Below are 110,931 nucleotides of genomic sequence, written 5' to 3'. Positions count from 1 at the left end.
TAAAAGAAAATCAACTCATTTTTCTAAATTTTTTTTTTCTTTTGGGCATGAACAATCTGAGACTCTTGGCGTGTTAAGCAAACCCACCAAGGACTGTAATAATCACATACACCTGGAAACACCAGAGCACATTATTGAAGTATGGAAGTAAATATGTTTCAGAAATATCACAATTTTAATCTATAGACCTCCAAAAATAGAAATCACGTTTTTAACCTTGTTTCAAGACAAAAATGATTCCTATTAAACTACAGTTCATTTTACCATTGAGGTAATACTGTAATCTGTGTATTAATAACAAAAAACCTGTCTCAGACTTAAAAGAACTGGGGGGGGGGGGAGAAGGGGGGCAGCAAGATGTGGATGAGGAGAATATCCACAGTGGCATTAGACGGGATAAAAACATTTAGAAGCGATATTAAACCCGCGTGCTTCAGGCCACAGGTTCAGTGCTGGCAGACGAGGGTTAGGGCACATTTCCCTCCAAGCAGGCCGTGCCGCAGGTTTCCAGCAGCAGCCAGAGCTGGGTCAGGCAGCGCTTGGTACAGGGACTGGCCAGAGCTGCCGCAGGGCTGGCTTTCTTCGCAGTCAAAAATACAGGAAAAAACACTTCATGTATCAATACTGCAAAAAGGGAGTGGTGATTGTTGGTAAAGGGGCTAGTCTGAACTCTGCTAAAAAAACCCAAAACACTAAAACTTTTGCCAGATGTTAATGTAACTTAAATTATTTAAGATCTAATCATGACAATGTGCTGGATCCTGACCTTGATAGCTTGAAACTAGGAGCTGTCACTTAATTAAACTTGTACTGCAGGGCTCATGCTAAAATAAGAACTATAGCGCAGTGCTCGGGAGGGCTCTGTGAAGAAAAGGGTTAATTTCACCCCTACTGAGCTTTCATACATAGTTATTTCCCACTGGAGAGAATGGACTGAAATAATCTTGAAACATTTTTTCAAGTATATTTTATCCTGTAAGACCTACCCTTCTATACATTACCTTGGGTTAAGACGGAAGACTAGATATTTAACCTCCTCGCTGTTCTATGAAGTTACAAATTATACAATTTTTCTAGACATGACAGATCAAAACTTTTCCTCTGTAGAAATTCCATCAATTAAACTTTAAGCTCTGCTTTAGCTGAGATTTGCAAAGATGCTTGCCTTAGCCTCCTTGCTGCCTGGGACTACTGCCAAACCTTTATTTGCCTTTTGCGACTTCTAATGTGTTGTTTTTAATGCAGATCTACTATAATTTCCATTTTGTGGTAACCTGATTTGGTTTTGGTATGATAACAGGAACAAATGGAAGTGATGATTTGCATGTGAAGCTGGAAATACATTTAAGAAAAACTGCTATGCGGAGGTTAGCACCTTTGCATGCTCAGTACTGTATCACATTAATCATGGTACTCAGCGAACCTATTCTTCTTACTCAGTCCTCCTACAGAAAATAGAGAAGTACATTTTTAGCAGAAAAAAATTATGAGTATCCCTCTGACAGGGTACAGATTTCTCAGGGCTTTCTGGAAAGAAACTTGGACTTCTGCCACCTGCTCCGATTGTGTTCATGCATAAATGAGCCAGAGGATGGGTTGACATTACCTCTAATTAGGGGTAATAACAGCCTGCTGCTGAACGAGCGGGTTCCCTTTCTCTTGCATGCATGTCCCTCATTTCTTCTGCATTAGGTCTCGTGTTCATGCAGCCACAGGGTAAGTCAGTTCAGTGAACTGATCCAGCAGAAAACTCACCCATTAAGAAAAAAAAAAAAGTTGTGTTTTTTTTTTTTCATGAGGGCAATTCACTGAAGCCCTGTAGCCATTTGATCGGTGTAATCTACAGGATGGAGAGGAGAGCGGGGCGAGATGAAGGAAGAGTGCAGGACTACACCCTTTTGGTGGCCTTCCGCAATTGCACTGATCAGAGGCAACATCCAACCACAGCTCTGAACTGCAGCATGATTTCAGGAGAACTCCCTGAAGCAATTTCTAAGAGTTAATCAAGCATAACTGACTGTTTCAGCTAACTCTGGAGTGGCAGTATAGAGGTGTGTAATAATGAGTAATTAGAGTTGGAAATAAAAAAAAAATTATCCTGTTTAGTTTGTACCTCAGAATGGAGACGTAAAATGGAACATAAAAGGGGAAAAGGGTATGCTGCTGCAGTCCTAATGTTTTCATTGCAGAAGAAGGCTTGATCCTTAATTTATGTTTTCCTATATAAACGATTTTTTATTTCTGATAGGAAAGGAAATAATGCTTATTTTAAAGCTACAATGCTGTGGCTTGGAAGCTTAAAACCAAACATGGGTTTGGTTTGGAGAAGTGGATGGGATGAGATGAGATTTCTTTACTGCTTCAGTAGGTCCTTTTCCGTACTGTTTCCCTGAATGAACTATGAACTCAACAGTACATCAGTGTGCAATACTGTTGTATCTTTCAAAGTCCTTCCCGATAAAGTTGAATAGGAGTGATGGACAGAAGAACGGAGAAACAGTGAGTTCAAAGAGTCTATTTTAGTACAATTATTTAGAAAGATACTTGAAGTCCTCCTCAGCTGTATGTCTCTTGCAGGTTTGTTGGGTTTTTTTTGAGAAATCTGATTTTAGGGAACAGGTCAAGACCTAGGTATTACTTGTGCAGTAGTACTCACCCATGATGTTACAGTTCAACTGTAATTTTGCACAGAAACCAGAAGAAATAGTGAACAATCAGTCTTGGTTACATACATGTGCATAAACATTTTTCATAGCTTATGAGCAGCAATGCAAAATATTTTTAAATATATGATTCCAACAGAAACTAAATGACGGAGACTTAAATGTTTGCTTGAGATGTGGAGGAAATGTTACATTACTGGTTTTTGATGGTTATCGTATCTCCCAAGTAAAATGTGGTAATGAAATGACAGTATGGTTGTTACTCATTGCTTTGCAATGTGGTGCTCAGACTGAGCCTAAGGCATCAGTGGGAGACACAGAAAATGCTGATTGTGGTGATGTAGTCTTCTGGGTTTTTTTTAGGAACAAAGTAGTATTTTATAACGCTAACATGCTGAACTTTCACGCAAATGGATCCTCTACAGTAGTACTGTCACCCGTAGGAGAGAAAGCAGGTGGCAAACACTCTATGGAGTCGTTTATACAACAGCAAAAGCTTTTATGGAAAGACTAAGTCAAAGTCACAGAGGTGTTTTTCATGCCCCTGCAGATAAAAATCTAACCAAAAGTTGTTTATAAGAAGAGGACAACTCCCATTTATTTCCTGAGAAAGGAATAAGATCAAATCTACCTGGTAAGAAACGGTAGTTTCAGGGAATGCTTCTGAGGACTTCAAATCGTTAAGGTTTTTTTCTTGGATGCTTCAACCACACTTCTTAAAAGAATACCATGTAAATGAACAGCGTTAAGTGACCTATGTTGGTATAGATTGCCATCACCTTTACTGTGAATATGTAAATGAATGACCTTGCAAATCAGAGAAAGGTGTGAAGAGAAGAACAAAGCAAAAATGTTAAAGACAATGTGACGCATTTTTCCTACTTGTAAATAAGGTGGAAGGTTTCAACGCAATAATAGAAAATCACCAAAGCTTTTGATTTCTAATAGAACTAGCATTGCAGTGATTCAGCTCCTATGTGACCATCCATGTGCCTGTAAATAGTAAAAGTACCCTTGTCCAGTATTATTTATATTGTTAAAATCATATTTTTCTTACTAGAAATCGATAGCAACAGGTTTCTTTCTTATACGTCCCTTAATTCTCCAGACACCCAAGTTTGACGTGGCACAAGCACTGTATTAAGTCTCACCTTCTCAGAAATCATCTTCATAACTGTGCCATGTATTTGCTATGGACTTCTGCTATATGCTTCATTTTTCCCTCTGTAAAACACAGAAAAAATAAAATTATGGTTTAAATGCTTTGCATGAGCATGGTAATAAAAAAAACTTTCAACACTGGCATGCCTATGTTGAAATGTTCTGCTTAATCAACTTTGTCAACTGCTTGCTGATAAAAAAACGAGTTTATCAGGAGCTCTGGGCGTACAAAATGGTTGTGACAACTTTTAACTTCGTGACAAACGGTTAGACGTATCAATTTTAATTGGAAGCGAGCGTGGATTCTGAGACCGGTTTAGATCCACAGGACAGACCTAGATTTAAACGTGTAAGGTTTTTAGGAGGGGAGGCTGAGGAAGGAAGCATTTGGGAAGCGGCTTTGTGGTTGTGTTTTGAGGGAAGGCAGCGAGGAGCGGGGACAGAGCAGGGGGACTCCCCATCCCCTTCCGCCCTGAGCGGCGAGGCACCCACCGCCGGACACAGGTGTATAAAACTGACCGAGAAACTACAGCGTCCCGTCAACCACGCTCCAACCCGAGGCTCCTCACCCGCCCCGCTGCCGCAGCCGCCCGGCGGCCGCGCCCCGGGCTCCCGCCGGGCCTTGCTGTGGGGGTTCGCCCCCCACACACCCGCTGAGGGGCGGCGGCTGTGGCGGTGGTGGTCGCACCTGCCCCAGGGGCAGGCCGAGCTCACGCGTCACCGGCGGGCGGCAGCGAGGAGGCCGCGCCCCGCCCCCCTCACCACGGCGACGGCGGCGGGAAGCGGCCTCCGGGGCGCGACGCCCGCCCGCTCTCAGGCCCCCTCAGGCTGCCGGGAAGCGGCCGAGCAGGAGCCGGCGCTGGGGGCCGGCCCGGCCGGGCCGGCCAATGAGGCGGCGGCGGGGCGGTGCCCGGTGCCCCGCGGGCGGCGGCGCGCAGGCTCGCAGCGCCGGGGCGGCAGGCGCGGCCCCAGCACCGGCGGAGCCGCCGCCGGGCGCCATGGGGTGTTAGCGCAGCTGGTGCCCTCGCTCTGCCGCCGGAAGGAGCTGCCGCCGTGTGCCTCCCGCTCCGCTCCTCAGCCTGCTGCCTCGCCGCCCCGAGCCCATGAGCCTGAACGAGCACTCGATGCAGGCGTTGTCCTGGCGGAAGCTCTACCTGAGCCGCGCCAAGCTGAAAGCCTCCAGCCGCACCTCCGCGCTGCTCTCCGGCTTCGCCATGGTGAGCGGCCGGCCTCGCCCGGCGGGCAGGGGGCCCTAGCAGGCGGCCCGCGGCCTCCCCGGCAGCAGGGAGCCGCCCGCGGGTAGCGGTGCCGCCGCTTCTCTTTTTTTCTGGGGAAACTCGCTGCCTCCCCTCAGGCTGGTGGCTGCAGCGGGGCGGGGGGGACAGGGACGGGCGCAGCCCCCTGAGGCGGCCCGTGGGCACCCCGGGGCGCCGGGAAGCGGGGCCGCGCCCTGGCGTCTCTTCCCCGGAGCGCCCGGCCCGCCCCGGCCTCCCGCCCTCCGGGCAGTCGGGGTCAGCGCGGCCGGGCCGGGGAGGAGGCGGCGGCGCGGGGCCGCCCCGGGTGCCGCGGGGCCGGGCGGGAGTGCCCGGCATGCTCCGGTGGGCTCGCAGCGGTAGCCCGTTTTCTTGGGGAGAGCTGCCAGTACCACAAGTTAAAAAGCTGCCTTGCAGCTTTTATCTCCGCCACGTACCTCCGGCACCTCGAGCGGGATTTTCCGCTCGTTGCTTATTTTTCCTGCGGAGGGTGCTCGGCATGCCGAACATCACGTTGGCGGGACGCTCTTCCCGCCTGCGCTCGTAGGAGACGCCGTAGGCGGCCTTGAAGGTGGAGGTTAGCGGGTTTTTTGTCCGGCGCTTCCCTTCGCGTCGTGCTCCGCTGCCAAGAGCAAAGCGGGCTGCGCCCGGCGCGGCCCGGCCGCTCTGCCCGGGGCTGCGGCGCTTTGCGCTCCCGCGCTCCGCGCCGGCCCACAGCCGCGAGGACAGGTGTTGTGCTGGAGCTATTTTTAGATAAACGAAGAAAAAAACCTGATCAAAGTTGACGGTGTCCCTCCGACTCTTTCCATCCATCATTGGTCGTCTGTAGTTGCGATTATTTCTACCTTTTCCTTTTTTTTTAAGGAAATCTTCGGTGTGGCTTACTTTGGAGTTTTGTGCATGTTTTAGAAACGTCTTTTTTGTTAGCATGTTTTTGCTTTCGGATTTGATACAGAAACGTAGTCTAGTAATCCTGATTACTTCAAATGAAAGTTCCATATAGACTGGAATATGGCTTCATCACCCGTCCAGTCCTCTAACGTACTAAGCTGCTAACTCTGCAGTCAGCCCCTTTATTCATCGGTGTTAAAATGCTTCATAGTCGTAAATACCGAACTGTGCAGCTCTGATTTGCTTCGTTTTGATTTTTGCCCCGCTTTTAACAAGGTGCGTTTTTTCAGCCCTCTCTTATATTGCCCGTAAGAGTCATGGCCGGTTCGAATTAAGAGGATGCTGTTTGAAAACAGAGCAGCCAGCCAGTCTGCAGCAGCCTTCTGACGGTCAAATAAATGTCACTGTCCTCCTCAACGGCTAAAAACAGACCACAGCTCTTCGGGGTGGTGGTGGACTGCTTTTCCTTTGACTGACAGGCAACTGTGTTAGTGCAGCGGCATATTTGAGTTGGTTCTCCTTGGGTAACACGCACCAGGCTGCTAGCTCATACTCCGCTGCTGCTAATGAGTTTTCTTTGTTGTACGCCCGTTCTCCTGTGTCAGAGCAGTTTGTCAGGGTGGTTTCTTGAGTCAGGCTTTTGCACTGAGAGAGAAAACACAGAAAAAAACGTGTGGTTTGTTGTTTTTTACAAATTTTCATCTAAGGGAGGTTGCATCTGCATTAATAAAAATTCTGTTATTTAAGTGATACTTAATCTCTCAAATCCCTTTGGCTTTTCTCTAAATATATGCTACATGGACTCTCAAAATCCCATGGATGTACGAGGGGAGGCTGCTTCTACTTCGTTTTTGATTCTCTAGAAGGGTTCAGTGTCCTGCAGTTGAAAAGTGCTGCTTTTGAATTTATGTTGGTTAGGGTATTTCAGGAAAAAGCCACTTTGTTCCCATCAACAAAATCTCTAGTTGCCAGGAATGTTACATGTGAACGTTCATCATATTTTAATTTCCAGGAAGTTACCCCTCTCAAAAAATTCCACCTTTTTTTAATTCCTTTAGCAAGGTCACTCTGGAAATCTACTTGTAGCCTCACTGGTTTTGCTATGACCGGTAGTCCTGTAGCTCGGACTTCCTAAGCTATTTTCAGAAGAGCTGACTTGACTTTAATCTTTAGATTTCTTTTTAATAACTTTTGCTTATCTTTTAAATTTGTCCCTCACAATTTCTACCTTGAAAAGCAGGGCCTTCTTTCTGCTGTCACGCCTATGCATTGTTTACTAAATTCAGCAGATTCCTTGGCACCTGGTATTTTGAACAGAATGCTACTGAAGTACAATCTAGTCTTAGATCTAGAGCTTACAACAGCAATTAAGCGACATTGTTCCTCTGTTTTCCTTATCGACACTAGGAAGAAAGAGCCTAAATGACACAGCCAGGACCGCCCAGCAAATTGATGGGAATTGTCAGGAGTGGAATGTGCTCGTTTCCATGCCAGCACAGTTGATCCTTGCTCTTTAATTAAACAGTACTTGCATCCTCTAGTATGAGCTAAGTTTATCCCCGCTAAACTGATCCTTTATTTTGGACTAATTTTGCGTGTAACTGCCGCCATTTTGCAAAGTTTATTACCTCAAGATTGGTTATGCATACACCAGTTAAATGATGCACCCCAAGGGCAAGAGATTGCCTGGGTCAGTGATGTGTAGGATATGAAATGCTTAGCCAGGTTTCAAACTCACAGGTGTTACGCTTCCGCAGGGAAGATTGATTAAAAACCGGTTTTACAATTAGTTTTGTTTCAGAGCTACACATCATGGTTTGCCACTAACAGTTGCTGGGTCTGGTGATTGCAAACTGATGTTAGAGCTAAGCTCCCACAAGTAAACCTGAGCACTTACTTTGTGCAGGTTTCCATAGATGGTATCATCTAGTGCCATACGTCTAAGAGGAAATCTGTGAAGCTTGTAATCTTGCATTCAGTATGCTTTTTCAATTTATGAGGCCAGCAAGTTATATCAATCCCCTGCATTGTAAGAGGTAAAGAGAGAAATTGTAGATTTTAAGGGTGTGTGTAGTCCATGAAGAACAGAGGGTTCCCTCCAGGTGCCAGCTGGAGGTATCGAGTATTTCTCACTGTGTTATGTCACAGATATTGACGTATGATTGGTTTTTTCCTCCATGCCTGTCTTTATTTCTTAATCCAGTTTATCTTAATGCTGGAAATATTTTGCAGATTTTATACAATATTGCAAGCACTAGCTCATCCACACCTACGGTAGCAGTATCAAAAGCTCCAGTGTAGACAGGCTGCTGGCAGGTTATTTTTGTTTGAACAATTAAGTGGACTTGTTAGCATCATTTTGTCACCAGGGATGTATCATGCAGAGTATAACAATGTCATGATACCACAGTCACAAATATCATAGGGAAGTTGTTAGATCCCAATAGTCATCAAACTGGAAAACTCAAAGATTGCCTTCCGTCCACCAGTTAACAACTATGTGAAAATACCTGAGCCTAAATTAGGGATGTAAATTGCATGGCCACTGTGGTTGACTAAGTTAGGATTTGGAGGACATTAGTTACCAGACAGCATGCTTTTCTGCTAAATACCTCTAATGTTTCAAGCTAGTTAGACTGTTGTCTAGGTAGCAATATATATGCTTCAAATACTGAGTATCATCAAGGAACTGTCAACTCTTGCCTTTGAAATATAGCCAATACAGTCTTCTGAAGACAGCTTTAGTCATCTTTTGTAAAAGACTGACTGCTCTGATAAATATTTATAAGACAGATTTCCATAATAACAGTTGATGTTGAAGTAATGCTTGTAGGACCCAGGCCCTGCTGCTGTCAGTGCCATACAGATACTCAAGACAGCATAGTCCTTATCCGCTAAAGATTACTCTGCGGTTCTAAATACTGAAGTGATCTCACTATAGAAGTTGTTTTAACTGTATTTAACTGGATTTAGCTGGTAGAATAACATGCAACAGCTGCATTTTTGTAACCTGCAGGAAAGTGTTACAGGGCCAGTTTCACAGCTTCTGCTGCCGCTTACCTTTGATATTGCTATTGCACTTACTTGTTATAACTGTGTTCTGAAGAATCTTCCCCCATATAAAAGGTTTCTTCTATTCCAGTCATGAAAGCAACGTTTTGTTACTCCTTTGAGCATCTGTCTCAAGGTTGTAGACGAGTAAGGCAGGCAATTAAATCCCATATTTGTACTCCGGTGTTAGCTTTAGCAAATATTCATGTGTTTTGCTGTTCTGAAATGTACAATAATGCACAGAGTCAAGCTTCTAGACTAGTGGATAAATGATGCTTATATTCTCCTCTGTATAAAACCAGTAATAAGATCATTATTTTGACTTTTTTAATTTTTAGTGACTGATTCTGGCTCATACAGAATCTTTCTATGAGTTGTTTATAGCTCTTAATGAATGGTGCAGACACTCTGTGAGAGCTCTGTCTCTGGGAGTTAATAGTACTGTCAGGAAAACAGAGACCGACTGACTTGGGAGCTGAGGAGATGGCCAGAGGAGTGCTAGCTTCCAGTGATGCCATGACACCCATCTCGTTCTCGACTTTCCCCTGTGGTCCCATACATAGACAAGCAATGGGGTAGAAGATGGAATTTGTTACTGAAATAGCCTTGTGATGTGAACCTCAAGACTTGGAGAAACCAACTTGGAGAAACCACTTCTATGCGTGTGGAGTTTTTTTCCTGCTAAGAGTAGCACATGCTATGAAGAGTCACTTACACGCATAACTGTACGGCTAACTAGATGTAGTCAAGTCTAGTCCTAGCTGCAGCAAGTGAAGGTAAGAAAATATTTCTGCAGCTAGGTATTGATTAAAATACTTTGGTGATTACTGTGTGCAGTTTTGCCTTGGTGTGTGTGTTGGTTCAGTGAGGTGAAGGTGGTGTAGCACCGATTAACTTCTCCAGGTAAGATTCACATACTCCTCTCACTGTGTGGATGGACCCTTAGAAAATGGAACTGCGATGTTCGATCAACACAGCTTTCTTCTAAGCCATTCCTGACGTGCTAGACTGTATAAAAATTGTCCTCTTGGTCAGTTTCCTATTTAGGAATGGTAGCTGTGGCCAGGGAAGAGGAGGTGAGAACAATCTTTCAAGGGTTTACAGATAATTCTAGACTTGCGTTCATGAAGAGGTGGTTGGTGTGTTTAATAAGGCTGATGTCCTTTCTGAAGGGGTTTTGCTTGTGACAGTCCGCAAGGCAGCTAATTGCATGAGCAGTAGACATAGTAAGAGTATGGTCATATCGAGAGCCAGCATTTCTCAAAGTATTCCATTAAATGGGTCCTTATGAGACTGTCTATATTTAAACCTAGTAACTTTTAATAACATTGGTTTATTGCTCTGTGATTCTTGTCGGACTGTCAGATATAAAGGACAGGAGAGCACTTGTGGTTGGAGCTTTAGGCTGGTCAGGTAGCATCTTGTGAGGCAGGGGAGATGAATCTGCAGCCATCCCATGGCGGGGCCATCAGTAGTTACTGTCCACAGCCCCCTGGTTACAGAACGTATTTAGCTAAAATCAGGTCTCTAGTGGAGAAGTGGCGAGGAGTTTGAATCGGCTGCGGCTCTGTCCATATTGAAACTGTCTATCCATGGCATGCTGAACTCAATCGTGACTCGCAGCTGCGTGTTAATGCTAGTGTTTGATACTGTGATAGTATGGCAGTTCACAGAATCACAGAATCACTAGGTTGGAAAGGACCTTTAAGATCATCAAGTCCAACCATTAATCCAGAACCACCATGTCCCCTAAACCATGTCCTGAAGTGCCACATCCAAACGTTTTTTGAACACTTCCAGGGATGGCGACTCCACCACCTCCCTGGGCAGCCTGTTCCAATGCCTGACCACCCTCTCAGTGAAGAAATTTTTCCTAATATCCAATCTAAACCTCCCCTGGCGCAACTTGAGGCCATTTCCTCTTGTCCTATCACTAGTTACTTGGGAGAAGAGACCAACACCCTCATCGCCACAACCCCCTTTCAGGTAGTTGTAGAGAGCGATAAGGTCTCCCCTCAGCCTCCTCTTCTCCAGACTAAACAACCCCAGTTCCCTCAGCCGCTCCTCATAAGACATGTGCTCCAGACCCCTCACCAGCTTCGTTGCCCTTCTCTGGACACGCTCCAGCACTGCCCATGTTGTATTCCTGCCGACCAGAGCTCAGAGTCATCTTTGTGGGGAAGGGGAGGAGAGGAAGTCTTCTATAAATAGCTCCTAGATAATACAGGTTTACTTGAGATAAGGCATTTTATTTCCTTTTCTCTACAGCAGTGGCTGCTGATTCTGAAAAGATGTAAGCCTGTGATGAAGTCAGAAAGCTCTCAAGATACTCTGTTCACTGCTGTTGCTTATTACACGATAACAAAGAGCAGCTACCTTTTTTCACGTCTTGAAAGCCTTGAGTGTCAATATGACCTGCTACATGGGTGGCTCTTACTACAGTTATTCCTTTTTGTTTTTCTTCTGATCGTTGTCTGTAACGTTTTATTTTCCCTGGATACTTATTTCAGAAACGCCTATTTTAAAACAGGAATTGAATTTGAAGCTTGCATTATACTGGAATTAAAACCAACCTAAGTAAAACTAACATACTGTCTAGTAGATTATAAAACTGGGGAATAATGCTAAAATTTGAAGCAAGTCATTAATTTCTGTCCTACTGCTGTGGTAAAAATGAACAAGTGACAAACCGGGACAGTTGCTTATCCTGGATTTCAGTAGCAATATGAGCTTCACTGGCACCTATGTATGTGACTGGTTCTTTATATTAACTGTTACTGATGGTGAAAATAGTCTTATTAGTGTATATTGGTGACTTCTTGCGAAGCAGCGGAGTCAGTATTTGTCAGAGGCACTGTGTAAGTGCTCTTGTATGGATAGAAACCTTCAGAGCATTCAGGATTTTGATTTTCATTTACAAGTAGGAGCTTCTTTTAAGCCACTCCGGTCTAACAAGTCATGGAAGCATTATACGCAAGTGAAATGAACTTACTTCAGGATGTTAAATATTAAATAAAATTGAAATGCAGACTCTTCTAGAGAGCAGGTTGTTAAATTTCTTGCACTGTGATAGTATTCAGGCTGCCATGGCTCTGAAATCCAGGACTGTCAGAAGCTTTAACATGATTGTGTGCCTAAATTCAGTTGTCTCTGAAAGCATGTGAATGCCCACCTTCTTTAGGCTTATGAGAACTCCAGTCCTGCATCCTAACGACACAAGGGTCCTTTAATTTTGTCAAGAAGCTGTATTGCAGATGTAATAAATCTGTCAGTCATATCTGCAGGATGATCTGAAGATAAAGTTAGCTCCTCTTTGAGCCAGGGATTAGACAAGATGACCTCTTGAGGTGTCTTCCAACCTACATTATTCTGTGATTATGCAGCTAGGCAAGATGCTTCCAGCATGGTAGCCACACAGTAGAAGTCATGTGGCAAGTGTTCAAAGAAGCGGTGAAGGAGAAGGTGCTGAAACATGTTGTATTGGATACCGTGCAGACATGAATGACCTGCCCTGAGGGACCCGTCTTCTCAACCAGGACATGGGAGAACATCCTCCTGCATGGAACATCAGCGTGTACCTCTGAGTTCAGGCTTTGCATGGATTTGGATCCTATCAGCTCACTGGGGGCCTGCTTTTGTAAGTGTTGCCTTACAAGAGCAGTTGTGATCTGTCCGTTTTGAAATCACAGCATGAGCAAAGGAGAGAAGAACTTCTGATGCTTTGCTGTTTGAAAACAGGCATGGGGCCTCATAATGGAAAAATGGAGCTTTTTGTTTTAGGTGCCTGGCTCAAGCTTGGCCCAGAGACTTGCAACTGAAAAGAGTTGGCAGTTTTTCTGCTAGTTTTTAGTGAAAGAGTTCCCAAATTGGCTTCCTTGACAGTTTGAGGAAATAGAAAACATGAACTGATTTTTCACTTACAGTTCAAGCTGGAGTTACTCTGCCAGACATGAGCACAAGGAGGCTTCGCTGTGCCCCGCCGGAGACTTTCCATCAACTTCAGTAGACTTGGAAATCCTTCAGGCATTCTGCTGTCCTTCAGCGTCCCCAAAAGTCTCTGTTTGAAGCGAGTTCTCAAGTATCTGTTAATCCTGAATGAATGGGAAAGAGAAGTGTTGCTTTCCCCACTCCTGCCTTCAGGGTGTTTCTAATGCCAGTGTCAGTTACAACCACAACTTCGTGCATTTTCTCTTTGCTTATGGATGTCTCTGTCCAGCAAGTTAGCTTCAGCATAATTTTTTCCTGTCCTTTCTGTGAACCCATGAAAAACTCTCATGTCTTTTGTATCTTATGCATATACCCTCTAGTTTCTATAACATTTTGTCACTGGTCAGTTTAAGAAAAACATCAAACTCCCTTTCTGGAGAACTTGTGGTCTGCAAAGAGTTGTCGGTGTGTTGTGGGGCTGTACCTAATGTGTCTGTCTTGCAAGTATACCCTAAATGTTCAAAGTGAGGGTTTCACGCTTATCCTTTGGAGGCTTGAGCCTATAAAGCTGTGATTCCCTTGGTATCAATAGAAGTATTTTTCTAGCTGCTGTAGTCTCCCAGGTGGATAAATTGCAATGCTTTCTCTCAAAGTAGGTGGATGTTTTCTCCCTTTTAGCATTTCTGTTCTTCACTTCGGTGTAGGATCTTCCCTGGCCCAGCAGTTGATGCAGCTAGTACTCCTCCCTTTGGTTCCAGCCGTGGACAGGAGGTCGTGTTGCTTGTTGGCAGGATAGCCAAGTATGACTTAACTTCAAGGGAGCCTGGCATTAGGAATGAATGACACTTGGTGTTTAGTGTCAGGGCTGTGCTGGCATGAAAACTACTGTGGGAGGGACTGAGTTGGGAGAAGATGCTGGAACTGGCCCAGACATGCATCCCCTGTGGGATGTCCTGGTCTTTTTTAGGAGTCTCCTTTGGGAGCTTGCCCTCCCCTTGGCGCTTTGCGATAGGTGGCCTCCCTCCTGCAGCTTTCAGCTGTGTGAAGGTGTATGTGAGGCTTCAAGGTTGGACTGGCCGACTGCCCTGCTTTTGCCTTATTGGCACCTTGTTAGCATCCCAAACTGGGAATAATTGGCAGTGTGTATGGTGGCGGCTACTCAGCTGCCAGCTTATTTTGCACGTTAGAAGACTACTACTTAGGCTGCCTTTAAAGTGATTGTTCTTACAGAGAGAGTACGCTTGGAATTACAGTAGGTAATTGCATGGTATTGTTTGAGCTGAAGGAAGTTAACACTTTTCCTGCTCATGGGATAAATTGTGCCAAGTCTTTAGTAACAACTACAGTCTTGCTGGATTTCAGAAAACTCTTGTGAGAGATGATTTGGGGCCTACCTACCCAGCAAGCTTCCTGTGCAGAGCAGGTCTCTGTTAATGTATGTCAGCCATACAGCTGAAGCCTTGCTTGTGTACCTTGAGCTTGGGTTTAAGATACCTGATCAGTGTGTAACGGTTGTAGGTACTCCTAGGGTCACTCTTCTAGAGAAACACCCAGCAATGTTAAAATGAAGTCTTTTTACCCCAAGAAAACTTGGATTCCTGGTCTGGATGTCTCCTTTTAATAGTTGTCCGTATGGTTCTGTCAGTGCTTATCTAGGCATGGAGCGATCCGAGTAGCTGAATGCTACTTAAATTGAGGTGGTTGCTTGCAAGATGTTGTTTTGATAATGCATGTAACTATGGCCAAATCAGAAATAGGTACACTTAGATTAAATGTAATTATTTAGCATTTATTTTTAGCTCAGGCTAGGCTAAGAAGAGGAAAAAAAGTTTTCTTCTTGATGCTCTATTGAAATGGGAAGAGAACAGTAGCTCCAGGACAGCTGGTACGTTGGAATTAAGAGAGTCTGACTGAACTTCAAAATCAGATGCTTGATATCATCGTTACAAGGATACATTGATTAATGGAAATATAAAATGTCTTCAATATTTGTTGGATTAAATACATCAGTTCTTAAAAGAAAATAAAGTCTTCATCTTATGAAGTCTTTAGTGTCATGATTATTTTAACATAATAGGTACCAGGATAAAGGATTAAAATGCCTTTCAGTGCTGGGTCGTTTTGAGTCTAGACATACCTCAGAAAATTTACAAGGAAAAATAATTTATAAGTATGAAAATGAATCCTCAGTGGTGAAGGATTGCAGTTGTTCCATGAAAAACACAGGAAGCCCAACATCCCACAAGTGCGTTGGGACAAGCAATCTGGCAGAAGAGAAACCGAACGACCAAATGTTTATTCTCTCAAATGTGAAGTTTCCCATGGTTGAGAAATGGTATTTTAAAATCTTGAAGCAATAATTGTATACGCGTTAATATAATTTCTTGTTGAGTTTCTTGTAACACTTGGAAACCGTTTGCTAGTTGGCTGGGTGGTTAGGCTTATGACGATAAAAGCTTTCAGTAAAGGAATTAAAATATTAGCAAATGGCCTTGAATGCCTGTTGAAACATGTCTGAGCAAAACCCTCGGGTGGTATAATACGTTTGGTGTGTTAGTGGTTAAGTGTTCTGGTGTCCTGCAACATGCTGGTTCTGGGAGTGTGAGAAGATGGGATCCCAGACTAGGTGTAGCTTGACTCAGCTCTTACAAAATAGTGAGGTTTGAATAACCTTACTGTTTTTGCAGCTGTCTTTGGGTCCTAGTTTCTTTGTCTCCATGCTTCCGTATTACTCACACTTCATGACATTTTCTTCATATCAGCTCAATGAGAATTGAGGTGTTTGTAGCTACAGGCCGAGTACTATCCAAACCATTAATGGCACGTGGTAATGGACTAAGCCTGTATTGATGGGACTCAAACGAGCTGATGTATTTCAGGCACTTGTGTTGTATGAGCTGGTTTCATGGTCTTTTTGAGGGCAAACTGGTATGTTACAGAAGAGCTAGGCTCATGGCTTAGTGCTGCCAAGAGCCTGGGGTCCTGGTACAACTGCTTCCTCCTCAGTTACACGGGCTGGTGCCGGCTTTGTTGTTCATCAGAGGCATCGCAGAAAGAGCTCAGCTCACTAAGCTAGCAAAAGATTACCACTTCTTAACCAGGTTAGCTTTTGCTGGGCTAGCAAGTTGAGTCATTCCAACGAAGGATCAAGAGTGGGAAGCCAAGGCGCAGAAAGGGCTGGTGTGGATTGGTCTGGGCTGTGTTCAATGGCAGCCCTTGTGTCTTTTTTATATGGCGTGTGTGTGTTTATATTTAGATTGCTGTTAATTTTTTTCTCTGCATTTAAAACATGTTTTGTCTATTTAATGAGATCCTTTGAGAATGAGCACTAAACATAGAGGCTTTTGTTGTATTATTACCTCTTTGGAACTGTGCTTTGTCTGAAAGGCAGATTTATCAGGAAAGATTATTCTTCAAGAGAGCTGCTAGGATTAGTGTCGCTCATCAACTGCACGTGCTTAAAACCACCTGACAGTTTTAAAAACTCCTGAAAGGCATTCATAGTTCATTCATAGTTCATTTTCTTTATCAGTTTGAGCTGGGTTTATGAGTTTCCTAGTGCTGCTTGGAGGTCTGAGTTTATAAAAGAGCATGGCTCTATACAGTAGGGGAGGACTGGACCTTGGAGCATCTTCATGAGGTAGCACTGCTCGCCCAGAGATGAGGCTAAACACAGCTTCCAGAGTAATAGTGGCTAGTGACATCTGGGGGCACTCTGTATTCTCTTTTCTGGGACACTACTGTTTGTCCTTCCTCCAGGCTCTAACAGGCCTGCTTGGCTGCCATGGACATTGTGGAGACTTTCATGTTTTGAATCTGTGTTCTGAAGTCTGCTTAAATGCTTATTTTGAGTGAAAGAATACAGCTGAGAGCCCCATGGAAAGGTGATCTTTCTAATGAAAGGCTCCTGCTCTTCAGAACTTAAAAACATATATCCAAGGAGAAAGGACCATCAGGATTGTCATGGGCAGTCTGCTGCCTTCACAGGCTTTCATGTTATAGATACCTACTTCAAAAGACTTCATACGGTATTCATTCTACACACATATGGGAGAGAAAACATTTCCCAATACCCAGCAAAATTTATGATCTGTAGTAAAAGATCAAAAGCTGCGTCTACAATATAACACAGGAAAGAAGAAATGTTTCGCTTTAGGAGTCCAAATATGTTGATCGCAAAGTTCAGCTGTTTTGTTGGGATGAGCTGGAGGTGGCAGGGTGGTTGTGCTGTTTCTGTAGTGGTGGATTGCTCTACAACAGAACAGTAAGTATGAAAATGGTGGCCTTTGCTCAGACCTAAATTTGGGCTTAATGAAAAGGGTGCATTTAAATTTCTCTTCATGTCAGTCTGCAGACTTACTTTGGATCAAATGATCTTCCAGAAACATGATTTAAAGTTAAAATAATCTATAGTCGATTAATATGTAAAGTAGGCAATCGCATCTCTTGTTTGTTTGCTTTTCAGGTGGCTATGGTAGAAGTTCAGCTAGACGCAGAACATGACTACCCTCAAGGTCTCTTGATAGCCTTCAGTGCCTGTACTACTGTCCTTGTTGCAGTTCATCTTTTTGCACTCATGATAAGTACCTGCATTCTTCCAAATATAGAGGCTGTTAGCAACGTGCATAATCTCAACTCTGTAAAGGAATCTCCTCATGAGCGTATGCATAGGCACATTGAGCTTGCGTGGGCGTTTTCTACTGTCATTGGGACTTTGCTCTTTCTTGCAGAGGTGGTGTTACTGTGTTGGGTGAAGTTTCTTCCTTTAAAGAAGAAAACTGATAATCCACTCCAGAGCAACAGTTCTACCATCACATCAGGACAGGCAGCAGCCATTGCATCAACATCTATTATGGTTCCCTTTGGATTGATTTTCATTGTGTTTGCAGTCCACTTCTACAGGTCACTGGTGAGCCATAAAACAGACAGGCAATTTCAAGAACTGAATGAACTTGCTGAATTTGCACGGCTCCAGGATCAGCTGGATCACAGAGGTGATACTATCTCCTCAGCTGTTACCCATTTTGCGTAAACCTGTACTTAAAGAAAATAAACCCACTATTGTGCTTCTGCCTTGTTATGTTGACTTCCCTGTGGACAAACTGGTTGACCTCTTGATTACCGTTTAAGGAGAGATTATAAATGTTGTTCTAACCCTTTAGAGAGGTAAAAAAAAATGTTCCTTTCATAAAATTTTGGCTATTCGACATCTGAAGGGACGGACGGTGGAGTATGCTTGCCCTGCACATGCATCCCTCCTCTTCTGAGCACTGCCTAGATTGCTTCTTGTTCATGTTGAATGGTGGCTGTATAAATACATAGAGAATAACTGTAAATTTGGGTATTTGTTAGGGATGGATAGAGAAGATTTTTTTCCCCTCTTTTTATTTGATGTTGGCATTTACTAGAAGATACTGCTTGTCTGTCCGATCCATATTGCATGGCATGATACAAATTACTTGGGATACGCAGCAATTAGCACTTGGTTTCAGTGCTAGCGCTGTTCTCTCTAGAAAGCCTGACAGATGGTAGGAGTGAAAGCTTTCCCATCACCTTCACCAGTATGTTTTGCTGCCAAGTAATTACTACTTTACTGATTTCTCCCGCGCCTTTCTCCCGTGGCAGTTACACATTTTATAACTCGCTAAACACCCGTGACTAGTCTTACTGTGATGTGGTATGGCCACATGAGTAGGAATGAGACTACTCTAGTCTTCCTTGGAAGAAAAGCAAAGCAATAACTGTTTTAAAGTTCTCACAAGCTGGCACATATCTGGAGAGATAGATTTGCCATTTAGGAATCTCTTTTTTTAAAAGAAGGAACTAGATGGAAATTATCACTGGATAATTTTTTTGCTTGAAAATCAGAACCACTGCTGTTTTTTATTTCAAGCCAAAGTAGTAATTATTTTGTACTTTTATATTAAAAATATATTTTTAATAAATCCTCAGATACAAGCAGCAAAAGGTGCTTTCTCTGCATTGGATTCCCAAGTAATTAGCTATGCCTTGGTCTTCCTTGTTTAGAAAAAGTCTTTTCCTTCCTGAAGTGTTGTATCTAATAATGTGTTACACATTTCTTGCTTCCAGAGGATCTGGAAGACTACTTTTCTCTATGTAGACTTATTTATGAAAGTAGGTTATTTGCTGCTTGCTTTCAGACACACACCTATGACAGTGAGGCTACTGTGTATTTCCTCTTTAAGCAAAAACTTCCATTTCGTCTCTTGTCTAAGAAGTTTGTCCAAGAAATATTGCAGCAGTTGTCCTGGGCTGCTTCAGTTATTCTAGCTATGTCTAGAAGTGGAATTCTTTGGAATACATTTCTTCTACGGAGCAGCTTTGGGCCATCACAAACTGAGACAGGTTTCAAGTCTAATGGAACAAAACTTGACCTCCCTATCATGGCTAACACCGTGGAACAGAAGCCTGGGATTTTGAAATCGGACAGGAGTGAACATGACAACACAGTGGAGCTGTATCTGACCAAGCTTGCGCTGAACACAGGTGCCCACACCCAACCTCCGTCTCGGGTTATCCTGACGTCCTTACGAACTATAGGATGCATCTACAGAGTTGGGGTGCCAGAGTGTGTTTGCTACTGAAGCAGCCTCAGGAAGCGAATGGGACTGATTTCTCATGTCAGCACCACCACAGTGGAAAGTGTTGACAGGGTTACCCGTGGTGTGTTTGTATTCTGAAAAATAACCATTAAAAAAACCTGCTGGGCTGTTTTTTTTTCAGTGGCATTCTTGCAGGGGTGTTCTTAGTTCATAAGCAGAAAAGAGCTTTCTACTTGCCTTTTTCACAAATCCTTCTGGCATACAGGTGCCAAACTGGATTTTCTCTAGCTCTGCCATTACATTATGCTTCAAGTATATTCTGTTACTGATGTGAGCCTGCTGATGGTGAGATGCCTGACTCCAGACCCACGGGTGTTCATTCGTGGAGCACTGGAAGGATTATGTTAGTAAAGGCATTAATGAAGCAGCATTCCAAAGCATGGAATCTTAGTCATAGGCACAAAGTGTATTTTCTCATCCTTTACTGGAATAGTAGTCTTGCTTTGGGCGAAAAAAGATTCTTTAAAACTTCCTTCAGTAAAGGAAGAAAACCTGACTCAAGTAGTCACACTAGAGCAAATGATTGAAAGGGTGCTGCCAGGCTTAAAAATTACGCTTCTGTCTGTAAATTGTGTATTTAAAAGTCACGTTATTTTGAATGGAAGTCCAGAAAATATATTTTCCAAGCTTATTTTGTAAAATTACTTGCTGTCCGGGATAAGTAGCTGAATTTATTTTGAGGATTTTTACAAAGTGACAGAGAAGTGTGGGGTTTCTTGTTTTAAGAAATACAGAATTAGAAGCTAGTGGGACAACTGTATTTTTAACTTTCTCAAGCTGGTAGGTTCTGAGCTAATGGCACTGTTATTACAGCTGCTTTTCTGACTATTTTCTGCACTTTAAGCCATGATACTGAGTATGTCTCATTTTTCCAGCTGTGGAAATGGTCATGAAAGTTACACCTTGGCCCAGTCCCATAACCGTGTGCCAGAGGCTGTAACGAGACCCAAACACATGGATCTAAATATTAAGAGTGCACTTAGAATTTGTTTTTTTATCCCTTATTTATACTAATGGTATTATGCATTTACCTCAAGCATTTTAAACATTGGTTATTGTATATCACTTATTTAGCTATAAAATACTTTAATGAAATAAAATATATTCAATTGTTGCTGATTATTTGTTATCTAGAGGCCTAAAATATGCTTATTTTCTCTATATCTCTCATCTCTTCAGCTTTCTTGGGCTAATCTGAACTGTATATTTCTGAGGATCTCTTAAATATATTCAGTTACTCATTTCAGTCGTAACATGAAGATAAAATTTCCTGTTCACGCAGGCAAGTATAAAGAATATAACGTGGTTGACATGTTTTTCCTCTTGTCAGCACTGCTTAAATCTTGGGACTAAGCATGTTGTATTGTTACTCTCTCCAAGTGCTTAAATAGGAAAGTAGGTTATCTTTTGGCCTAGAAAACATGAAGAGGCAAGGGACCAAAGGAGGTGTAAACAGGAGCCGATACGCAGAAGCATTCACAGTGTTCATCAGGTGAGCCAGTGACCCACTCTCCCATAGTTTTTCACCAGCCAGCTGCAGTGCCACCTTCCTCCGCTCTCATGGGCATCGGTCAGAAGCGCTGCAGCTCCCCGTGGCTGGTGCGTGGTCCTCGCGTCGGGTAGAAATGGAGCAGCCAGCGCAGCGTCATTGAGTGCTGGGGGTCAGGCGAGTAGGCTGGCCAGGGAGTAGAGCCGGCTGAGATGTTGTGCTCCGCATTCCCGGGGGTTAGGGAGGAAAACCAGTGTCATGTTACGGAAAACACACAGAGCAAGTAAAGTTGTGTTAATAAAAGTACTAATTGAAACATGATCTGTGATAATGTCCAAAGCCATCTTGGCTCACGGGTATGTATTGGGCTAAGTTTGGGGGGAGTGGGATGGAGCAATTACTTGACTCTACTTTTCTAGGGCTTTGCTTTTATAGCATGCAACAGAAACCCCACTTCTTCTCTAAGGCAATGTGGAAGACCTTGAAACCAAGAGGAGTGCCATTTCTTTACAGGAGGAGTAAGTCAGAGGAGCTGGGTAAAGAGTCACTGCCTGTCTTCCAGTGTTTTGCTCCTTGTGGTTTTTTTTTTCTTCTTTTTTTCTTTTCCAAAATAACGGAGGGTGGGAGGAAGCTTCTGAGCAAAGCCACCTGCAGTGTGAAGCATACATGGGCAGCCTTGAGGCAAAAGTGAGGCAGACCACACCACCATACCCCGCAGCGTGGATTTGATACTCCAATGAATAAGTAACCCAGGATCGTGTTCTTATCTTGCATCTTTTTTTTTTCTTCAGTATCCGGTTATTAATTTTGGCTGTCATCAAACATCGCCTGGGCCTCTGCTAAAACACCATCTGGATCAGCTAGTTCAATCTAAATAAAAAGAATACAAATCAGTTACGCAGTGTGATTGAAGAAGCTTAAGGTTTGCTAGATACTGATTACGTGAGCATTAACGGAGAATCTCCCGTGTATCGGGACTTTATATTGTGGCCTTTCAATTATTGTTTTTGAAACACTGCCACACTTTTCCTCATTTTACCAGCATGTTGAATATCACCTCATCGCCTTGAAATAGCTCTATGTGGAGTGGACTGATTCTCCTTTAACAAAATGCATTCTTGGACAAAACGGGCTTTGATTTGTAGCCTGTTGGGTCTCGCCTATCATTTCAAAAGCTGAATAATGCAGTCAGCTAAGCGAGCATCGAAGCTCACCTGAAAGCACGAGTCTGTGGAGTCGTATAACCTGCGTGCAACTGGATGCAGATTCTTGAGAGGGAAGCGCCAAAGCCCTGCCACTCTGACCTGCTTTATCTCCTGATGCTTTCTGGGGGATTCATGGCAGTGTGGTGTTCTCCCAGGTAGAAGACATCCAGTCTTGCATTTATTTTCTTATGCTTTCTGAAGCCTTGGCTTCAATAATTATAATGCAAATACCCCAAGCACGCTGTGTTGTGTCTTTCCCCATCTCTGCGGTTATGTTCAGATTTTGCCTTGATGCAACCCCATCATCTGCGTACTGGCTTCCTTCAAAACTTGTGACAATCACTCTCTAGTTTTCAGCCATTTTCTGTCCTGTGCAGCCCCACTCTTTGTTCCTTTTGCCTGCTAATGAAGGCGTGCAATGAGGCTTCTCCCATGCTGAAGCTCAGATCTTCACCGTTAGCCTCTTGCCAGGCGAAAACTGACTCTTTAGTCCGTCTCCGGTTTTGGCAGTTTCTAACACCCTACATCTAGAGTCTCTTCTAACAGCTGCTTGCGACAGTAATTTGACAAAAGGTTTATGAAAATCTCAAGTCAATTTTTCTCCTTTTATCTGTTACTTCCTTCACATTCTGAGATCTGTAGATCTCTTCTGATGGAAAGCACAATAACTGCAGTGAAAGTTGATGGTCTCTTTTTGCTCATAGAGCAGAAGAAAATGGGGTCATATCTTGGTCTTAAAGGAGTTAAACAGCCAGACTTGAATGTCTTGCCGTAACGAAATGGCAATTCATCCCAAGGCTGCAGGGATGGCTTGTTGGAAGAGGCTGTTCTTGGGTGACCTTTGACAAACCTTATAAAGTAAATATTTTTAGCTACAGAAGTAGTGCTCCTTTCACTCTTTCTGCAAAATTGAGATTGCTTTTCCCTGGTGAGTATTTGGTGTTTATTATTCCGCACTGCCGTGGGTGTGCCTAATACTTAGAGGATTAACTGGCTTGTCAAAAATGCCTGTGCTCAAAGGGCCCTTGCTATAAGAAGCCAGATTTGAAAAAAGACGGGAAGCAAAGATGGAACAGCTGTGAGCTTTGGTAGGCTGCGCGTGCCCTGTGTCATTTGCAAGGACTTTGTCCTTGGAGCAGAGGAGGAAGGTAAGTAGCTTTACCTGCCATGGGGCTGTGCTGTTCCCTGTGGTGTTGGAATAAAGCTGTGGTTATCCAGCGCGGTTCTGCTCGGCTCTAAGCAGAGAGGAGCTTCCCCACCCGTATCCTGCAGTAACCTTGGAAATGCGATGCCTTTGTATTTCATGTGTGCAGCACTCGGACCACAGGGTTTCACTTTTGGCCAGCTGTGTCACTTGGAACCACATCTTTTCCCTACGGATCCCCGTGCCCTGTCCTCCTCCGAGGGCACAGAGTGGGGGACAGGCTCTCCTGTCCTCTGGCTCCCGCACCGAAGTGATGTGCAAGGACCCAGCAGCTGCCGGGCCAACGGCCTGGGGCGTCCATGTGCCACATAGTGCCTCTTGCCGAGTCTTTGGGAGGGGGATGGGGACTGGCCCTTCCTCCGCAGCCTGTGTCAGTCTTGAGGGAAAAGGGGAGCAGAGGCTGTCGGCGCTCAGACACCCGCCTGCCCCCTTGGGGCGAGGTGGGAAGCAACACGCACCTTTCGACCCATGGGGCTGCTGGACATGGATGAGCCCCTGACTCGGGATGTCTGGGTAAACGAAATCGCTGCTACTAGCGCTGCAGCAGCTTGAGTTTCGGTAAGGTCTAGTCAGCTTGAGCAATTTAACTTGGTGAAATAATTTGGTTTTGACGCAAATCCCACTATTGTCTCTGCCTCTATTGTCCCCATTTCCTTTGTGCTGCTTCAGGTCTCCAAGCAGTTTTGGTGCATGAGAACCTCACTTTTTCAGATGTGCAGGCGATTGGGAGGCTCCAGCGGGGGCCTCGCACAGGTCACTCGGTGCTGGACGGGTCGTTTGTCCCTACGGGGCTCTTTAGAACGCTGCTGGCCAAAAGACTTGAGCACACACCCCGTGAGCCTGGAGCCCATGGGGGTAATCGCTTCAAGAGTGAAATGCTACCTGGAGAGCTGCCCCGAGTGCTGATGAATGCAAACATCAGTAGCAAAAACGGAATTTCCAAGCAATTACCTTTGGGATTGGATACTGAGTAGGGGCAGGAGCTTCATCTCTGCCAAAGTCGATTAGAATTCCGCATTTTGGTATATCTGCTGCCCAGATACCTTCAAACAGCTGTCCCTTATCCAAGTAGAAAAATTTCCCTGGGCCATGCTTCTTTCCATCTTTCCAACCTCCTTCATACCGATTTTCATTTGCTGCAATTAAATATATGAACAGACCATTAAACTTGTACCATTTCATTAAGGGGCTGGAAACGAAAACAATCAACACAGCAAACAGACAGAAGAGGAAGTCATCTGGTTGGTTCCTCTTAGTAATTTCGAGAGGGCTGCGGCACAGCGTGTCATTTTGCTTTCCCGGTGCTCCGTTTGCTGTGCCACAGAGGGAGAAAAGGCTGCAGGAGAAGCCCATGCTTGCCCACTTGGAACAAGAAATGCAATGTGGAGCGAGTCACTCTTCACAACATGAAAAATTATAGGACACGAGTTTCAGATTTGTCACTGCAACAAATCGTGCAGGATCCCTGGCTTGAAGAGGTTTGCTTGTCTGGGCAAGGAACAGCAGCACTGTCTGATCCATGTCCAGTCAAAATAGTCTTGATTTCAAGTAATACTTGTAGTTATGTTTTTCCTCAATGAATTACAGGACCAGAATTTATGTGAGTGTCTGAACTGTTTAGGCAATCAGTTACAGACTGTTTTTCCAGCTGTACTGCATCTCTTGGCTTTTTTCTGCAAGTTGAGAGAGGGTTTTTTGGGCTCTGTGCTGCTCTCCAAGAATCCATCCATTGCCAACAGGGAAGGCAGAGCTGCAAGGAGAAGAGAGCAGCTTCCTCTGGGGACGCTGGTTGAGAAGGGGCATCATACCCACGGTGATGTTGGGGCTGGGATACACGTAGGCCACCCTGCTCTCACTAGGAGAGTTCTCTGCTGTCCCCTTTTCCCAGACATAGTGTTTCTAAGCCAAAAATCAGGGATTTCTGACCAAGTTACTTAGTGGAAATATCTTTGGGTCTCAGCTGAACACTGCTATTCTTTGTGGCAAGAGGTGGCTGAAATAGCAGGGCACCCCACATGGTGCCGCAGAGGTCACTGGGGGTTGCTAGAATGCCGTAAAGGCAACAAGGAAAAAACAAAAATGCTTCCAGGGAGTGTGGCTGCTGGGCTATTCAGACACGATCTGGTTTACAGGTTGGAGCTGTGGCAGTGGTTATCTTCAGCTTGCATCTGGTGGTGTGCTTATCTTCAACACCAACCTGCCCTGCCCGCTGGTGGGAGCAGCTTGGCTTCTGTTCTCCATCCACCGACAACTCAGAAACCACCAAAATCACAGACCTGGCTGTGATGGAAGGGGCATTGAACACCCTGGCTGCACCGTGGTGTCCGGCTGCTCCCATCCGCTGTCCTCCCGGAGCATCTCGGAGGCTGCATTGCTCACAGCCGGGATCTCCTCTGCGGACATGCAATGCTCTGGTTTAAAAGCTCTTCAGCAACGGGCGGCAAATCGTTGCGGTGCTGCCAGCCAGGCTTGTCCTCGCCGGGCACGCTGCCACTACAAGCAATTTAATCTTGAGCTGCAGCTCATCGTGACCTCTGCTGAAGAAGAAGAACTTTTCTTTCACCATCACAAAGCTGCTGGCACATGGGCACACTTCCAGCAGCTAAGCTGAATACATTAAGATTGTGGGTTTGAAATAATTGCTCTGGCTAATTTTAACCAAAAGGAATCCAGCTGACAATTGGTTGCAGGCTACACTGGAGGCAACCGGGCTCTGAAATGGTGCATCAGCCGCGGCTCAGCCCGGAGAGGCCGTCAGTTTATAACGCTGAGGGTGACTTTGATAGGAGCAAAGCAGATCAGTGGAAGGAGTTGCCACTGGAAGCGGGTGCTGATTTCATCTGGATGAGCCATCGGTCCAAAGTGACTTTACAGTCAGCAGAGAGAGTGCAGTCGTGCATGTGATGTGCAGCGAAGGTCATGCTCATTCCTCCTAGCTGCTTTGCTTAGCTAATTACTAGCCTTGAGATCACTTTCAAGCAAAAAAATAGAATAGATTAATAATAATATGGAGATAATATTTCTTCAAATGTGCCTGGAATGCAGTGCCTTGTATTCCAGAGGACTGAGATTCTTGGCTTTGGGAAAAAATTTGTTAAACCCCAAGCAAAATAAAGGAAAAAAAATTCAAAATTTCTATTTTTATGCTGAGATTGTCCCCAACATTCCCAAGCCGTGATGTGCTTGGGTTTATTTCTGGGAAGGGATTGTGTACTAATGAAACCCCTGTGATCACTCAACGTGAGTCAGTCTCAGAAGTAAGAGAGAGCACAGAGTGAATCAAAAAGAAAACTTCTCACTTTTTTTTTTTTTCTGTGCTGGAAACTGGACTCCTCTTTGCTACACAGCAGTTAGAAAGTATGTCTGGCAAAGTGCCTGCCTTGAAAAGAGAGATTTGCTCTTCTCTGACCCAACAGTATATTATCTCTAACCCTAACCATTCCAGATATTTAAATGTAAATCACAGCAAAAATAAGCCTTCATGCGTGTGGCCTTGAGCAGTGCAACACCGGCCCTTGCACAGCCTAAGCCACCTCCTGCAGCCCCAAACCAGGAGGGGAGGGACGGCACAGGGGAGCAGCCACAACCCTGACACAAGGCTGCAGTGCAAGATGCGATGCAGCATCCAGAAATCCGGACAGCAGAGGCACCTGGAGAGCAGCACGACACCAAATAGCTTGAAAGGGGCAGGCAGACACACTGGGCAAGGGTGGCTGGTACTTACAGAGCCGCAGCATCCCCTGCCCGTTGGGCTGGTCCTCCAGCCACTGCCCCTCGTAGATGGAGCCGTCCCGGTAGTACATCCGTCCCCAGCCGCTCCGCAGCCCATCGCTCCACTCACCCTCGTAGCGCTCCCCAACAGGGTAAAACGTTGCCCCGTAGCCCTGGAGGGCAGCACAGAGATGGCATGTTAGGAGCCACTGTTCAGTTGGGGGTCAGTGTTCAATTTTGGGACATTACTTTCTTGGCAGGCTACACCTTTGCTTATTGCTCTTACACATAGTTGCTGGTGGCTGTTCATGTGTTGAAGGAAACGAGAGGTGATGGTATGGGATTTTTTGGGGCAAATTATTTTGTTCCCACGACAAAACCCCAGGTTTGTATCTCAGTGTGTTATTGGCATGATTACCACTAATATTTAGCTAAACGTGAGTTTTACTAGAATATAAAGCTGCCTGGCGATAGGTAGCATAAACGAGACCTGTCTCGCAACGCGGGGATTTTACGCCTTTCAGACCTGATGACGCTTCGTACAGCCTCGTACAGCATGTCCCAGGCTGGGCAACTCCTTCCCTTGCCCCTGGGCAGACCAAAGGTCTCTTAAGTGATGCTAACCATGGAAACGGTTTTGCCTTCTCCTCCATCCATACCCCCAAAGAGGTAATGCCCTAAGCAGCTTCTTGCCTTGCTCCCTTCCTCCTTTACAAGAAATGAAAAGCAGCCCTGAAGGCTACCTGTGGTGAGACCGGCAGGCGCAGGCAGCGGTGCCACACGTGCCTTCCTGCAGCCGGGCACCGGCACAGGCTCCCTAGGGTGGCAGGCGTCACCCCGGCGGGGCAGGCAAGCTCCGACATCGAACCGTCTCCACTCTTCACTTTCTCTCCTCAGGCTTGGTGCCGCTGGCAGGTTTGGTTGGTGACCTTCTGAATTAAGACCAACTGGGTGGTGCAAGCTGGGGACCCCAGGAGGTATTTGTCTTATGTACGTTTGCCATTAAGAGAAGTCCAGATGTACCTCCTGCACTGGAGAGTGATACCAATAGGAAATATTTACATGTTACTAATGAGTTTTCCCATAGGAATAAAGCATTAATTTCTCTCTGAACAAAAAAATAAAATCAGTTCTGGAAATAAGTGATTTTTCTGAGCATTAATTTTATTAAACTGCATGGATGTAAAGGGGGGCTTTTGCAGAAGAAAAAAACAACCCTAGTGATATTTGAATGTCATTATAAATCTTTCACAAAAGCTCAATCACCCAAAATATATCCTCAAAGAACAGGACGGGAAGCTCCCTCCAAGAGACTGACTGGAGCCATAGAGCTGCACACCAATTAGAAGAGGCTATTAATTTAATTTAAGAGCAGACACAAAGGCAAACACGGGGTTTCCATTGGCAGATCAGAAAATGTTCCTGCAAGGATTTTGTACATAAGATTGCAGTCATTTTTAGCAGATGACTTCCTCACTATGTTCCCTGTAGAAAAAACAGTGATTTATGTGACAGGCTGATTTTCCAAAAGAACTCATGTTATTTCTCTAATATGCTGTAAAACTCCCAGAATAAGGTACATTTTCCTGCAGTGCTTATAGTACAGGTTCCTCGGACGGCTTCAAGGATGAGAGGAATGAAAGGGTTGGGTGGGGAGGACCAAGACTTGGGATACGAAATCTCTCGTCCTGCTGGGCTGAGCTGCAGGTAAGTTTGAGCAGTGATCGCTGCTCTGCGGCAGCTGGTGGGAGGTGGGATGTCGAGGCTGTAGCCCCATCACCAGCAGACAGGTGGGATGGGTCCCTCTCCAAAGGGAAGATGGCAGGCGACGAGGTCAGCAATGCTTGGTTTTTTATGAATGACGGATTTTTACTCCTGAAACTTCTTGGGCTTTCTGCAGGTTCAAATTAAGATTCAAATTAAGAGAGCCAAAGCCTGGAGGAAAACCTGTTCCTGTAGCTTCTGGCCAGATTCAGGCTGCTGGCTGTGGGACACGGCACAGCTCCTGCAGCATCCGGCATGAAAAAGTGAGTAACGCCGGGAGCAGCGAGGTTGGGAGGGCAGGGAGAGAGGACTTAAACACCACAGCTTTTGCTCTTGCTTTCATTTTTCTTGTTCCACGTATTCATTTCCCAAAACCCCTTAAATTCAGCCTCAGTATTTGAAAAATAAATATTTTAAGTGATCTTTTTCCATGTGTGCACCCAACTCTTTCCCATGATTTGTGGCATGCTGCCTCACTGCCAGCAGGTGCAGGAAATCTCACTTACGCATTTTCGGTCATTTTTCCACCATCCCGTATACACCTTCTTGTATTCCTTGGTTATGGGGTCAGGAATGCTGTATGAGCCATAACCATCCCGTTTCCCAAACTTCCAGTCACCACTATAAATAGCTCCGGTGCGTTTCCATATCTGGGTGCCTTTACCTGTTTAATAAAGAGGGATAACGGGGAGACCATCGCAGTTGTTAGAAGAAGGGTTTTTATGGGCTACAGTTCCATCTCAGGTGAGGCGGCGCTCCCTGCACCGAGGCAGGTTTATGTCTGGGATTCCGTTTATCTTCCCGACTCGGATACATCATTAATCTTGATCAGGGGCTTCCTGTGTGGCCTTTGCTGAATGCAGTTATATCTTTCCAAACCTCGGTTTACTGCTTGTAAACAAGCCTGTCCTGCTCTGGCTGCTCAGGGCTTAGTCAGGGTCTCCTGCCCCTGCTCTGTCTCCTGGAGCACCCACCATGACTCAAGAATAAATGAATATTCCTGAAGCCAAGTGAGGAGCCAAGAGAGCTCCAGGGACTGTGCAGCCAGCGTACATCCCGCGCGTGGAGCTGACTGCAGTTTGCTGCGTTTGTAGGGGATTTTTAAACGTCTATTAACTAGATATTTCAGGTAATTGCCCCTGAGCGCGTGCAAAAGCCCTTCAAGTTAGCGATTAGAAATATGTTTGAGCACATTTTTGCATGACATCTATCAATGGCATATATATATAGTCATACATGAATGAATGGTCTTCCAGGAGCATATACAACCACTGACTGCTCCCTGCCCCTAGGAACTTCTGTAAAGACATTTAAATTGGTACTTTTTCTCAAAATGGTGTATCTTACCGTGTTTCAAGTTGTCCAGCCATTCTCCAGTATACTGATCCCCATTTACAGCATAGACTGTGTGTCTTAATCCACATTTCTGCGCTTTCCTGTCCCATTCACGCCAGAGCGGCTCTGTAGCCCTGGGGTATTTTACAATGGGCATATTGTTCGTGGCTGGAAAGGAAAACAAATGATTGTCAGTAATAAATCAGGGAGAAATTACCAAGGCAGGTACTGGCAGAACAGTCTATTTGTGAGCTATGTTTTAATAGGCACCCGAGTCAGTAATTGATGTCTGGCTCCAGAGCGGTAAAATAGGGGTATAACAAACAGAAGATATCTAAAAATACCAGATATCTAAAACGAGGACTGTCTGAAAATAGGCTCGCAGCATAGCCTGGCCTGTTAGGAAATGTTAGATAAGTCTCAGCAGTTCAGGTCTGTGGTGGACATCGGTCTCCGTGCCTGCCAGAGGTGTTGGGGAGCACAGGGAAAGGCAGCCCCTTCTCCATACAGCCGAAACCCTGCCAGGCTCCTTCTCACGGCCTCTCCTCTGCCAGTTCTGTGTGAGGCAGGAGCAGTTGTTTAAGCAAATTAGAAAAATCTTTGTTTGCTAGGAAATATCTCAGGAGTTTGGAAAACATTCACAAGATGGAGCAAGTCAGAGAGTTGGCTGGTGTCCCTGGGGTGCACCAGGGACACTTCATACGCCCAGCAGTAACGTATCTCAGGCTCCTTTACTGCTAACAATATCGGTCCTGAGGGTGTCTTGTTAAAAGGGGTCGAAACCACAACGTTTCTGTCTATCAAGATGCTGCAGACTTGCCCAGGGCAGGACAAGTGCTTGTAAGGCAAGCAAGCTGCCAAGGAGGTGGCTTCCAAAGTGACATGGGTTTTAAAGCATGAACAGCAGGCAGGGGATGGTGGCACAGCAGGGGGGTGATTCGGGTGTCAGAGGTCTGGAGGGAAAGGGCCAGCATGGAGGGAGGGAAGGGAGGAGAAGAAGTTTGGCCCATCAATACAGAGAGGACAATGGTGGAGTGCAGCACAATGTCGATTTCTGGGCACTGCCGGTGGAACGGCTTGCTGTTCAGCACAGTGGGAATGCTGGCATGGACTCGGAGGTGAGAGTGGTCTCCCACAAACAATAAAGAAATGCCAAAGGGTGGCTGTAGAAACAAAACACAAGTTTCTACGAATGCCATCAACATCCAGAACTTGACTGGAGCCCGGCAGGGTGGGATGCTCTCCGATTTTGTCTCCTGGGCTCCCCCTTCTGTCCTGATCCGCTGGACTGATCCATATCAAGCGATTTTGCTGCGTCTCTCCCTTCTCGGCAGAGCAGAGCTTCTGTTCCTGCTGTGCTGCAGGTGCCAGGGAGCCCAGCATGGGGGAAAGCATGGTGCTGGGGACTAGAGGGGAAAGGAAGGTGCTTCGCATCCTTGCTAGGAAATAAAAGCTAGAATTACAACTAAGAAAATATAGTTAGTGCTTGTCCTCGGTTCTCCACGTTGCTGTGGGAAATGATCTTTCAACAGCTATTTGGGGGGATACCGTTGCTAAAAAAAAGTCCTTCTGTGTCCTTGATGAGCCTTCCTCCCCAAAATGCAGCTGTGTTGTGTAGTGCGTGTCTCACACGGCTCCTTACTGTGGGGCTGTGGGGAGTGCAGGCAGGGCTGGGGGAGTGCAGGCAGGGCTGGGGGAGCATGGGCAGGGCCAGGGGAATGCAGGTAGGGCTGAGGGATCACGGGCAGGGCTGGGGTCCTGCCCGGGCACTGCATTGTGAGCTCGGACCCAGGGTGGGGTGAGGGTTCCTGCCAGGCTGTGGCGGGAGGAGAGGGGCTGGAGAGCGGGTTCCCAGCTGGTTGCTCCCTGTTCGGCTGCTGAAGGCAGGTACCTCCTCCACTGACCTCAAGGAGTGGGGGGAAGATGAAGACCACCACATTGCCAAGTCTTGAAGCAGATGTTTTGGGGATGGGGTTGTGAAGGCAGAGGAGGATTTGGCAGCTGGAGCTCCTGGCCGTGCCACTCACCCGGGAGCATCTTGCTTTGAGGACATTGAGGGCAGGATCTGCCCCTTGGTGCAACAGAGTTGCAGCCTGCGGCAGAAGACAGTTTTTGTGCAATGCAAACACAGGATACACCACAGCTGCTAAGTTTCTGCCTCGCCTTTGGGTGCCGCAGCCCCCAGAGAGGGGCCTCTCGCTAATATTTGCCAAGGGCTGGGGGTTTGCAGGACACAGAGCCACACGTTGCCAGCTCACTTCTGTCCTCCCATTGCTGGGAGAGCAGAAGAGCCAAGCTACAGCTCCGTGTCCCCACACCGACACTGGCCGTGACCTCCGAGCAGCTCATGGCTGAGAAGAGAGGTCTCCTTGCTACCCTCACCAGATGGGAGCATCACCATCCTGCCACCACATCTGACCACTTCTTTAAATCACAGAATCACAGAATCATTAGGGTTGGAAAAAACCTTCGAGATCATCAAGTCCAACCATTAACCCACACCACCATGCCCACTAAACCATGTCCCGAAGCGCCACATCCACACGTTTTTTGAACAACTCCAGTGATGGTGACTCCACAACCTCCCTGGGCAGCCTGTTCCAATTCTTGACGACTCTCTCGGTGAAGAAATTTTTCCTAATATCCAGTCTAAACTTCCCCTGGCGTAACTGGAGGCCATTTCCTCTCGTCCTATCACTAGATACTTGGAAGAAGAGACGAACACCACCTCACCACAACCCCCTTTCAGGTAGTTGTAGAGAGCGATAAGGTCTCCCCTCAGCCTCCAGACTGAACATCCCCAGTTCCCTCAGCCGATCCTCATAAGGTTTGTGCTCCAGACCCCTCACCAGCTTCATTGCCCTCCTTTGGACATGCTCGAGCACCTCAACACCCTTCTTGTAGTGAGGGGCCCAAAACTGAACACAGTATTCAGGGTGCGGCCTCACCAGTGCCACTTTAGCTCGAAGCTTAGGATTTAAAAACCCCAGGGAGGATTCCCAGCTGCAGGGGCAGCCCCAGCACCACGCTGTCTGCTTGCCATGCCCTCCGAGGCACTGCCCGTATGGAGCACCCAAGGTAACGCAGGCCAGCAGGATCCACCTTTATTTGCTGAATTCCTTTCCAAATTTATGACAAGCGATGCCAGGTTTGCGTGTTAATGGAGTCGATATTCGCTACCCTGGATGTTGTTAGCCACCTACTACAAGGGCGTGGGGAGGCTGGCAGCGAAAGGCAGGCCAGGCAGAGCCTCCTGTGCAGGTTCTGCATTTCCCCGGGCAGGGGATGCCTGGCAGCCCGCAACGGCAGCTGCAGCTCTCGGCACTGACGGCTAGAGGCTGCTGCTCCCATGCGTCTCTGCCGCCGCCGCTGCGTTTGGGGATGAGGGTCTTACAGAGTCCCACATCCCCCTCCAGACGCTGCTCTGTGCTCTCACCTTGGGGCTTTGTCTCTGGTAAAACACAGCTTTAGTTTGCAAGGCCCTATGGGAAGCCCATTTTTTTCCCTGGCCCTTCACAGGACTTCAGAGCAATGCAATTTAGCTACAACTGTGCTTTTTTTCAGCCGTGTATATTAACTTCAGAAAGAGCAAGGTGGAAAATTCAACTGGCTGCAGAGAAGGGGCTGCTGGCTGCCCCCGGCAACCCCCTGCCTGCCACCGCACCGCACCCCACTGTCTGACCTCCGCGCCCGCTCTGCCTGCGCAGCAGCACCCTGCCTGACTGTCGCCCAGCCCCGCACACGCCCCGGGTGAGTTCACCCCTTGCATCAACCCCTGCCCCACGGCGCTGCCCTGCGCTGGGGTCCCTTTGCCGGCACCCTTCGGAGGAGCTGAGCCATCCCCGGTCCCTTCTGGCTCCTGCAGCAGTGCCTCCGGGCTGGATGCTCCGGGCGCCTTTCGCTGCTCCTTCCTCAGCAAGAGCAGAGTGTTGGAGCAGCGACGGGAGCGGACGACGGGGAAAACCCACGTGCTCGGTTTGCAAAGCACCCTCAATTTTGGCCCACGCTCTCCTGCCGCCCCCCACCCCAAGAACCACGCCGCGAACACCAACCTGCGCTCGGGCGGCCGGTGAGCAGTGCTGGCTGGGTGCTGCTGGCGGCATCATATGGCATCAACGGCGGGGTCGTCATAGCAACTCTGCCAAACTCCTGCGCGAAGGGTCACGGGAGCACGGCCGGGAGAGCTGCCGGAGAGCTGGAGGACCGAGCGGCTGCAGGCGGAGAGGGATGCTGGTGGGATGGGGCTCACCCCATGTGCCCCACGGTGAGCGTGAGGGATGGAGCCGGAGCCGGCCTCCTCTGCAGAGCCACCGAGCACACGCTGTTCTCCCAAGTTCTGCGTCTTCGAGTTAAGGATTATCCAGCAGAATATAAAACGCTGGTAAGCAATGAGTGCTTCATCTCCAGCTGGTTTTCTCATATGCGCAGCAGCAGAATGCTGGAAATGAAAGCACTGATTTACAGTACTGATGGGTAAAAAATAAATCAGTCTTGCAAAGGTCGGAAGAAGAAGAGAAAACCCCCTGAAAATGCACATCAGAGACCTCAAAACAGAAATCTGAATAAACCTGATGCTTCTCCCCTGTAATTCCCTCATCCATTGCATTTCTTCCACAATCACGGAGAGCAGGGATTGCCATTATGGCCTTGTGGGTGTCCATGATAAACTTCCCTAATGGGTACTTAACCAAGCATGATTCGAGTATAAAACCAAAGTTCGCATCTCACTCCTGTGAGCCAAATGCATTTGTTGATTCTCATCCTTTTACCACATTTTTCATGCACAATGCTGCAGGCTGGATGGCAAAAACTGCGAGGTAGGTGGGGAACCTGAGGTTGAAACAACGTGCCCACATCTGCTGAGGTTAGATACAGCTCGGTCTTCCCTGTGGGTGTTCATTTGCCATCTTCAATGTTTGTAGCATCAAAGGTGGCTTACATGCTGTGTCCATGCTCGGGCAGGAGAACGGGTGCCTGTGAGGGGATGGTGACTACTGGGGAATGTGCAATTTTCGACTGCAGGCAGGGAAGGATCTTTCAGGTTTGATGGTGACTAACAGTTAATAACAGGGAATATAGTGAGTAGCGAAACTGCAAAGCTCTTTCATCCAGGACTGTCTCTGCTGCAGTCGGTATGGGCAGGGGAGGAAAAAACCCTCCTCCTTGGAGTCACTCCAAGCGTGAGTGCAACTGGAGGCGAATATTCCATTTCCCGTGACACGCGTGAGTATCACGGAGCAGGAGGAGAGAACGCTGCTCCCTGGGAAATCAGGTGGAGAAGGAAAATGAACTGGAGGGAGGGAAGAGGTGCTCCACATCCAACATGCAAGCAGTTGTGGAAATGACAGAGAGAGATCTGTACTGTGGGAAAATACAGAGGTGGAGTTTCTGGCGCTGGATTAGAAAACTGGGAAGATGGCAGCTGGCAGTGAGCAGGGCCCAGCATCTCCTCCCATGCTGCAGGGGACGATGCAGCCGGGTGGCTCTGCATCTCCCTAAATCCAGGGATGCAGGAGAGGTGGAACTTCCAGACTGTCCTTTAAGTAGGAAAACCAGACAGAAAACTATGGAAGCTGACCAGGTTAGGAAATACTTACATGAGAGAAAATATTTCCTGTTATTAAAAACGAGATGAAGATGTTCAGGAAGGATTTATTCACACTCGTTCATGTAAACACATTCAGGTTTTGGGCAGAGCCTAACAATTACGAAGACAATCGTTCCTGTGTTTTACCATGGCCAGTTGTACAGGGCTGGAGTAGGGAACAGGGGTTTGTGGAGGAAATGAGAGAAATCCCTGAGGGAGAAGAAAAAATGCTTGCTGCAGCCCAAAAATTACAGCTTTAAATTACAACCAGAACTAGCCCCTTCTGGAAACATGTTAATTATTTTGAATATTTCAGCCCCTATATTGCACTGCAGTTAACAATTAAAATAATTAGCTAGCTCAGACTATTTTACTTGTTGGTTTTTAAACAGCAGAGGTTGTCTGAGGTTTTTGAACTGCAAGTCCAAACTATGTATCACCTAACCACAGCTTTTACTAACTAGAAGTTATGTACATATTTGAAACTCAATGTATATTTGAAACCATTTTATATGTAATAAAGACCTTAAAAGGATTAAATAATTAAGGAACAAATTAAAATTCACAAATGGGGACTGAAAACTGTCCCACAGATGCCTCTGAGAAAGCCTCTATATCCGGATGTTATGGAGGGAAACATTTGGTAATGCTTCCATTTCTGGGTCGCTTATTTTACATCCTTGTGCTCCTGCTCTCCATGCGTTTGTTTTTTCGCCTCCATGGTCCCAGAGTGCGTTATTTGCACCGGCTGCCCTCACAGACCCTCCTGGCTCCACCAGGGAGGCTTCGCAGAGTGGTTTATTTGGGAAGAGGCCATGCATGATTCCCACCTACAATTTTCTTAGTCCAGGTACAAAACCACTGAATTATACTTAATTATTTTGTCTCTCTCTCTCATCATTGTGTACCTTTTGGTACTCCGAGGGTTCAGAGCGGATAAATGTAAGTGTACTCATCTCACAAAAAAAGGTGAAATTAGATCATCGTGAAAAGAAGCTGCCAGTATTTGCAGCTTTATCAGAAAGTTTTTTTGGCTCGCTGAACTGAAATGTTTCTTAAAAAATGTCATTCCATTATGAGAGAAGGAACCCCATTAATAAGTAAGAATAAGTGGACAATTTTTGTAAAGGATATCAGATACGTAGAATAAATAATTCAGCTGAAGTGTGAGGTATAAACCTGAATTGACACAAAAATACCCTGACCAAATCCTCTTCCCCTCCCCAGAGCAGTCATTTCAAGGCATAACATTGAGGTCACTATGAAGAGTAGGGTCAAAATCCAGGTTACTATGGGCTAGGAGGAGAACTTGTTTTTTCCTTGATGCAATTCCCCAGCCAAAATATGTCCCCAATTTTCCTTCTTGGTTGTTGTTTTTAATTGTTTTTCCTTTTTACTCTCACAAACATTGGTTGATGCCACCAACGAGCACCAGTAAAGCCTCCTCCACTGGGGAGTGATGGGGCTTCAGTTCTGTTGCTTCAGTTGTCTGGCATTTGATGAAACCTTACATTTATTAAGACTGAAAGGAAGCTGTTAAATCGGTCAATGTAAATTATGCTTTAACTCAGACCATTATACTGCCAATACAGTTCATTACAACGGACTTTCAGCACTCCAGTTTCTTCCAGTTTGGACACACCAAAGAGCAAACCAAGCAATGGGAGGATGCGTGGGGAAATATGCCCAGAAACATGCCATTTGTTGAGCAAGGTCCCATGACATATGAGGTATGTTAATTGTTTTAAGTTTAAAGAGTAAGATTTTTAAAAAATTAAATAAACCCAAAGGACCTCAGTACTCTACATCTGAAACCAATCATTTTTGCAATGAAAACAGACAGCTGCTCCGAGCTCAGTTCGCTCTCACAAAGCTTGGGGAATCACCCAAGTGAAATGCCCAAACCAACCGAAAACTGTCAGAATCAATAATTTAAATTTATTCTGGGAACTTTGTAGAATAAATAGAGAAAACACATTTAGAAAAACATATGTTGGAATTCTTTAAAGGTGAAGAATGTGACAACAACATACTGTGGAAGTAGGATGCTCAGATGTGTGTTTTATTGCTGCTATATTCAAAAGAAAAGCCAGAGGAAGAGGTGGGAGGGTCTGGACTTCAACCAAGTGTGTGTCAGGTTTAGACGGATGAACACAGAGTGGGTGCAGTGCTGCAAGAGCTTCCCCACCGCTCTTTTTTTTAAGAATTATTATTAGCAGGGTTTAGGAAAGATTGAATTGAAAGGTCTGAGATGTAAACTTCATTGTCTGACTTTTGCTTAAAAGGCAGCCTTGTGGGAAAGCTTTTCTTTAAATCTCTTCCCTCCTTTTTGCTGGGAACAGCTCTCTCAAGATAAAAACCACATTGTTTTTACATCAAAACAATCTAAAGAAAGAACTGTAGGTTATCTGAAATGTTCAAGTACTTACATATTAATGCAAAGTGAAATGTTGAAGTCGTCGAAGCTGATGCTTATGAGATACCGTCTCCCCATGAGTCTTTTGCTGCAGATTTACAACTAATTGTCTCTACCTAACTACCTGCAACAAGACTGTTCAAACATAGGCTTCTGATGTTAATTCGTGAAGTCACCCAAAGCTGAGAATTATTCACTGCAGAACTATGGAGTTCTTTGCAGGACTCTCAACACTGTTTTAAAACAGGCAGATCACAGTATGAAGATGGAGGCAGATAAATTTGGCCATACTCAAGCTAATGCTTCACTTCAAGTCCTTAACTGAGGAATTAATCCAGATTACAAGATTACTCAGCAGTACCAATTTCCAGCTGAAACATGTGCCAAGTATTTTATTTATTGTGGCTTATTGTCACCTGATGTTAGAATAAAGACTCATCCACATTTGTATTTTGTCCTTTCCCGTTTGCACTATGCTGGAAAGAAATCAGTGTACCTAGGACAGGGGAAAAGCATCTAAGGAAACAGCCTCAATTATCACAAAGAGAAAAGAATGAATGGAATCTGCGTTCAGAAATAGTCTGGAGCGCAAAGGAAAGGAGCTCATGTGTGACAGTACATATATAACTACATCTACTCGAACAAAATTTAACACCAAAAAACCAGTCACAATTTTGCTGTGATCTTTAACTTGATTTATTAACTCAATTTCTTTGATACGTTTTCTGGCAGTGAATGGTTGATGAGTTGGCGATTAATCAAGGTAAAGGCAAAACAGAGATTTCATATTTGTAGATTTGCTGTGCAAAGGCCTTAGAAGATCTCTGGCAGCAAAAGTCAGCCATTAAAAAGCTGGAAAGCTAGATCTGCAAGATACCTAAAAAAAGTTTTAAAAATATTTTAATTCAGAGGAAAGGCACCATTTGTCATGTGTTGACACAAGTGAAAGACATGCTTTTATAGCCTTAAATCTGGAGCAGCTGTCTGCTCCAGAAATCCAGAGTGACACAGTGATGCTGGGATACAGAGGAGCGCTCACGAGCGTCTTCCGGGTCAGCCTTCTGCTCGGGGGCAGGACGGAGAAGACCAGCCGACCAACTTTGTACGGAAAAGTAGATGAAGGAGGAAGCAATGCTCATGGCCCAGGTGACATGGGTAAGACAGTGCAGTGCTGTTGCATGAAGGCACTGGTGTCTTTCTGTACGTTTTAACTTTTTGGGTAAGTTGTGTTCAAGGCACCTACTTCAAGGAAGCCACAAACCCTCTTTTAAGAAGCCTATCACTACTTAAACCTGCAAAGCAGCATTGCCTGCCTCTGTAAAATGATAAACTGAATCAAAATCTCATCTAATTCATGGGAGCAGTGGGAGGGATGGTGATATAGTCAGACAGTGAAACTCCCCAGGCTTTGTTTTCTTCGGTGGGTAGGGAGGCATCCTTGAAATCAAACATGAAAATTGCACATGGCTGGGTTAATTAGCTGAGGAGCATGTGTGGTTTGTTTAGCAGACTGCAAGGAAAGATATGTAGAAAGAACAGAGGCTCTCCTGAGATAAACCAGACTCCTGAAAACAACACAGGACTGTAGGAGCCCCATCCTGGGGTATGCGCTTGGAGGAATTCACCCCGCGCTGCAGCTGAGCTGCAGAACCTGCTCCTAGTGTAGGGCAGGACCGGCGAGATGTGGGAAGCCAGGAGCGCCGGCTGCACAGAGCTCCTCTCACCATCCGCGGCCTAGGGGCGGGAAGCTGCCAGGGCTCTTCTGGGCTCTTAAAACTCCCTCTCAAAATCCTTATTCCAGCTGTTAAAAGAATTTGCACTCCTATAATAGTCCAGGAAGGTCTTTGATTGTCCACTGGGTGCAATAGATACAGATATTAAGGGGTATATTTTAATCAGATGGAAAAAAAAAATGAAATCTCTAACTATATCACTCCTATATATCTTTTCATAATGAGGGAATTCTAACTATAAGATTTTTTTTCCACAAGGTAAACATTTAATCCAGACAGGAAATGTAATGCACAAAACCTGGAAATTTTTTTTAAATGGCTTTTCTGTAGGTGACTGTACCTCTCCTGTGTGGTCAGGGCTGGAGTCGCTCCTGGAAGCAGAGAGGGACATTGGCCAGCACAGCCTTACCAGCAAGCCCTGCTGCCCTTCCAGCCGTCCCTTCCCCATGTCCCCGGCCTCGGGAGCGGGAAGATCTGCCTTAGGTCTGCAATTTTCCACAGGTATCGCTGTGAAGGCTTTCTGGATTACTGCCTACCCTCTTGCTTTTTGCAGGATCCGTGTTAAGGAGACTGCCAATCTGAAAACACAGTACGAAGTTAAATGGATGAACATTTATAAAGATTTTTGAGCCTCTTCCTTCAAGAAATCTAATTTTGGAGCACATTTTAGTTGTTGTAGAAATAAAAATTGCAAAAAGCCTGAAAACTGAAAGAGAAGTTGATAGTTAAACAAAATGAATGGCAAGAACATGGATATGGAAACTTAAGTCACTCAGGACCATAGACTGTGGTATATATTATGTGATTTTTTTATTTTGTGACTCCTAACTCAGAAATTAGAGTCCTTTTAAAATTGACAGATCTAATTAAAATCTGCAGTTTCCATTCTTAGCAAGTAAAATTCTATACACTATAATAAAGAAATTCTCTAGTTCTAGTTAAAAAAACCCAACACTGTTATCTTACCTTGCTTTGGTTTTATTAACAAAGTTGTGATTGAAATAATGAGATTATACAAACAGCTATAATCTTCCAGGAGGTGGAAGGAGATTACAGGTAATTCTGAAATCTTTTGTAATGGCACAACATTAAATACTGTTAGAACCAGCTGTAGGGCCAGCCATGCTACACTCACATTATTTGTGTTTAATTTAATTAAATTCTTTTGTGTTTTCTGTTTTAAAGAAAATACAGCTCTCTTGACTGAATATTAATAATTACCATGTTTTAGTTAAAAGACCTTGAAAGAAATCTTTTGAGGTTATAATTATACACAGCCTAAATATGCATAAGAATTGTTTCTTGACAAGAGGTGTAAGGAAGAGGTAGGTAGGTAGGTAGGTAGAGGTAGGTAGATTCAAGAAAGCTTTGAATAAAGTTCTGGTGATCACTGGGTGCGAGGTGGTTCCGGGAGAGCTCCAGGGCCGGCGTGGCTCTCAGTGGGAAATGCACAACATTTCCTGCCTTTGTACATGCAGCACCCGCAGAAACACAGGCCACAGCCCTAACATGTCGTCAGGGTGCAAAACTATGGGCCAGGGCAAATATTCACGAGTGATATTAAGGGCTTCCTTCTGTTCTTTTGAGGCTTATATCTCACGAGTGAAATGAATAGTTTTAAGGGTTATTTACTATTTATGACATATTCTATAAGCACTGATAAATTCTCTAAGAATCCAGAGCACATGCAGTTCAGAGTGTGATTTAATGAACAGGGTAAGCCCTAAATTAATGTAGTTACATCTTAGGGGCAGCTCTCTGATCAACTGAGCTGAGATAACAGAGTAACTGCAAAGGTGGAGGGATTATTTTCACATGGGATGGGGAAATAATTTTGCTGGTAAGGAGTACTCCACCAACCTTGTGGTGAACTGGAAAGTTTCAGCACGTATCCAGCACAGAATTAAAGCTGTGATCCGAGATGTGGTTCTTTTTCTGTAATGCAGAATCCTGTGGGCTTCCTGTAACAAAAGGTCCCATTACACAGGTTGTGGACAAAGGCTAGAATCTGGGGAAAATTTAATACAGACATAACAAACTCCTGTGACATTTATACTACATTAGTTTATTATTCTACTTCAAGATTATTAAGGCCTGACAAAACGTATGTGTGCCATCTCTGGACAACTGCAGCCCTCACTGGAGGAGCTGAAGGGACAGTGCAATGTCGCTGCGGTTGGTGGCTGTTAAATCAGCAGAAATCCCCAACCGCCGCAAGTTCTGAGCTGCTGTCTCTGGAAACTGAGCGCAGAGGCAGGCAGCAGGTCATCGACTGCATTTCAGGTGTCCACCCACACGCGTAGGAAAAGAACATACGGAAAGGGAATAAAAGGACCAAGCAGCATTAATACAGACCTAGAAAAGGACCAGGGACAGCGTGCACACTGAGGAAGGTCTGGAGACCAAATGTTTTCAGTTGTTTGTGCCGAATCCAAGGAAACGGGATCCTACAGACAGCATTGCACTCCAGTTTTTACTTTGGCTTCACTCCTCCTTTCCCCCTTGCACCTTTTTCTTTTTAATTGCTTCCTTTCCTTCTCTCTTTTCTTCCACGGTGCCCGTTTCCACCCTTTCACAACAAACCACGCTGCAAGAAACGCAGTACTGACATTTACAGCCTTTGCACCTCCCATGTGCCCCGTACACCACTCCCACCGTCAGCTCCCTGGAGCAGGGCTACGCGCTATTGCACTCGTACAGCCCGGAGGCAACCAGGCCCCGCTCCCAGGTTGCCAGTCCTGCCGCCGAGCGGGGTGTTAGTATTGTAATAATAATAAAGATCAGGAACCGCCTCGTCATTTTCTCCTTCTGATAGTAACGACCCGCTGTGCCCTGGCCCCAGGCAGCTGCAGGGCTGGGCTTGCCTCAGCCCAGGTGTGCGGCCACCTCGGCCAGCAGGTCCCTCTGAGGGGACCGTCCCCGCGGCACGGCGGCTCCGCCAGCGCCACACGGAGGCGTTTGATCGGGTTTTTCGGGTTTGATCTCCGCCCCCAACCCCACGGAGCACTTCAGGCTCTGCCACAACACGAAGGGACCCCGGCAGCGGCGCGGGGGAACCCCCCGAGGTGGCCGGAGGTGGCCGGCGCCGGCCGGGCGGGCGGCGGCTGAGGCGAGCCCTCTCCTCAGGCGGGCGGGTGGACGGGGCGGGGCGCCGCGCGCCACCACGGCGCCGCGCCCAGCCCCGCGCGATGACGTCAGGGGCGCACGTGGCCCCCGGGCCCGGGTGCGGGCTCGCGCCGCCGCCGGCAGAGCTCGCGCCGCCGGCTGCGCCGCTCCGCGCCATGAGGGTGCAGCTGGAGCGGTGCCGGGGCGAGTGGCGGGAGCTGGAGGAGGAGTTCCGGCAGCTCCAGGTGAGGCGGGGGGCGGTGGGGCTCCGCGCCGGGGCGGCGCCGCGCGGCATCGCGGTGGCTCGCCCGGCTTCGCGCCGCCCTGCCCTGCCTTCCGCCGCTTTGCTTCGCATCGCCTTGCTGCATGAGGCGGGGAACGGCGCCGGGCTCGCCCCCGAGGCTCCCCCCGCAGGGTGCGTACCCCCGCCGCTGCCCCCCGCCCCGGGAGGCACCCGCCTCGGGGCAGCCTCAGCAAAGGGCTTCCAGGGGTGCGGGAAGGCTCACCCCCTCCTCGCTGCGCCCGGCGAAGCCACGCGTGCACGACGCCTTCGCCGCAGGCCCGGGGCGCATGCACGAGGCCCGGCCGCGCGCGGGTGCGCGCCGGCCGTAACACCCCAGAAGCAGCGCCTGGTGCGCCCGGCCGGCTGCTCCGTGCTGGCGGGACACCCCGACCGAACCATGGCCAAGCCCCGGGTACGTCCGGTGAGGCGCCCGAGGGGACGCGGTGCCGTGGTTCCCCGCGCTGGGGCGGGAGCGGGGACCTGGCGTTTTCGTGCGCCCCTGGTATGGCGCAAGGAGCGACGCAGGTAAGGCCTGGGCCGCAAGCAGCGCCTGGCGGGAGTTGGACTTCCTGAGGTGGGACGTGAGGGGCTCCGGTGCTGTTTGTCCGCCTTGCGGAAATGCTTTGAGGGACAGAAAGACCTCGGAGCAGGGGCTGAGCTGTTTTTGCAAAACGCTTCTACCTCCAGAACCCCTCCCCGCCAGTGCTGGGCCTATACACGTGCTTCCAATCTTTAGGCCAGTTTTAAAGCACGACCGGCTGTTCTAACTCTGCGTGGCTGTTAGCCTCTTTTAGGCTGTTAAAACAGAATGTGTGCCGCAAAAAAAAAAAAAAAAAAAGTGTGATTTCCAGATTTAGCTCGTTGTCTTAATTAAAAATCAGCTCAGGTTGTATGCTTGTTAGCAGAAGGGAAGGTGGTGGTTAGGCGTTGGGGGGGGGAGCACCAGCTGGCGTGGTTTTGTTGATCACTTGTTTGCTGTGTGCGCCGATGGGCCTTCTTGCTGAGAGTGCTGCTTAAGTCTGACCTAAACCACAGCAAAATGTCAATGACTTTTATCCCTACCTTTTTTTTTTTTCCTCCCAGCTGTAAAAGGAAAGTAGAAACGCTTCTGGGTGGGGTGGTGCAGTTGCCGGTGGCATGAGGTATCATTGCCCAGTGGTTAGTACCATAGAGGTGAAAAATTGGAGTAACATCCATTTTCTGGGAGCTTCAGGGCTCACAAGCAGGGTTTCTATCCGAAGGCGGCGTTGCAGAAGAGGGGAACGAGGCGCTGTCCTGAGGATGCAACTCCACTCTAGCTCTGCGGGATGCTGGTGGTGCTTCAGTGTGCTGTGGAGGAAGGCTCTGCGCTGCCCAGCTGGATTCCAGTCAAACCTTGATGTGTGGAGGAAAAATTCTAACTGCTTAGTAGCAAGTACTTTGATGTTGGTGTCAGCTCACGCTTGTGCTTGCACGTGGCTTTTTGGACACGCTCGCAGCACCTCTTGGCTCTTGAGTGTGGTTTTCCCGGCAGCAGCCTGACCCCCTCCATGCCTGCATCCCCCCCTTCAGTGCCCTTTTTGGTTGGCCTGACTCTCAACTCCGGCTGGAAATGCTGGTCCGGGGCTGTGTGGGAGCCACTGCTCACATTTGGAAGGAGCTTCCTGTTGGCGTTTTCCAAGGTACTTTGGCGACCTGCACTTGAAAGGGTCTCTTGTGCAATTCCAGTGGGGAAAAAAATTGTTGATGGGCTGATTATTTGAGTGTCGAGAGCAGTGCTGGCCCCGATGGGCAAAATGATCTCTGTTTCATTGCACTCCTGCCCTGTCTCATATTTTGTAATTGCGTTGTAAGTTCTGGGTCAGGGGCTGTGTCTTCCTTCTCCTGCAGAGGAGGACCTTGGACTCCGGTCATAGCTCCTGCCCCCGATGTGCCGGGTGGCTGGCACAGGGCACTTGGGGCTACACTTGTATTTGGGGAGCTCCAGCTTGAGGGGCTTCGAAGGAGCTGATGCTGCCACGCAGCAGCACTGAGTATCCCCTCGGGGCAGCGGGGACCAGCTGTGAGATGGGGCTGGGGGGCATCCAGGCTTGCAAAGCCATTCTAACCAGCCACATCTGCAGGTTTTTGTTGCTCAGGTCGCCAGAGCAAGGCCTCATCTCTGGAGCAGCAGCCCGAGAAAGAGCTTGGGGCTGCAGGGCATTGCAGTTTTGGGGCAGGGACATGGGAAAATGTGAGTTGCCTCATACAGCTTATTAATTTAAACCCTGTGTATGAACATGTAAACCAGATCTTGATTAGGAAAAAGCCCTGTGAGGGCTCCCCGTGAATGTGGTTTGAGTCCTGCAAATGAACAAGCGCTGACCACAAGGAGGGCTGTGGAAAATAGACCTCGGGGTACCTACAGAAAACATCAAGCAGTTGCAGCGCGGGGCTGCCGTCCTGGGCTGCTGCCTGCTCTCGGTCTGCAGGCAAATTGGGCAGCGTGATTTCCACTTGCAAACTGGGCAGTCGCAGCCCGGGCGCCATGAAATTTGTGAACTTGGGTGCAGAGACAACTCTGATGTCTCGTGACCGGGAGCTCTCCAACTGCAGGCAGAAGTACTCCTCTCCTTGGTGCATGGGTCCTTTGTTTATCGGCATGTGTTGTTTCCTACACGGAGAGTGCACTGTGGCCAAACCCGACCCTCTAGGCAGGTGTTTGGCCTGGGGGTTATATGTGTTAATGTAAAGGCAGCGCTGAACTCCCTGTGCTGCCGGTAGGTCTCCTTTGTAGGCAGTTGCCTCTCTTGATGAATAAATAACTTCACTACTAGCAAATGTTATGTTCTTCTAAATACCAGTGTCATTTTGAAATCATTAGCCTGATGTTTTTGGCTAGCGGTAGCGTTTACCAGCTCCCAACCCGCCTATTTGTGTTTCCAATAAATACTTGAACACTTTTTTGGCAAAGAGCTTCTTACAAACTTTAAACCAGCCTTTTAAAAGATGCTGTTGTGTGACGTCTGGAGAAGCAGAATGAGTTACTATGCAGTCCTGCCTGTGTTAAGCAAAGCCAACCCAATCCCGAAATGATGAGAGCTGCAGTACCTGGAGATGGTTAGTTTGGTTATTAAGGTTTTCAAATAGGATACCGGAGCTTGTTTTGCGTTGCTCTTGTAAATAAGAAACAGCTATCAGCCAGGTTCTAATGAGCAGGAGAGCAGAGATTTGTTTTGGATGGTTTTAGTACCATGTTTACACTCTGGGAAAACCAGTGGTAATTTTCTGTGGTTGTTGATGTGCTGGTAGATAAAGCAGCGGTGTAAATAGCTGCTTAACCTGCGCCTTCTCTCTGTGGCACTAACTCTGCAAACTCTGTTTTCCGAGTTATTCTAGATCTTAACATTTTCCCAGAGGGCATGGCTTGGCATCTGGTTAGCTCTTCTCGAGGTCTCCCTGCGCTCGGGAGGGTGGTGAAATCATTGCAAAGGGGGAAAAGCAGAGCACAGTCATTCCCAAGCCGAGGCAGCTCTCAGTGGGCTTGCAGCTGGTCAGTGTGTCCTCATTATGGCCGGCCAAACACTAATCAGGGCTTCCGAGGATCAATGAGCTGTGATAAAGAAGTTCCTCTCAAGGAGCATCTAATGCCGCAGGGAGGGGATGGGTTAAGCTCTTACGCAGGTTGCTTCAACTTATGTGGGGTCGAGATGACAGCGGTGGCCAGGAGGCATCTGAACCCCCAGGCGCGGGTCCGTGGCTGGTTTTGTGTTTTTCCCCTCTGTGTCCTCATTTTTCTTCTTTTTTTTTTTTTTTTTCCCCCCCAGATTTAATCTGGCTCTGAAATCAAGAGTTCCTGCTCTGTGGTTTAGCTACACATTTTGATGGGGGCAGATTGGGATCAACAGAGGATTAGAGCTTCGTTACAGGGTGGGATGGGAAGGAGGATTCCTGAGTGGGAAAGCTTATTAGATAGAGGAAGTGAGTCGGGCTCAGAGGATGCTCATTGTTTTTCAGGAACTTCATTAGTGTCTGTTTAAGCTGCGTTGGATCCGTGGTGGTTTGGCATTGCCCCCTCCTCGCTTGTTTGCAGGGGGGCCTGATGACTCCCCAAAATAACGGGGTTTTGCTTGCTTGTTTTGAAGGAATCGGAGGTGAGGACCAAAAGCAATACGCAACCTAGAAGGGCTCTTCCTACCAATCGCCTCCTCTTCTCCTGCAGGAAACGCACAAAGTTTACAGGCAGAAACTGGAGGAAGTCACCAGCTTGCAGACAGCCTGCAGCACCTCCATACACCGGCAGAAGAAGACACTAAGAGACCTGAAGCACAGCCTGCAACGGTAACGGGAGACCTGGAGGGTGGAGGAGGTGGGGATGGGATGTTTCTCCTTCCCAAAGGATGAAATGTTTGGATTTTTAGCATTTTAATATGCAGTGTGTGTCACGGTGGTAATTTTGCTTCGTTATTAATCTTGGGTCACCTCCATTTATCACAGCCAGATAAAAACGTTTGTAACCCCATGAGAGATGGGGTCCTATAAACAAGGAAGATCTCTTGAGGGAGCCTGCATGGGTTTGCATCCTTGCGGTAGGTCCCGTGCACTGCAGGACCGTACAGCTTTTGGTCCGCGTGTTTTGCTAGGTGGGCAAAGCTTTGCTCCGTAAGCTGTGCTGGAAAAGCAGCATCAATCCTTGAACCTGAACTCGCTGCTGGGTGGATTGACAGGAGGGAACTGTTTCTGGCTGCTCAGCTGATCCCCGGGAGCCACGGGCTAAATTCCTTGTGTGCAGGTCTGAAAACACCACTTCCGACACCACGGGTTGCTAACGCAGCTGCGCTGTGCTCTGCTTTCTGTTTTACATCAATTGGTAGAACCACAGTTTTTCAGTAAATCATCAGCTGTGCGTTTTGTTTGAAATATTTCATGCCTGAAGAGTTGCAGCCTCTGCAAGGGCAATGCCAGAAACTGCGCACAAACTTCCCAAAGTGGAAGGAGTTCCTGCAGAAAGCACAATATTCCCTAAGTACTCTGCTAGGAAAGACATACAGGATCCTGTCACCCGCTGGAGATGAAAAGAAAAGCTGATTTATAAACAAGCTCATTGAAATAGCCTACAAGGACATAAACCAGGCAGTGAAATACAATCATGGCTCAGCTAAATGACAACATTACCACATTTTTATTTAAAGGAAAATAAAAACATGAACAGGAATATCTTGTTTCTGTGTTCTTGCAGGTGCAAGCCCAGAGCGAGTCCTGAAGAATTTGCTCTCATTCAGGAGATCAGCACCCAGATCAAGGAGAGGCAAAATGCCTTCTTCGACATGGAAGCCTACTTGCCGAAGAAGAACGGGTACGTGCTTCGCCAGGGAGGTGTGCGCTCTGGGAAAGCTGATTTTTTTTTTTAAGTGTTCACAAGGAATAATGTGCATGTTGAACAAATACATGTAAAACTGGATTAGTCATAAATCTCTTGCTGAGCTGCTGTGTCAGTTGTACACAGAGTTCATTAGCTGGAAGTGTATGTAAATGTAGTGCGTGTAGGCAGTGCAGGTTTTCTTGTTAAAATAAAAGTAATCCTGCATTGGCAAGAGATCGTGCGATTCGCTGCTTCATGCTGATGTTTTCCTGTGCTATTTTTTTAAGACTAAATCAGCACAAGAATTTTCTCTCTTTTTTTTTAAGTAGCGTTTTCATCCGACTTTAAATTTATACTTTGCTTCAAGGGGGGGTTGCTAAGACAGATTTCTTTGAGTTGTCAAGGGCTGTGCGATGTTGCAGCCCCTCGGAAGTTTCCATCAGAAACTTTTCTTCCAATTTCTCCCTGTTGTTCTTGGGTTTGGACAGTGCACACTAGGTATCTCGCTCTTAGACTGTAGCACAGAAAAGAGACCAGGAAAATAGACCTTTTCTCTATCTTCTTGGAAATGCTGACCAATCTTTCCACGTTTAAACCCTATTCTGTAGTCTCTCTCTCCAGTTTGCCTTAATTAAAAACCTACAGGAAATGTGGCTTTGGCAGATATGCTGGTCTCTTCATCTCTGATCTGGGACATCCTGCAGCGTTCAAATAAATTGGACTTAGGTGGGTCTGCTCTTGGTTTTTTGTCTTGCAGCTTGTACTTAAACCTGGTGCTGGGAAACGTGAATGTAACTCTCCTGAGTAACCAAGCAAAGTAAGTGAGCGTTTCCACGCATGTTAATTTGGGTTTCTCTGGGGCCAGCTGTGGATATGGACTGAAGTCCAGAGACGGGAGTGGTTTTCTCTTAGATCTGATGAAGGATGAACTGTCGAGGGTGGGCAAGTCAGACCGTGATATGAGACCAAGCTAATGCTTCGTGTAGCTCTGATGGATTCTGTCCATCGTTTGCTTTTAAGCCCAGCGCAGCCTGTTGCCTTAATTTTAAGGGTTTTTTTGCAAAGAAAAATGGTATTGCGACTTCCAGGCATACAGTGCTTCAGAAAATGGAGATTTTTTTTTCATCATCTTATGCCAACCCAGAAGCCAGCCTCTATGGATTCAAGCTGTTGAGTTGTCTTGCAGCGTAACGGCCACGCAGCCTAGACAGACCCTGCAGGCAAAACGTGGCCTTTCACCGGTGTCCGCTGGTTTTTCAAGCAAAACCTCATGTCTCTGGGCTTGGCATGTGGATTTGTATCTGGTTTGAAAAAAGTGAAGCTACGTTCTGGTAAAACACCCGTTTATGTCTATAAACAGCAGCTGTTCCCTTCCAGGTTTGCCTACAAGGATGAGTATGAGAAGTTCAAGCTTTATCTGACAATAATCTTGTTACTTGGAGCCGTCACCTGCAGGTTTATTCTCCACTACAGGCAAGCCTGCATTTTTACTTTTAATCAAATATTTTTGAATAAAAGCATGCTGGGTTTGATCTAACTGTTCTCTTCTGTTAAGGATGGTGAAAGGGGCTCCAGCAGCATTTAGGCTTCGAGTAGTTGGACAGCAGGACAGCTTTTGCACCTCTTCTTCAACACTGGCAGGACCTGTGTTTTGGCTACTTGCTTTTCTTTGTTTACCTTTTTTTTGAGTCTCTTGTAACTAAGAAAAGTCCAACATAGTGTATCCTGATCTGTTGTTTTTCTGGCCTCGTGCTGTGCTTGGGAACGAGCCGTTGGTTTTGCTCATGGGTTGTCCCAGGCAGGGACCGGCATCATGCCACAGCTCTCGGGTTGCAAATGCAACAAGAGAGGATTTGCATGAAATGGGCAGTCCTGAATTGTTATCTCTAGGTTATGATAAAGTGTCTGAACACCAACTAGCTGCCAGTATTCAGTTTTGCTTAAAAAATAGGAAGATGTTGGAGCCAGGCACTTCTGCTGAGGTCTCTGTGGGTCTGGGGTGAATGTAGGATTGTATCGAAGAATGATGCTGCCATATACAGAGGCTGCCCCAAATCCCCTTGGCTTCAGAGGTTTGCAAATGGCAAAATAAAAATGTCTTTTTTGCCCCCAGAGTGTAATGCTCTTCTGCTCTTTTAGTTGATTGGATTTACATAGATCTCATGGAATCTCCTCATTGAATTAGCCTGGAAATGCCTCTCTAAATTGGATCATCCACTGCTTCCATGGTGCTTTCTCTCCTTCAGAAGGAATTAATGTCATCTCTGCGTACCTGCTTATCAGCTCAGGATCTGCAGTGTTCTATTATGGGGTGCTTACTGGAGTAAAGGACTCTGAGCCCGGCAGTGCTGCCGATGCTCCTGACTCTGCACGTGGATCAGAGATGTTCAGGACTGTGGTTTCGTGTCCATGGCTTGCTTGGGCAGGTTTTTATCCACCCAAGGGGAGGAAAAATAGGGATTTTTTTGAATGTGTCTTTATAATTAACAAGATTTTTTTTTTTTTTACTGTGTGTGTTTTCTATTTAACAGGGTGACAGATGAAGTGTTTAACTTTCTGTTAGTGTGGTATTACTGCACGCTGACGATACGGGAAAGCATTCTCATTAGCAATGGATCAAGGTACCATGCCACCTGCAAAAACTATTTAAAGCATTAAATGTCCTTAAAAATAAAAACAAGGTACAAAAGGGGATTCAGCTTGGCAAGTTGAATTGATTTGCTGAAGCCCAGCAAATCTGAGATGCTGATGCCTCTCTGCAGGGTCTCTTGTCTCTGTCCCCAGTCGCTTCCAGGGCAGATGTGGCCACCTGAGGTTTGGGGAGGGAGAAGATACAGTTCCTAAAAGTCCTTAAGCTCTTGGTCCAAAACGTTGGATGTTTTTGGTAGCTATGGGTTAGTTGTAGACCTGGTCTCGGGTGTAAGTGTGTGTGTGCTTTTGGTGAAAGAACCAACCTGAGGTGCTGGCTGTATGCCCCGTGGTTAGTGTGTGACTGAATTACAGTCGTGTCGAGGGAAGCTGGCAGTTAGGGGATAATTGTAGAAAGAGCTGGGAACACGAGTAAAACCCTGGGAGAAGTTAACTGAAAGATGATCCTTACTTCAAGCCCACATTTCTTTGTGGCACCCTTGGTAGGGGTATCCTAAGGCAGGGTGGTGAGGTCCTGCTGGTGAATCACTCCTGGAGCATCTCCCTTAGGTCTGGGTTGAGAAGTTGCTTGAGTTGGATCTTTGCAACCTGGAGTCTGCTGTTAGATTTTCAGCAATAACCCGATGGCTGCGTGTCCCCGGTTTTCATCATCCAGATAGGCTGGTGCGGGGGAGCCGCAGCCATTGCCATGTCTCTCCCCGCGCGTCTCAGTTTGCCGCTGGGGGAGCGGCTGCTGCTGCCGCCATGCTTGCAGCTCCCTGTTGTGTTAATTAATTGGGGGTCTAACTCGTCTCGTTTGCCACATTTTGAGCAGCTGGCGTCACGTTAGCCCCGCTTCCCGCACGCTTCTTGCTCTGAAGGCTGCACAGAGCACTTGCACGGTCCCTTGTAGTGGTGCTTGTACAGGGGTGGACCAGCACTTACGTTAGTGGCAGGAGTCAGTCTTGTCCTAATTAAGTAGCAGTATCTAATGATCAACTGGGAGCAGCTCATGGCTGAAACAGGGCATGGCTCCTTGTTTCAGCCAGTCACTTCCCTCTCTGAAGCCAGTTTATTCCGTGATCTCCTCAGAATGGGGATGGAAGGGAGCGTTTCTGGGAGTCTTGTCTTGGCTGGATGCTTGTGGTCCCCACTCCTGATGTAAGAGGGGGTTTGTGCCTGGAGGCAGGCAGCAGTGCGGTGGTGGGAAAATCAGGGCATTCCTGCTTTGCCTGGGGGCAAAATCTGAAATGTGGGCAGATTTCTGGGAGCTGCTTGAGGACACGGTTCCCAGCGCTGGCCACGGGCAGCAGGGATGAAGCAGTCTCTTCTGCAAGCACAGCTGTCCCCAGGGCTGCTGCAGGCGTGATGTCTTGTTTTGGGGAGCTTTCCAGAGGTGGCGGGGAATGCTGTGGAGCTGGAGACAAAGAAGGAAAAACAAAGCATGGGGATGTAAAGTTGCTTGCCCAAGGCTGGCAGAGAAACCTCTGAGCCTGGGCTTGCTGCATCCACAGAGGTTGGTCACAGCGACTCGGGTGTTGTCTTCTGTTAGAGGTCGCACGCCTTTGGTTGGAAATGCCCCAGATTAACCCATCGTGTTGACTTAGTTTCCAAAGCAGCGCTGTCCCCAGGGCAGCCCTTCATTTGATTCTGCCTTGCTGCAGCCCTTGCTCACTTTACTGTAATTTTCTGAGTTTTCTGCAGCGTTCGTGTCTGAAAGAAACGGCCACCTCATAGGAAGGACTTGGAAATGTCACTTACTTGCATGGCAGGGATAAAAAAAAAAAAAAGGGTGTGTGGGCTGGAACTTGTGCATCATTAGTCACCACGGTACTTCGTGCTGCAGGGACTGCTGCTTTTTGCTGTGCTGGAGAGCTCGTGGGAGCATGCGAGATGTGCCCTGGTCCTGAGCCTCCCTCCAGCAGTTGTGGATTGGTGTCCCCAGCTAAGCCCTATTGCCAGGACAGTGTTCCACAGCACCCCTTTTGTTTGAGTTGGTCCATCTGTTTTGTTCCCTGTCCTTCTTCCTCTCCCAAGTCAGGATCATCTTTTGTCTGTGAAGACAGACTTAAAATGCTAAACCCCATGTTTCTCATCTAACTGCCACGTTTTTTTCTGTTCAGGATCAAAGGCTGGTGGGTGTCTCATCACTACGTTTCCACGTTCCTGTCTGGAGTAATGTTAACGTGGTGAGTCCACTTTCACCTGCTTGAGGTGCTTCAAGCCTGTTTCACAGTGTTTGTGTCATCTGAGCATTTAAATCCAGTGTGTCCACAAAGCTGGGGCCGCACGGGCACATGGCGAAGTGTCAGACTTAATATTTGTCTGATGTTACGGGTGTTTTCAGTGACGCATGCAACACTGCAAGTTTGTATTTACATTGCTGATTTAAAAAAAAGAAAGAAAAGAAGCCCAGACCTTAAGCTGTAGTTGCACTGACGCTAGCAAACAAGTCTCCTGATTGCTGTCTCTGTGTAACTAAGCAAACAAGCAGCGCTTTGCTTTAGAGGGAGGACACCACAAAATGAGTCTGTTTGGTGCCTTTACTGAACCCAGACTACAAACTGAGTATAAAGCCAAAAATGCAAGTTACTTTCCAATGAGTGGTGGTGTTGGTCAAACAGCACAGCGATGCACCTTGCGTACAGCACCTGTGCAGCCCGTCTCAACTTTGGCATGAACTCATGAGTTAATAATTAAAAATTGTTTTAAAACAACACACGTTTCTGCTCCCGAATCTGTAAGGGGATGATGCAGAGGCTGGAGCAGAAGGTCCCCTGTCCTCTGTCTGTCCTGAGCTACCCTTAGGATAAGGAGCACAACCACCCCCTGCTCCTCCGCTTGGATTCTTGATGCAGAGGCTGCTGAAGGGCTTCAGTCGCTGACTAGAGAAAACTGCGATGAGCAAATGAATAAGAGGGAGCAGCATTTATCCATGTTGGAGAGAGGAAACCTAATCAATGAGAGCATTTCTGACATGCCAGAGTTGTGATGTGCGGCTGTAGCAGCCTCTCTGGGCTCCCGACGGGGTGGAGTGGGCTGGGTACCAGCTGCTTTCTTCGTTTGCTAATGGGATCTGGCTTGGCTGAGAAGGGGAAGGGCACTGCACTGTTTGCTTTTTATCAGACAAATAGACTTCCTTTGTATTTTGCTTTCAGGCCAGATGGACTCATGTATCAAATGTTTCGCAGTCAATTTTTAGCGTTTTCGATATTTCAGAGTGAGTATATCTTACCTTGCTAATTCATGGGATAAAATAGTTTTGTGTCTTATGTGCTTGGTAAATACTGGAGTATTAAACTGTAGGAATATAAAGGTAGCATAGAAATATGCAATATACAAATAAGCAATAATTAAATGCTATTAGATTAAACAGTATTAAAGTAGTTTTTATGTTTATCATACTTCTGAAGAGCCAATGCAATGATATTTTCTCTCTCCTTCTCCAGGTTGCGTTCAGTTCTTACAGTATTATTATCAAAGGGGCTGCCTTTACAGACTCCGTGCTTTGGGGGAGAGAAACCACTTGGACCTTACAGTAGGTGAGGTTTTCTGCAACACGTTCTTTGCAAAGTTTTTGAACGGGTTTTAGATGCAGTGGGAGGGACAGGGCTGTGTGGCCTTCTGAGAGCGAGCTTTGCAGAGCTGCCGCCCCACTGCCTGTGTCCTAAGGCAGGAAGAGGAGCGAGGTTTTTATCCCCCTCCTCAGGTCCTGTGGGTCGGGAGCAGAGGGCTCTGATCTCCCTGGGCTCTCGAGAGGGTTAAGATGGAGATGTTGGTTATCCCCTTCTTCATCCTTCTCCCATTACCCCACCTTAAAGTCTGTACTTTAAATCGGTTGGGTTATTGCGGAGCGGGACGGGAATAGCCCTTATGGGGTGGTCTGGGTGGGGAGGGCTGCAGCTCCTGTCCTGGCTCGTCTGTGCTCACTCTCTGCCTCTTCTGTTAACCTCTTCCAGAAGGATTTCAGTCCTGGATGTGGCGGGGGCTGACGTTTCTCCTTCCCTTCTTGTTCTTTGGGCATGTAAGTCGGACAATCCTGTTCCTCCCTCTGTGACACGGGGCCTTCGGAGGCCTGCCTTAGTTGCAGCACCCTAAAAAAGTGCTCTAGATCACACACATCCATGGCAAATGTTTCTAAATGTTTTGCTAGTAATGAAACAGCTTTTTTTTTTCCCCTTCCTTTTTAGTTCTGGCAGCTGTATAATGCGATCACGCTTTTTGGATTGTCAAGGCATAAGGAGTGCAAAGAATGGCAGGTGGGTGTTGGTTCTGCTCAGAAAAAGCACAGAGCAGGGGGAGAGGGGGTGTTTAACCACATCTTTCAAGATATTTGGGCATCTGACCCCATCTAAATATCTCAGGATGATGTGGCACAGAGCCTATACAAGAGAACTCAAAATAAATGTGCATTACTGTAGAGAAACTTGCACCCACGGGTGACCACACAAACTGAAAAGCAGAGTGTAGGAGGAAAAAAATACATGTGGGTAAATATCTCTCCCAGTTGTTTGTGTATATGGGCATTTAATAGCAATGGCTGCTGAGTTGCTGGTGGTTCTTTATGGCTGATCCATGGGTTACATGTCCAAAAATACGATGACAGAGAAACGATGGCAGTGAATCACTTTAAAAAAGTATTATCCACTTTATTGCCCCACTTTTAGGGATCCTTCCACTGGTTTTCTCAGTTGCTGTCACCCATCAAATATGTCTATTTTCCAGCTATAGAGTTGCTCCTGTAGATCCAGATTGGACTGCATCCCACGTGCAGATAATCTGAGGGTCTTTATTTTGGTCAGACCTTGCTGTAACTTGGGTACTCGCTTTGTTCAGGAGGAACACAGCTCCCTGCAGAAACGTGTCATTCCCCCACCCACACCTGTGCCGCTGCTGTTCGGTGAAAGAGCTTGTAGCATAATGTTAGTCCTTTGGACTGGACTTGATGGTTTGATGTTACTGCCTCGTAGAGTCCAGTGATATTGAACATAATCCATGTTGTAATATTAAAAAGTAGTAAATGCTACTTAAATGATCATGATAAAATCATACTTCCTGTTGACCCATGCAGCTGGATGCGTGAATGTGTATTTGGCCACGATCTTCTCTCCTCGTGTGCTAATGGATCCCTGGACTTGCCAACCACGTCCCATCAGAGCTCGCTTAAATGTGGCCAGAGCAGTGCCCTCAGCTCTCCCCTTTTTTTCCCTTTCTTCCCTCTCAGGTTTTTGTGTTGGCTTTCACGTTTCTGCTGCTCTTCCTTGGGAACTTCCTCACTACTCTGAAAGTGGTGCACACTAAGCTCCAGAAAAACAAAGACAAAATGAAGCAGCTGTGACCCTCTCCTCCCTGGCGTGCCGGCTGCTGTCTCTCCGCCTGCAGCAGGTGCTGGGCTTGGGATGGATCCTGCTAAACCCCGGCTACACGATGGGACGGGCTCGGAAGGACTCATCCGTCCCCGTGTTTGGTGAAGGATACGGACTCTGCCAGCACAGACTCAGTATTACACAAGCATGGCTCTCCAGTCTGCGGTCCTGCTATTTATGTATATTTAATACAAAATGTGTTTGCTTTTTTTTTTCTCTGTATATAGAGCAGCATGCACCTGCCCAGCCAAGCCCCAGCATTGGGAGAATGTGGGATCTACTGTAATTCCAATTTTGGAATGATATTTAACACTTTCCAGTTTTATTATTTAAATTCTGGGTATTGGATTTGCAAAGCTTTATGAACACTCCACGTTGATCGGTAATACAGACCAAATGTTGTTTTCTAAAGGCATTTGTTTAGGGCCTATTTTCAGTGGCAATACTAACCTGTGTGTACTGTGAAAAAAAAAAAATGCCCATCTTTGTACCATACTGCTGCTATATACACTTTTAAAAAGTTATTTAAAGAAGATAAATCCTATTTTAAAAACAAAAACAAGCAAGCAAAATGAGTTGTTAAATGGCAGGGAAGTCGGATAGCCTTCTTCCAGGGAGACCAGGTCACCTGTCCAGGCTTGGAAAAGACCTAAAATAAACCGTTCAATATGCAGCTGCTTCAGCCCCTTTTTATATAACAAATACACTGCCCTTCGGCTTGGCTTCTTCAGGACACCGTTCTTCCTTAAAATGGCCTTGATCAGTGGCAGCAAGCGCACTTGCACTTTGGTTTCTGCTTTCCGTATTTTTTTGCTCCCTGTGCTGTTCTGAAAAGGGGAAGACAGGCTCAGCAGAAATATTACTTTCTTTAGATGCTGCACTTGTACCAGTAGTTAAGAGAGTGCAAACACTCGTTCAGGAGTATGGCAGAGGACAAATACTGGCTCCCGTCCTGCTTAACTCCTTGTGCTGCTTGAACTTAAACTTACTTACTCACATGGGGCTGTTTCGGGTGCTGTAACATCTGTACCCTCTAAGGCCAGCTGCAGTATTGTGAGCTGCTCGAGGCAGTGTCTTTCCCAACAGTGAAGGCTTCCTTTGAGCTAGCACAAAGCCCAAACTGGGCATACGCTTTGGCAGAGCGTGATCTGAAAATGATGCCCTTCTCCCAGTAAGCGTGCTCATGAAGAAATACGTATGCACTACAGACTTGAAATGGTTTCATCAGTTCTTCTGTTGCTCCAAGGATAGAAAAATTACCTTTACAGTGTTGCTGTCCTGTGGGCATGAACAATAAATTGCAACTTGCATATTTTGAACAACTTTCACATTAGCTGGGCTGTATCTTGCTATGGTAACTTTTGACTTCTGCACACCCTGTGAGGTTGGGTTTTTTAATCCTTTGAACTCTCCATTTATGAGATGTAAACTTTTATTTTGAGAGCAATGCTGGAACCTGCTGGATCTAAGCAGTGGACCTGGCTCTCCAGGGGTGCGGAGCTCTGCACGTGGTGAGTAACTTGAGTTCTGCAGCATGAGAAACTCCAATTAAAAAAGCCAAGAGAGATTCCCACGGTGGAGCTGAGGGTAAAGGCAGTAGCTTCTTGTGCGTTGATGTTTCAGTTTCATAGTGGGTAAAGTGAGGTGTAGTTCTGTGTCTTTCTTTTACTGAGAAATGCCTTCTCGTGGAGGAAGGGCTGCACTATGTTCAAGATTTTTCCGTCAAAGATGTGCACAAACTTGTAATTTTATTTTTAAATTTTCTGTTTTAAAATTGTAGGGATTCACAAAACTTAATTAAATCAAACCAAGCTAGGGGAAGAAAAAAAAAAAGGTACAATTTCAAGGATCAAGATCTCTTTACCCTGCAGGTAAAATAATAATGACGGCTCACTCCAAACATATTTTACCAGCTGGTTGTGTAACCAACAGAGGATAAAGTTGCATGAAAACTGTACATCATACAGAGATCAGGCTTTATGTGCAGGAATTTGTCTAATGGCAGACTCCTGGCATGCACTGCCTAAAACTTTTGGCAAAAGATTATGTCTTGTTACAGTTACGCAAGCCCTACGTATTCTCCCTTAGGATGGGCGGTAGTTTGCTTTATACAGAAAGCTTTCAGCAACACCTGCGCTGCAGAAACCTCCTTCTCCCTCATGGGTTTGGTTTAGACGATGGCTACAAACTAGTGATTGCTCCTGAAATTGGGGATCTTGCTGTATGGGATGTGCAGAAGAAACAGGAGATTTGAGGCACACATACTTGTTTGTGCAGTGGGAGCATCCCTCATCCTTAAACAGACAACTGACCCCTTCATCACAAAAGAGAAAATCTTAATTTATAGCACTAGAGATGATTTCATCAGCTAATGAACATGAGTTAAGTCGTTCCCCTAGTGTGCACCAATATTTGCATCTGTCATGTATTAAATAAGCTACGTAAGTTTATTGTAAAACTGACTTCACGTTACACATAGTAGCTGCTTGGAGTACTAACTTTGAGTGCTCTAAATTAAATTGATACTCCGTTTCTGAATTGGAGCAACTGGTGCATTTCCATTGATAAATACCACTTTCCATTAGAGCAGCAGGCCTTGCAAGGACACCTCTAAAGGTGTAGCTCTGCAAAGCTGGCCCAGCAGCACAGCGGGAGTAGTGGATGCTCCGCCTGCGCACTCCAGGGGCAGCTTGAGGCTAATTCATGCTGCCACCAAATAAATTAATTTGACAATGTTAAGACAGAACTTAATTTCTGCCTCTTCAAAGGTGTCCAATAAGCTGCTCTAACATAATTTCTAAAAAATGTGGCTTTTCAGCTTTTCTGCTTGACAAAGACAGTGAATTGTAGCTGTAATGTGCCATAACTATTTTGCAGAGGAAGAAAAAAACCTACTAATTAAGTCACATAGTAGCAGTTTAGATGTGAGTCCAAGACCTGCCTGGTGGTGGTTTGCAGTTAGGAGCAAAAGCCAGATGGACAAAGGCACGCAGCATCAGTTAACCTTGATAAAGAGCTTTGAAAACTTTGTGAGAGCAGTGCAACAAAAGTGCAAAAGTACTAAAAATAATTAGAATTTGAAAATAAAAACTGTTCTAGGAATACAAACGTAATGGAAAAAAAAAAAAGTCCTTAATGTTATACTGTTTTTAAAATCTGAATCGCTCGTCTCTCCTGCAGTCCAGGTCATAACACTGAGCACACTGTCCGTTTCTTTTGGCGCTTGGCTTTTTTCATGGCGTTCAGTGCAATGGTTGTTGCTTCTTTAAAGACATTTTCTATGTTTTCACGACATTTTGCTGAGCACTCCAGATAAACTTCTGCATTAATCTGCTGACAAGCTGCTTCACCCTGGAAAGAACAAAAGGTAAGAAAAGATGTAAACCCAATGTATGAGAGAAGGAAGGTGAGATGGGAAAGAAAGGGAATTCTTTTGTATGTCTTTGTATCGTGAGGTTGGGAAGAAAGAAGCTGCCTCTGATTACAGTGCTAGAGTGTAAGCAGCATTGGTAATAAACTGAGGCACTGTTAAATAAACTATGGTTTGTTTCTTTTCCCCTATGTTGATCTAGAGCCTGGCCATGCAGTTCAGTGCACTAGAGAGTCTTAAGATGCGGACAGCTGATCGTGTAGAAATATTCTCCGTATTAAGCTAAGGTAGATACCTAAGTGAGGGTAAGATGTCTACACCATGATATTTTTTTCAGGCCGGACCTTCGCTATTATGTGATGTCACCTTTAGTAATGAATGTCACATGCTAGAGCAGAATCTGGACCAACATCTTGCCTTGTTTTGCTGCTGCTGCACGTGCAGGAACCCTGACTTTTGCTTTGGAGCATCGCAAGGGCTCAGCAGAGATCCTCATATCCATGAATGGGTGCCTGCATTTCTCAGCCTCACCCAAACACATGCAATGGGAACAGACTAGAATCTTAACACACTTGCATGCGATCCTGGTTGTGTGAAATCACTACAGACAAAACACATTGACTTCTTACTTTGCTTGTGATCCTTTTATTGTCATTGCAGAGTCAGCCCCCAGTTTTGAATGCTTTTCATGCTGCCACCAAATAAATTAATTTGACAATGTTAAGACAGAACTTAATTTCTGCCTTTGAGTGGGAATTCCAGCTCATAGACTCTGCATTTATTCATTGTAAGCCCTGGCAGTGGGCTCACTTGAGCACTCGGGCTTCTCTAGGGGGATTTTTCTTCAGCATATTTAAGCGAAGTTTATCTCCTTCCAGTTGTTTGCAAGCTGCAGTGCTGGCAGATACTGTTCAGCCCCTCTGTGCCTGGCATTGGAAGCACGACGTTGTGTGACTCAAGATGCCATCAGCTGTAAAAGACTGAGGTAGTGTATATTTAAGGGGAGAAAAAACAAGTGGGATGCCCCACATAGGAGACAAAGTTTGTATATCATGTGGGCCCTGGAATTTAATTGCACGAGGCCTCAGCAGACTCGCCAAAAGTGTCTGTTGTTTGCCCTGAACCTCTGGTGTGAGGGTGATGGAGGGAGTTCTTAATGCAAATGAGGGACAGTCTGCCGCTGTTCACAAAGCGACAGGACGGGCATCTCGTCTTCTGCGCAAGCGAAGAGTCCCAGCGCGGACAGTGGTGATGCAGTTTGCAGTTTCTTTTCATGCTGTTTAGAAAAAGAAGTGATTCATTCAAGGTCTTGGGGCACTTAACCTTGTTCCCTGGATTTGTGTCTCAAATAGTTTGAAAGCTGCTGTTCTTGCTCTGAGATGAGGAGAAGGACGGCTTTGTAGTTCAAAAAAAGAAAGCGGGAGATCGAGGCAGAAAGGTCTGGCATGACACGGGACAAGCTGTTCTACCACTGACTCTCTCTCCTGTACCTAAGACAGCTATGCCGGACTTGGAACACTAATTGCAAGTCTCACTGCTCTGTATTACTTGAATTGAAAACATTTAATAATATGTAGATTTATTTTTGTTTAGATTACTTTAGAGATTTCAAAGAAAAGTCTCTTACGTTAGAGAAGCCTGGCAGATGTTTCTGCTATTGTCCTTGAAAGGATTTTTTTTTAAAATAGGGTTTGCAAAACACATTTTTTTCCAGAACAGTCAGTATTTTTTATCCTGTAATGTGTATCCTAGCATCTCCAGTCTTTCTTTCTCACAATCCCGATCAAAGTACCAGCGATGGGAGCAACGTATCCTAATAAAAATTATGAAGGGAGTCCAACAAACTTGTCAAGGCTTACAAATTTGTTACAGGAATAACCCAGCTGGGAAAGGAAACAAGAATGCAATCTAACGAGCCTAGAAGGCATAGCTAGTCATGTTCTTTCAGGCATCCCAAGATACACATCCAGCTCTGGAGCCCTCGGCACAGGAGAGACATGGACCTGCTGGAGCGGGGCCAGAGGAGGCTCCAGCAATGCTCGGAGGGCTGGAACAGCTCTGCTGGGAGGACAGGCTGGGAGAGCTGGGGGGGTTCAGCCTGGAGCAGAGAAGGCTCCGGGGAGACCTTCCTGCAGCTGCCAGTACTTACTGATAAGTAAGATGGGGACAAACTTTTTAGCAGTTGCGATAGGACAAGGGGTAACGGTTTTAAACTAAAAGAGGGTAGATTTAGACTAGATATAAGGAAAAAATTTTTCACACTGAGGGTGGCGAAACCCTGTCCCAGGTTGCCCAGAGAGGTGGTAGATGCCTCATCCCTGGACACATCCCAGGTCAGGCTGGACGGGGCTCTCAGCAGCCTGGTGTAGTTGAAGATGTCCCTGCTCATGGCAGGGGGGTTGGACGAGATGACCTGAAAAGGTCCCTTCCAACCCAAAGATTCTATGATTCTATGCAAAACACTCTTCATATTTCTCTTTGCTTTGGTACTAAAAACGGGTGGTGATTTAGCCACTTCCAAAAAGGACTCGCAGAAAACAGTTAGTGCTGACTGCCAATAGTTTCTTTATCTGGACACAGTGATCACCTAATTTTGGAGTATCTGTGATTGTACTTGTGAGGAATAATACCACTGAAGTAAGTGTGCTTTATCTCCTGCAAACAGGACATCACCCTGAACGCACTTGTAATTACCTGGTTATAAGTAATAGGTTCCTGCTTAGAAGCCCTGAGCTTGCGCAACTGTTCTTTGTCTTTCCGAAGGTCTGTCTTGCAGCCGATCAGTACGAGTGGGACACCTCGGCAGAAGTGATTCACTTCAGGATACCACTGATAGAAGAAAAATGAAATTTTTACATCTGGCTTTTTTTTTTTTTTTAAATGAAATAAAAATGATAAAGCCAAGGAACAAAACCAGCATTTAATATATGCTGCAATTTCAGAGTTTTGAAAGTTGTTAATCTAATGGTAGGGGCCCAACATGCGCTATTTAATTACAGAAACATTTATAAGTTCTACCCAAAGTCATTCGCTTTATAAAACAGAGGTGGCATCTGTCGCTATGCCAAAGCACTTATTTAACATCTGTTTAAATTCAGAAGAGCTCCTCTAAAGTCATATTTAAAAGCAGAATTTGGACCAAGTCTTCCTTTCTTTTGCTGGTGCTATGTACATGAATGCTAACTCCCGCTTCGGAGCGTTACGGAAATCCTAGCACAGACAAGTGGTCGCTTGCATCTCTCCCCTGTAGTTAAATATGCCTGTGATGGAAGTAGACTTGAATCTAAAATGCTTGTGTACAACGTTGGTCGTGTGACATCGCTACAGATAAAGCAGCGATTTCACCGCTGGTTTGTGATCTTTTTGGTGTACTGCAGTCAGCCCCAGTTCTGAGCATTTACGAGCCGCGGAGAAATGAGCTCCAGGTCTGAGGTCTGCGACCTGCAGCTCAGCGCGCGACGAGTGATCTGTGCATCTACACGCCCGGGGTACAGGATGCTAAAAGCATCGGCTTTTTTAATCTGACAACCTGTCATATATCAGATGTATGTAATTAATTTAAAAGGTTGAAGCAATTACCTTTGTTCTCTTACCTTAGCTTCTATGTTATCATAGCTAGTGGGGTTCATGACATCGTAACAAATTAACACGACATTTGTGTTCTGGTAAGAAAGCGGTCGTAGCCGATCGTAGTCCTCCTGCCCTGAAACACAGAGAATGTTTTGGATAAAAGAAAACTCTGTCCTTACATATTCCCATCATACTGCTTGTTAAAGGCACATACTTGAGATCAAGAACAACGCTACTATAATTGCATAGTCTGAAATTTTTCCATACCTGTAAAATTCCTTCCCTTAAATGCAGAAGATTCCTCTTCACTGACAAAACCGATGCTTTAGAATATAAAACGTGTCCTTGGCAAGTTGTAATAAAAAGTTGCTTTGTCCAGCTGCTAAGTACTTAGAAGCAGTTCTAATTGCCCATTGCCAAGTTGCTGCTCACAAGCAAAATCAGCAAGAGGAATTTGACAGTTATCGATTAAAACATTTGCAATTTGGCAGTGGCTCCATTCTCCCAAACACATTCGCACATCCGATGCTGTGAGGAGAAGAAACACCGTATTTGCTAGATGTGAATGCTGAAGTAAAGGTCGTAGTGGCAAACTTGCTTTTCCCACCCCAGTGAGCTGAGAGGAAGCGGCGACTGGCACGCTGTGCCTTTAGCACCGCTGCTCGCTGTACCAGCACACATGCCATTTTTACAAGACACGCTGCAACGTAAGCCAGGCTTAAGCGGTCTTTGAAGCAGGACTGCACAGCAGATCTTAGGGATGCTGCTGAATTCTGGAACAGCAGGGGATTTGTCATACTTCTGATTAGGGATATTCTAGCGCATGATCTGACAAGAGGAAGCTAATTTGCTTCAGATCTGTACTCTTCTCCTTGCTGTACATATGACTTAGCAGTAATCACCGTGCTGGGGCCTGAAGGTGTCTTGCCTCGAAAGATTAAGTTCAAGAAAGCAGTAATTACCAGATATAGTTGGCAGCTCCAGGAAAAAAAAAAACCCCAACATCTTCTTTATTTGAGATTTTTTTCAGAGACTTAATAAGGAAGAAACCATGATTTAAGGAGTCTGTAGAAGATCTATTTCCACCCGAGCGCTGGCCCTGGAATCAGGTGCGTCTCTGTGATGCACCGAATTTCCCAAACCAGAACTGGGAATGCCATTCTTTCCCACGATTGCCACAATGTACACACAGCCCGGAAGCTGCCCTACAGGGAAGTTACACATCTCAAATCTTTGTATTGATACCTCAAATGAAGGGGTGCTGAAAACTTCAGTGTGCCCCAACTTTATACCAATTATTCCTGCCCCTGGCACCTGGCTCAGTCCCAAGTCACTCATCACTCTAGCCAACACGCTTTTCTCCGGCTGCAATCTGAAGGATTGCAGATACCAGAAGGCCAATAATTCTACAATACTTTACCCTGCTCCTTAATTTAAACGATGGCTCGAGATATAGGTTATTACAAGGCAATCCCTACTGGGTAAGCCATTACTCAGTTTGCCTGAGATGTCTGTGAAATGGGAATCTTAGGTTTGGACCACCCTCCTGTAAAAGCAGCATGCTCCATGGGTGAGGTGCAGAACAAAGAAAGATTAATCCCTCGGTGTTTAATCCAGAAATAATAGACAATTGATAAAATTATGCCTGTTGTATAAATATTCAGAGCAAAGACTGTACTGCTTAGCCCTTCTTATTCTCCCAAATCCACCTACTTGTTTGCAACCGATTTACCATTTTGTTGTTGAGATAATCTTCTCAATGCATTAAAAGTATCAGGTGCCAAACATTGTTTTTTCTCTTAACTTCCTCTAGTGTTATGTTCTGAGTATGAGCCTCTAGCAAGATAGCTTGTAAAATCAAAAGGTCCTCCAAGCTATTGCTGGCAATTTGTGAGGCAGACAGGACTGTGCCCTTGGAAGAAACAATTATCTTGCCTGGAGTCAGAACATACTGCTACAACCATGTTCTCCTGGATAGGATAACAGAAGAGGTGTTTTCAACGATGTGACACAAAGATGCTGTACTGCGAGTAAAAAACTATCGATATGCCCCAGTGAACTGCGCCTTCATCTTCAAAACCAGCTGTGCAGTTAAGTTTGCCTGCCTTTTTTTTTAAGCAAACTGAGCAAATAAATGCATGAGAAAACGCTGCTGTGTAAAATGCAGCTCCATGCATGTTTGCAGCTCAAATACAAAGCGCAGAACAAGGTATAGCACAGGGACCGCAGGGGAAAGGTTAGATGATAATTGCTTAACTTGTATTGTGGTTGGCTGATTGCAGTGCTCACTTGGAAGGGGAGGAAGCTATTCTTTAAGAGCTAATACAGTTTTTCAGTTGCTGAGGATGTAGCAGGACCCAGATCAAGCTCTAAGTGTCTAAACATCAACGTCCCTCTCACTGAAAACAATCCTTTTCACCCCCTGCCCTAAAGTGCTGCGGCTGAAATGCAAGAAAGGGCCTGGTAGACTTTCTCAGTCTGTGGTCTGAGCTCATTTGACACAGGTTTAGGTCTTCTAGTAGAAGAGTTTTAAAATGAAGGAACAGGGCTGAACCTAAGCAGTAACTGAATGTATATGCAAAGCCCCCAAGCGTGCTTCGTCAAGCACAGGTAGCTGTTTCCTGTGTCCAATTAACAAAAAGCATGCTGTGGAAGAACTGGTTAAATACATGACTATGTGAGAGCATATCTGTGACTCTGCCTTCTTCAGTTCACTGCAGCATCAGAGACCCTGTGTGGTTTTTTTAAAAGAAAAAACTCCACCCAGCTGAGTTCACCTAAAATTTGCTCATTTGCAAAGATCTCGCTCCTGCGTCCCTCTGTGACACGCTGCGTAACCCGCATCACTGCAGTCGGGCCCTGCGGCAGGGTGGGACCTCAGGTGATGGTCGAGGGAGAACGGGTCTTGGTCTCACGTGCACGTTCACCTCTGCCTGCTCTCCTTCACCAATTCACCGCCAAAGCAGCGCCAGCCTGCGCGTTGCTCAGCCCGTGAAGGAGCTCAGCACCCGCTGCCACGGACATGAGAGGGGTAGCGATACGAGTCAAGACGTGCCAGCCTAAGAGTCTACCAGAACGCGCCGTCCTAACGTGCAGCAGTGCTGTCCATCGCCACCAACGCCAGCGGGTAAGGAAGAATGTAATAATATCCTGACACCCGGTCCAGACCAGCCGACCGCTTCCTACGTATGGCCGTGTGTTGTCTGTACTACCCCACGCTCGTGGGTTAGGATCGACATGGAACCACGCGACGGGAGCCCTCACAGGCACACAGAAACGCACCCAGTTCTCTTTGATTTGTCATTCTGCAGGCTCCATGGGCGTACCATGGTTATTAGCTTGGCAGTTGTGTTTTTTCACTACTGAGTTTAAAAAAAACGGGGAAACAGACATTCTTGGCAGGAATAAAACCAGTGGAAGAGGACACTGTCGACACACGACACATTTCAATTAAAAAGTTGGGGTTTTTTTCTTCCTCAGGCACGCTTTCCCTTTCACAGTTATAAAAAGATTACTCTTGCATGTATCAGCTTTTTAAATTTCTCTCAAGGCCTCAGACTGCCGTGCGCCTGTCATTACAGACCCGAAAAACCCCGCTGGAGGCTTCGCGTGTGCTTCCTGCCAGTCAGAGCGAGCACCCACAACGATGAGGCATTACTTCCTCCCCAGCCTTCCCCCGCCCAGCAGAGCTCTTTTCTTCGGTCTGAGAAAGCCCTGCACCGAACCGCATCAGAAATTGAACCTTGTCTCTGAGCTGCCGCTAAAGCATCGACACTGTTCCTCCGCATGTAAAAAATTACAGGGTTAATCTACCTCTCGATGCCTTTGCCTCTACTGAGCGCAGCAAGAAATGGAAACTTTTAGTTAAATAAGCGGTGGCAAAGCCTGCTCGCAGACGAGTGGTATTACAAAGCCTTTACACATTGCGTATGTATACCACCAACTTCCTGCAACAGCAAGAGGTGTCTCTGATGGGTAAAATACAGTAGCGTAGAACAAAAGTCTTACCAAAAAAGGTTATTCTAGCATATTTTAGACTAACTCATTAACTTCATTTGTTACCAAAATTCTTGTCCTCCCCTACACTGCTGCATGGCACTTAGCTGAAGCCCTCCACACAGAAATGGTTTTATGTCCTTTTGGTCCCATTTTAATGATCTAAAATAATCTGAATTATTTGGGAACCTTCCAGAATGAGAAGCAAAACAGAAGCATAAAGCTGTCTTTGGGTTTTAGAGAAGAGCAAGACCAACTCAAGCAGTTCAGGTAAGTCAGAAGATGATTCATAAAATATGGCCAATATGCTGCACTGTTAAACCACTGTACTTCCAGAAATAAGTTGTATGTTTAGACTCCTCTTTAAGCTGCAGCTGCTGCTCTACACCCACCCCAGAGCATCATCACCCATCTGAGAGAGGAATTTAATGAGCTGCTGCTGCACGATACGACAGATGCGAGTCAACGTAGTGAAAGACCGATTCCAAAACCGGATCCCCCCACGCTGCATCCACGTGGCAGAGGGACAGGAGCTCTCTTGGCTCCTGAACTGGACACTCCCCTTGCTCTTCTCCTACCAAACTATTTGAACTTAGAGGATGGGACACAAGTCTTGGTCCTAGTCTAACCCTTAAGGAACTCAACACCAGTTTTGTATTATTAAAAACAGGATGGGACTAAAATGTCTGCTCAAGTCAGTTCTTCCTCTAGCATAACTTCCAGCTTCAGACAGAGGATGAAAAGCTGCTTGAATTACAGAGTATGACACAGCTCTGTAACATAAAACTACGTAAGCAGCTTTGAAACAGAACCAAAACTCAAGTCTTTCCCCCTCCCAAGCAAATGCCTTAACCAAGGTGACAATGCCCCCCCCCCCTTTCTTTGCAGCGGATAATCTTGATCTGTCTCATGCAAAGAAATTTAACAGGAAGGGAGGAGACAAGCGTCAGCAGCCTCTAGCAACTCGTAGCCTAGTGGCCACCACACTGTTTTGGGAGGTGAAACATGTCAGGTTTCAATGTTTCCAGATGAGAGATAGAAAGCAATTGCTCTTTCATGGCAAAGACTAGGCAACAATATCATCTCCACTTCCCAAAGTGTCTTATGAGACACAAAATACACCCCACTCTGTTCTTCGATGCGGTAGTGCTTTGGTTCAAGACAGTATTTATCGCTGTGAACTAAATGTGGAAGGGCAGACACCTTCTGCTAAAGTCACCTGCCTGAACAAGGAAACGGGGTAAGACGAGCCACCAGCACGGGGTTCAGCCAGCACTCTCCGGGCCGCTGGCGGCTGCAGGTCTTGCGCAGAGCTGAACTCCCTGCGTGACGCAAGGAGCTGGGCACTTGTGTCAGGCTTGCAAGAATTTAGTGCTCCAACACTGAACTTGCCCTACCTACGACCGTTTCTGGATCCAGCCCATGTTCCTTAAAGCCTGGGAGGGACTCTAAAGGCAAATGTTGGAAGCTGCAGCATGGTGATTTTAAATGAGAGCCAGCCAAGTATCAAGAACGGTGTGACAGGAAAAAATTCCACAGTGACAGCGAACATACATAAAAACTTGACAAGTTCACTGTGGCCAGTCCTTGGTGCCAACACACCGTATTATGGAAATCCCCCTTTGGTTGCTCACACTAGATTTCAGCCCTTCTCTTTCCCTTTAAGACTTAAACGCAAAAGCCTTGCCATTCAGTAGCAGCTACATTATCCAAATCACTGGACTCGAGAACAGCAACATTGACACAAGAAGATATATCGGCACATTGGGTGCTCAGGATCTTACTATACTGCAGTAAAGATTAGCAATAAAATTAACTTTCAGATTAGATACCTTTAAAATTATCTATTCAGGTATCATGTACAGCATGCAAGAAGGTGTGTTTTATTACTATTAAAAAGATGAATATGGACTGCATTCAGTTGTTGCTTGCCTTGGTGCAAATTTGGAACAACTCCACAGGCTTGAATTGAAACAGATGATTCACACTGAGCTGAAACGGAGCGCGTGTCAATGTTAGGGTTCATTTAGGAACTCAGCTGGATAACAGAGTCTAGGAGCTTTGAATGAAGTTGAACACAAACCATTTCAGAAGTTCCTGAAATGAACCTGAACGAACTACCAGCATTTTCAAATAACTTTTACCGCTACGGCCTTTTATTTTGAACCCAAACCAGCCTTTTTCTCCCTCACTATTTGATCACACATGGGAAGAGATTAAAGTATTTTCCTAGTTGATTGTATTATGCTTTGCATCTGGGAACCGGGTTTTAATACCTTCAGATATGTTTGCTATTTGATGTGATTTTCTTAATGAACTGGGTTGTTAAGATAATGAACAAGTCCACGGCTAGAACTACCATTAAACGAGCGACCCTTTTTCAACGGCAGGCACATTTATGCATGCAACAGGTAACAGTTGTTGTTTTGTTTGTACTTAATCTCTAGCAGTCTTAACTGCGATATTATGCTGAAAGGATGCTAGTTGAAAAGCAGCTTGAAAATATGTCCAGCTTTAGAGTCTTCTAGCATCAGTCTGGTTTCAGTCGACACAGCAAAAGCTGCTGGGACCGAAATACGGGCACGTTCACAGGAGCAGCACTTTACACCGGTAAAAGCAGTTTCTGCTTATTTCTCTGAAATTAGGGAAACCCGGGGGCCGGGGCTGGGCCCCGGCCCAGCGGCCCTGCAGAAACCGCCTCTCGCGGCTTTGGGACCGAGAAAACGGAAAGTGTGTGGGGAAAAAAATAAAGCAACCCTTACCTGCGGTATCGTACAAATTCAAGGTGACCTCCTTTTTGCCCACCGTGATGCTGGTGGTGTACTTCTCGAAGACGGACGGCGCGTATTGCTGCAAAGGGAGGAGAAGCGGCTCTAGCCGAGGACGGGCAGCCCGCCGCCAGCACCGGGCGGTCCCCAGCCCCTCCGCGCCCCGGCCGGGCGGGTCCGGCGGCGGGACAGCCCGCTCACCTCGGGGAAGGCGCCCTTGGCGTACACCATCAGCAGCGACGTCTTCCCGCAGCCTCCGTCCCCCACGATCACGACCTTCACCTCCTTCTTCCCCGACGGGGCGGCCGCGCTGCCGCGGGAGCCCCCCGCCGCGCCCCCGGGCAGGGCCCCGTTGGCCGCCTCCATGGAGCGGAGCGGGTCCGGGCAGGGCGCAGCGCCGCCGGGACGCGGCTCCCCGGGGCCGCCGCCGCGCTCCGGGGCCGGCAGGCGCCGCCCGCGCCCCGCCGGGGATTGGCCGCGCCGCGGCCGCCGGCGCCTCAGGTGCTTCGGGGCCCCGCCCGGGGCCGCGCCGCCGCCTCACCCCGCGGCCCTCGCCGAAGCCACTCGCCCCCTCGGCGGCCCGGAGCCCCCGTAGCGTTGGCTCCTCAGAGGCGTGCGGCTGCCCAGAGTCACCCGCGGGGGTCCCAGCGTCCCCGGTGGGCACCGCAGGAGTCCCCTCAGCACCCGCCAGGCCTTCTGCCCCCCAAAATCCGCAGGGGCTGCTCTCCTGTCTTCCTGGTGAGCCTCCAAGGCCTCCGCCCACCTGGGGCCGTTGGGCCCTGTCCCCTTTGCGCTTCCCAGCCACCCGCCATGTTGCTGCTCACGCTTGGGTGCTCATCCCCGTCCGGTATCTGGGGCACCAGCGTCGTCCCGCTCTGCCCCAGGCCTCATTTATTCCTCCAGGGAGCCCCTTTGGCCCTCGGCGTCATGTTGGTTTACCCCAAGTCGCCGGTGGCTGAGAGGATGTCTTCGAGTTCAGCGTCGATGTCTGCAGCGGTAGATCCCAGTCCCGATGGCTGAGGGGAGAGCGTGCAGCGGGTGCCCTGCCGGCCACGGCAGGGGGGAAGCAGAGACCCCCTGATTTAGCCCCCGAAACATGTCTTGTTGCTGGCACTGGGAGCAGTGGTGACTCGCTGTGGTTTCTGCTGTATTGACCACTCTGGCAGGAACTGACAGCTCTGCTCATTGCTTATTCACCCAGTGCCACCCATCCAAGGTGAGCTGCGATGAAAATAAACTGGAATTTTACATTTTAATTGCAGAGCTGTGACAGCCCTGGGCACCTACCTGGCGTTTTGTACCATCGATGGCAAGGGATCCCAACAGCCAGGTAAGTTTGGCCACAATACAAAGGTCAGGGGAGTGACACTGCGTTCGTGACAGACCTGCTTGGGTGCCAATCTGCCACCATTCTGCACAAAAAATTGTGTTTCTATCTTAGCAGGGATTAACAGTGTGTTCCATCTCAAACAAACCCCATCAGTTCTTTAAGAGATCAGAACTGACTCTAAAATTTTTGAAATACCACTTGTGGGAATAGCAACAAACCCCCAAGGGCATGCTTGAGTGTAGCAAGATCATTTAATTCAACTAAGAAAAAAAAAAAGATCACACCTCAAACAGGGTTTTGCATTTTCTCCTGCACGGTTGTGTCACTAGATGGCCTTCCAGACCGAATGCAAACACGACTGCACTCCACATCTCTTTCAAAGAATACCCTGCTTTGTGCAGAGGGCAAACAAAAAGCAAGAAAAGGATATTTCGGTGAGAAGGAGGAGGAGGCACGTGTAAATACCCAACAAAGTGTCATATAATAATAATAATAATAATAATAATTATTATTATTAAAAAGCAGCCGAATTCACACCTATTTAAAGCTAACCATTTTGCTGAGGAAAAAGTTGATGCAAGCATGCAGAATACACAAGCTGTCAAAAAGATGCTTTATGAACTGCAACCTTATAGATCTTATCTGGAACACAGTAAAAGCCATCAGCTCCTGTCGACTCTAATGGCTGAGGGTGTTCGAGTATTGCACAGGAATGAATGCTCCAGGAAAGAATTATTTTACTCTGAAACGATTTATTTGGACCTGGCTGAAAACCAGCATCACACTATGTATGACATGATCAACAGATAGACTCAGTAGTCTTCCTGTAATGGACTACTAGATTCCAGGTTTTTTTTTTAAGTCAATTATTGCTGTAAAAGTTTTTTAGGGGATAAAAGTATTTTGTAGGTCATTGTTAGGTTGGGTTTCTTTGCATGTCTCACAAAACAATCTTTAAATTTCTCACAGCTTTGTCTCCTCCTACATTTTATAGTTAAGGAAACTTTTTAGATTTGTACACCTTTAGATTTGGGATGAAACAATATAAAATAAGTAGATTATAAAATCAACTGTAAATACTCCAAGCACTGTTTTTAAGTAATGGATATTTTATTTGTAGTGAGTCAACTTAGTATTGAGAAAATGTAGCATTTCACTGTCTCAGTTACTTATTTTTAATTAACAGCTATGCAGTGCTTTAGGCATATAAAGTCCTATGGAAAAGCTAAGTGTATTTTGCTGACTCCAAAAAAGTAAAATCTGATATGGAATTCTGCCACTGATTCAAATGGAAGAAGATTCAACTCTCTATTAGTAACACTCAAATCTAATCATTATTAATTGCAAGCGTCCTTCTCCTACTTCTGTTTTGGCCTGTATATTGATTTTGGCACACGTTGTGTTTCATCAAAAGCTTATGCATCTTGCAGCTTGAGAGTCAATATGCGTATAGAGATTTACAGTGAGTGTGCCAAAATCAAGACTTTAATGGGGTATGGTAAACAGCTGTGCTCCAATCTTGTTACCAATTTGCCGCTGCACGACTGCCAAGGAAAAGAATAGAAAGGTGCAAAAGGTTAGCACGCTGCTGAGGAAAACTTCTAGAAGTGTACAGTTTTCAAGAGATGCTTTTAACACTTTAGATGGTAGCAGTGGGTAATGCAGGTTAGTTATCAGAACACCCAAAAAAGACTCACAGATTAGGTTTAATATTAAAGCTATGGCCTTTTTACAGGACAGAGTGATTAAATAAGCTGATATTCCCTTTTTTCAAAATACCAAGCCCGGGGAAAAGTGCTTGCAACCTCCTGGACAGTTCTGGTACAATGGAAGAACCTCAAGGCATATCCTTAGCCTGACCTCCTAAGGAAACACCACCAACGTGCTTGTTCTGCCTCTCCCTCTGTCCCTTGTGATGCGCTTGGAAACAGAGATTTAATAATATTAAAAGCCCATAAGTTTTGTGACTGTAGAGAGTCAAGAGGGGGAAAAGAAGCATAACTAAATTTTTTTGCTCAAAAAAATAGTGTTTTAAATAGTAAATATGTTGACAGATTTGACAAAATATTCAGGTTAGCGATGTTCTGCCGTTTGGAGGAACTCGGAATACTGTCAAAGTTTTAAGTTTCCGATCACTTAAGCTCTATCATAGTGCATGCCCTTAGGCTAATAAGCATGGCTTGCAATAACATTTCTAATGGAAAATACAACTATTTTAGGTAACCAGCAAGGTCTCAGAGTACTGGTACTTCCTTGTAGCCACAATTGTAGAGAGGAGTAACAGTACACGCCATCTGCTGTATACTCATATTATTAGTTTATACGATAATATAAACTAGACAAGAATGGGGATATGTTCTTCCTGAATGTCTTTAGAACTACAGTTTTGAAATACACTGAAGAATTTCCTTCTTGATAATACAACCCCCCCCTTTTTATGTTTAAAGACTTAAAATTAACAATAAGAGCAAGTAGCCCTATTTATGTCAAAGGAAATACGCACAAACTTAGTTAAGAATGTTCATGACAAGACAGAGCCTTAAATATTTATTTTTCAACATTACCAGTGATATTAATTATTTGTGTTTTCAGTGATGAATTCCCACTACAGCATGTAAATATAAAGCAAGAGACAACGTCCTGAAGAGTTTGCAATAGGAAAGACAGACCCTAAAGAATGGGACTTACCATGTAAGTACAGTGTATTTCCCATAAATTTCAGATGTCACACAAGGGTGACAATTGTTTGTCACGTGCACAGACCCTTACTGAAGAAATCTCTGCACCACAGAATTTAGTGTGAGCGGACAGGGCAGATAGGGAAGGGGAAACTGTAATGTAGGAGAGCTGAACTGTACCTTGCACACACAAAGTTATGGGTGACAATATCAGTGTAAGAGAAGCCTATGACAAAGCTAGGTATATACTCAAGGTAATTCAATTTATTTACAGAACAACTGTACAATTTTATTTTTGCAGTCATGTTTTTGCTCCCAAGCCCAAGCCTCTTTCAACCCTCACTCAACCCTGGAAATATCTTCTTTCAAAATCAAAGCCCTGTCTCCTTGACTTTCAGCTGCTTCTCAGTATCCATTTCTGCAGTGTTTCTTGCTGTTTCTCTTGCACATGCAGAGCTCCACCATCTGGTCCTCATGGCCTGATATTTTACACACACGCCCCCACCCTGAAAAATCCCTTGGGCCACATGATTCACCATCTATTCAGACCTTGCCATGTGCCTGTTTTTTGTGTAGTAGCCCCTACTGATGTAAATCCCTTGTTTCATAAGGGCTCTCAATTGCCTTTTTCACTGAAGGCAAGGTGGCTGTGACACCTGCCAGTTTCTAAGGCGTTTAACGAAACCTAAAACATTATTATATTGTTGTTTGGCTGAGTAGGAACCGTATTTTTTTACCCCAGTGGGAAGTGCTGCCAGAAAGGTATTAACTTTCTAGACTATTAAGTGATGTGAAAAAATTATATTTCAGTAAGAAAATTTCCTTTCTGCCTTTTCATGCCTTAGGAATATAGTTCCTATTTCACTTGGCTCAAGCAGCCCATGCAGTAAATCAGTGCAAAAATCTTCCACTAAACTCCACAGAAAATCTGCCCAAATGCTACCATGGAGTTCAGAGGGCTCTGAAAGAAAACAGGACAATGGTCTGCAACAGGAGGCGTTAGCCGAATTAGACACAACTCAGCAAAATCAGGCAGCGAAAATTCAGGCACTTTGATGTAGTTTGGACAGATTTTGTTCATAAACCACACACTGACACTACCTAGAGAGCAGCTATTTATAGGGAATATATACTGTTTCTTGGGTTATTTTCTCTGGTATGCTTTAAATCAGGGGTGCCAAAATGGCCTACCTGATGTATGCATGGCCAACGTGCTGTATTTTGAATCTCACCTTTCACTAGAAACTGAGTTCTTGGCTTTGCAGTTGTTGGGGTGAAAAAAATCCACTTTACAAATTCGAAGAGTGTGTAAATCAACATGGTAACGTCTCAGCCCGATACAGTAGGTGCTGAGGGGCAGTTTCAAGTTTCTGTTCCTCACTGAACGTGAATTTTCAAGCCAAGTTCTGCTGTAAAAAATGGGTAACACAAGGTAAAGATCATCCTATGCTTTTCTGGAACATCAAACACAATGACTGATCTCTGAAAAGCATGAAATGAACAAGCAAGTGGCTGCCAACACCACCATAACTCTGCCCCCGCGGATCTGGGCGATAGTGTGTCTCCCAGATGTGCTGGCACAGCTTCACTGAGAGATGGAAAGGAATTTGTCAACACAGGCTGGCAGAGCTATCCCAGTGATGCTGGATTTCATCCTATACCTCTGTGCTCAACAGTGAATCTGGAGATTCGCCGGAGAGAGAGGGATTCAAAATGCCTCGTTTCGGGCGAGATCTGCAGGTTGTGTTTGCGTTGGTAGCTGTGGTTGGTTTCACCATGGGAACAGTCGGAAGCAGCGAGTCCAGGAGTGATGCGCAGGCTTGCTCATGGCTGAGTGAGAGCACAGGGCTCTGCTAGAGATCTGCATGAAATTAATCAGCTTCAGATGCTTTTCTGCTTCTAGATCTGCAGCAGAGAGTAAATCCCATCAGGAAGTAATTTTGGGAAACATAGGGAAAGGGGCTGTAAATAGCTTTCCTTGCAACGCAATGTGTTTTTACCCAGTATCCAACCTCTCTCCTTAGTATACACCCCTGAAATCCCTCTGGCTTATGCTTTCCCGTGTTTTCATTACCTAAAACTCCACCTGACCCAGCAAGCACCCAGATGTTATTTCTTTCACAATCAGAGTGCTCTCTGTAGTATCTGCTTTTTTCAGATTACCTTTCCTTTCTTCTCCCATTCCCAAAGTAGGTAATTCCTGGTAGAGAGAGATTTTCTTTTAACGTACTTGCTGGTTTAGAGACAAGGGAGGACTGAGACCAACAGGATTCTATGTTAATTAGGATGAACACAGCACCAGAGCAGGAGTTGCATTCAGCTTCTGTAGTTTACACAGCCGTGGTAAGTATGGAGTAGGCGAGTCCACCGTGGATGGCCAAATCTGGGTTACACTCCCCAAAAACTGGTTGGTAGATTCCACTAATCCTGAAATATATGGACTTGTACTTTTTTGTGAGGCTTTTGAGAACCCAAAGTTTAAATGATCCCAGGCTTGGCTTCCTAAATATACTTTCCACTATGTGAGCTACAATGCAACCCGAACAAGCATGTGTTTTTCAGAGCTATCAGAAGAGTTGGTCTTTGATCAACACTTCATTGCTGCATTGGCTGTGTAATAGCCATCACTCTTGCATCTGGCCCAGGCAGGAAGCTCGCAAACCTTTTGGACAAGAACGTGCAGAAATGGGGAGTATTCAGAGGAGGAGAAAAAAGGATGGGAAAGTAGGCTGCAAGAGAAGACTGTGGATGAAATAGGGGCAGGCTTTTGCCGAGTAATGTATGGCACCAACATTAAAGGCAGTTAACGTGTGAAGTTCACGTCCTCCCCTCTGGTATTTGTGCAACCTTCCTGCAAGAAGGCAGCAACAGCACACTGAAGAAATGATAAAATCCTCTGTTTATATCGCTATGGGAGACACTGTAATTTCTGCCTGTTTTTTGTTGAGTGTTAGATGTACGGGCAGGAAACACTTGCTCTGTCGTTGTCTGGCTGGGAAGAAGCTCATACATGGAGATGGAGGTTTGGCAGGAGCCAGAGAGGTTTTGTGGCTTGTCAGAGCATCGTTAGACAGAGGACAGGCCCAGACTGAGTTTATCTCAGACCTGAGAGTAGCCATTAGCCCAGCCAGAGCAAACCCTGCAAAGAAACAGCGACGCTCAGAGACGGCTAATTAATAACTTGAGGTGCTGGAAATAAACCCAGTTGTAATTGTGTCATGTTTGCTTTAGAGGTGTGATTTTTGGCCTGTGCTGTGCTTGTGGGAGCTGGACAGGTCAACAGTGCAGAGGGGCCTGGCTGGAGGTCCTCGCTGCAAGCCACCGGGGCGGATCGGGAAGGTGTTTGAGCAATCGCGGCGGTGGTGTGGTTTGGTGTGCGCAGGCACGTAGAGGGCAGCAACCTGCCAGCACTGCTCCAGCCCATGGGTCATCACCAAACGCGGACTGGCGCGCTGCCCGGCGCGAGCTCGACACCGCTGTCCTTGATGGCACGTTTCCTGTGCGTGTCTCCCTTCCTACACACATTTCACCCTTCCTGACTCTCACCGTAACAACAGGCACACTGTCAAGTTCCCAGCTGCTTACTAGGGTTAACACAGTAGCTCCTATTTCTTAAGGCACGGAGATTTCCTGGTTAAAACCACTGTAATTAAATGTACATCTCTCATAACGCTAAAAACACCCGTGTGAAAGGCAGCTCAAGCTACTTGTAAAATGTCAGTACCTCTAGACCTTTAATGGTCTTAGAACAGTGCCTCTTCAAAGATACAGAACTCCAGACAAATGGAAGAAGGAAGTAAATATAGCATCCCTCCAAATCAGACATTTTAGACAAAAATCTTCCAATCGCAAAACTCACCTGGCCGCGTATTTGTCAAGTTTTTTATCGGCTTGAAATACACACACATACAGAGCCCATAGCAAATGCTTTCCACTTTAGATCTGGGTGGGCACCTCCATTTTCCTTTTAGGACTCAATTTTGGACCTAGGGAAAAGTGTTCTCAGTTGATAGGCCTCCAAGCAAGCCAAGGCTGGCCACAGAGGAAGGCAACAGCTGCACGAGTTCAATTCCTCTCCCCACCCTGCTGTACAAATGTGCCCCTCAATCCTCTGTCTGGATGAGCCAGAGGAACGTATAGCTCCCCTGCTTCCCTGCCAGCTCTACTGGCATTTCCTATTACACAGCCAATCGCATGCTAGGCGCCGAAACCATAAAGTGTTTTTTTCATGTGGGCAGCTGAGCGGTGGTAGAACTAGAAATTCTTTTGGTCACAACCCCCTCCGGAGATGTTCGTGACACTTTTTTACCCCCCCTTACGCAACACGTCAAGTGTTTGTCATAATTTACTGCCACAGGAACCACTTCCTGCATGCTGCTAGCAGCAAGTCTTCTTGGACTGCTGGCAGGCATTGCACAGGGACAAGGAAAGATAATGTGCAGGGGAAGGTGTTGGGAAGTAAAAGGAACCTTGCTCTCTATCAGCAGCTCCTGGAAGAGAGAGGGGGAGAAAAGCGGCGACGGCTTTGCGGATTTAGTGGAAACTAACTTCAATTAGGAATTAGCAAAGGCCTGCCCTCTTGAAGGTTAAAGCAATTAAAGTATCTGGAAAAGATATTTTAATTTAAGACTTACCTTGGGAAAAAAAAAAAGCTTAAGCAAGTACAAAAATAAATTAGAAATTAGGCAAAGATAAGAACAGAGCCCGCAGGAATCAAGTCTAAACAAAAGGCAGCGGCTATGCAGTGAGAAAACCACAAATGTCGGGGTTGAAATGTAAAACCTACAGTTCACTGCAAAACATGAAAGATGCTGTTGTATTCCACACCTCCTCTTCCCAGGTGTAGCTGTCTCCACAACGTGAAGGGCAATAATGAATCAAGCTCCTTCCTTCTCTGCCTGTATTTTCTATTCAATTATTCGCAGGCTGTGCAAGTTCTGCTTTATTTCCCCTCTCCATATGCCGAACTCTCCTACCGTTTGTTTTTTTTTTTATTTCAAACTGTGCATTTGGCCTCTCTCCCATTTCTTTCTCCTCGGTGTGTGCCCCCTGCTCTGCTAAGATCTGCTGTCTTTGTACCTCTGCTGTGCACATATGCTGGCTCTCCCTCTCCCCTCCCTGCCACCCCTGCTTCTGGGCCATCAAGTGTCCCTTTGCTTCACTCCAGCATTTTTGCCAGGGGGCCCATCAGCCAGCCAGAAATGGAACAATTTTGCTATGGCCACTGCTCCCGTTTTCATGCTGCCGGCTCCTCTCCACTGACCAAGGGGAACCCATGTTGCTCCCGTAGTACAGCTGATTGGTAGCAAAGGCAAAGACGGCTCTGCAGCTGCTTAGCAACTGGGAGCTGCTGTTATGCAGCAGCGCAGAAAGGCAATGGATGGCACAGCATTCGCTAATTCTGTGCGTTCTGGCCCACTCGGCTGAAAACCGCCCTGGCTGAGTGGACCAGCTGGGGCACTCCCAACTGTCCTGTCAAAAAATAAATCAAGATGGGGATCCTTAACTGCAGATTCAAGAGCAGTGGCAACAATGTCAAGGGCAAAACCGTCTTGTGTCATATGTTGTTTGCATCACACCACTGAGAAGAGACTGCTCCTATTTGTAAGCTAAACTCATTCCATTTAATCTTTGTCATCACCTTTCTGGCTGCAATATTTTATACTCCATCACTTATAATGAGAACGTTCGCTGTATGCGCTGCGTTTGTTAAAAAGGCTCACAGTTCTCCAGCTACCATCGCATCAAGATGGTTTAATGATAGGTGTCCAGATACAGAAGTATTTTAATACATAAATATCCTTCTGGATTACTTATCTGTATCTTCATTTCCTTTTGATGCAAGCTCTGTGAGTGCCCGAATTCTTTAAATGGTACATTTAAAATTTTTTTTCCAACTGTACTGTTTAGGCCATGAAGCACTAAACTGACACATTTAGTAATTTGGTGGCTTTAGAATGTTGATTAGAATTGTCAACCTTCTTGATTTATTTCATGATTTTTATAAGCTTGAAAATACTCTAAAAAATAACCAGTTTGTATGTTCTGATGGGATCATAGCATTTCAATAGCAGCTGCATTTCAATAAGCAAGAAGCAACACAAAACATTCTGCAAGTCAGGTGCTGAAACAGCTTTTCTTTATTCCTTTGTAGCTGAAGAATGACGAGATCTCTGAAAGCACTCACTACCTACCTTACAGAGGTGGCTTTGTCATAATACTAGCAGAAATAAAATGAACAGATAGAGTTTAAAAAGAAACCAAAAGACCCATCCCTGGCAAATATCCAACATGTCCATCAGAAGTTGTACGGATCTTAAACAGAATAAATGTTTGTTCCGCTATTGGGTATCACCATACAGCTCTTTGCACCCAGGCAGCCAAACAAGACAGCAGACTAGCAATTCCCTGTCACTGTTCAATGCTTACATCCCATGCATCCTCAGAGTATGCTGGGACACAGCTGAAATCTGTCAGGAGGTTGCTTATTTTTGCTGAGAAATTCCCTAGACAGATCATCCACTGTTCTTAGGAAGAAATGAAAAATTTCATGACAAAAAGAACTGAACAGGAAAATACTCTGTCCATATTCCTACTCAATATTCCTTTGAGCCTGGTTTCCTAAAAATAGAAGAGTCTAATGTGGCTGTGTTGTTCTATGTCATTTTTCCTCTCCTTCCTCCAATTTCAGTAAAATTTAGCAGCAGGGAAGAAGTCCCAAACGTATTTAGGTCCTGAATGAACAGCTGAGTAGAGCATGTAGTAGAGGCCCACCTTGGTCTCGGGGAAAGGCAGGCAGAACTCAGCCCTTGCCCACACCAAGGGGCAGCACTGCTGCCTGGTTGGCCGCTGTGGAGCTCCCAGCCAGCACGTTACCCCTTGCTCAGACAGACAGGGCAAGCAAGACTGGGAAAGAGCTGCAAGATTTGTCACGGGGCATTTATGGACACAAATCCATGGGAGACAAAGCTTCGTGAGTTTAGCTACCGAGAGAAGAAACTGTTTTAACCAATTGCAAGGTTCAGCAGTAAATGGTAATAGCACTAGTAGGAGATTTCTGCAAGAAGGCTCATGTGCCATACTTTAACCCTTGTGAAGCATCTACATGATTATGAGTAGGAGAATATAAAAGCAAGGCGGCATAATCAAACGGATTAGAATCCATCTAACAGGAAGATCTCAAAATGCAACTGAAACCACTGTGTCCTAGAGCTGTCATCTTTCTTTTAGGGGTTCTGCAACTACCTGTTTTGGGCCCTACATTATTTAATGGCTGTTATACTCATAGGGGGGCAGGGAAATGCTGCAGCGTGCCTCCTGGCTCCCTTCCAGCTCTTAAACTGGGCTTTCTTCCCATGAAACTGGGGTGTGGCAAGAGGATGGTGTACATCCAGACCTCCTCCTGACACAATACTGACGTGTCTGAGGTGTACACACAGCCAGAACCAGGAAACTCCTACAGTGGAGACAGAAGCAGTTGTTTATCTGGAAGAAAATATAAAATCATTAGCAATCAAGTCTGTAGGTGACACTCAAAAGTAGCAGGGGGTATTAAGAAAAAAGAAAAAAAGGCCATTGCAAGCAACAACGCTAAGGACTCGTCCTTTTCAAGAGGGCCAAGAGTAAAGCCATACAAGCAGAACAAAGAGCACAAACCAACGGGACGGGGAAGCTGTCCCAAGAAGGAGCAGATCTGAGATTATTTTAGGAGCTGTACTGGGAAACCAGCTGAACATGGGCTGGTGTAATCCCTGGATGCCTAACAGAGACATCTCAGCCAGGAGGGCTGTTGGTGTGGATATGATCACCACTGATCGCTCTTTTTCCTCCTGCCCAGATCACAATGGTGAAAAACTGGAGCGTTCACAGGGAATCGTGACAGAACGATTACAGGGTTAGCGAAGATGGACCTGAGGGAAAGCTCTGCAAGTCTGCAACAGGAGTGTTAAATACTCAGTTGATCAGCCTGTCCACAGCTACACAGGGATGGAAAACTGGTAATGGAGCATTCCTCCGTCAGGCAGACTGAGATACAGCAACATCCAGAAACTGAAAGCAGAAACTAGACAAGTTTAAAAAGGTATTTTGATTTCTAGTCTGTCAGGTAGAGCTTGATGGAAACAATCTGTTAACTATTTTACTCTCACAGCCCATTTTAAAATAAAAATCTGATGTTAGAAGATGCAGGTATACTGTAGTTGAATTCTTTAAAATGAGAAGAAACAATAAATTCACAAAAATCTTATAACCTGCATAATGTAGGCAGTCGAACCAGATGAACCTAGGTCTCTTTTGTTCTTTATGATCTATTAATCTAGTTTCCTTGCACAAGCAGTGGATTGTGACATGAAAACCTTCAATATAAAGGATTCTGTGTACAAGCTAGTCTAAAACAAAATGTTGTAAACAGTCATGATCATTGTTTGGCAGAACAGCTGCATATTTTTTATTTCACTTTGCCTCTCAATCTAATTTGCTCTTGTTGCAACACTTTGCCAAAGAAATTAAATCACTGCTTATTGATAACAGACAGTGAAATAATTAGCATAAGAGTTTTCCACTCAACAATGCAGGGGAGAGACGCTATGGGCAAGAACAAACCCCTTTGCTTCAAGAATGTGCACAGAGTCACCGCAAGCTGTTCAGAGCAAAAAAAAAAAATCTTTGTGGCTTCCCCCCCCCCCTTCCCCCTGAAAGATCTCTTTCTTTCTGTAAAGAGTCTCACACAGAAAACCAGGGTCAATCTAACTCAAGTATGAAAGTCTGGTTTGACCTTTCTGCGATTTAAACACTCTGTACCAGAATGTTTAGCTTTTCAGATATGAGGTTCAGCCATGAAACCACCCACTCCGAGACTGCAACCAGTCTCAGCTGCCTTGGTGACTTTTAAACTACGTTGAACATTATAGTCATTTAGAAACTCTAAAAACGGAAAGAAATTTTCAACTCAGACTTACAAAAACAATTTCCAGAAGTGCTGAGGACCCACACAATTCACTGGGTCTGCACGGCGGGCTTGCTGCACGACGCCTGCTGCCCCAGCAATTTCTGGCCCTGGTTTGCACGTTCGCGGCGCAGAGCACACGCTTTAGGACTTCTCCCAGCTGGAGCAGTTCATGGATCCTACCATCGGGAACGGCCGTCCTGAATAATGATTAACTGCAGGCGAAGATCATAATCCTAGAAAAATGCGCAGAGAGGTGCAAGTACAGACAACGCTGTCTAAGCTCCCACAGTATTATGGTCTGGCTGGCTGGTTTCTAAGCCTGTGTTAGGCAGAGGTAGTTTGCTTCAGGGTTACACAGACCAACGCTAAGGTTTAAATGCAGATATTACTAATATCCAAATATCGACTTAAACATAGATTTTAAATCTCAGGCAAGCTAACAGCCGATGCTCTTTAAATCTGCCCCTTTTTTTAATCACTTACGTGCTGACTTAACTCATTATGATGCAAGCTGCAGAAACGTTTTCATTACAGTTCAAAAAAACCCTGCAAAACCAAGAACAGATCGACACCGTACTTTGATCTACACGTCGCCTGTTTGAGCCATTTCCAGGAAGCTAAAATGCTTTTCACCTCTATTGAGAAATCGTAGAGGCGCATTTTTAATGGTGTTTAGCAGTGCGGAGACTTTTTTTTTTCCCACCCCTCCATGGAAACGTGTTCTGTTTTGTGCGGACGGTTTGTCGCTTGTTCTCGACAGAGCCTGACCCAGCGAGGAGGAGAACAAGACATGGAAAGATGGAGCGTGAGCCCTCGCCTCGTTGCGAAAGGCGCAGGCTGCGGTGCCTCCTTCGCGGCAGCACCCTGCTCCCTCGCGGGGGGGGGGGACGACAGCAAACAAACAAAAAAAACCCCCAAAAAACAAAAAACCAAACACCCCTGAGCCTCGGTACATACCACAGCACAGGTTTTACAAACCCACGGAGCAGCCGGTCCTGAACCGCAGGGACCGGCGGGCAGGGCGCACCCTGCCCGGCACATGCCGCTCCCGCAGGCAGCCCCTGCCAAGCAGCCACTTACCTTCTCCCTCCCACAGGGTCCGCAGGACGGTCCTGCTCTAGCCTTACCAGGGAGGCCACCTCTCTACAAGTGTTTGCTTTTCCTCCCTGTCCTGCCCTCTGAAGTGGTTGCTCAAGCCAGGCTTTCCTAGCTCACCTAATCTGGGTCTGCAGTGGAGCACAAGGTGCAACTCCCCGCAGAGCACAGCGAGGCTTGCGAAGCTCCGAAATAACCCCCACGCCTCCACCCAAAGCGAGCTGCAAGAAAATCTGCTCGGGAAGAAGGGGGGAAAAAAAAAAAAAAAAAAAGAGAGAGAGAAAAAAAAGGCACATGTAACACCTCAGGCGGCCATGGCGGCTCGCACTGTAGCACGGCAGCCGGCTCGGCGCCAGCCCAGCCCCAGCTACGGGCCCGGGGAGCTGGGCGCTGCAGGCCAGGCCGGGCCGGGCCGGGCCGGGCCATCCCACCCGGGCTGCGGGCGGGAGGAGGCAGGGCAGCGGCTGCCCCGGCGGCGCGGCTGGGCGATGGCGGAGGGGGGGAAAGCTCAGGAGGGGCAGGAGAAGGAAAACAACAAAGAGCCATGTGACGAGCGGCGGGGAGCGGCGGCCGCGCTCCCCCCGGCGCCTTGGCGGGGAGGCTGGCGACACCGCCCTGCCCCTCCCGCGGCCGGCGCTGCCTGCTCATTTGCCTAGCTTCCCCCCTCCATCCCCCACAGCTGCCTGGATGTGTTGGGGTTTTTCTGGGGGTGTGGGGGGAGGCCAAGCTGTTGTTTGTTCCTCTTAAAAATCCTTTTTTCCTCTGCGTTCGGCTACTCGCCATCTTTTAGTATTTATAAAAGCAAGCGAGCGGGAACTGCGGCTGGGGGAAGGGAGGAAGGCGAGGGGCGGGCGGCGTTATTTATAGGCACCCAGGGCTTCGCCTGCATTATGCGAGCTGCCTTTGTCCTCCCCGCCCGGCCAGCCACCCCCCCGGCCGGCCTGGAGCGCCGCCAGCCCCGCCGCCTCCCCCTGCTGCAGGGCGCTCCCCGGCGCGGCCATGTTGTGCGCAGCAGCCGGGGGGAGAAAAAAGCTGCCAGGCGCCGGCTCCCTCCTCGGCTTCGCCTTCCACAACCTCTCACAAAACGGTGGGGGAAGGGGGTGGGGGCGGGAAAGGGGAGAGAGAGGAGGGAAAAAAGGCAAAAAAAAGGCCATTTCTCTCCAGTGATCGCGACGCGAAGCGCCGCCAAGGCAGTGGGGGAGAGCCCGCCTCGCCGCCGCCCCAGCCCTGAGGAGAACGCGGCGCCGAAGGAGAAGCCATGATGGCGGCTATCCTCACACAACATGGAGCGCGACCGGGAGCGCCCTTCCCGCCGCCAGCCGCCCCTCCCGGCGCCCGGGACACGGTGCTTCCGCAGACTTTCACATAATAAAACCACCAGACTTCGTCGGGGAGGCCATTTCGTTGGCTGGGTGGCTGCACTAAAGCACAACTGCTGTGAATATCAACTGCGTCACGGCTCTCCAACTGTAAAACTCAGGCTGCAAAGGGTCCCTCACTTGGAAGGAAACTCCCTCATTTCGGATTTACTTCCAGACCTCCTTTTTCCCCCCTCTCTCCAAGTCACTGCCTCTCGGTATGAAGGATTTTACAGTGCTGCTTAGTGAGACATCCGCCATTAAGACACCGTCTTGAAAACCAGCCCCCCCCCCCCATTTTGTTGCTTTTTGTTTGTCGAGCTTCTCTAATTAGACGGATAAAACATGTAAGGGATCCCTACCACCACAACCGCCTTTTCGCCTTTTTTTAAACTCAACCTCAGTAACATCTTACTGTTTGCAGGCACATTTTTCTTTTTTGTGCGTTCTATTTAACAGCCACGTAACGCCTGCAATGGATTCACAGCGTCTCTCCGCAAAAAAAAAAAAAAAACTGGGCTGCGGACGACCAAGCGCTTTGTGCAGAAAAAAAAAAGAAATCCCTCCCTGAAAAATAGACGTTTCAGAGACTCTGATAGATACATCTGAGGAGAAGGAGATCGCCACCGCTCCTACAGACGACCATTAGGATCTTTCCACCCAGGACAATAACATTAGCCGCACAGGCCTGGTCTATATGTTTCTCTGCAAGGGCAAAAGGGTTTACTTACCCGCGCACCATAGTTGAATGCAGCTCTGAAGGTGAAGTTGTTACGCTTTTTAAAAATAACGGCTATAAATATATATGATCTGTATCACCACTTCTCTCGTAAGTTTGCAAGTCAAAGCGGATCTTGTTAAGATAGTTATGGATCTTTGTATGGCAGTGGTCTAGCATTAAAAAAAAAAGGAAAAAAAAATCTATAGAAAAAGTTGTCCGGCTATGTTGACTGACCGTACGCAGCGAGGACTCCTACTCGAGGCTTAAATCTACCTTCCTGTGGCAGATTTACTCTGTACATAAAAAGGACGTTCAGTGTTTTTCCACGGAGAACGCAGACACTGAAAATGTTCTAAAGAGTTTCAGGCTGCACGTTAGTGTGAAAACACCTGGTTAACATTTACTAGTTGCAAACAACTTTTAAGCATCTCTTAGCTAGATATTTTGCTTTATAAGTAAAATATTTCAAAAAGCATAAATTGGTTTAGATGAACAGACAAAAAACGTAAGACATGCAAATGAAGGCTTAGCAATAAGGACCACTTCAGTAACATTAACAAGAAAACTACACTTAGCAAGGACAGAACGGATTGGGTACTTACAATGTAAGAGGAAAGAAAGAGAAAAAGCTTAGCATAGTAAAATTGCCTTTTTTGCCAGAATTCACTATTCCTATGCCTATATTTAAAACATTACCTTATAAGCATCAAAGGAGTTAATAAAAAGGCCAGGAATCAAGTGTTTAATACAGGAAATACTCGCTAAAATTTATTGAGTCATCAGAGAGCTCGATTAAGCTTAAAACCCCCCAAAACAAAAAAAAAATAGCAAAAATAATGTATTTACTTTTTTTTGGCATTCGAAATTGTTAACTGCTGACATAGGGCGTGCCATGACCTAGTTACACAAGACAAAGATGGATCCCGAATCATAAGGGAAAAAAAAAATCCGCAATTTTTTTGGTTTGGGTTTTGGTTTTGATTTTTTTTTTTTTTTTAAATCTTCCTTCTTCATTGAGTCCTCTAGCATGGTGCCAGACATTAACACCACCCCGAGCGCTCCCCGCAAGCGGACAGTGTGGATTCACATGGCGGATCCCCTTTTGGAACAAAGGAAAAGCCCAGTTGGCCATTTCGCTCCATTGCAGAAAAATGGCTGCCTGGTCTGTTGGCCTCTCCTTAGCTGTCTGCTGAAGGATGTTTTTACACCGCCGTCTAATAACTCAAGCCCCATGGAAGCTGCTCGCCCATTGGCTGCGGCCGCCCCGCTGCCTTTAACCAGCCAATGGCCCGGCCGCGGCCGAGCTGCCGCGGCCCCGCGGCCCCAGCGCAGCCGCGCCATCGCTCCCGCCGCGCTCCGCCCGGCTCCGCGCCCCGGCCAGCGGCGGGGGGACCGCGCCGCCCGGCCTTTAATACCTAAAACAAAATGGAAGCTCCCCGCTGATTGGTTGCCGCCGGCCCCGGACCTTTAATAAGCAAAACTGCTTCCCCCCCTCCTCCGGCTCTGTGTCGCCGAACGGCAGCACCCCACCCCCCTCTCCGCCAGTTCCCCCCCCCCTCCCGCCGCAGTAGCAGGGCGGCGGGCTCCGTGCTCTGCCCGCGGCCGCCGGGTCCGGGCTCGCTGAAGTCTTCCCCTTAACCCCCCCCACCCCTCCCAAAAAAAAAACTTGTCCCACCTATAGGTCCATCTTGTTTAGAAACAGTTTACGCTAAGGTAAATGCAGCGGGCAGATTCCACTCGCCCCCCCGCATGCCGTTAACCCCGGGGCGGGGAGGAAAAAAAAATAAACCCACCCCGGCGGCGGCCCATGCGGCGGCGCTCGGCGGCGGCGGGGCGGCGGCGGGCGGCCGCGGGCCGGGGGCTGCGCGGCGCGGCCGCCGTGAATGTGCAGGCGGCGGAGGGCGGTTAGGCGTTCGCGGCGCTCGCAGCGGTGTATTGTGGGAGGCCGCCGCCGCCAGCAGCGAGCACACACAATATGTGGTGGCTCGCGAAAACGGGAGGCAGGAGCCTGGCGGCCAGCCCGCGCCGGTAACCGGCCCCATGTGAGACGGGAGCTCGCCTTTCGCCGCCCGGAGACGATCGGCCGCCGAGCGCGATGTCTTTCCGAGAGATCAAGGCGGGGGAGAAAGCCAAGCACCCTGAAGATCATGGCAAAAAGCAGAGTTCAAGTGAGATTGGGTCTTTTTTTTTTTTTTCCCCTTCTTTTTTCCTCCTCCTTTCCTCCTCCTCCTCCCTCTCTGCCTCTTGTCTGGCTGGGGTGGAGGGGGGACCCGGCTGGCAATTCCCCCATTTTAGGGCTCGCTTCGCGGTGGATTTCCTCCCTGCCTGGGTGTGTAGAGCGGGCGGCTCGTTTGAAAAAAAAAAAACAACGAAGAGGTCTTTGTTGAATATTTTTTTTAACTTTACGGTTTTCCGTGTGGGTTTTTTGGGTTTTTGTTTTTTTTTTTTAATTTTCCCCTTCCCCCTTCTTCCCCCCTCCCCGTCCAGGTTGGATCAACGGAATGGAGAACAGCACGCAAGCCAGCACTTCTGTCGAGAAAAGGAATCACCATTGGAGAAGTTACAAGTTGATTATTGACCCGGCTCTGAAAAAAGGACAGCACAAACTCTACCGTTACGATGGGCAACATTTCAGCATGCCTGTGAGTCGGGGGGGTGGGTTTCCCCCATTGTGTTGTGTGTGTCCCCCCCCTCCGCCTCCCTGTTACCGGCGTTTTGGGGGCTAGGGGTCCCTCCGGGTCGTGGTAATCCCCGGCGTAGCACATGTGTGCGGGAGGGGGGTCTGGGGGGGACACAGACAGCCACCAAAGTTACCGCCACCTGACACTGTATTCAACTGTCAGGAGCCTGAGACGGAGCCCAAACCTGCGGCTTTATTCCTGTGTTTCCAATCTGTGTGCGTTTCCCAGCAGTATTGCAATTTGACACGTGTGTGTATGTGTGCGTGTGTGTGCTTTCCCCTTCCCTTGAGACAGCCTGTGCTTCCTTGGGATTTATTTTTTCTTGTATTCGTGTCTTAAATTTCAAACCCTGTTATTGCTGGTTTTGTGCTTTTTCTCCTCCTCCTCCTCCTCCCAGAACTCGGGAATCGCTCCTGTGGATTGTGTCAGGGATCCCAGAATAGGGCGAATATGGACCAAAACTAAGGAGTTGGAGCTGTCTGTCCCCAAATTCAAGGTACCGCCCCCGACTTTTGGGCTTAGCTCTGTGTTCTTGTTTATCTGGGAGTGAAGCTTCAGTTCCATGTAGTTTAATGGACTGTTTAAATGACAGTCGCATTCCTGCTAACGTTATTATTATTTGGCAAACTGTTTAACAATGATCCTCTTCTACAAAGATAGCAAGAAATCAATGCACCTGTCTAATGAGATCACTTGAAGGTTTTGGAACTGTGTCCTGGGGGCTTCTTGGGTGCGGGGCGGCGGAGGGGGGCTCTCTGCTGACAGCACGGCTCAAAATGCATATTTGTAGCCCAGAAAGGAGCCGGTTTCAATGAATGGCTGCAGCGGCAGAAGCTGGGCTGGGCTCCGGGGCTCATCCCAGAGCCTTGGAGGCAGTTTTCTTTCCCCAAAGTTTGCAGGCTGCTTTAACCCTCTCCCTCCCGTGCCATCCTTATGCCCTTCCCCAGGCTTGTTAAAACGCTGACGATTATTTTTATCGCCCCCCGCCCCATGCCTGTTTCCAGATTGACGAGTTTTACGTGGGGCCAGTGCCTCCCAAGCAGGTCACCTTTGCCAAGCTGAACGACAACATCCGTGAAAACTTTTTGACCGACATGTGCAAGAAATATGGCGAAGTGGAAGAGGTGGAGATCCTCTACAACCCCAAGAACAAGAAGCACCTGGGCATCGCCAAAGTCATCTTTGCCACCGTCAAGGGTGCCCGGGAGGCCGTCCAGCACCTTCACAACACCTCCGTCATGGGCAACATCATCCACGTGGAGCTGGATACGAAAGGTGAGGGGGCACGTTTTGGCCTCAGGCGTTTGTGGCGTGCAGTGCCCCTGCCTGTCCCTCTCCTAAAACGAGAGGGGGGCCTGGCCATTAGACACAACGAGGGGAGTGCTCCTGTCCCCCGGTGAGCGGGTCTGGGTTCTGGGGCCTTTGCAAGTCACGTGGAGCCAAATGTGTTGTCTGTTGCTAGGAGACAGCCCTGTAATTTGCAAAATGCTGCCATCCTGCCCGTCCCCTGCCTGTACCCTGCTCTCTGCCCTCGGAGGCCTCCCGTGCCCCCCATCTCCGTGTCCCAGACTGGCCCCACTCGGCCACCTCCTGGAGCTGCTGGACCCCACTGCACCTCGGCTTTTGCAGACTTGGGGGTTTTTGGGCAAACCTTGGGGTTCCTGGGACCCGGATCGCTGGATTCTGGTGGTGGCAGCGGGGCTGGGTGCTGTCCTCTGCGTGCCTGGCATTTCACTGACACTTAGCTGCAAACTCGAGGCTGGCAGCAAAAGAGTGCACACGCAGCACTTGTCGGTGTGTGTGCGAGTGTGTAAGTGTGAGACTGTCTCTTAAAGCGACAGGAGCCCCGAGTCGTGGAGGTGCCCGGCCCTGGGGAGCCCAATAAGGTTTCTGGAAGTATGAAAGCATTGCATTTCACCGCTTTGTCTTTTTCTGTTTCCTCCAAGCGCGTTAGTGAAGGGCTTTGCTAAAATGTGCCCGAATTTTAGAAAATGTCTATAGCTGAGGAGGTGTAGATCAGTTGCCGCTTGTACTTCTTCATTCCAAACAAGGCGTTTCTACTTTAAAACTGACTTACCACGCTCTTTCTTGGGACAAGGACGTTGTTAACACCATTTTCTTAAAAATTCTGATATTTTTCTTCATTGAAAGGTTTCAACAATTTAGTGCACAACGTATAGAGCAGTTGGTGTGCCACATGTGGTAAGAGGGTATAGTAGGATGTTTATTGATGTTACTGATCACCGTTAGAAGAAGAACCACAGTAGTAGTATAATATTTTCTATTGTGAGCTAAGCTTGACCTTACATATGTATACCTTGAAATTCCAGTATCACTAATTTTTACAGACAGGCTCCTTCCCTTGCTAACTTTGAAATTTGAAGGTAAAAATTACATTAAGAATAAATTAACCGTTTGTAGATTTTAATAATGTAAGCTAAAGCAGGCTCGTAAGCAGTGGACGTCTTAATGAGAGGCATTTTAAACAAACTGATTGTACTACATTCCTCCTTGTTCTCCTCCGTTTATAAACTACTCTGCAAGTCTTGAACAGGCAGCTGTTGAGGAAAGTTAGCTGTGCATCAGGGAAACGAGGGGTATTTATGCTTCTGTTTCTTGGGAGAAAACATTGGAGTCTTAGTTTCAAATTGCATTCTTGTTTTGTTTGCCAGCTCTATGCTTATAGTGTTGGGGTTTTTTTCCACAGTTGCATTTCTTTCATTCTAAAAGAGTAAGGCTGTCAGTGTGCTATAAGCTGTCAAAATCAAGTAAAAACGTTATTCCTAAAATAGCATTAGCAGGTTAGGACATTCTATATGTATAGTTTTCAACATTTCTTTCTAGTATTCAGCTTTTCAAGAGAATGAAACATTGGTTGACTTGATTTTCATAGTCTAGCAAAATAAATATTAGGAGCAAAAGTGTCGTTTTATCTGTCTGGCCAGAGCACAGGGCTGGTAATCTGGAACTAATAAATCCAGTTTCCTCATCCTAAGACAGTCTAGTTTAAAGCAACTTTTCTGCCCTAGTTTATCTAACTACAGAATGGACACACTTAATAGTTGCTTGTCCTTAGAGAAATAGATAGGAATCGTTTCACATTCATAAACCTCTTTGAAAATGAAATTGTAACTTTTACTGCATAATATTTGGGATATGGGGATAATTATGAAACTTTCTAACAGTTACTTTGTATTTATTTAAAAACAAGTTTTAAAGAAAGCCTAACACTTCCATATCGACCGTGTTGTAGTCTTTTTGGTGGAGCAGTGTGTGTTAATATTTCAAGCATCTCTTCAAGCTCTTGTCTTGAAGAGATCTATTTTGTCATGACTTGAGCTGAACTAGAACAGTTGACATGGTTGAGGATGTGGCTCAAGACTTTGTGACATGAGATTTGATAACCAAATAACCTCATCTGCAGTATTTATTCAGGATAAATGAGTCTGTTCCAGTACACAGAATCAGTGTTTTGCTTTCAAATTGCATGGAGTGATTCACAGGGCGTTTGGAGTTTGATTCTGCAGGACTTCCTCATGAAAATAGTCCTGTTTCAGGGGAGATCTTGCCTGAATTAGTTTTCTGGGCTCAGGTGCTGGGTCTGTCCGTTTTTCTAAGTATTCATCTTTCAGAGCACAATTCAGGCAGTTGCGGGGCGTGATTCTGTTGCCCTTGAAGCTGGTAACGGATTTCTTACAGACTGCGAAATAAGTGGGATTGGGTTTTTGTAGTAATGAAAAACCCAATGTTAAGAAACTGTGTCTTTGTAGAAATTAGGAATGAAAAGACAGTAACAATATATGGGACAGTTTGCTTCTCTGGCTTTTATTCTTTGAAGGATGCCACTGAGCACACCTTAAACTAGGGGGGAGAAAAAAAAAAGGATTCGTCTGTGTCTTTTTGGAAAAGCAGCATTAACGGTTTTGTCCTCAGCATTCCCATGCATCGTGTCTGCAGTAATAACAGCCAGTTTCCACTAGCAAGGTGTGTTGGGAGAGCTTTCTGAAGTGGCTCTGGGTGTTGGCAGAGGCTTGTCCCTTGGGTGAGAGTTTCACTTCTCAATTCTGCAAGCTATTTGCTTGGCACTTTGGAGAGGAGGGAAACTGCTGCTCTCCAGAAAGCATGGTAAAGAGCAGAGCTGCCCAACAGGCTGAGAAGAGGAAAAAGGATTTAGAAACCTCCTTGCGTTGGCTGGAGAAGGGAATGTCTGACTTCACTTGCCCAGCAGATTATTTAAAAATGATCCCTACAAGCCTCAGAGGCGATACCTGCTCCTCTGCCGCATGGATGCAGCAGGCTGGGAGCGGTGGCAGGGTTGTGCGGGTGTCAAGAATATGTATTTTTACATAGGCTTTGTTATTGCTGTTTAATCAACTCTTCCATTGTGGTCTGCGCAGGTGAAACCCGCATGCGATTCTACGAACTGCTCGTTAATGGTCTTTACACTCCTCAGACCCTTCCCGTAGGCACCGAACAGGATGTATCACCAACTGTGAATGAAACTCTCCAGGTATGTTTGCTTGGCTTTTTTTTTTAAGAATAACTTTCTAGAAAATTCTGAAGAAATGCATCATTAGCGTTAGTGTTTTAACACTTTTAATTTAGTTTCTTTTTTGTGTGTCTTGCCATAGTTTCAACGGATGTTACTAATTCACATTTAAATATAACTTGCTCGTAACTGCCATAGCAAATGTAACTCTGTGCGAACGCAGTGCATGTGGCTAATCTGTATGCCGGTGTCTGCATAGTGTGGTAAGTGCTTTTTGTCTTCCAGAATGAAAGATACCTACAGAACCGACAGTGTGTGCCCTATTAACATTAGAAATTCCTGCAGTTAAGAGAACTGGATCAGATCTGTCCCTGAGATGAGATTATTCCCTTGAAGTCAGGGGGAATGATTTACAGTGGTACATTTGGCCTAGCGTCTGCAGTATGTAATCCTTAGTGCGTACGCTCTTCAGACTTGCTTAAAAGCTAAAAGAGGGAAGGTGTCAAGTCTTGAATAGTGGCATCAATTTTTCCAGAATCTTGATTAGTCACCGGAATCAGTTGTTAGTAAAAGCAGGGGACAGAATTCCTGAGGGCTTCCAGGGGTCCCTCAATATTTAGGGGATAATTCTCTAAATGGCCTTGTACAGTTACTTGCTCCCCCATGAACCCCACTGGGATGGGGGGACAAGGGGGAAGTGAAGCCTGTTTTTGTGAAGTCATCAGCCCCCTTGGCTTGTCTAAATTTACTTTGGCTCCTGATTGTGGCTTAGGAACCCACTTTAAGGCATCAAATTGGAAAGAGATTTTTCAGAGTGTTTCTTTCTTCTCTGTACTTCTCTGCACTCTTACGACTTCTTTAAATGCCATAATTTAATTAATTCTGTGATCGGATGTTTTCAGGACAAGTAAGAGCTGTACATGGAATGTGAAAATCCCATTGATCTGAAAAAATAAAATTCTTCTCTTCTCCCACCAACCACCCCAACAGCAACAAGGCAAAAGCCCAGTATCCTCTTAAGAAAATCAGAGCCTCTTAGAGGCTGATTCTTCCGTACTTCCCAGCAAGGTGTTCTTAAAGGCAGGAGGGAGGCAAGTGATGATTTTGCTGGGAATCCAGTATGAGCAGGGCCTATCTTTTAATTTCTGCTGGTTACATCATACCTCAAATAAAGATGGTCAGATTTGTTCTTACTCCTTTTTCGGGGTTAACAGCAAAACACGTAATTGATGGTATCCCTCAAAGTAGTCCCTGCTGTAATTATCTTTAAGATTGTTTCTCTAGCTGTTGTGTTCATGTATTATATTATTATTCTGAATTTATTTTTTTCCCCCAGTTACCACCAAAATTATTGCTTTGTGGGTAATTTTAACTGTTTGCATCATGTTCTTGTCACTAGAATCTGCCAACAAGCTCCTTTGCTTGTTGTAGCTTAGTAAAATACTGACATTTGCTTTCCGCCCTCATGCAGAGCAGCAGAGACCTGACAGTTCTGCAAGCCACAATCCCTGCCTCCAGGCCAAATCCCCAAACCCCACTAAAAAATAATCTGCTTCACGTCTGCATCAAAGGTGCAGAGATGTGGATTGTAGCAGGAGGCACATGGCTGGTTCTTGACCCTCTCTGTGGGTTTTAGAACAGTTGAGGAAGAAGCTTCTCTGATTGTCCATGTGGTCATGGTCTCTAGGGTCACAGCAAGAGCAAGTCCACACTATTGAGTGGGTGAGATGTATGCGAGTGTAGCAGGCAGGTGAGAGCTCAGCTTGGGTTTGATGGTGCTGGCATGCTATAAACAGGTTGTTTTAAGGGTCTCTTTACCTACGAGTGCTTGGGAGAGTAGCAGCCAGCTTGTGCTCTCACCAGTTAGCTATCCTGGTGTGCTTTTGGGGAGTTGGAGCTCAGTCCTGCCTCTTTTGCTACCAGGAGGATTCTCACTGAGCTCTTGCTTTGCATTATGGCAAATTGATTCTGGTGCTGATGATTAGCGTGGTACTGTTATGACTCAGCAGAGTCTGAGTTGGAGCAGGGCTGCTCCTAGAAACCCCCTAAATGTGCCTGTGAAGGGAGTTGCAGAGCCAATTACTTGGCTGCACTGTAGTCTTGTAGGGTTTCAGTTTCAAATGCCATCATTTGGTAGTGCTCTACCTGAGCATTTGTCTTTGGGAATGGGTTTAAAATGTGTTTTTAGGAGCTGAGAACTTCTTGTGCTTTTTGTACCTGTGGCCTTCTCCCTTCTTGTTACAGATGAACGTTTGGTAGAGAGGGTGGTGGGTCAGCTCCCTCGGCTGAACCAACACAAAGTCCTGCTGCACGGGTTTGGCTGCAGGCTGGCAGTTTGCTGAATTGTATGTTTTGATTTGTTCGCCAAAAAAATTAAATTGATAATTTAATATCTCAGAATGTTCTTAATTTTCTTTCCTATTTGTGATTTAGACAAGCCTTACGTAGCTGATGGAAGTTGAAACTCGTTTAGCTAAAAGCATTGTGCAAGTCTCCTGTTCACCTGATGCTTTTGGGTGTAGCTTATAAGGAATACTGTTTTTTCTGCTTTCTTCTTCCTCCTCTTATAAACATGTCCCTCTTTGCTTGCCTTTTTCTTTTAAATCAAAGTGAACTGTTAATAATGGTTAATGGTTTGTGTTTTCAGGGATGCTGTAACCTATTCTTATTTTTTTGCAATGGAAATCAGTGTGAACTCCTGGGTATTCAGCTCCTCAATGGATCAGACAAATATGTTTTTAAAAAGTGTGTGTTTAGGTGCTTTTCTATCTTCTGTCTTTATAGTTGACGGATTCCCTGAAGCGCCTGAAAGACAGTAACCTTTCTTCTGCGGGATCTTCTGTTACCCCAAACAGTAGCACGCCGTTTTCCCATGACACAGCCTATTCCAGCTGTCGGCAAGATACCCCAAACTCGTACAGCCAATTTACCCCACAGTCCCAAGGAACACCTCACACCCCACGGTTAGGGACACCATTTTCCCAGGATTCCACCTATTCTAGTCGTCAGACAACACCTGTGTACCATTTTGGGCAGGACAGTGGGTACAAACCCAGGAGACATGAAACAAAATTCACAGATGCCTACAACCGTCGACCGGGACATCACTATGTTCATAACTCAGCAGGTGTTTACCGAGGGACGGAGCATCAGTTTAGTACGTACAAATCCCATCAGCAGGAGCCAGTTCAGTTCTCTCACACTCCTCCCCTGAGCCACTCTAGTTCTTCGAGCTACAAATCTGCCTTCTCTCCCTACCAAGCACCAGCTGTATTTCCCCAATCTGATGAACAGCCGTTTCCCCAAACTTCCAGGGAACCAGAGTACCGAAGGCCTGCGCCACCTCCCACCGAGATGGTTGTGGAAAGCAGCGCTGCCACTAACATCGATTTTGTCCCGGTGAAGGAGAAACAGGAGGAGCCTCCGCCCTTGCCCGATTCAAACTCTGTTCCTGAACCGAGCACAGCATCCTTCTCTCAGACTCCAGAGAGAAGCGAGACCCCCGGCACCCCCACCATGGAGTCGGAAATGCAGCATAACAGTTTAGACTCAAGGATTGAGATGCTCTTAAAAGAGCAGAGAACAAAGTTACCCTTTCTTAACGAGCATGACTCGGATAATGAGGTCCGAATGGAAGGTAGCCCTATCTCCTCTTCTTCTTCCCAGCTCTCTCCCATCCCAATGTACGGTTCGAACTCTCAGCCCGGTTACAGAGGTCAGACGCCTTCGTCGCGCCCTTCCAGCACAGGTCTGGAGGACATTAGCCCAACGCCGTTACCTGACTCTGACGATGACGAGCCCATCCCTGGGACGGCTTCTCTGAGTCAGAATTCCCGGGGGACGTCAGAGGCCAGCATGACTCCCATTGATCAGCTGAGCAGGACCTCCAAAATTGAGACCTCGGAGGCTAAAGAAATGGTGCCTGGTGACCAGACTCCAACATCAGAAAAAATGGACGAGGTAAGTGAGCTGGAACTGAGTTACGAAGCTTCATGCGTATCCCCAGAGCTGGACAGGGCAGGGAATCGCTCTTTTCTTTTAATGTTGTTAGAGTGTAGGGTTTTTGGTGTCTTTTTCTTTTACTCAAGGCAGCTGGAAATGAGTTAGTCATGACACAAAGTGATGGTCTTAATCAACTTGCCAGTCTCCAGCTTTCCCTGTTTATAATAGCAGCCTGCTGCAATTTATAGCTTCAGGAGAGCTCAAGGACTGCACAAGCCACGGAAGTTTGGCCAGTGCTCATGCTGTGTGAATGTCCTGAGTGTCGACAGACACTTAAGCCACTAGAGGAGTTAATCGAGCACTTTCTGCCATTGCTTTGGTCCCTGCGCGTGGGTGTGTATGTATGCACACACTAGCTTAACGGGGCTTTCGTGTTATGCTGAAGTATTGAATGTATACTTTGTTTGATAGCTCTCCAGCTATTTATGCCATCTGGTTTGAACGGGAGACAGTTGCTGGGTTTTAATACTCGCTTTGCTCAGTTGCAAGGGGGAGGTAGTTGGCTTGTGGGGGATGTGCTCCACTGAGTCTTCCAATAATAGAGCGGAGCTTGCAGCCTCTGCTGGGGCATCTGTGGCTGAAGGGACAGCGAGAGCTTAACGGTGTGGAATGGTGCCAGCAGACAGAGAAATTACGTTGCATGGCGTGTCTGTTTGGGAGGTCTCTTGAAACAAATGTGAGTATCGCTGCAGTGGATGTGTCGGTCCTATTCTGCTGTGTCAAAGAATGGTCAAAATACAGATCTTTGCCAGACCCTTTCTCCTCAGTGTTTACCATAGTCACGAAAGCAAATGAAAGTGCTGTCCCTGGTGTGCAAGAACTCTGCAGTAAGGGGACCTCAACCATCCAAGCAGGCTGGTCTTGTGTAAATGTCCTGAGTGTGGCAGAATAATTTACTCGTGAAGGTTTGCTGGGGTTAAGCTGGCAGAATGGATTTCCCTCCACTGGTCTGCAGTCGTGAGGTTTTTCACCCAAGAAGTGTCTGCATTTCAGGAGAGGGGGAGCTGCTCCTGTAGGTATAGGCTTTGCAGAGTGCTTAACTGGAGGAGATGTACTGCAGCAGTAACATAGTGCAGGTCTCAGTGCTAAATAGAAAAAAAAGTAACTGTAGTGGATATTTTGTTTTTCTACATGCCTTTCCAAACCTGCTTGTCCTTGCAGTTGCCAGTTTAGCCTTTGAAACAATTCAGCTGCTTGAGGTCTCATTCATCATGTGGGCTGGCCCAGGCTCCTCTCTTGGGAGGCAAGTCCCTGGCTGGTGGGACCTGTTGATGTATTAATTAGGAATGGAGTTTTGATTCCTTGAGCTCGGTCTGGCAAGCTTAAGAGGGGATACTCTTAGTTTGTCTAAAAAAATGAGGAAGTCATCCCTCATCTCCTTGCCATTCTGGGCTTGTATCTGCTGTCCTTACTTTCATGGAAGTGGTTTGCAGCCAATTCTGAGCATGTTTAGAAAGATGGATGAATGCCAGCGTGGTATGTGGGGTCAGGCACTTTCTGCAGCTGAGATCAGTGTTGGGGGACTGGCTGGGATGTTGTATTTGTAGGTGGTGATATGGGGCAGCGGCATGCTGATGTCGAAGCCCATGTTAAGTCTTTGTCTCCCCTTAATGAGATGCTGGTGTCAGAAGTTCACCTCAATGGTTCTGTGATACAAAATGATATAAATGCCTCGATCCTCTGCAGAAGTCAGAAAGGTGGTTGCAGGGTCTCCATGCAGGTCATTGCTGCCTTAATTGTCTCTTCCCCCCAAAAAAGTTTTATGTTGTTTGCTGGAGCTGTTTATTCATCCCTCCTCTTGGTTACAAATCACACTAAGCTATTCTGGCATGTTTGAAAAGTTGCCTGTGCCTTTCATTGCTCCTTCTGATGCACAAAAAACGATCTCCATGTGTTTTTGGTTCCTTCCTCTGCCCTTCTTCCCCCTCCCCGTTTTTTTTTGCTTTAGAAAAAGGCTCTCCTGGCTTCCCTCTCTTTTGCTGAAGGAGCAGAGCTGAACAGTGACTTAACATAGGCTGAAATTTGAGCTGCAGCTTTCCAACTGAGTTAGAGAGGGGCATTGAGCCTGTCTAAGGGCTGGAAAGCTGAACCTCTGGCTTCAGCCTATTGTGATACCACTATTCAACTTTCAGTCCTTCAGAGAATCCTCCAGCAAAACAGAGGGAAGGCAGACCCAAATATTTCTAGTGGCTGTGTGGCGTGGGGAGCAGAGGAGAAACGATATATTAGCATAGGGAGGGCTCATTAAGTATCATAAGGAAGCAATAAAGGGCAGACAGTTTGAACTTCTTCTTTACTTCATATTTGGCTCTTCAAGGGTCAGAGCAGCCCCAGGCCAGCTCTCTTTGGGCGGGTGCTCTAGCTGGGAAAATCTCAGGATTCATAAGGGTGCCAACAAAGTTGCAGGGAAGTTTTTCCCAAGACAGTAGGTGCTTTTCAAGGACCTATTCCTCTTTTCCATCAAAACAAGCACGATTTTTGTCAATGATTGCTAATACGGTAACATTTGTTCTATAGGTGAAGCGCTGTCAAATCGTCAGGCAAGTTAACCACCCCAGACTTGCCATAAGTAAAGGAGGTACAGCCAAGCCCCAGCAATTGCTCTGATTTATCATGCAAGACCCCGGAGTTTGATTTCAAGATCCGGTATGATACTCCTACGCCAGAGCTTGGCAGGGAGTTTGGGTGTGGGAGAGGAAGGGCTGTGCATCTGTCTGCAACACCTAACTCCGACTAATCTCAGAGCAGTGATTATGGTCTGCAGAGAAAGTCCTGCTAAGCTTAGCCGAGGGACGAGCACTGAGAGGTGGAACAGAGCAGGATGTGGGCAGTACGAGGTAAGAGGAGAAAAGGGATCCTTTACAAGCAGTGCAACCTGCCAGCCAGGAAGACAAGGCAGAGAGGGCTTTTTCAAGAAACTAGAAGATGGCAAGGAAAGAAAACAGATGAGCTGCATTGTTATTTTAGGAAATTTTTTGAGGGTAGCAATGTACAAACTTTCCTTCCTATGTTGCTGAGAGATAACAAGGAAAGAATTGTAATAATTTCTTTCTCACAGGATCTTTGCTATTTCAGAAGTGTAAAGGTTAAGTAAGTACAATTTGGCGTTTTGACATCCCATTTGAGCCAGGTCTTGGTTTTGTTTGGCTTGTTACAGGAAGAGGCCCTGGCTGTGCACGCTGGAGAGGGTGACAGGATTATAACACGTCACTGTGTTGTATATTGATGATACCTTTCATGTTTCAGCTTATGAACATTTTAGTTTGTGTACGTAACTAGTGGAAGACCGTATGCTGGACAATGGTATTTTTCCAGTTTTCTAAGTAAGTACTTTAAAAAGTACTTTTTAATTGAGGGATCAACAGACTCCTGTCTTCCTGGTAGTTTGGCTAAGTACCTAGTTACTGTGGTGGGAGGGGTATCTTAAAAATGTCAAAGATAATCATAAAAATAACGAACTTGAAACATGAATGAGATGAGAGCAGTTCTCACGGCTGCTTGCTGTGAATTTTAGCAAATGGTTTGGGGAGCAAACTGGAAGTCGCACGGTGCACAGCAGCCCTAGAGACCCTGAAAGCCACTGCTGTCACCAGCACCCCTCAGTGTCTCAGAGGCTGTTGTGAATGTTTTTAATGCTATGCTGGATGCCGAGGTGCCTCTTACGGGACAGCATCGACAAGCTGTGTGTGTGCAGCAGATGATCTTGCAGTTTTCCAGGGAGAATTTCTGAGCTGCGCTTACACACAGATGAGGTGGGTCAGGCTCAGCCCTACAATGAGCTCTGCTGAAGTCCCTGAGGTTACATCTGGGCTGAATTTGCACTTCGCATTGAAGTATCTTCGGGTTCTTGTGTGGTCGCAGCCAGAACTGGAAGAAATTTATGTTGAAGTGTCACATTGTCCCTCTGGAGCGTTAGCAGGATGTGATGACATTCTCCACAAGTCACTGCATCGTGTCTTGTGCCACTCCATGCTGCTGCATCCTCATCCAGACAGGGCTGTGTTTTAGTAGCAGGTAAATGATTCCCCTTTCCTACAGAGCCAAGTTCAACCTCTAGTTGTCATGAGTGTCTGTGAGAGAAGGCAGTGCCCCGATGCTGTCCAGGCAGCAAGAGGAGTTGCAGGGGGTTTCTCCGCCAGCAGTACCTGCAGCAGTTGTCCCAGGAGCGGTCGATGCCCCTTGGAGCGGTGCTGTGCAGGAGCGAGTCAGTCTCTGCCAGCAGAAGGATGCTCTCTCCTCTTGTACCCTGCTCCCATCCGTAGGTCGTGCGGGGTCGGAGGCAGCACTGCGTTCCTGGGACGTTGGCAGCGGGTTAGATGGAGCCTCCTAAAGATGAACCCAAACACATTCTACCTAAGGGATTTTTCTGGGCTGGAGAGTGCAGAAGTGATTTATTCAAGGTAAATGCACATTAAGGCTTAGAGGGTAGAGTCTTAAGAGCCAGGAAATTTGATACCTTGGTTTCCACAGTAACTGTGTAAGAGCCCTTATGTCCATAAGTAGCTGGTATGTATGTATAATATATATGGGTACACCTGGGATCCAATTTACAGCTAGAGTGGGATTCATCATTCTGGAAGGAGCCGGGGGGAGTAGATGTGGGGAATGGTTGCTCTGAATGTCTTTTTTTTTAATTGAAGAAGGGAGAAAAAACTTAGCGCTGTGATTTATGCCCAGTCCCATAAACACTTTTTCAAATTTTCCTGCCTCCTGAGCTCTTACAAATGCAATCATGCCTGACAGAACCGGTTCCTAATGGAAACTCAAAAAATAGGTATATGTTATGACCATGAATTTCCAGAAATGCAGCCAGCCAATGCCCAGGCAGCAAAGATTTGGATGACTGCTGTGGTTTTACATGTGAATTACACCCGCCGTGTTAAACCTGTGAAATTAAAATGAGAGTGAGCTGCTTAAACTGTGGGTTCAGTTCTGCCCTCCCTGACCTATGCACAGCAGCAGTGAGAAGCCACAGGGACTTCAGGGGATCTTGTGGAGTTTAAGCTTGTTCAGAAAAGAAAGGCAGCACACAAATCCCTCAAAAGGTGATTTAAATATGACACTACACTGAACCCTGTCGAGAGCTCAGAGGTCTGTTCAGCCTCCGCATCTGGAGGATGGAGCACACTGGGGCAGGACTGCAGCCCTACGTCGTCCTGGGGATGCTCGGGGCTGAGGGTCGGTTCCCATACAACCCGGCCAAGGTAAGGATGTCCTGGCTCCTGGAGCAGTGGAAATGCACGGTATTGTTACCTTACCTTTTTCTTCAGAGCTGATATTGGAAGACCACAGGCAGGGACTGCTTCCTTGTACGTCTGATTCATTTACCACACGACAACCCGCTGCTCCTACAAAAATTTACACGAAGTAGAGAAGCCTGTTTGTGTTTGCCAAGTTGTTTTTTCACTTTTGACTTTTTGTATTTGGCTCCAGTTTGATTCTTGCAGTGCTCGCAAGGCTGGTGGTTAGCAGAGCAGAGGGCTTGACCAGCCAAATGTGTTCAATATAGGAAGCAGCGAGAGGTAACAAGCCCAGTGTCAGTTTTTACAGTCACTTTTTTGGAGCAGAATTGCATAGGATTCACCCGGTGTTGCGCGTGATGCACCCCCTCACATGCGTATGCTCATGGGGGGGAGAAAATCTAAACTGAGAAATATTTGACTGTTTATGGTGTGGGTTTTTTGGATACCTAACAACTTCAGTAGAATGAGAGAACATGTCTCTTGTTGATAACAGAACTAGAAATGGTGAAATGCTCTGGAGTGTAACTGAAAAATAGAAAGCAGGCTGTGGTTGGGAGGCTGAGTGGTTCTTTCACTCTCTCATACCAGGCCAGGATTTTGAGGCTTTTGCATTTTGCATACCTAATAGAAATGACATTGCTATCCCTTTTTATAAATCACTGTTGCTGATTATACTCTTGCCACTAGCTCAGTTCGTTCTCTGTTTTGCCACCAGTGACGTTCTGTAAATTTTCAATTCCTGGTGGACTGGGTACGTATAATTGAATTGCTTGTTAATAGGTAGAGCACTACTTATTTTGTGTTTATGTAATTTACAGATGCTCTGCTGCACTGGAAACTTAGATGTGAATTACAATGTTTAACCATAGCATATAGCTTGTGGCGGAAAAATACTTGCAAGTCTGAGCTCTGCAGACCATTTACAGTTAGAGAGCCCTTGGCGTCTTCCTTTTGCTGCCTAAAGAGTTCTTCCTATTCTTTTCAACGCTCAGGTTTTAGGGACGATATTGAATGTTCGGATGTCATAAATGCAGGCTGGGAAGCCTCACATTGAAGCGACATGTTTTCCTCGCAGTTTCTCCAAGCCATTATTATTCTAGTTGCGTTTTGCATCTGATGGTTGTGAAAAGTGACCAAGGGAATGCAGACAACTCACTGGATGGCAGCGTGCATTGCAACATGCAGTGACACAGAGAAAATGTGCCAGTGTGTTAGGTAATCAGTAGAAATATTGAGAAAATAATTGCTGTTAACATATTGTGCTGGCAGCCGCCAGAACAGCACTAATTTCTGGGTCTGGTTTTGAAGAAGATGGAGCAGCCGCTGTGTTCTATATGTGTCTGTGTCTGACAGAGAGCAGTGAACAGACGAGTGCTTATTCAAATTTCTGCTGGCTGTTGCCTTTCCTGGAGTCCTCTAAATAGATGCAGTTCACCAGTAGAACGTTTTTTTTCCGTATGCATCAATCTTGAGTCCCATGACTTTGCCATCCCCCTTCTATTAACTTTAATTTTCAGTTTGGGTTACTTGTTTTGTACCTAGTGAAGATGGGGCAAAACTCAAAACGAAACCAGTGAGTTCGTTAACTCTGCGCATCAGGTACCTGCCCACGAGGACTCCTTTGACCCAGACATGTTACTGCTGTCTCAGGCTTTATTATGAAAGTGCAGTGCTTGCTTTTGGAAATGCCTGTTCATCAAGAGAAGAAGGTTGCTCAAATTTTTCAGCTCCTAAAAACAAAGTATTAAAAAAAAAGTTTTTAAAAAGTCTTTAAAAAGTTTTTTTATTTGCTTAGTGCTAAAATAAAGCCAGTGGCTGCTTTCCAGCAGTGCAGACAGGCCCGATGAGGTCAAGATGCATATAAAATAGCAAGAGAGCAAACTGGAGTTTCTCATTTCTCCCCAGGTTGGAATAGGTTCCCTCCTCCGGGCGTTGCAAAAGCGTTGCTTCAGGAGCAGTTTGAGTAAAGGAAGTTGTTCGCGGCTTGGGCTTCGGCAATCGCTCTTTGCATAGAGGGCACTGCGAGCGCTGCGCAGGCACGGCGCGGGGAGGAAACGAAACTGCTGCTTGAACTCCAAGCTGGCAGCAGTTCTTATGGTTTGGAGGTTTGGTTGCAAAAGGGTCAGACAGCTGTAGCAGAACTTCCAGTTTTCACTTGTTGGGACTTGGGTGTTTCAACTTAGGCACTTTTTAGTGGCATTTGGATTTGCTGGCTGCTCTCCACGTGTGTGCTTGGTGGAGTATGTGTTTGCGTGGAGTTGATAACTGCGCACTAAGTGCAATTTATCTCACACCTTTGACCAGCTCACCTGCATTTCGCCCAGTATCTCCCTCTCTCCGTATCAGGCGGTAAGTCAGGGAGATAGTTAGGAAAAAGGGTCTGGAAATGGTGGGGAGGAAAAGGAGTAGCAAAGATGGTCTCGCCAGGGTCCAGTCCTTCCCCTCTTTTCCCCCTGCCTGCACCTCCAAGCATTCAAGGTGGGATGTCCTCAGGCTCACCACTGCCCGGATTCCCTGTATCATTGAGTGCAATGGCATGGAGCCTTCGGAAGAAGAGCGCTGTGGGTGGTGCGGGTTGGGTGACGTGAAGGAAGGACTGTGTTTTGTTTTTCCTGGGGTTGAAACAGCCCTTTGCTGGCCTGGTCGAGGAATCGGATGTCTGCTGCTTTTGTGGGTGGTGTGGAGCAAGAGTCACTTTCTTATATCCATTTTTTTCCCCAAAAAGACCTGTATTTCACAGTGAGCAGTATGGTTTTGTGCTGATGTCCAAGTGGTGTGTCGTCCTCGCGCTGTGCTGGGTTAACATATGTTGCACATGTCAGGGAGACCTTCCCTCTGGAGCCTGGGGGAAGGATTGCAGAAGTAGGTAGCTTCTATCCAGGTTTCCCTTCTCCCAAAGGAGCTTGTTATTTCTGGTGCCTTGTGTGTCCCAGGCAAAACAAAATACACATATTTCAAGTGATAGCAGTGTTATTTGGTGGAAGCAGGAGCTGGTTTAGTGTTGGTGCATAGCTCTGGGAACAGTTTCCCAATTCAGTCCTTGTTGCTAAGCGGTTGCCAAACGTGGCATTTTGGTCAGCAGATGTGGCTGAGAGTTTCCAGTGCAGATAATTGAAATACTGTCTTTGAAGGATGCAGATAAATGTGAGCAACTGTTATCATGGTGCTACAAGAATTTTGCTATTGTCCAGGAAAAAAATTACTTGGAAAATATGAAAATCCTTAGTACCGCCTAAAATTATTCAAATTACAGGAAAACATAAAGGGCAATCTACTGGTTGAATATATGCCATGGAGATGGTGCAAAAGGATGCGTTTTGACAAGGGAATCTCAGTCAGTTTATTTGCTTGTTGATACAACGTCAGGTGGGATGTGTCTCCCAAATTACATCAGAAAAGTGGTAACAGCAGATGGTTTTGCAAACCTGAGGCGTATTCCAGGTCAGTGAGGAGCAGGAAGGAGGTTGGTCTGGGTTTGGGGGTGAAGGGCAGCCTGGCCCCAGCAGAGCCCTGATGGAGGGTGGAGACCTGATGCTGGGGTTGCTTTTAAATTCCCCGGGAGCCGGCATCATACAGGGAGTGCCCAGCCTGGCTGCAGGACACCAGAAGTAAGCTGTGATCCCCGCTGGGTTGGATGTTCAGACTTCGGCTTGAGGAAATCTTGTCGTGGCTCGCTGCTGGGATGCACGGGCCACCAAAGGGCTGTGGCACAAGGCTGCAGTCAGGGAAGTGCCTTTTGGCGTGGTTACTGTGGGTGCACGGTCCTTTGGGGGGACCCCGGGTGGCTCAGCTGGCTGGGTGTTGCTGTGGGGTCACGGAGAGGGGAGAAGAAGCAGACAAGGGAGACGTGAGGGGCGGCGCGGGTGGGTTTGCGCTGGGTTTTTTGGCGGTCAGCCACTGCGCAGTAGGTGCAGCTTCCGCATGGCCTCTGTCTTCGCTCTGAAGGGGTTTGTGTGGATCTACTTTCAATGTCCAAGCTGAAGAAAACCCGAGCTTTACATAGTACCGTGCCTTTAAAAAAAAACCCCACAAAAAAGAGAAGGGCAGTTCATAGTAGTCTCTAGACTTCTGAATTGGGATGGAGATGGTGTTACAATTAGATTTTATTGTTAAGTGAATTTGGGGCTAAATGTACAAACTGAGTTGTAAGAAGGATGATGATTGGACCCTTGTTATGACACCGTTTTTGCAGTATTTTTACTATTTTAACTGAGCTCTGGTATCAAGAGTATCGTGCAGCGTACTCTGTTCTAGCGAGGCACAGCCTTAGTATCCCATCCCGTAAGCGAGAGGTATTGCTTATGGTATGTGGTGTAAGAAGTACCGTGCAGCTCTGGTGCTTCAAAAGGTGCTGAGGCTAAAAAACTATTATGTGCAAACCACCAAGCCAAGTTCCTGCACAACTGCTAAAAAAATCAGAAATGCCCATGTCTTCCGGCTGGTCGCCTGAACCAGCGAGCAGTGCGTGGGGTGCGTGAGCAGAGCGCTGTGTTGAGCTGGTTTTGTGCCTTTCTCACAACTGTTTGACATAGCTCTTTAAATGAGTAACCCGCCTTTTCAAGGGTTCGTATGTAACTTCAAACTAATGAACCAATCTAATGGGAAAGGTGCTTTAAAAAATAAAATAAGAGCTGTGTGATCGAGGGTGGTTTGGATAGGTCTGCTCAAGTATGGGCTGTAGCGATGCTGTGCTGCCGCGTGCTTTCGCGCTCATCTTGATCTTTTTAGCAAAGCTCTTTAAAGCAAGTATTAAGGAAGTGAGTAAAATAAGTGTTGCCAACACGGGGAGGCCTGAAAGAGCCCGAGGGCTGGGGTGGTGGGTCTGAGGAGCAGGGCGCGGGTTGCCTGGCACTGGCTGCCGCTGAACGGCTCTGCCCGTGCGCACGCAGCCCTTCCTCTTGAGCGGTCGGTCATCTGCGGTACAGCTCGATGACGGCTTCGCTGCAAGAGAGAACAGAAGGAGACTTTGGACTAACTCATGAGTAAGCAAGGCAAAGGCACGTCCTTACCTTTCCTTGCTTGTCTGTGTTGTTGGGGGTTGTTTCCTCTCGGTTACCAAAGGACCTTCAGTGGGAGGTCAGAGCGGTTCGTGCTGTGCAAAAACCCCGTCAGCAGCAGTGCCGCGTGCGGTGGTGCTCCCCTCGGGTCCCTCTGCTACGCGCGACCGGCACGTTAGGACGTGATCTTCTTCAGTATTTGCTGGTGGACCTGTCTGCCACAAATGTCTAATCTGTTTTTAAACCCATCTGTGCTTCGGAGTCTTTGCTGTATCCTGTGGCAATGAGGCGCACAGCTCAGTTTTGCTGTAGGTGAAAAGTGTTGCCATGTGTTTGTTTTAAACCTCCTGCTTGCTAATTAGGGGACAGGTGAGGAAATCAGCATACTTTACCTCTTGTCTCTTTTTTGAATATTTTATGCCTGCACAAATGGCAGTGGGAATGCAGCCCAGCTGTGGGGTATTTCTACTCTGGAAATTTAGAACAGTTGCGGTTACACAATTTATTTTGCATATAGTGGGGATAGTTTAATAGCAAAAGTTTGGTGTCTTCTAGAAGGCCATGAGAAATGTCATGTCCTGCACAAAGATTATTTTTGTTAAGGGATCAGTCAACAGTTGGCAGCCACAAAGGTTATGTTTCCATCACCCGCGAGGAGTGGTATGGGGAAAACGTTGCCTTTCCCTCACTGAGCAGGTTTTGGAGAGGGACAAAGGTATTTCTGGCTGGATATTGCTTTAGGCTTTGTCTTAGAAAGAGGAGGATTTTTAATGTTTTAATGAATAAGTTACGTTCCTTAGCTGATGTGCTTGATTCTCTCCTCTCTGATGGCACTTAGTTAAATCAAAGTACAGCAAGAGAAGGAAAATCTAAGCAGGAGATAAAGCAGTGAAAAATTCAAGATGCCTCCAGAGAGAAGATCCGTAACAGAAGAGAAATGTTACCAAAGGGGAACTGTTTTTTGCTGGCCTCACCCTTACTTTTGAGGAAGAACATCTCTACTCAGCCTCGTTAGCTGCTTGAAACAGGCTTCTTGGAGCGAAGCATCTCCCGTGGTCCAGTTGGATTTTAATGCATCTACGGCACTTTGCTGGGAAGGGCTTGTTAGCTTGTGTAATGCTCAGAAAATGAGTAGAGCCTCTGCTAAGCTCATTAGGGTGCCAGTCATCGTTTGTGGTCGCTGCTGTGAAGGGCTCGCAGCCTGGCCACAGCAAGTTAGGGAGAAATTTTGGTCTTGGGAGCTTCTCGTTCCCCGGGGCCATTCTCTGCTGCGACGTCCCAGCAGGCCCGGAGCACTTTTACCACGTGCAGTGGGAGCTTCACCCAAAGTGGTTTTAAATGCTTTTTGTCAAGATCGGGTGGACTGGCTGAATGAAGGATCCTTGTCTTGTCTGCAGCAGTTTTGTCGGGAATTGCAGAAACACCGCAGGTGTCCTGTTCGTCCTGTCTTGGGATGATGGCAGTGGCTGTCTCCAGAGCAGAAGGCCACAAGTTTTCTTATTTGAAACCATGCTGTGTTGCCACCGTGACTGCAGTCAAGATGATAACAAGGCCCTAAAGACCTTATTAACAGTTTTCCATCTTTCACGCTTCCTTGTTTCTGCTCAGATAGTTGGTATTGGGGTGGAAGAGAGGTGCTGGGAGGAGAGTAGCGCTAAGTCTGTGTGAGCTCCCAGCCCAGCAGTGGAGGGCTCATGAAATCTCTGCAAAAGTGTTCAGGAAAGGGAAAGGTTCACTTAAAAATCAGGACTTTAACTCTTTCCCCTTTCTTGTTCCACACATTTTGGAGAGTAAAAGCTGTAGTTGTTTGGAAAGGGCTGTTCTGGGCTACCTCTGTCAGCTGTGGGCTACAGGCTCCTGGGTTTGCTTGCAGGTGCCAAAAACAGTTGGGCCTCTGCTTCCCAGCCACATGGACAGATCAGGAAGACACCCTCGAAATTCAGGGCAAGAATAGCTCAAGCTCTTGGAGAGTGGCAGGAGAAGCCAGGCCCATCATTTGGGATGCCTCTTGAGGAAGAAGGCAAGTGTCTGAACTGCTGCCTCAGGATATACTTAATGGCACCTGGGTCTGAGAGCAGATGGCAGCGAGCAGAAGAGCATTAAAAGATGATACTAATGAATGATCTAACAAAAGCTCTTCTTTTTTGCCTGTTGTCCTTCAAGACCTCGATTCCTTCATTGCTGCCCTCCCTCTTGAGGAGACTCAATGTTGCATAGGTTGCATTGCAGATGTCCAGGTCTTGCAAATGAAACTGCTGTTGCTACTAACACTGGAAACGCAGAGCGCACTGAACAGAGCACTGAAAATGCTGCCGTAACTGTAATAGCCACGTGATTTCAGGTACTCGAGGGTATAGTAGTAGTACATAAAAGAAGAATAATATCAAACTGGCCTAGTTCTGCTGATTAGAACTTGTTTAAATACAGTATGTGTACAACCTGTTCTTCAATAGACTGTATCAGCTGGGAAGCTAGACTGTTTTCCAAGCTTACCCGCTTTCTTACTGCTCTGTTGGTAGCGAGGGCTGAGTTCATGGCTTCATTTGACCTACAGTTTAAGTTTGAGGGTAAGCTCAGAGGATGCCATGTGAGCTCCTGCCTGGCACTGAACTGCAAAGTATCTGTGTACTCTGCACATGCAGTTACTGCACTTCTTTTTTTTTACTTATAGGTGACTCTGATCTAATGTTTCCAGTTCCCTTTATCTTTGATTGTAAAGTTCTTTCTGCGCTCTAGAAATGTGGATGCATTTCTGCACACCCGTGTGAAGAACAAAACTGAGTATTTCAGCATCATTTGGGAAATGAGTTCTCTGTACACAGTGTGATTTCTCCTGAACTCCTTGCTTTTCTTTGCATCTTTAGAGCGGGAGATGCTTCCTCAAGCTCTACATCTTTTGCGTTTGGACAGACCTTAGAATAAAATCTGTTGATAATAGCTGAGATGGTAGAAAGCGACAGAGAAACCCATT

At 46.5% G+C, this 110,931-nt stretch overlaps 5 protein-coding genes across 7 annotated transcripts in view; 3 read left to right on the top strand and 2 right to left on the bottom strand.

The window, feature by feature from the left end:
* Positions 1-4,876: 4,876 nt before the first annotated feature.
* On the top strand, positions 4,877-17,978 carry LOC309411043 (calcium release-activated calcium channel protein 1; the record flags this gene model as incomplete). The annotated part of the gene is made up of 2 exons (XM_082007577.1): positions 4,877-5,041; positions 17,412-17,978. The coding sequence occupies exons 1-2, from the start codon at positions 4,928-4,930 to the stop codon at positions 17,976-17,978; spliced, it is 681 nt and encodes a 226-aa protein (XP_081863703.1). The 5' UTR covers positions 4,877-4,927.
* A 3,636-nt stretch (positions 17,979-21,614) lies between these two features.
* Positions 21,615-30,434, bottom strand: MORN3 (MORN repeat containing 3; the record flags this gene model as incomplete). Its single annotated transcript, XM_082007520.1, has 5 exons — positions 21,615-21,928; positions 24,419-24,603; positions 27,192-27,351; positions 29,449-29,606; positions 30,290-30,434. 5 exons carry the CDS (start codon positions 30,432-30,434, stop codon positions 21,860-21,862), a joined length of 717 nt encoding a protein of 238 aa, XP_081863646.1. The 3' UTR covers positions 21,615-21,859.
* Positions 30,435-43,294: 12,860 nt separating this feature from the next.
* On the top strand, positions 43,295-56,687 carry TMEM120B (transmembrane protein 120B; the record flags this gene model as incomplete). 3 transcript variants are annotated; one of them, XM_082007575.1, is made up of 12 exons in its annotated part: positions 43,295-43,363; positions 47,582-47,700; positions 48,599-48,715; positions 49,479-49,538; positions 50,099-50,194; positions 51,253-51,342; positions 53,473-53,538; positions 54,508-54,569; positions 54,799-54,891; positions 55,312-55,373; positions 55,540-55,608; positions 56,574-56,687. In XM_082007575.1, 12 exons carry the CDS (start codon positions 43,295-43,297, stop codon positions 56,685-56,687), a joined length of 1,017 nt encoding a protein of 338 aa, XP_081863701.1. The 3 variants fall into 3 exon arrangements, with proteins under 3 accessions (XP_081863701.1, XP_081863700.1, XP_081863702.1); XM_082007574.1 differs by having other exon boundaries at positions 55,309-55,373; XM_082007576.1 differs by having other exon boundaries at positions 55,309-55,373; positions 55,540-55,612; positions 56,574-56,650.
* A 2,768-nt stretch (positions 56,688-59,455) lies between these two features.
* Positions 59,456-70,800, bottom strand: RHOF (ras homolog family member F, filopodia associated). Its single transcript, XM_082007558.1, has 5 exons — positions 70,621-70,800; positions 70,414-70,501; positions 63,679-63,788; positions 62,780-62,914; positions 59,456-60,066 (listed from the first exon to the last, which is right to left on the bottom strand). The coding sequence occupies exons 1-5, from the start codon at positions 70,783-70,785 to the stop codon at positions 59,902-59,904; spliced, it is 663 nt and encodes a 220-aa protein (XP_081863684.1). The 5' UTR covers positions 70,786-70,800; the 3' UTR covers positions 59,456-59,901.
* A 17,602-nt stretch (positions 70,801-88,402) lies between these two features.
* The window catches only part of SETD1B (SET domain containing 1B, histone lysine methyltransferase), a 50,310-nt gene continuing 27,781 nt past the window's right edge, over positions 88,403-110,931 (top strand). The window contains exons 1-6 of the mRNA XM_082007832.1: positions 88,403-88,716; positions 89,036-89,190; positions 89,627-89,725; positions 90,234-90,504; positions 93,627-93,739; positions 96,503-97,678. Of these exons, the coding sequence (XP_081863958.1) occupies positions 88,644-88,716; positions 89,036-89,190; positions 89,627-89,725; positions 90,234-90,504; positions 93,627-93,739; positions 96,503-97,678 (1,887 nt within the window). The 5' untranslated portion in view covers positions 88,403-88,643. The remainder of the gene's footprint in view (positions 88,717-89,035; positions 89,191-89,626; positions 89,726-90,233; positions 90,505-93,626; positions 93,740-96,502; positions 97,679-110,931) is intronic.

Source organism: Phaethon aethereus (assembly GCF_964289735.1).
Source record: "Phaethon aethereus genome assembly, chromosome: 17".
Taxonomy (NCBI): Eukaryota; Metazoa; Chordata; class Aves; order Phaethontiformes; family Phaethontidae; genus Phaethon; species Phaethon aethereus.
This window is presented reverse-complemented; position numbering and strand designations above follow the sequence as displayed.

Excerpts from the sequence above, each read along its gene's own strand:
- RHOF (XM_082007558.1), bottom strand. The coding sequence starts at position 70,785 with ATGGAGGCGGCCAACGGGGCCCTGCCCGGGGGCGCGGCGGGGGGCTCC. Across the intron at positions 62,915-63,678 it reads ATGATAACATAGAAGCTAAG|TGGTATCCTGAAGTGAATCA; the intron begins GTAAGAGAACAA and ends TTCTTCTATCAG. Across the intron at positions 60,067-62,779 it reads AACCTATTACTTATAACCAG|GGTGAAGCAGCTTGTCAGCA; the intron begins GTAATTACAAGT and ends TGTTCTTTCCAG.